The 144,179-nt window shown below is 37.3% G+C and overlaps 1 long non-coding RNA gene across 1 annotated transcript; it reads right to left on the bottom strand.

Moving 5' to 3' along the window:
* Window positions 1–50,483: 50,483 nt before the first annotated feature.
* LOC128584139 (uncharacterized) lies at window positions 50,484–115,994 on the bottom strand. The gene is made up of 3 exons (XR_008379636.1): window positions 115,800–115,994; window positions 112,171–112,202; window positions 50,484–50,658 (listed from the first exon to the last, which is right to left on the bottom strand). It is a non-coding gene; the product is annotated as an uncharacterized LOC128584139 (long non-coding RNA).
* Window positions 115,995–144,179: the final 28,185 nt, after the last annotated feature.

Genomic DNA, 144,179 nt, shown 5'->3' with positions numbered 1-144,179 from the left:
GTGTTGAAATCTCCGACGATTATGGAGCTGGAGGAAATCAAGTTGCTCATGTCTGTTAGAGTTTCTCTTATAAATTGAGGTGCATTCTGGTTGGGTACATAGATATTAATAATTGAGATCTCATCATGGTGAGTATTACCCTTAACAAATATGAAGTGACCGTTGTTGTCCTTCCTTACTTTTGTTGGTTTAAAGCCTATTGTATCTACAAATAAAATTGCAACATCTGCTTTTTTCTGATTACCATTTGCCTGAAATATGGATGACCATCCTTTCACCCTGAGTCTGTATTTGTCTTTTAGGTTAAGATGTGACTCTTGTATGCAACAGATATCTGGCCTGAGCTTTTGTATCCAGTCAGCTAACCTATGCCTCTTTAGAGGATAGTTTAAGCTGCTCACATTAATGGAGAATATTGATAAGTCTGGTGAAGTTTTGGGTATCGAGTTTTTGAAAAGTCCAGTGGCCATTTTTAATCCTTTCGCCAGTGTGGAAATTGGAGTTTGATCCGAAGTTTCTAAGTGAGTTTACTTTTGTGGTATAGGATTGGGTTGGTCATTATGGAGGATAGGTCTGAGAATATCTTGAGGAGCTGGTTTTTTATGGCAAATTTCGTCAACATATGAATGTCATTAAAGTATTTAATTTCTCCATTATAAATGAAACTCAGTTTAGCTGGATACAAGATCCGAGGTTGAAAGTTATTTTGCTTTAGGAGATTAAAAGTCGGTGACCACCCTCTTCTGGCTTGAAAAGTTTCAGCAGAGAGATCTGCAGTCATTCTAATATTCTTGTCTTTGAAGGTAATGGTTTTCTTTCTCCTGGCAGCTTTGCGGATTTTCTCCTTCATATTAACTTTAGTGAAGTTAATTATTATATGCCTTGGGGATGTCTTATTGGGGTTGAGTCGTGCTGGGGTTCTGAAGCTGTCCGCTATCTGAATTTCAGAATCTCTAGGCATGTCTGGAAAATTCTGTTTCATAATTTCATGCAGAAGGGCCTCTGTGCCCAGCGAGGCCACTTCATCTGTTTCTGGAACTCGTATGATTCAGATATTCGCCTTCTTCGAATTAGCCCAGAGCTCTCTGAGTGAGTGATCCGTTTTTGCTCTCCATTTCTCTTCGTCTTTGAGAGTTTGGGAGCGTTCAAAGGCTTTATGTTCGATGTCAGAAATCCTTCCTCTGCTTGCTCCATTCTGTTACTGAGGGATTCTACTGTATTTTTCATATCTTTGAGGGCTGCAAATTCTTGCTTCAGTGTGTCTAAGCCTTTGGTGGTTTTGTCTTTAAATTCATTAAATTCTTGAGACAACTTTTGAATTTCTCCTCGAATTCCTAATTCCACTTTGTTAATCTTGTCTGCAATCCAAATTCTGAATTCGATTTCTGACATCTCAGCCAGTTGTTTATGAATGGGATCTTCAATTGCATCTGCCATATCTTTCCTTGGGGTGGTTGATCTTTTCTGGTTATTCATGTTACCAGAGTTTTTCCGCTGATTCCGCCCCATGGTTGTTTTACTCCCTCTGATTTTTTCCCCTGGGGCTTTGTCGAGGGCCTGTACAGTGTTGTGGCCTGAGAAACTGGGTCCCTGTCTGGTGTGTTGGGGCTAAATGGTTCTGCCTTGTTTTCAGCTGGTTTCTGTTCCACCCTAGTGAAACAGATACTTTGGATTGAAGTCTCAGCTGTGGAGAAATATCAGCAATTAAGTCACCCCGCCCCCCACCGGCAAACAATTGGAAAAGAAAAACCAAACCTTCCTACCACTGTGCACCTAGGGCACCACCTGATTTGTCCTCAGGTGGTTGGTTCAGTTCAAAAATGTCCAAATCAATTGTCTCAGTCTGCACCTATCTCGGGTGAGAGAGTTTAAGAGGTCTCAGGGAACTGGATCACAGGGGTCTGGTGACTATTCTGGTGTGGCTTGCTCCAGTGCTGCGTGGAGTCAGGAGAAGCCACCCAGCCTATAAATCAGTCTGGGAAGGTTGCTGCCTCCTTCCCCACTTTGCACCACTTCACACCCAGTCACTGATAGCCCTGCAGTTGGCTGACCCAGTTGCCTGTAGTGAATTGGTACTCCAGGAGTTTGTACCTGCCTGAATCACAAGGAAGTCTGCCAGGCCCCTGCGCTTTGCCTCTCTCCAGCAGGAGGAGGTGAGGCCTGACAACCTCAGGCACTAGATGAAGGTTGAGGGGTTTTCACTCAGGTCCAGTCTCACCCCTGATTAATGTTACTGACAGAACAGAACAGAAAAATTCTGTGTTTCCCCTGCAGAAGAGAAGCTGAACTGAGTTCAAATCAGCTTGTCTTTGCTCTTGTATTTTCTATAGGCTGACGATCCCCTGAGGGCCAGGTGCATCTTAGGTTTAGTAAAGCGGACCTCTGGGTCAGCCCCACCCTGGGATTTTCCCTGGTTTGAAAGTTTATGTTGCCTCAGGCAAACTCAGAGTCTCTGGTTGCCCAGGGAGACAGGGGGTGTGGCTTCAGAATATTCTGTAGTGAGCCGTATTGCTAGCAAAAGAGGGCTGCTGCCTTATGGCTCAGGCAACCATTGCTCCGGTATAGCTCCCGTCCGGCCAATTGTCCTCTCTCCGCTCCGTATCCCAGAGTCTGCACCGACAGGCTGCACCCAGCACTGTCTACACCCCTCGAGCAATCGCTCAAGAGTCTGGACCCCTGGGGGATAGGCCTCCAGACCTTGGAGTGAGAGCAGAGGGGAGCACGGGGAGCGCTGGAAGCCTGGGGTTGTGGGCAGAGAACAAACACAGCTTTACACAGTTTTATGCCTGGCCATATTATCACCAAAAGACGGCTGTCGCACTGTGCCTCAGGGAAGTGCCACTCTGGTGCAGTCCCCTCTCCGCTGACTGACCAGGACTGGCCTTCAGACCCCAGTGTGAGCGAAGGAGAGCTCCGGGAGCTCAGAATTCCAGGTAGAGACCATATACAGTTTATACAGTTTTTTGCCTGGCAGGTGGACGCCGTGGCACCCCAGTAGGGGAGGTAGGTCCCGTTTTTAGAGGGTCTCTCCCGTGGAGTGTAGTGGGAGGACCTTTGAACTCTGCCCAGTTGCTTGTGGGGCACTCTGAGACGTTCTCATGGGGGAGGGGACTCCTGTCCGCTTGGTGATGGATTTTGTACCTTTTGTTTGTATCCTTGTGGTTGCAGCTCGCCTCAGTGGGGTTGACGTGAGTTCTACAACCTTCTCTCTTAGTGCAGCTCAAATCCACCAGGTTACTTGCTGAATTTTTGTCCTTTAAGTCTCCTGAACGGGAGCCTCTGTGGAAAGCTGGCTTCAGTCATTCATCTTGTCTCCTCCCCCCAATTCTTTTGTTCTTAACGTCACTTGGCTCTGCTCTGATCTTGGTTATTTCTTTTCTTCAGCTTCATTTGGGATTGTTTTGTTCCTCCTATACCAAGTCCTTGAGATGGTCTTTTTCACAGATCTAGAAAAAATAGTTCTATGTTTCACCTGGAACCAGAAAGACCCATATAGCCAAGGCAACCTTATATAGTAAGAACTAATCTAGAGGTATCACTTTACAAGATTTCAAGGTATACTACAAGGCTATAGTAACCAAACAGCATGATACTGACACAAAAATGGAGGTAGAGAACTTTGGATCAGAACAGAGAACCCAGATATAAAACCATCCTCATATTTCCATCTGATCTTTTACAAAGCAGACAGTAATACACACTGAGGAAAAGAATCCCTATTCAATAAATAGTGCTGGGAAAATTGGATAGCCACATATAGAAGACTGAAAGAGGACCTACACTTCTCACCACTCACAAACATTAATTCATAATGAGCAACATACTTAAACCTAAGGCAGGAAGCTATATGAATTCTACAAGAAAACGTTGGAAAAATTCTTAAAGATATCAGCCTAGACAAAGAGTTTATGAAGAAGACCTCAAAAGCGATTACAGCCACAATAAAAATAAATAAATGGGACCCGATCAAATTTAAAAGCTTCTGCACAGCCAAAGACACATTAATAGAGATAGCAGGCAATCTACAGAATGGGAGAAAAGATTTGAATGGTATGCATTTGAAAAAGGACTGATAACGGACTATACAAAGAACTCAAGCAAAGCAGGAAGAAAAAAATCAAACTGCCCCATTTAAAAGTGGGCAAAAGACATGAACAGAAACTTTTCGAATTATATTAATGGCCAAAACAAACACATGAAGAAAATGCTCCATGTCTTTAATCATTGGGGAAATGTGGATCAAAACTACAATGAAATATCACCTAACTCCAAGGAGAATGGCTCTTACCCCAAAGTCCCAAAATGACGGATAATTGGCATGGATGTGGAGAGAAAGGACACTCACATGCTATCAGTGGAACTGCAAACAAGTACAACATCCATGGAAAGTAATATGGAGACACCTGAAAGAACTGAAAGCAGGCCTACCATTTCATACAGCAATCCCACCCCTCGGTATTTACACAAAGGTAAAAAGAAATTTTTTTTTTTTTTATTGTTGGGGATTCATTGAGGGTACAATAAGCCAGGTTACACTGATTGCAATTGTTAGGTAAAGTCCCTCTTGCAATCATGTCTTGCCCCCATAAAGTGTGACACACACCAAGGCCCCACCCACCTCCCTCCTTCCCTCTTTCTGTTTCCCCCCCCATAACCATAATTGTCATTAATTGTCCTCATATCAAAATTGAGTACATAGGATTCATGCTTCTCCATTCTTGTGATGCTTTACTAAGAATAATGTCTTCCACGTCCATCCAGGTTAATACGAAGGATGTAAAGTCTCCATTTTTTTTAATGGCTGAATAGTATTCCAAGGTATACATATACCACAGCTTGTTAATCCATTCCTGGGTTGGTGGGCATTTAGGCTGTTTCCACATTTTGGCGATTGTAAATTGAGCTGCAATAAACAGTCTAGTACAAGTGTCCTTATGGTACAAGGATTTTTTTCCTTCTGGGTAGATGCCCAGTAATGGGATTGCAGGATCAAATGGGAGGTCTAGCTTGAGTGCTTTGAGGTTTCTCCATACTTCCTTCCAGAAAGGTTGTACTAGTTTGCAGTCCCACCAGCAGTGGAAAAGTGTTCCCTTCTCTCCACATCCACGCCAGCATCTGCAGTTTTGAGATTTTGTGATGTGGGCCATTCTCACTGGGGTTAGATGATATCTCAGGGTTGTTTTGATTTGCATTTCTCTAATATATAGAGATGATGAACATTTTTTCATGTGTTTGTTAGCCATTCGTCTGTCGTCTTTAGAGAAAGTTCTATTCATGTCTCTTGCCCATTGATATATGGGATTGTTGGCTTTTTTCATGTGGATTAATTTGAGTTCTCTATAGATCCTGGTTATCAAGCTTTTGTCTGATTGAAAATATGCAAATATCCTTTCCCATTGTGTAGGTTGTCTCTTTGCTTTGGTTATTGTGTCCTTAGCTGTACAGAAGCTTTTCAGTTTAATGAAGTCCCATTTGTTTCTTTTTGTTGTTGTTGCAATTGCCATGGCAGTCTTCTTCATGAAGTCTTTCCCCAGGCCAATATCTTCCAGTGTTTTTCCTATGCTTTCTTGGAGGATTTTTATTGTTTCATGCCTTAAATTTAAGTCCTTTATCCATCTTGAATCAATTTCTGTGAGTGGGGAAAGGTGTGGGTCCAGTTTCAGTCTTTTACATGTAGACATCCAGTTCTCCCAACACCATTTATTGAATAGGGAGTCTTTCCCCCAAGGTTTGGTTTATCAAAGATTAGGTGGTTGTAAAATGTTAGTTTCATTTCTTGGTTTTCAATTCGATTCCAAGTGTCTATGTCTCTGTTTTTGTGCCAGTACCATGCTGTCTTGAGCACTATGGCTTTGTAGTACAGACTAAAATCTGGTATGCTGATGCCCCCAGCTTTATTTTTGTTACAGAGAACTGCCTTAGCTATATGGGGTTTTTTCCGGTTCCATACAAAACACAGAATCATTTTCTCCAAATCTTGAAAGTACGATGTTGGTATTTTGATAGGAATGGCATTGAATAGGTATATTGCTTTGGGAAGTATAGACATTTTAACAATGTTGATTCTTCCCATCCATGAGCATGGTATGTTCTTCCATTTGTTAATATCCTCTGCTATTTCCTTTCTGAGGAGTTCATAGTTTTCTTTGTAGAGGTCCTTCACCTCCTTCGTTAAGTATATTTCTAGGTATTTCATTTTCTTTGAAACTACGGTGAAGGGAGTTGCGTCCTTAATTAGCTTCTCATCTTGACTGTTATTGGTGTACACAAAGGCTACTGACTTGTGGACATTGATTTTATATCCTGAAACATTACTGTATTTTTTGATGACTTCTAGGAGTCTTGTGGTTGAGTCTTTGGGGTTCTCTAAGTATAAGATCATGTCGTCAGCAAAGAGGGAGAGTTTGACCTCCTCTGCTCCCATTTGGATTCCCTTTATTTCCTTGTCTTGCCTAATTGTATTGGCTAGAACTTCCAGCACTATGTTGTATAGTAAAGGTGACAGAGGACAACCTTGTCTGGTTCCAGTTCTAAGAGGAAAACCTTTCAGTTTTACTCCATTCAGTAAAATATTGGCTGTGAGTTTGTCATAGATAGCTTCAATCAGTTTTAGAAATGTGCCACCTATGCCTATACTCTTCAGTGTTCTAATTAGAAAAGGATGCTGGATTTTATCAAATGGTTTTTCTGCATCTATTGAGAGGATCATGTGATCTTTATTTTTGCCTCTGTTAATATGGTGGATGACGTTTATAGACTTGCGTATATTAAACCAGCCTTGCATCCCTGGGATGAAGCCTACTTGATCATGATGAATGACTTTTTTGATGATAAGCTGTAATCTATTGGCTAGGATTTTGTTGAGAATTTTTGCATCTATATTCATGAGTGAGATTGGTCTGAAATTCTCCTTTTTGTTTGGGTCTTTTCCTGGTTTTGGTATCAGGGTGATGTTTGCTTCATAGAATGTGTTGGGGAAGATTCCTTCTTCCTCAATTTTTTGGAATAATTTCTGCAGTACAGGAATAAGCTCTTCCTTGAAGGTTTGATAGAATTCTGGAGTGAAGCCATCTGGACCAGGGCATTTTTTGGTTGGAAGATTTTTTTATTGTTTCTTTGATCTCAGTGCTTGAAATTGGTCTGTTCAGGAGCTCTATTTCTTCCTGGCTGAGTCTAGGGAGAGGGTTTGATTCCAAATATTGATCCATTTCCTTCGCATTGTCAAATTTCTGGGCATAGAGTTTCTGGTAGTATTCAGAGATGATCTCTTGTATCTCTGTGGGATCAGTTGTTATTTCCCCTTTATCGTTTCTGATTGAGGTTACTAGAGATTTTAGTTTTCTATTCCTCATTAGTCTGGCCAATGGTTTATCTATTTTATTTATTTTTTCAAAAAACCAACTCCTTGTTTCATTAATTTTCTGAATGATTCTTTTGTTTTCAATTTCATTGATCTCTGATTTGATTTTGGATATTTCCTTTCTTCTACTGAGTTTAGGCTTAGATTGTTCTTCTTTTTCCAATTCCATAACATCTCTTGTGAGATTGTTGATGCGCTCTCTTTCTGTTTTTCGAATGTAGGCATCTAAAGTGATGAATTTTCCTCTCAAATCTGCTTTTGCAGTATCCCACAGGTTTTGGTAGCTTGTGTCTTCATTGTTGTTATGCTCAAGGAAGTTCATGATTTCCTGTTTTATTTCTTCCTGCACCCATCTGTTATCCAACAGAAGATTGTTTAGTTTCCATGCCTTTGGGTGGGGTCGAGCATTTTTGTTAGAGTTGAGTTCCACCTTTAGTGCCTTATGGTCTGAGAAGATACAAGGTAAAATTTCAATTCTTTGATTCTGTTGATATTTGTTTTGTGTCCCAGGATATGATCAATTTTGGAGAATGTTCCATGGGGTGATGAGAAGAATGTATATTGTTTATCTTTGGGATGGAGTGTTCTATATGCGTCTAGCAAGCACAGTTGTTCTAGGGTCTCATTTAAGTCTCTTATATCCTTGTTTAATTTCTGTTTAGAGGATCTATCCAGCTCTGTAAGAGGAGTGTTAAGGTCCCCTGTTGTTATGGTATTATCAGATATCATATTGCTCAGACTGAGTAAGGTCTGTTTCAAGAATCTGGGAGCATTTAAATTGGGTGCATAGATATTTAGAATTGAAATGTCTTCTTGTTGTATTTTTCCCTTGACCAATATAAAGTGGCCATCTTTGTCTTTTTTGACTTTAGTTGCTTTAAATCCACATGTATCTGAAAATAAGATTGCAACTCCTCTTTTCTTCTGAATTCCATTTGCCTGAAAAATTGTCTTCCAACCCTTGACTCGGAGCTTTAATTTGTCTTTTGAAGCCAGGTGTGCTTCTTGCAGACAGCAAATGGATAGCTTGTGTTTTTTAATCCAGTCAACCAATCTATGTCTCTTCAGTGTGGAATTCAAGCCATTAACATTTATTGACATAATTGACAAGTGTGGCAGTATTCTATTCGTCTTATTTGGTGAGAGTCCATTGCTTAGTTTTATCTTTTGCATCAGTGTGGAGGTTAGGTTCTGTCCTTTGATTTCTGAGTTCTTACTTTGCTGCTGATCCATTGTGGTGGTCAGTGTGCAGAACAGGTTGAAGTATTTCCTGTAGAGCTGGTCTTGTTGTGGCAAATTTCCTCAATGTTTGTATATCCGTAAATGATTTGATTTCTCCGTCAATTTTGAAGCTTAGCTTAGCAGGGTACAGAATTCTGGGCTGGAAATTGTTCTGTTTAAGTAGATTAAAGGTAGATGACCATTGTCTTCTTGCTTGGAAAGTTTCATTAGAGAAGTCTGTGGTCACTCTGATGGATTTGCCCCTGTAGGTCAACTGGCGCTTACTCCTGGCAGCTTGCAGAATTTTTTCTTTTGTCTTGACTTTGGACAGGTTCATCACAATGTGTTTTGGAGAAGCTCGGTTAGAGTTGAGGCGACCTGGGGTCCGATAGCCCTCTGAAAGCAGTGTGTCAGAATCTTTGGTGATATTTGGGAAATTTTCTTTTATAATATTCTCTAGTATGGCTTCCATTCCTCTGGGGCATTCTTCTTTCCCTTCTGGAATTCCTATAACTCGTATGTTGGAACGCTTCATAAAGTCCCATAATTCTGACAGTGAAAGTTCTGCTTTCTCTCTCTTCTTTTCTGCCTCTTTTACTATCTGAGTTATCTCAAAAACTTTGTCTTCTACCTCTGAAGTTCTTTCTTCTGCATGGTCTAACCTGTTGCTGATACTTTCCATTGCATCTTTAAGTTCCCTTATTGACTGTTTCAGTTCTTTCAGCTCTGCTACATCCTTTTTACATTCTTCATATCGTTCATCTCTTGTTTGATTCTGTTTTTGAATTTCCTTTTGGTTATTTTCCACTTTATTAGCAGTTTCCTTCATTGTTTCCATCATTTCTTTCATTGTTTTCAACATGTGTATTCTAAATTCCCTTTCTGTCATTCCTAACATTTCTGTATAGGTGGAATCCTCTGCAGTAGCTACCTCATGGTCCCTTGTCGGGGTTGTTCTGGACTGGTTCTTCATGTTGCCTGGAGTTTTCTGCTAATTCTTCCTCATGAGTGATTTCTTTTATCTGTTTCCTTGCCCTAATTTTCCTTTCACTTCCTCTTGCTCTTTAAGTTCTCGTGCCTGTGGAAGTTGCGGGTGGGTTTAGACGGATTGAACACACGCGACCACTTGCCGGTTTTCCACTGTTTTAGTCCTCGTCTTGGGGTCCAGAAGTCTCTCACTGACCCCTATATCCTCTCAGGGTGATGATAGGCAGATCCCACCTGCCAGAGATGCCTGGAGTCCTATCTCCCCAGACTCACGGTGCCCAGATTCAAGGAAGCTGTTACTCGGCTGCCATCTTGCTCAGAAATTTTATAAAAAAAAATTCATTCAAATGTTTATAGCAGCACTATTCACAATTGCAAAAGTTTGTAAACAGCCTAAGTGCCCACCAGTTCATGAATGGATTAATAAAATGTGGTATTTTTAAATGATGGAGTACTACATAGCCCTAAAACTGATGATGTAGTATCTTTTGAAACAACCTAAATGCACCTGGAGACCATTCTTTTTTTTTTTTTTTTATTTTTGAGACAGAGCTTCAAGCTGTCACCCTAAATAGAGTGCTATAGCATCACAGCTCACAGCAACCTCCAACTCCTGGGCTTAAGTGATTCTCTTGCTTCAGCCTCCTAAGTAGCTGGGACTACAGGCACCCGCCACAACACCCAGCTATATTTTAGTTGTAGTTGTCATTGTTGTTTGGCAGGCCTGGGTTGGATTTGAACCCACCAGCTCTGGTGTATGTGCCTGGCACCCTAGCCACTTGAGCTACAGGCGCTGAGCCTAGAGACCATTCTTTTAAGTGAAGTACTGCAGGAATGGATAAACAAACACCACATGTACTCAATACTAAATTGAGACTAGTTGTTCAACATGTATCTGCATGTATAAAAATAAAATTCAACAGAAATCAAGTAGAGAGGAAGAGGATATGGGTAAATTCATACCTAATGCATACACTGCACACTACCTGGGTGAAGGGCACACATATTATTTTAACTTAACCTGTACAAAAGCAAATTATGAAACCAAATTTTGTGCATCCTTGTAATATTCTGAAATTAAAAAAATTTACTTCTTATTTATACCAAATTATTTTGCATTTATACATATTTGTCTTCTATTTTTGCTGTCTCTGGCATTAACTTTCCCCTCAGTGTACCTATCAAAATGAGACTCTGTCTCTACAAAAAAAAAAAAAAGAGGTTCTTTGATTATTGATGAACTTCCACATTCTTACAAACAACCACTCAACAACTCCCCTCTCTTATTCCTAACAAATTTAGAAACTTGATGGTTTACACAATTTTTGAGAAAAGATCTTACTCTTTGATCGAGACTAGACTGTTAGCATTATCATAGCTTACTGAAATTTCAAATTCCTGAGCTTATGCAATCCTCCTGCCTCTCAGGTAGCTAAGATTACAGGTGCACACCACCATGCCTGGCTAATTTTTCTATTTTGTGTAAAGACAGGGTCTCACTATGTTTTGCCCAGGCTGATCCGGAACTTCTGGCCTGATGAAATCATTTTGCTTTGGCCTCCAAAGTGCTACAATTACAGGAGTGAGCCATTGCACCCAGCCTTTGTTTTTTTAATTTCAAAAATTTAGGAGGTATAACTTTTTTTTTTAATTAGATAAATTATAGCATGCTGAAGTCAGAGCTTTCATGGTATTTTTCACCAGAAGAGTGAACATTGTATCAGGCAGGTAGATTTTTACCCTTCACACCCTTTCCTCCTTTCCCCTTTCTTAGTTTCCAATGTCCTGTCCACTACCGCTCTTTATGACTATACATATCCTTTGTTTAGCAGACACCACGTAGTATCTGCTTTTCTGTATCTGAGATACTTCACTTAGAATAATTGTCTCAAGTTCCACCCAAGTTGTTTGGTACTGGCAGAAAGGTAGATTCAAAGATCTGTGAAACAGAATAGTGAACTCAGAAATAAAGCTATCTTTTATATGGAAGTGTGGGTGATTACATGTTGGTTTCATACTAGTACTGAGTACGTTGGATACTTTTTATTTCATTCTTGAGATACTTTACTAAGAAGAATATGTTCCAGTTCCATCCAGGTAAACATAAGGCGGTGCCAGTGGCTCAGTGAGTAGGACGCCGGCCCCATATGCCGAGGGTGGCGGGTTCAAACCCGGCCTTGGCCAAACTGCAACAAAAAAATAGCCGGGTGTTGTGGCGGGCGCCTGTAGTCCCAGCTGCTCGGGAGGCTGAGGCAAGAGAATCGCGTAAGTCCAAGAGTTAGAGGTTGCTGTGAGCTGTGTGACGCGACGGCACTCTACCTGAGGGCAGTACAGTGAGACTCTGTCTCTAAGAAAAAAAAGAGGTAAAGGTCTCCATCTTTTTTAAGGCTGCATAATATTCCATGGTATACATATACCACAATTTATTAATCCATTCATGGGTTGATGGGCACTTGAGCTTCTTCCATTACTTGGAAATTATGTATTTGACTGCAATAAACACTCTGGTGCAAATATCTTTGTTGTAAAGTGATTTTTGGTCTGCTGGATATATACCTAGTAGAGGAATTGCAGGACCAAATGGAAGGTCTGCTTTCAGATCTCTGAGTGTTCTCCAAACTTCTTTCCAAAAAGAATGTATTACTTTGCATACCCACCAGCAGTGCAGAAGTGTTCCCTTTTCTGCACATCCATACCAACATCTGTAGTTTTGGGATTTTGTATGTGGGCTACTCTTACTAGAGTTAGATGATATCTCAAAGTGATTTTGATTTGCATTTCTCTGATGATTAAATACAGTAAGCATTTTTCATATGAAAGATAAAACACAACTATAGCCCAGGAAGAAGGAAGATGGAGAAGGGGGAGGGCAAGGGAGGGGGGAGGTTGGATGGTGGAAGGGTAATCAGTGGGACCACACCTATGGTGCATATTGCAAGGGTACATATCAAATCTATTAAGTGTAGAGTATAAATGTCTTAACATAATAAGTAAGTGAGATGAAGGCTATGTTAACCAGTTTGATGTAAACATTCCAAATTGCATATAAAATCAGCACATTGTACCTCATAAATGCATTAATGTATACAGTTATGATTTAATAAAAAAAGAAAAGTATGAGGAATTGGAAATTGTCTTTGCCTTAAGATAAACTTTTTTTTATAATTAGTTTCACTGACCCTCATTTTTTCAAATACTTGTAAATCATACATTTAATAAAGAAGTTAGGGTACAAAAAAGAAAAGAAATAAAGCTGTGACCAACTGACTTTTGACAAAGTAGACAGAAACACACACTGGGTAAAGGATGGCCTATTCAATAAATAGTGCTGGGGAAACTGGGTAGCCACATGGAGAAGAAAGAATCTGGATCTCTTTCTCTCATCATATACAAAAATTAACCAAGACAGATTAACGACTTAAATATAAGACCTGGGGCCATAATAATTCTGGAAGGAAACAGGAAAAACATTTTTGGACATAAGTCTAGGCAAAGAATTTAAGAGTAAGACCCTGAAAGCAAGCATAGCAACAATAAAACTAAGTAAATGGGACTTACTACACTGAAATGTTTCTGCACAATCAAGGAAACAGTCAACGGAGTGAATAGGCAACCTACAGAATGGGAGAAAATACCCCCAAACTACACCTCCTATAAAGGGGTGAACATCTAGAATTTTTAGCACTTTTCTTGAAAAAATGGAAGTGCTATTATAAATCACTTTGGATGACTAATTGGTGTATGTGAAGTAAATCCTACCAGAATCCAGATGATCTTCTTAGTAAAGAAGAAGAGCTTAAATTTAGCTCCTTTGTAACTAAAAATTCCAAAGAATTGAAATTTTAGGAACATTTAGATCCAGTTATATTCTATAAACTATTTATTAAAATATGAAATCAGATACTTCAAAATTACTAAGAAATTCATTTCTTAATTTTTTATTCAGTAGTATCATGAGTCTCTGCTGTGAGCCTACCTCATACTTAACAGCCATCCAACTGCTAGAGGTTGAACAAATATGACCCAGAGAACAAATATGACCCAGTCCCTGCATTTGAAAAGTGTACATTCTAATCATTCCTTTACCCAGATTTGTTTCTATTTCCCTTTGTGCCATCTCTCTTTGGTGACACCCTAGAGGAATAATTCTCTTCTGTGTTGGCAGTTGTAATATTATCACTCACCCAAGTCTCCCTCTCAGGAACCTGTAGCTAAACTCGTGGACTTCAGAATCTGACAGAACTGGGTTGAGATCTCAGTTGTGCTGTGAAACTCTGTTTCCTCTGTAAAGTAATGATGACACCATCTATTATGTACCACGGTTGGGTGGGTTAAAGGCCAGTGCCTATTACAAAGCAAGTGTTCAGTTAATAGTAACTGCCATTAATGTCACAAATAGTAGATTAATACTGTATGATGAAATTCCTCCATGATTTTGTGATATCCTTATAAGACTCATGTATTTAATGACTCAGGATGGAAAATTATTGTGATTTTTTTTTTTTGGTCACTTGTTCTATGAATACTGTGAGTGGATTAAGTATTTGGCAAGGGTTCTAACTTTAGACACCTCCTTCCCTCTCCTCTGCTCTCCTCCCCTCTCCTCTTCCTCTCCTCTCCCCACCTCTCCTCTTCTCTCCTCTCTCTGCCTCTCCTCTCCTCTCTTCATCAAGCTACACAGTGTTTCTAAGTGCCAACTAAGTTGGTTGACTGGAGAGAGATCCTTGACTAAGAGTGAGAAAATGGAAATTTTAGCCTGATATCAGGGAATTGACTTCAACACTCTGGGTCTCATTTCTAAAATGAAGACATTGGGCTAAATTATTTTTATGGACCTTTCAAGCTCCAACATTTAAGAAATGCCGGTCCTTTACCTAACAAATGCAATCAATGTAACCTTCTTCCAAAAAAAAAGAAAACTGAATAAATAAATAAAAATAATAAGAAACACTGGTCCTTTTATCAGCTGAATTGGAGTTATAGGGATCAATAAACACCTGTTTCAGCTCTGCATTCTCGGCTACAAACTCCAGACCTGGCATATCAGGAATCCCACTCAATCCACATTCATCACCTGAATGAAACCTCTATGAGTGGGGAGAGGGCCCAGGAGCAGCAGATGGTGGGTGGCTGCATAAGCTTACTTTTTGACAGTGGGGCTTGTTATTATTGAAGGGACAGGTGACCCCTTTTGCCGAGGACCAGTAGACCTTCGAAATGTCCTGTTAAATAGGCACCTTCTGCTTCATGGAAAAGGTCCTGTAGTGGCCACTCTATTGAGTTCTTCTCTTACCAATAGTGATTGAGCAGCAGGACTCTGGAATTCCTCAGATTAGCCTTTTCCAGGGAGAGTTCTATAGATTAGTTCTATGCTAATCCTATGGGATGTCCATTCGAGTTACACAGAGGAAGGACTCCTTAGTCACATGTGTTTGACACACATCAGGCTCATTAGCATTCTACCATCTTCTTGGTGCCTGGCTTCTCAGAGCCTGGATTGTGCTCACGATCAAACCACTGGGAAATTGCCCCATGTTTGGCTCAAGTGTAGTGTTTTTTGACATTTCTTATCTCATGGCACACTCGAACCTATAGTTAAACTTCCTTTGCACACTTAAATTACATTGATCACAAAAAAGAGTTTTTTAAAAAGAAGAATATACTGACTGCTTTAAATTTCTTAAGAAAATAATTTAATTAATGGTCTTTAAAAATTTTTGTGGCACACTAAGACCCTCTCACAGCACATCTGTGTGCTGTGGTACACTGGTTGAAAATCACTGCTCAAGCACATTAGGAGTGTGTCTCTGGACTGGTTTTCAATGGCACATATTTTGATGCCTGCTGCTTCCAACATTCCTGCACTTGCTTCCTCACTGTGTATTCATCTTTCTATATGGTTAGTGCTAAGCTAAGGGGTCATGATTTTTGGAACTCAGGTCAACCAGAAGCCAGGACACAAACCTGGAGTCAGCAGAGGACAGTAAACCTCATCTTCCCTCATGGGGACGACCATCACCTCATCATATGAGGGTATGTACTTTCTATTCCTATTTGGCCCTGCTGATACGTAGGAGGCATATAGGAGAAGTGTGCTGGTGGCTGAAGATTTCAGATCGTCACCACTTCTCCCCCTCTGAAGTAAGTGAAAGACAGAAATATTTTCCTGTAAAATTTCAAGGAATATGTTATATCCTGCAAATGGGATGGGATGCTCTCTTGAGGCTAACTTTTTAAAGATATGTCATGGCGCTGTCACCAGGGTCTCCCTTTGCTCTGTTGAAGGTCCTGCTATGCATATTGAGATAGTTCAAGGCAAAGGGAGTATTGCCTATGGGTACATATATAGTAACAATGCAGTCATAAATTTTCTTCTAATCCCATATTTGTGAAAACATAGAAAGGGATTGAATGGATCTCTCTTGCTGAGCAAATCACCTTTACATTCTGGCTGATCAAATTCAAATCTGAACAATAACACAGGAAAATTTTTAGAATACTTAGGGGAACATCATTCCAGAAAAGCTTAAGAACGTACATATCATGTATTCATTCAAAGAAGCCCACCCCTGCCACCCTACCTTCTCACTGCCCCTTCTGTCAGTTCACTTCTAGTTCTTACTAAGTATTCTACTGGTGTCTGTTGAGAACTTACTATGTACAAACACTGTGCAGGGTTCAAAGACACTAAACATGATCCCAAGCCTTAAGGATGTCAGAGCCCACATCCTTAAGGGGCAACACATAAATTATAATTCAATGACGTGGGAGCCTGTTCAATGTGCTAAAAGTGAAAAAAGAAGTGGTGAGTGAAATGCGTTGTGCAGGTGAAAGGAAAATTGTTTGAAGGAAATGGAACTTTCTCTGAGGACTGTTCATTAATTCAGACCAGCTCTTGGAAAATAATAATATAGACTAATTTTGAATGGCTTATAGGCTTATTCTTCCCTTATTCCTTTACTTGGTCTACTCTCCACACGACCTTCTCCCAGAGCTAACTGATCCAGGGTCCCATTTTTTTGGTCACAGTGACCCCCCCAAATTCATATAGATAAATATAATCCCTAAGACAATGATATCCAGGAGGTGGAGACTTTGGGAGATGATTAGATTATGGGGTGGAGCCTCATGAATGGGATTCGTGCCTTATTTATTTATTTATTTTTGGTTGGGGATTCATGAGGGTACAATAATCCAGGTTGCACTGATTGCATTTGCTAGGTAAAGTCCCTCTTGCAATCATGTCTTGTCCCCAGAAGGTGTGGCACGAAGAGACACCTCATTCCTTCCACTATGTGAACCAGAAAGAAAATGCCTATCTGTGAACCAGAAAGCAAGCAAGCCTCACTAGATACTGAGTCTGCCTTGATGATGGATTCAGTAGCCTCCAGCACTGTGAGAAATAAATATCTAGTGTTTATAATTCATCCAGTCCATGGTATTTTTCTATAGCAGCCAGAATAGACTAAGACCATCTCACAGTGGTCTGAGACTCTAGGACTTCTTCCCTACATGAAGTCTGCCTTCCTTGGCATGTGCCCTGGACTTGTTGCCATCATCCCTGGATGGATTGCTTAGAAAAATCACCTGTCTGGTTAATAAATTGTGGTATATGTACACCATGGAATATTATGTAGCCTTAAAGAAAGATGGAGACTTTACCTCTTTCATGTTTACATGGATGGAGCTGGAACATATTCTTCTTAGTAAAGCATCTTAAGAATGGAAGAAAAAGTATCCAATTACTCAGCCCTACTATGAAATTAATTTATGGCTTTCACATGAAAGCTATAACCTAGTTATAACCTAAGAATATGGGGAAGGGGGAGAAAGAGGGGAGGGAAGGGACTGGATGGACGGAGGGAGGGTGATTGGTGGGATTACACCTGCGGTGCATCTTACAAGGGTACATGTGAAACTTAGTAAATGTAGAATATAAATGTCTTAATACAATAACTAAGAAAATGCCAGGAAGGCTATGTGATGAAAATGTGTCAAACGGTTTATAAAACCAGTGTATGGTACCCCGTGATCACATTAATGTACACTGCTATGATTTAATAATAAATAAATAAATAAAAGAAAAAGAAAAATCACCTGTCTGGATTCCTCTTCTCCAGAGTCCAGTCAAGGTGGTCTTTGAGACTGCTCAATATCTCTTGCTTAGACGTTTGTGAACTAAGGAGAGATGGAAAAGTAAAAGGTCTTCCTTCCCCTTTCCTAGCTTTCTGGAGGAAAAATATTTGCCTCTAATGAGGGATAATAATAAAAATATTTAAAAACGATTAGGGACATTACACTAACCATTAAGAACAGAAGTGAGTCTTAGACTTGGCCATGTCTGCCCCGTGACCCACAGCTGCCGCCAAGTCCAAGAACCATACCACACTCAACCAGTTCCAAAAGTAGCGCAGAAATGGCATCAAGAAACCCGGATCACAAAGATATGAATCTCTTAAGGGGGTGGATCCTGAGGAACATGCGCTTTGCCAAGAAGCACAACAAGAAGGGCCTGAAGAAGATGCGGACCAACAATGCCTAGGCCATGAGTGCACACGCTGAAGCTCTCAAGGCCCTTGTAAAGCCCAAGGAGGTTAAGACCAAGTTTCCAATGGTTGCCAGCCATAAATTCAGTCAGTTGACTTGCCTACGTCCCTGATCCCAAGCTTGGGAAACGTGCTTGTGCACGCATTGCCAAGGGTCTCAGGCTCTCCTGGACAAAGGCCAAGGCCAAGGATCAAATGAAGGCCCAAACTGCAGCTTCATTTGCAGCTCCAGCGTCAGTTCCAGCTCTGGCTCCCAAAGGTGTCCAGGCCCCCACGAAGGCTCCAGAGTAGAGGCATCTGTCTGCCATGGGACAAAATGACTGGTGTGACCTCTAGGCTGCTGTCTGCATGGGACTGGGTTCCTCCTGTCCCATTTATACAAATAACCCTGAGATGGGGGAGGTGGGGGAAGACCAATTGTAAGTCACTAGGTTTCAGCAGAGCCCTGAAGGAAGGAAGCTGGACTGCATTCTGGGAGCTCTGGGGTGGGGCCAGAGCAGTGCTGTGGATGCCATGGTACCTTGGGAAATGGCTGCTCCAAACTTATACATGGTTCAGTATTTTACTGTTTGGCACAACTGTATTGGCACGTCCCTGTTGCATATCAGACATTCTTTATGGTGAACAAATAGACATCTTGACTCAAAAAAGGAATACAGAGCTTGCTATTGTGACTCTAATAATGGGAATTTCAGGGAAGTTAGGTAGGGAAGGTAGTGTCATAAAAGGCCGATCAAGGAAGCCTTTTGGAACTGATTCCTTATCCCTTGCTTTTCCTCTCTATCCTTTCCCCCTAAACACAGGCAACACTATGGTAACGATTGTTATTAGTCACATCCTTACCTAACAGACTTTGTTTTCAAGACTTGGATCAATGATGATGGCCAGTTATGGAAACATTACCCAAGATAAAAAGATGGCCTGAACACTTTCCTGAGTGCCTGCCTCAGGCTCCATTTACTTTGATTTGAGACCACAGTTCATTTTAATTTTTATTCTATCCACATGAAGAACTCAGAAGGTCAAATGTGATATTTCTTCTGGAAGGAGCAGATACTTCCAGGTAAGTGTGGATCCCTGATTTACACAGCCATTGCACACACCTCTTTTGAGCAGAACCCGCGATCACTGTATGAGACACAAACAAGACGAGTGTTTATTTAAGAAGCTCATTTAAAATGTCAGGCTGTGCTACAATATTTAAAAAGTAAAAAGATGTTTTCAACTAGCATATATCAAATCTCTTTTTCTGCTTGGATGTAAGCCAAGCCCATTGACTCTTCACTGCAGTTTAGTTAACACGAGTCAAGGACGCATCCATGGTGGTGTCTCCACTGACTCATCTGGAATAACTAGGGATGCAAGATCAGCTTTGGAAACTAATAAAACCTTCCTACTGTAGAAACTACGAGGGAGTTTCTGAATATATTGGTTTATTTTTGACAGAATGGATTTTGCTTTCTCTACAGTTATTCATAAATAAGCAGGAAATTGGCTCCAGAAGGCAAATGATAGCAAGTATTTCCCAATCAGTGAGAGTCTGCTAAATGCCCATGTTAGAGAGGCTTTGTTTGGTTTCATTCCTCATTTTTTCTGGATTACCACCCCAGTCTCTTAGCATAAATCAGCCAACCTTCTAGGGAAGGGATTTCTGTAAACTTATACCCCATATCTGTACCTGGGACATCATACAAGTGAAGGATATAACAAAGGGGTGAAGAGTGAAGGTAAGCTTTTGTTTCCAACAAAGTTTTAAACAGGTCCTTTGGGCTCAGTGAAGAAAAGATTAAAAATATCTTGCCCTTTTGATTCGAAGAAATTATGTTTTTTTTTTTTTTTCCTATTGTCTCGGTGTAGACCTTTAATCTGTAATGTTCTCTTGCCTCCAGCAAATCATGTCTATAGGATGTTTTCCAAACTGAACTATTCTAGAGGGATTTTGGTCTTTGAGACTGCTCAATATCCCTTGCTTAGACATTTGTAAACTAAGGAGAGATGGAAAAGTAAAAGGAGCACATGAAAACTCTGTTACTTGAGAAAATTCAGACAGACATAAAAGTAATAAAAATTCTTAGCACATTTTAAGTAAAAAGCCCTCTGGAAAAAAAAGAAAAAAAGAAAAACACCAGAAATTAAAAGAGAATAGCTCAACTAAATACTTTCTGACTAACTAAAAATATGTACACTGAGAACAAATCAGACCGTTAACAATGCCAAATTAATGGACACCACTGACAAAGCTGGTCCATATGTCCATCCTCCAAAAGTTTCACAGACCTTTCCAATTAGAACAATGAAATGATTCTTTTAATCAAATAAAAATCTGAACCACAATTTTCATTATTTTATGATAAGGAAAAATCACAGAAACTTGTAAATCCCGGTGTTCCTTTTTTCCAGATGTACCAATTGAATTTGTAATTGCAAGACACTGTCTGGTTTTAATGAATGTGCAACATATGGATTAGTTCATTTCATTGCTTTTACATGTAGGGTCCTCAAGAGTAGGCAGAGATCTTGTTAACTACAAACAACATTCCAAAGATTAAATATTTTTAGAAGTAATCATTTATAGTACTCCGTTGAGCTGCATTATATCTGCGTCTCAATTGTTTCTCGTCTGTAATTTGGACAGTTCCAATACCTGGCTACCACTGTATTAGTTCTTGCCTGTATAATTAACTATTTTTTTTTTTTTTTGTAGAGACAGAGTTTCACTTTATTGCCCTCAGTAGAGTGCCGTGGCGTCACACAGCTCACAGCAACCTCCAACTCCTGGGCTTAGGCGATTCTCCTGCCTCAGCCTCCCGAGTAGCTGGGACTACAGGCGCCCGCCACAACGTCCGGCTATTTTTTTTGTTGCAGTTTGGCCGGGGCTGGGTTTGAACCCGCCACCCTCGGTATATGGGGCCGGCGCCCTGCTCACTGAGCCACAGGTGCCGCCCATAATTAACTATTTTAAGAACTATTCATTCAATAATATGTTTAGGCCAACCAAGTAGCACAAACTTTCTCCAAGGCAATGTGATTAGAATAATTGCCACTCTAGGCCACTGTGAGTCATGCTGATTTATTTTATCAAAATTTAGAGTTTTATAAAAACTCTAAAAACTAGGCATGAGCTTAGACAAAATTAAGTGGAATCCAACTGCTACTCTTAGTGAATTTATAATCTTAATAATTAAGGTGAAAACAAATATTGGCATAGGCACTGAAGGAATTTGTTTTCACTGATTTATGAACTATGTGCATTGATAAACTAGTCTTCTTTTTCAGAACAGAGAATAGGACTCTATCCACAAGGTAAGATTCCCGTGAATTGCTACCCTATGAATTTCCTGGAGACATAGGACTTGGAAGAAAAGGCCTGGGAAGGGAATGAGAAGTGGCAGATCAGATGGTTGACCATAGAAGGCCTTGTTTAAGATAAGACAATTTTCCAGTTTCTGAGGGCAATTGTTGCTTCTTTCTACTCAAGAAACACGCACTTTATCCAGATGAGTATTTTGAACTTACAATCATGCTGATTCACCAAGAAATGAAGATTTTCATACCTGTAGTTTTATCTGAGTATATTTTCTAATTTTATTTTGTAGAAAAGTTTTTAGTTATTATACTTTTAGTTAGATTTATTCATCCATAAATAACATCTCACTGAGGCTTAGTCAGCATCAATTATCAGGGGCTCTTACTGTATCTTATTCTACTCAGCAATTCTGTAAAATTCTGCACTCTCTGCATCCTAATTTAGAGATTTTATTCAGTAAAATTTAAGCCACCCTAGCAATTAGTCACTCTACTACCAATGCTCAAATTTTAAATTATATAGAAATTCTGTAAGGTGAAGTTTTGACATGCATTCACATGTGAAGTCTGAATGTAGTGCTGTAGCTTCAGCCTGAATTGGACAAAGAAGGGTTGGAATTAGGGATTCCAAACAGGCCATTTCTACTTCCACATTTTGTTACAAGCCATTTTGTATCTCCAATGTGTGGACATTCAGTTTCTTTCCCCTCTACCTTTAATGATCTTTGGATTTTTGAACGGGTTGCCATTTCTTTTGGTAGCAGAACAATTTCTCTTCGTAGTATTTAGCTTCTTTATTCCAATTGTATGCTTATTTATGTGCTTTTCTCGTGTGTTTATAAGGTCAGTAAGGATTGGGGAACTTGTCTATTCTATTGTCAGGAGTTCTGAATACCCAGGGAAGGACATACCACAAAGTTGGTGCTTGGTAAATATGTGGTTAAATTAAAAAAACAAACAAACAAACACACAAATGAATATGTTGCTTTTTGTTTTATCAAGTATTTGCATGTTACATATCTCACTCGTAGTTTTCCTTTGCTTATGACAAAATATGTCTTTTGTTCTCCTTTTAGTCAGTTTGCTAACTTGCCTTCTTACCAATTGGTAGATATAAACATCTTTTGGTTTCTTAAGCCCATTAATGTAAATGTCAAGTTTTATAGTGTAATAAAAATATCTGTAAAAAGTCATTTGGACAAGGTAACTTCTACTACCACAAACCGTCTCCCCAGTCTTCTGGGTGTGAAAAATCAACATCTCACTTTTTTTTCTCCCTTACTAAAGGATAAGCCCTGAGTAATTTAATGTATCTTCACACTCTTGAGTCCAAAGGCCCATTAGTAAATGTTTACTGAGAGCTGCTCTCCCGTTTTCCTTAGGGAAAGCTAAGTGAAAAATTAATCTTTTTACTTCAACAACCAACTTTGTTTCAACAGCTGCTTCAAACACTGAAATTATTCTTAAAATTAAGCAAAATAATAAAAAGTTAACAGTTTATTTTGTATTGCATATAGTATTTGTACACAACTCACAGATTATTAAGTCCATCTATACTCCAGCATCTGATATTTTAATTGTGTTTCCAACACATGTTCATAAATTCGTTCTTACAACTCAAAATGTGTTTTCCCAAGGAAACAGAATTTTAAAGGTGATTTGTTTTGCAAGCTAGATCTCTGCTGCTTATTTTAGCTCTATGTTCCCCTGCTAGTGCCTGCTACTGGGCTGAGTGACGCACATTCCTAACCTCTGGTCATTGCAGCCCTTTGAGGTGGCTATTTTCATCCTGTCTTTACAGATGGACTGCTTCCTTACACCAACAGCCAATGAAGTAAAGCTGAAGAGACAAAGTAAGCAAATAGCAGAGCTTAAATTTGACCCAGCTATGCTCAAATTCAAAGTCCCAGGTCTTCCTATCACATATCACTGCTACTAATTGACCTAAGCAACTGTGAAGAAACCAAAGGGTTCAGATGAGGTGACTGAGAAATGATGAAATCCTTCAATAGGCATATGAATTGTGGAAGTGAGCAATTATTAGTTTCCTACAAAACGATTCAAGATGCTGTTGGTTTGAACTAGAAGTGTTTGAGACAAAGTAACTTTCATGAAAGTGGCCCTAATCAGAGGTTGAAAATTCTAGTCAGATCAAGTCAGTAAGTCTTGGCCACCATTTTGAATAAAAGCAGAATAAGAATGTGAATAGGGAGAGAGAACACCAAAGATAGAGAAAAAGTGATAGGAAAGGACCAAAGCTTATGTGAAAAGCAGAAAAGAAAGCCTTTTAGAAGTTGTCCCATTGATTAATTACTCCCAAGGCATTACTGAAACATCATACATTAATCATGGATAACACAAACATATATTGTCTTGGAAGCTGCCTATGTTATCAGATGCTAATCTCATCATCGGGTAGATGATCCTATAGAATATTGGAATATTTACAGGGGAAGAATATTATTAGCATGAGAAGAAATAGATTTGTGATATGTGAGGCCTTAAACCATTAGGAAGATGAATGGGCTTAGTGATAACTCCCCATATGTGATCTACCTGTACAGAAAGATTTTATAAATAAGGAATTTGAAGTAAAAGTAGGCACAGCAGTCGCTTGTAACTTTACTGCTAATATAGATGAAATAAATCATGCCTATGGTAATGTAAAAATCCAAATAAAATAACATGAAAATAAAAGAGTGATATAAGAGAGCTTGTAAGGAAAATTATTATTATTACAATTATTATTAGCTACCTTTTTGTTGCATTCTTACCACAGGCCAAACACATTACAAAAATGTTATTTAACCTTGACATTAATCTTTCATGACATTACCTTATTGTAAACATAAAGAAACAGGCTCAGAGAAGTCATACAACACTCAAGTTCGGAGACCTGCCAGTGGTAGAGATAGAAGTCAAACAATGCTTTTCATACTTCTTGCTAATAAACTTCCACTATGTTATAGCAGGGAAGAAAGATATGATTGTTTGGGTCTATGACAAGAGAAAAAGATAGATCAGAGACATACTATAACAAAATTTTCTTAAATAACAAATGAAGATGACTGATTAAAATTGAACTTCATTGTTTGACAGGAGCTTAGAAATATATTTTGGCATAAGAATGTGCATCTTCTATTGTGGTAAATGTAAACTTCTTTTTTGTCACTGTTTCAAATTATGTTTTTGGATACCTAGTAATTTAAAAAACATGTATCAGGAACAGAAAATTTACAAAGAAATAATGAACATGTCCTCTCACTTGTTGAGGTTAAATCCAGCGATACAAAAATGACAGAAAAATGTGACTTAGACCATAAGTCCTATATTATAACATCAAAGAGCAGTATGATTTAGAAGGAGGCGTAGATCATCTCTGGTAGGGATGACTGTAGAATGGATTTCAGGTAGACGTGACCCCTGAACTGGGGCTTCAAGGACATGTGGGCACAGAGAATGGGCTGGCATTTCAGTCTGAAGGACTGTGCGGGAGCTGCAAGGAGAAAGTGGCTAAGTCCACTGGGTGAGCCACCCGATTTAGAAGCATTCAGAGTGAGGTAGAAGAGTATAGGAACATAATGCTGGAAAAATAGATTGCCTTCTGAAAAATAATGGACTTAAGTTTTAGGCTGATGAACTACTATTTTGTCTGGTAGCCAAGAGGTAGCCACAGAAGTAGCTTAACCAGGGAAGATGTCTTAATCCATTTTCCATTGCTTATAACAAAATATCTGAAAATAAATTAAATTTATTTCTTCTAGTTATAAAGGCTTTGCAGCCAAAGGTTGAAAATCCACATCTAGTGAGGGCCTTCTTGCTGGCCAGGTCTCTGCAGGGGATTCTGAACATGCTAGCTCAGGTCTATCTTTCTCACCTTTTTGGCCACTAGTCCTATTCTCATGGCAATCCATTAGTTTATAAATCCATTAATTTATAAATGAGTTAATCCATTTGTGAGAGCAGAGTCCTTATGGTCCAATGGCTCCACCTCTCAATACTGCCACATTGGGGATTAAATTCCAACATGAGCTTTGGAGGATACATTCAAAACAGCATAAGCATACATATTTATTTAATGACAACACATATTTATAGCTTAATAGATATCTTTATGGTACTACTGAGCACTTTACAAATACTAATTAATTTCTACGAGCTTCTTATGAGTTAATTTCAACTATTAGCCACAGTTCACTTGTGAGGAAACTGAGGCACAAAAGGTAAGTAACTTGCCCAGGTTATAGACATAGTAAGTTGTGGAGGTGGTATTTCAACTGAGGCATTACGCTTGAAAGCCCAATCTCATAGCCTTTGTATTAGGCTGCCATGTAGGGGCAAGTTGTCATTACAGGAAATTTAATGTTTTGACTTTGTAAAATTATACCAGAGACTGAGAAAACTGGAGTCAAGGCAGTTGAAAAAAAATTTCATTAAGTCATAAAAAACTACATGAGATAGAGGACTGGCTGTAGAGGTCACATACTTTATCATCATTAAGGAGCATCCACTTTGTCATTGTGATTTTTGTTGTATTTCACTCTTTTGCTTTACATTTTTGCCTTGACTACACTGTGCCTGATTGCTTTTCATTTGTGTTTGCCTGGTAGTTTTTGCACATTTTTACTTTTAATCTTTCTAAGTAATTTTATTCTGGTATAGTTTTCCCATACACATACACACTCTTGTGTTTTCTGATACAATCTGAAAGTTTTTTTTCTTTTCGTTGATAACTCCATTCCTTCTATAGCCATTCATATGAAGGATACGTACCATCTGCTTTTATGTATGTTTTCTTAATTCTTTGTCTTAAAAAATCCTTTGCTAGGTGGCTTTTGCTGTTGTATATATGTCTGTGCACACGTGTTTGTGTTCCTTCTTGCAAACTGACAGAAGCTTTGAAGCAGAAAAGCAATGAATCCTGGTAACTTTGTAGATGTCGGTGACAGAGAGAAGGAAAACACAGAGATGAGAGCTATGTTTTGAATATGAATGACAGTGATGATGGCATAGAAATAAGTAGAGAAATCAGAGAAGGAAATATTTTAGGGAAAGAGCATTTGTCATCTTACGTCTTGCGTATGACGGCTGGCAGTGTGATTTTTGTGGGAAGGGCCAGTAGATATTTGGATGGGATGGAAATGACAGAAAATGATCTAGCTGAGAAGTCAAGTAAGATGTGGGAGTCAGTGGAATGACCACAGCCGGGCACTCAGGAGGGTAGGCTCTGAACTCAGATAGCTGTGAAGCCCATTCCCTCCACTCACAACAGTGCCATTTCAAGAAAATGTCTTCACCTCTCTAAACTCAGAAGTTTTCTTCTAAAAGAAATTTGAGAAAGACCATAAGTATTTTTATCTTTTATGGTTACGCTAAAGATAAAATAAATTGTGGAAATAATGTCTGTGTTTATTAGTACAGAATCTGGCATATAATAAGCTTTCAATAAAATTAACTATTCTAATGGTATATGCATGCACACCATTGTACTATATACATGCCATATATGATCATATATATGTAATGACTATTATAAGCATTATCCAAGCATATTTAATATTAAGCTCATCTAATTTATTATCAAGTTCACAAATCTGCATTTGTCAGTGGGAAAACTTTCCTAAAAACAAAATATTATTATAAAAATAATAACAGAATATTACATAAAATTTAACTTTTGTGTGTGTAGGAAACTCCTGTGATTTCCATCATACTTATATAATTAAAGTAATTTCTGTCTATCCCCTTCCAGTCCTTTATTCATATGCAGTCATATTTTTACATAATTACAACCACAATATACAGACAATTTGCATTCTGCTTTTTAATTTAGTACAAGGGAAGTTTGGCTGCAATTATTTAAAAAAAAAATGGGGTATAAATATTCAACTACCAACGAAGGAAGGTTTCCTTCATCAATCCTCACAGATAGGAAAAGAAAGCAATAGAAATGAGGTAAGGCGATTCCAGAGCACTTTCCAGTTCTTACTGGGTTTAAAAAAAAAATCTTTCAAACTTATGGAACTGAATAAAATATTATATAATAAAATACTGTAGCTAGAGGCACTAGTAGTTTTTGTAATATTTTGCTAAGCATTGCTTCATGCAAAATCTTGACTTTTCTGTTAAATTGCTTTTAATGCCTCCTGTAAATATCTGCTTTGTAATAGGGCATTATTATTATGAATTTATATTTTTATACAATGACACATGTAAATATTCTTTATCGATATTTGAAAAACCCTACATGATCCTTGCCTGAGGGACAAAATATAAATGAGGTGAATACAATGCGGGAAAACGATGGTGACATAATATGGTTTCAGCAGTGCTTTGGATTTCAGGCTAGAAAGGTTCTGCAAAGGAACCACTGTTGATGTGATGTCTGAAAATCATGGAAGTTTCTACTGTGAATAAATTTTGCCTATGATTCATGAATCTTGTGAAGTTTATAACTTTTTTTTTTCTCCTGAGGCATCCCTTCCCTTCACAAGTTCTATAATTTCCATAATACTCCTAAATTTTAAAAGCTCTAGATCTGCAGCTGGAGGCAGCTGCAAAAAGATGAAAAAAGGAGCCAGGCTGACTCTCGCCTCCACAGTCAGTATTTTCTATTAACATGTCTGCAAAAATAGGCCCCCTGCAAATGGATGGTTAGAGGTGGTCTAAATAAAGAGAAAGAGGGGACTCATGAGTTGATTAATATTTAATTAATTATTTAGTGGAGAAAGCAATCTTCAGAGCTGTAAAATCATTTTTTATGTAATTCCTAGTAGTTCATCAGCAGCTATTACGTCGACTTTTGGAAATAAAATCAGAATGGCAGAAAGTCATGTGGCTAGGTATAAGAAAATCAGCTTGTTTTTTTGATCAAAGTGTGCCTGGCTTTTTCTCTTAAATAAATAAGGATCTTGTTCATGGCCATATTTTGTGTCTGGTCAACTGAAGACCAAATGTATAGCTTAGTCAGCCACATGAAATAACTGGCCAGAAGTGGAGAACTTCATATAATATTAGTAATCGATCTCTGGTTAGCCACATTGCAGTCATTTCTCAAGGCAGGTGGCCCTGAGAACATTTGTATGTTTACCTGTTTTTTTTTGTTTTGTTTTGTTTCCTTTTTTAAATCTTCCCAAGGAAGATTGTAGACTTGAAGTGGTATAAGATTTGATTTAAAGAAAGCCAGTGATAGATTTTTGTGAATCCTAAATTTCACAGGTAGAGATTATTTAATTTGTAATTAAAAGCATGTTTATTATAATAGTAATAGTTAATAACTATAAATCGAGTATCTACTTCATACCAGCCATTCTCCTAACCACTTTGCCAATGGCTTATTATTTAGTGCTGTGAAATTTTCAAATATATGTTTGGTTTCGTCACTGTTTGTAGCAAAGAGCCCAAAAGCTCTTAGAACTTCTGGAATGATGAGTGTGCTTTTGTATGATAATGAATTGACTGATGGTGGGCAGCCCCTAGGTAACTTCAGGATGAGGGCCTGTCACCAGAAACACCAGAGCAGGATTAGAGTTGGGACTTTTAGGTTCCTGGAGTGTGGCACACCAGGGGAGGGCATAGAAGCTTGTCAGCCCTTCCCACATACCTTATCCCATGCATCTCTTCCATCTGGCTGTTCATTTGTTCCTGTGTAATATTCTTTAGTGGGTAAATGTAAGTAAAATGTTTCCCCGAGTTCTGTGAGCCACTCAAGTGAATCTATTGAACCCAAGGAGCTGGTCAGTCAGAAGATGGGGCACAATCTGTGCTTGCAATTAGCATCTGAAACGAGGCACAGACTTGTGCGACTGAGCCCTCAGCCCATGGGATCTGATATTACTCTCCAGTCAATGTTGTCAGAATTGAATTGAATTAAGAGGATGCACAATTGGTGTCTGCTGGAGACTCTACTGCCAGAGACTCTGCTTGGTGTGAGTCATGCTGTAGGGGGACCCCACACATCTGGCCACACAAGTACTCTGTGTTGGGAGAGAATAGTAGGAGAAACTGACTTTTTGTTTTTCTGTATCCTTAAAGTATGTAAAATACACATTATGAGATTGGTATTTTAATACCATCTTCTTTTGTAAGTGAGAAACAAAGAGATCACAGTTAGTAAAAGCGTTGATATTGAAAACAAGTACTGTCTCTGCTCATAACCACAAAGTGATATGCCTAAACAATCACAAGAATTAAAACATACACTAAAAAAAGGACAAAAGTTAATTTTAACATGGTTTTATTCTGTGCCATGTCAAGTTATTATCAAACAAGTACTTAGAACACAACTGTAAACTGGAGAACCATCAAAACCATGCAGAAATTAAAGGGGGTTCTACACTTGGAAGAATGAAACTCCACTGAATGAGATTCCCAAATTTTACTGCATTTGGCATTTGGGCAAACACCAGCCTTTAACATGTAGTTGGCATAAACTTGGATAGACACATTCAATCTTACCAGCTTGAAGATCTCAAAGGCAAAATTTATAGCAACATATTACCTGGAAAGCAAAGTACAGAGGGAATGCTGAAAAGAGAAAAAATACAGAGGGAATGCTGAAAAGAGAAAAATCATAGATTTGGAGACACAAATTTTATAAACAAACTTTCCCCAAACTTCTGGCTGGACATTGGGCTATGCACTCATGATGCAAACTTTAAGCAGTGTAGCCAAGGTTAATAGAATGTTTCAGCTTCTGTATACTACGAAGTTTAAAGTTTCAGTTTAGCCAAGTTAACTGCCTACTGAACAAAACAACTGATGCTCTATGTAAGAATATAGCAGATTTAAGAATCTCCACAACTTAACATTCAAAATTGTTTGGATATAATCTAAAAATTATTCAATCTACAGAAAAAACAGGAACACATGACCCACACTCAAGATAAGAAGTTACCAATCTGAGATCAACTTGGAGATGAGACAGATACTAAATTTATCAGAGGGTTTTTAATTTATCTATTGTAGTTATTGAAAACATACTTCTTACCAACATAATAAATAGGAAATCTCAGGATAAATTGGAAAATATGAAAAAAAAATCAAATGGGAGTTGTAGAACAGAAAACACAATATCTGAAATGTTAAATTTTTACTGAATGTGATTAATGAAAGATTCAAGATAACAGAAAGAAGGGCAGCATAGTGAATGAGACAGACTAATGGGCATTACCAATCTAAATATGAGGGAAAAAAAGTAATTAGTGCTTTTAGGACCTGGTAAATAATATCAAAATGTCTAACATAAATGTAAGGGCGAAGGGTCTCAAACTAAAAAAAAATAGAGAAAATAGAACAGAAAAATATTTGACTTTAAAGATTTCCCAAGCATTACACAGATTTGCTGAAAGACATAATTCTATTGATTGAAAATGCTCTGCAGAGTCCAAGAAAAATAAATATAAAAATAAAAAAATATATATATTGAAAGCAGCTAGAATAAAACACAATACAACATTACCTATAAGAAAATAATCACACAAGGGTATATGTGAAACTTGGTAAACGGTCTGTGAAGCTAGTGAATGATGCCCCATGATCATATCAATGTACACAGCTATGATTTAATTAAAAAAAAAAAGAAAATAATCACAGGAATAATGACTACTCTCTCATCACAAGCAATGAAAGGCAGAAGAGTGTGGGAAGATGTCTTTAAAGTATTGTTGGGGGGAAAAAAACTACATCAACTTGGGGCTGTGCCTATGGGTCAAAGGAGTAGGGCACCAGGCCCATATGCCAGAGGTGGCGGGTTCATACCCAGCCTCAGCCCAAAACTGAAAACAACAACAACAACAACAAAAAAAAAAAAACTATATCAACTTGGAATTCTATGTATATTGAAAATATTCAGCAAGAATAAATGTGAAATAACACTTAACATATATATGAAAATTAAATAAAATTTTTTGTCAGTAGACATATCTAAAAAAATACTAAAGGAAGTTCTTCAGGCTGAGGATAATAATAGATGGACTCTGAGATTTTTAGTATCGTAGTATAAATGTCTGGATAGATATAAAGACCATTTTCTTCTAAAATTTCTTTAGGCTACATATGATGTTAGCAAAAATTTTAACACTGTATTACAAAATATGTATCAAAGTTAAATATAATAGAATTGTATGACCTATGACAACACATATGACAGAACAGAACAGAACAGAAAAATATTTGAATTTAAAGATTTCCCAAGAATTACACAGATTTGCTGAAAGATATAACTCTATTGATTGAAAATGCTCCGCAGAGTCCAAGAAAGATAAATATAAAAATAAAACAATATATATATATTGAAAGCAGCTAGAATAAAACACAATACAACATTACCTATAAGAAAATAATCACAGGAATAATGAAATAGGCTAAAGAATGGTAGAGTATCAGAATATCTGTAGTTGCATATTTTCTCCATTTTTTAAGAAATAATTTTATGAAATTAGATAATTACTAACTTTAACTAGACTTTAAGCAGGTAAGGATGTATATTGAATTCCCTAGAACAACTTTTCCCCCAGATTATTCAAAGACATCTAGCTAAAATGTCAATAAATAAACTAAAAGGAAAATTTTAAAAATGTTTACTTAACTGAAATAAGGCAGTAAAGGAGAAACAAACAAACAAAAAGAAACAGAAGGGACTGAGAAAAATCTTAAATGGTAGACTCATCTGCAACTATTTGAATAATTACATTAAATATAAATGGCCTATGTTTTCCAACTAAAAGATAAAAATTACCACTATAGATTAAAGAAACAAAGCATACTTTAAATATAAGAACACAAAGAGGCTGAAAATAATTGGATGAAAATATCACAAATTTCAAATAATAAGCAACAGAAGAATACCTGCTTACTATCAGATAAGTAGACTTTTGGGTAAATACTATTATGAGATATAGTTAAAAGTTAATGGCAGTGTTTAGGTATTAGGTATATGGACATCTACTGTAGATGGATGGTTTCCATATTATTGTATACTTGAACATTTTAACAATATTTTGTTGACAAAATTTAACTTTACTTCACATTAAAAAATGTCAAAATTGAGAAACAAATAGGAGAGACAACATGATAAATGTAAAAATGAGCTAAACTGAAATACAAAAACTTGGTTCCAGTCCCAATTCTTTCTATAAGCCACTTTGAGTATGAAATTTAGCTGCTTTAAGAATTAGTATTCTTAACTTACAAAATGAGGGACATTCTAAGCCTATGTACTGTTCTGGGAACTTTCATGAATATAACAGGATATTCCAGCTTTCAAGTGTTTGAAGAATAACAAAACAAGTATCCTTATTCAATATCCCTACATATCCCTTCTTTTAGAACATAGATGAAGATAAATCAAACTTATAGAATAATCACCAAATGCTGATGACTTTAGACCCATTCTTCATAACTTGGAAAAAATTGGATTATGGCATACAATATTTTTATGATATACTGTAATATAAATATATTGTATTTATATTTATAATAACTTTTAAAAATATTTATAACAGGGCGGCGCCTATGGCTCAAAGGAGTAGGGTGCCAGCCCCATATGCCAGAGGTAGCAGGTTCAAACCCAGCCCCGGCCCAAAACTGCAAAAACAAGAAAAAAAAATATTATAACAACTTCAACTTCAGTCTTTGAAGAACTTAGTGGCATCATTCTTTGGCCTGGATAGAAAAGGGAAGTATGAATTTAATAAATGTTCCAACTTTTATTTCTGGCAATTGGGTAAAAATATAAATCTTCAAAATATCAGTGAAATTAAATACCTTTCTGTTATCAACTTTCTCACTGGAAAGAATTCTCCTTTCATGGTTGTGCTAAGGAGTAACATATGTAAAATATGAGCAAATTCTAAGTTATAAGATGCATACTTTATTTATATTCAATAAACAATATATTCATTGTTAAGTATTAAGAAAGCATAAAGAAGAAAAGTCGTTTCACTTTTCAGAAACCGAGGTAATATATTGGTATCTTTCCCATTAGATTTTTCTTTTAGTTTACTAGTATATAATCTTTTCTTATTTTAGGGAAAAGTAGCAGAATATATATGTGAATTTATGCATGATATGATGACCTTTGAATCATGAAAGGATATTGATTTAATTTTAGATTCTACATTTTTTTAAGTGTTCATACCCGAAGTCAAATTTGTCTAGTACAATAAATCTCTTCTTTTGAATTTGCAAGCATGCTTAGCTACAATCAACAGCTGCCTTTCTATCATGCTTCTTAGGCCAGTTTCAAGCAATTTATCACTTATTCTTTTTGCATAATCCCCCACAAAAATATAAAAGGAACCCTGTGAAGACAGATTGGATTTGGAATTTTAAATAAGACACACCATCTTAAACAAATATCCTATCTTCTAATGAAAACAGTATCTTCCCTGTAATCATTAAACCAATAATTTTAAATGCAGAGTTTCCAGGTAGAGTTGGATAAAAGCAGTGTCAAAGTCCTTGAAGTTCCACTGTCAGTTAAGATTTTGGCACTTACTCCTTCAAGGCTAATGGCTTATGGCATGTGGGCAGACTCCAAGAGACCTTCACGCCACTGGCTCTTTCTTCTTTAGGTATTACCACTAAGGGAAAGAAAATTTATGAATTAAATAAAAAAGCCTTTCAAATTGTTTATACCAAAAAGAAAAAGTGGACTGTATGAGCAGCCTTTAACTGGGTAAACACTTAGCCATGCTATTTATATGTTAGCCCTGGGCTCTAGAGGAGTTAATGTTCACCAGTCAGAAAAATACATTGTTAAATTTTACACCATCATATGTTATCAAAACCTTGGTATGTGCGATATTGAAACTTACACTTGCAGTGGTACCTGTGATCCCATGGCATAATGCAAGCTGACAGTTTTCCCCAGTGAGCTGGATACTACACAAACATCATGGAGGACACTGAATCCATAGAGCTTTGCATTAAAGCCATTCCTTTCTTGTTAAGAGAAAACTGGTTATTAGAGAAGGAAGTGGGGCTTTTCCTACAGCACACTTAGCAATGGCATTTTGCAGAAGCCCACATTTTGTACTGCAGTCTTGTTATTCAAAAGGAAAATTCCCCAAAAGCAAGACACATGGAAATTTACAAGCAAGTGTCTCTCATAAGTTACTTATTGAAGCAGTTCGGGAAGCAGCATTTTTCTTGTTTGGTTTTTCTCGTATTTCTTTACTGACTACCAGTTTTAGTATTAACAGATAACTCAGTCTAAGTACTGTGCCATTAACAGCTTTTAAGACATCAAAACTTCCATGATCATTGGTTTGTGAGCATCAGAAGAAAATAGAGTTTTTCAGTAAAAAAAGAATAACATAGGAAGAGACACTTTGTTTTATTTTGCTTTCTTGATGATGTCTGAGCCTATTTTCTCTGCAGAGATGGTACCAACTTTCAGTAAATGATATTTAAGTTGGACTATAATATCTTCCAACACATATCATTTTCTGTTCTCTTGTTCATTAGTAAGATTAATAAGGAATCCGTGATTTCTTAAAAATGGAAACCCCCAAATATAGAACATGCTCTTTTATGTTCTATTTTATTGCTACCATAAAATCCTGACAAAGCATAACCTCAGTAAAAATAAATCACCTGAGAGTAATGCTTTTCAATAATTTGAAATCTAAAAGTGGTCTGACACTAAATAGTATATACATTTGCGACATATATACACATAGTCATAGACTTACATACATATATTAAAAGATGTCAGTCAAATGTGATCACGTCGTCAGTGGTGATCAAGAATGCTGCGAGTGAAAATCATCTGAGGGATGATTAAACCAATTCCAAACCAATGTCCACTTCCAAAGCTTCTGATTCAGTCAATCTGGTGACATTCAGGCCTCAGAATGTTCAAAGCTCCCAGATGATTTTCACGTGCAGCCAGGTGGTGAAATGCAGCACTGTGATCATTTATCTTTGAATAACCCTATAGTTTCCTTTTTTCTTGTCCTTTCCTGTCCTGGATTTTTCCTCCTTTTTCTTTGCTTCCTTAATTTTTTAAAATTAATTTTTACCTGGTTGTTGTTTTGGGGCCTTATGGGATAGCATATGGACAGCTGGGGTGATAGAGGGGGTAACCCCTTCAAATCTGTATCATCTCTGTTTCTGCCATACTCTCTGCAGTTCCACTTATCTTATCAGTTCAAAGATTTCATGTTAATAACGTCTAAGTCCTGATCTAGAAGATGGTGAGTTGAACTTTTTTGATTAGCACAGCTGAGCAGTCATCTGTCATCAAGAGCTGTGCAGGTGCAGTGCCACCTTCTCCCTGAAACACGTGTGTCAGGACCATCTGAGTCCAGACAGGCTGTCTCCAGTGCATCCTTTTTCCAATGCTCTGGTTCAAATAGTCATCAGGGGAGCCATGTGGGATGAGCTAATAGTCAGAGGAGTTATAAATCGTCTAATTGAAGAGATGTGTGAATACCTGAGCTCTGTGCAGTGAAACACCAACCTAGGCATTCTATTCCTTTGATGTTCACCAGACAGGTTGAGAAGGGGAAAAATTTCTAGTGTCATCACAGCCATTCTAATGGTCTGCCCGCAGGAAAATATGTTCATAAAAAATTATCCAGAATATGCCTTATTTACTTCAGAACATCCAAACTCATGATTTTCTCACCCTGGAAATTTGGCAGTATATTATGTCTCAGAAACTGCTGGAAGAACTCTAGATATTTTTAATAGAACTCAAAGCATAGTAGCAAGTTATTTGTCTCTCCTTTTTTTGGTGATACCTGTAAAAATATAGATATTTTCTGATAAAGAAATTTGACTCCAATTTTTTTTGTGGGGTGTCGGGGACAGTATCACTCCCTGGGTAGACTACCTGGGTAGACTACCATGGCATTTGACTCTAATTTCTTAAAATTTTCCTTTCAGAATTCTTACTGGCTTCTTCCTCTGTGCTTGTGATGAGTAATTGGAATCCACTCTCCTAGTCAGAGTGGTTGTAATTTGTACAAAATGATTGTGTGTGTGTGACGGAGAGAAAGAAATGTTGACCAACTACAAGTGTCAAAAACTCTACTGTCAAAGAGTAGAAAAACCCTGGGCTCCTAAGATTTTGCAGAAAGCAAGCCCTGTTTACTAAGACTTCTAGGGTCAGAGTAGTTGGCAAGAAATGCTGGCTCTCTTGTGAATGGAAGGTCCTTATCCAGCCTGTTAAGAATACTTCTGAGATGTCACAACCAGAATTCATACCTGCTCCTCAGAGAGTTTTCCCTGATGTAAAGAAACCCATCTTGTAGCATATATTTTAATTTCATACAAAGGCAAGAATGAACAGACAAGCAGCTGAGCTTCCAATGCATTCAAAGAAGGAAGAGAGTGAAATACACGATAGGAATAAGGTGTATTTACATAATGCACATGCTGAAAACACCAAGGTCAGTATTTGCAATGTCAAGATTCAAATATTCTCCTAATAAGTTCTCTACTTTCTCAAAAACGTAGGTGTCATTGAAGTAAAGAAGATAATAATTTGCATTTGGAAAAGGGTGCTAAATATTTTCCATCTGCCTTTCTGAATCTGCTCACTGTCCTTCCCCGACAGGCCGTGTGCCCCAGAGACCGTTCTCTGTGGACCACAGATGGACAGGCTTCCTTTCCCTCAGTGTGGACTTGAGCTGATTCCTTTAGAGGCACGGCAGATGATCAGGGGGTGGGAGAAGGGAGAGGTCAGGGTGTTTCTTCCCTTGTCTTCCTTGCTGGACTGTGGGTTAGCTGAGTTCCTGTAGGACTGGTCTCTTGTTTAGAGCCACGGCTCTCTGCAGTTCCGGCATGGTTCCCTCCCTTGCATCTTCCAGATGCTCCTCCCAACCCTGTTTCCATTAACCATGTCAGATCCTTACATCATGCCTTCACTAAACTCTCCTCGAACATCCCTTTTGAGTGGGTTTCCAAATGGCTCAAAATAGGTGGCTGATGACAGTTTAAACATGAGTAACACATCAACAATTGTCTGTTGAGCACCTTTCCATACCTGGCATTGGGGGGTATACAAAAATGTGTATGTGTGTGTGTGTGTGTATAAAAGAAACTTACAGTTTTGTAAGGAGCATGATGTTTGCTCCCTATAGAAGAGGTTGGTCTTGCAGGGGATTACCAGCAGGTATTTGTGCTTGTGCTGGATTCTGGGAGCTGCCCAGTGTGGCCCATGATGTCAGATGTAAAGAAACCAATCTTGTAGCATATATTTTAATTTCATACAAAGGCAAGACTGAAGAGAAAAGCAGCCGAGCTTCCAATGCATTCAAAGAAGGAAGAGAGTGAAATACACGATAGGAATAAGGTTTATTTACATAATGTACATGCTGAAAACACCAAGGTCAGTATTTGCAATGTCAAGATTCAAATATTCTCCTAATAAGTTCTCTACTTTCTCAAAAACATAGGTGTGGTGGTGGCTCAGGTATGGAGAGATGTTAGAAACCTACATGCATTATCCACTCTCTTTACTATTAAAACGTCAGAACAACTATTAATTCTTAATTATTTATTTTTATATCTTAGGTTTAAAGGATCATATCTGGCTTCATAAATATTGGACCTGTGTGCTGGTCACAGAGAAGGAATGGTTTCTGTAATCCTGCACTTTATTCTGTCCTAAGTGCCTCCTTGGCAGTCCTGAATCTATTTAGGCTCAGGGAGAAGTTTTCTCTCTCTCTCTCTCTGTCTTTCCCTCTCCCCATCCTTTCTTTCTGTTTTTGTATTGTTTGCATTTGTAATTTATTTAGTTTGTTTTCCTTGCTGGTTAGTGACTGGACAAAATAGATTATATCAGCCAAACGCCATCTACTTCATTTGCCTTTCTGAATCTGCTCACCGCCATCTACAAGCATTCTCTATCATTTGAGGAAAGACCCAATTTTGTTCTTTTATGCAATCTTAGTTTACATGGGTTAGGACTGTTTGAGTTGTAAATTACAAAACTGAACTCTTATTAACTTAAAACTGGATGTTGATTGCTTTCCACAAATGCACATTATAGGGTTAGCCTTGGCCTTAAGCTGAGCAGAAATCTGTAAATCTGGAGTTCAAGTAAGGTTATCCTGATCCATTTTTCCTCTTTAGATTTTGTGCATTGTTCTTATTCTTTTCTTCCGGTGAAAAACAAAACCAGTTCCATCCAACACTTTCCTGATGACTCCTCATGAAACTAAGTTTTCTTTTCTTTTTCTTTTTAAACAGTCTCACTATTGAGAGTTGCCCTCAATAGAGTGCTATCACATCACAGCTCACAGCAACTTCAAACTCTTGGGGTTAAGCGATCTCTTGCCTCAGTCTCCCAAGTAGCTGGGACTACAGATGCATACCACAACACCCGGCTAGTTTTTTGCTACAGTGGTGATTGTTGTTTAGCTGGCCTGGGCTGGGTTCAAACCTGCCAGCCTCTGTGTAGGGGTTGGGGTTGTAACCACTGTGTTATGGGCACTGAGCCAAAAATAAGTTTTCCTATTTCTGTGTTAGAAGTGTCCTGAGGAGCACTCTTATTGACCATTATGGCCAGAAGAACATTTGTCTCTGATTGTTCAAGTTCTTGGAACAGACACACACACAGAGATAAGGAGAAGAAAAAAGAAAGCAAAAAGAGAAAAGAAGTCATGGAAGGTAGGGAAGAGGGATGATTCCCTAGAAGAGCACTAGAACCAGTGGGGAGTTTTAGAACCACTCCACTCACATAGCAATCTTCATCCGTGGTGGTGCACAGTTGGGTGGCAGAGTAGGCCCATGCTAGAGATATTCTCTGGCTGTTGCCACAATGATATCCTAATATACCTAAGACTAGATTCCTTCACAGATAAACCCAATGAATCAAAAGAGCAAATGAAATAACACTCTCCACTTTATCATCATAAAACCCAGGTAGGGCATCCGGGACAGAAGCTCGGATGGCTTAATGCATGCCCTCAAATATATGTAGACCTCTTCCATTAACACAGAAGGCTGGGCAGTTGGTTCACAGCCCCTCTTTTCTTTGTTGGCAAGGCTTGATTAAGACCATATCAGCCCAGTAAAATGGTGCTAATACCATATAGACCTCAGAAAGGAAGGGGTAGTTCTGTTGATTCTTTTATTTCCAGGGTTTTCCTTATCCCATGAATACATTGACTCAAATTCTTCCTTATCTAAAAATTAAATACTGGGAGCAACAAACTTAATTAATCCATACATTCCATTATAGCAAACTCAGAGTCAAACTGTTCACTTGTTTCATATTTATTTAACTAAAAGTTGCCTTGAGCAATGCTTGTAGAACAAAGACATGATAAAATATGCTAAAGGATCTTTTCATTGCCTAAGTGCCCCCTACCGGTTACCATGTTATCATTATAATAATCTCACTGACAAAAAAAATTAGTTACTGTATGTCAGGTTTTGTGTTAAGGATTTAGAAATAAAAGTGACCCAAAGAGAGGCAGTTCCTTTTAAGGAGGCTGCATTTTAGGAAAGGGAGTAAACAAGATAAAAACACAGCAGTACATAATTACCATAATTACAGATTATGGGAGGGACCAACTTGAATATAAAAAGGGCACTGTGATAAGGAAAACAGCCAAGTAGGGGGGAGTCCTTTAGAAGGACTATGAAAAGAGGCCTCTAGTGCTATAGTTCCCAACGCATGGGCTATAGGCTGCCATTAGTCCCTTGCCTATTAGGAATTGGGTCACACAGCAGGAGTGAGTGGTTGGAGAGGGAAGCTTCATCTGTATTTACAGCCATTCCCTATCACTGGCATCACCCCATGAGCTCTGTCTCCTGTCAGATCAGCAGAAGTGTCATATTCTGATAGGAGCATGAACCTTACTGCAAACTACACATGTGAGGGACTTAGGCTGCATACTCCTATGAGATTCTAATGTCTGCTGATCTGAGGTGGAGTTGAGGTGATGCTAGTGCTGGGAGAGATTGTTGATACAGCTCTTCAGCAGAGAGGTTTGACTACCCAAGGACCATAAGAAATCAGTTGCTTGCAGATTCATTTCAAAACCATCCCACTCCAACCCCAGTTCATGGAAAAATTGTCTTCCATGAAACTAGTTCCTGGGGCCAAAAAAGTTGGGGACCACCACTCGAGAGGAAATTATTTTTATTCAGAGTCTTGAGGCTTAGAAAATGAGAGGCCTTGGAGAGAGCAAGCAAAGACAACTCTGTGAAGGGAGATGGAAAGAGCAGTCACAGAGTGAGGGAGAGGCCCAGTCTGTTTTCAGATCTGGAAAAATGATGTGTCAATGGGACAAAATGTGTTAGGTGGACGGTGTGGTAGAAGACAGATGAGGCAACATGATAAGGGACATTGGAAGGAATTTGAATTTCTTCTCTGCCTGTTTGAGTGGATTTTTTATTTTAGGCAACCAGACTGCCTCAATTTAGAGAATTACCAAACCTGAACTCAGAGCTTCTCCTGGGGCATGAAGTCTACAAATAACTAAAGGTCACCCAGGACTGACTCTATCCCTCACCAGGCTTCAAACTCCACTTACTATTTTCTTTTTTCCCTCATATCCTATGCTGGTTAAGGCTTTTAGTTGATTGTCCTCATGTGTTTTCTGCCTGTTTTATGAGAGATTATACTTATTCCCTCTCCTGCTGATGTCTCAGCATATCTGATTATATCACTTGCTCAGCTAATCAAGTGGTTTAAGGAGCCATCTACCTTACTTCCAGGGAGAACCATTAAGAACCAGGTGGCTCTACCATAGGCTCTTCCCTCTGCTGCAGAGTGTCATATCCCACACGGGGCTGTTCCTTCATCTTCAGGGCTAGAAGGAAGAGGCCGTAGGACAAAGCCAGAGCTTTCTCCCAGGTGGCATTTGACATGGAGGAGAAATAAATCTTTGCCGTTGGGAGCCATGGAGACAAAGTGCAGGGCCTTCATTATCACAATATAAGCTGGCATAAACTGACAGATACATTTGTACCTGGAGGTGGGTTATTGCTCCAACAGCATCAGCAACAGTAAACCCAAAGATGTGTGGTGTGTATTAGAAAGATGTGTGGTGTGTATTAGACAGGGTGCTTAGTAATGAAGTAATGCAGGAAATGTTATCATTGTGCTCTGTGGTGGACAGACTTTAGCAGAGCTGCCTCCTACATTTCCAGACGTGGTACCCTGGCAGGGGGCAGCAATGCCCCATGCAATAATCTGACCATAAATGCATAATTAGAAATGATTCATGAGGAAATGTTAGAAACACTCATATGAAGGGCTGTTTCATTAAAAGAAAAAGGGGGAGAGAAGAGCCATTTTCTTCAAAAATATCAATGTCATAAAAGACAAAGAAAAGCTATGGAAATATTTCAGATGAAATGAAGCAAAAAAAAAAAAGGCATTCAATGCAGTACCTGACCCTGGCCTGGATGCTGTACTGGAGGAATTATTGAGTCAACTGACAAAAATTGGGATAATAAAAATAAATTTTTGTATATGAGGAGGTCATTGAAGAGTTCGGGACTAAGCTGGATGGTGGTGTCTGTGCCTCCGACAGCACAAATTAGAAATTCTGCTGCCGGGTTTCCTGGTTGATCAAACCTTTGAGTTTTTATTATCAGTTTGGAGGGTGAGTGTTAAAGAAGAAAAGAATGCAAATACTGTTTCTGGAGTGGTCTAAAAATGATACGATATTAGAACATAATATATATAAGTCATAGTGGTAAACATAATTTTCACCTCTGAACTGGAAAATCAACAGAGGTGCGGGCACCGTATCTCCCATATTCACCACTGCAGTCCTAATGCTGAGACCTAGTAAGCACCCATAGTGCTTAATGAGTGCATTAATTAGATAATCTCAGGAGATGTAAATGGACATTTGATAATATTCAAAATCCATTCTCAATATATCCAGAAGATTACATCCTTATATTATAAATACTACTTATATAAATCCAGTAGCCCACATCACATTTAATGACAAACCTTATAGGCATCAAACTCAAGAATAAAGTGTGGATGATGTTATCAGTATTTTTAACATTGGTTTAAAGATATAAATCAACACAAGGAGAGGGAAAATGCAATTTTTTTTTGAGATCAAATTATTACCTAGAACATCTAAAAGCATTATAAAAATATGTTGGAAGTAATTGGAAATTTTAGTAATGTGGTCTAGTAGACATAAGTATGTATATAAAATACTATTCAAGATGAACAGAAAGTCTTACATGACATTTCATAGAACAAAATTAATCATAATCCTGAGAATATATCAAAAAACGTTGGGTAGATTTACAGTGGGTGTGATTTAGAGAATATATTAAAAAGGCCACAAAACAACATTTAAGTTACTACTGAAAGTGGGATTCCACAAAACTCTAACATGGCTGGCACTGGCTTATGACTACATAGTAGGTGGGAAAGAAAGTGACAGAGCATTCTGTAAATATGGCGAATCATTGCAAAATATTGGAGAGACAGATCTTCAGATTGCCTAAGAGATTTGTGCTTCAAGGGAAAAGATTGGGGGAAAAATGTTAATGGTAGGTTTTAGCTGCTGTTAAAAGGTATCACAAGAAAGAGATGAGCCCTAAAAGGAACTGGATGCTTTGCAAGAGAAATGAAAAAGGAAGAGAAAGATACCAGAAATCTGGGAACACACAACACTGGAAAAGCAGACTGTTTATAAACTTCCAAAATGAGAGATACAGTTGTAAAACAAGCCTTTGAAATACAGAGACTTCTTATCCTTCAGGGTGTATCTAACAGGGGGCAAAGGTTTGCGTAGATTTAACACATGCTTCATATGCTCCATTAAGTTCAGAAAGAGAAATGTGGGCAAGAATGAAAAAAAAAAATTGACTACCATAAAGAGATGGGCATGCGAATGATAGATAGGGGCCCACTAACCATGTGATGTAAAGTGTCACGTGAAGGAATGGTCCTCTGTTCAATTGAGTAGCAGATTGACAATGCAAACAAAGTTTAACATATTTCCCTATGCCAAGATTTCTCAGAACTTACTTACTAAGGAGTCTTGTGAATCTCCAAGCCAGGACCATGGAGTTGCAGTGTTTCCTAAAACTTGTGTTCCCAAAGCATTCTATACCTCTGTTCCACTAAGAAAGCAATCATTAGCATTTCTAAGAATATTTTTTTCATGAAACATAGCTTGAGGCATATTAGACAAAACTCAGAAAAAAATCTTTGATTAGATTAAAAATAGACATTTCAAGAAGTACAAATATACTCTAAAAAGAAGTTATAAATAAATAAGGCACCATCCATTTTTCATATGGCTGAGAAAGTGCTTACTAAATCAGCCTTCTCACAGATAACAGCTATAAACTCTGGGAAAAATACAAAACAATCTGGAGTATGACAAAAAATAAGTAGACAAAATATTAAACAGCATTGTAGATGGTTTGTATGAGGAGTATCTTTACCTGATTCATGTTTATACATAATAAACCTTACACAACAACTTCAGAGAACTGTACACATGGCTTTCAAGTGCAGGTGGTCATTTACCCTGATAACCATAAAATAAACCTTAATGCATAGAAAAGGGTTGAAATTATACAAAGTCCATTTTTTTAAAACCAAGATGGAATTAAATTAGAAAGCAGTAACAAGATGGTATCTAGGAAAATCACAAATACATGGAAGCTAAACAAAGAAGTATAGAAAATATTTTAGACTGAATGATAATGGGATGATAACGAAAATGAAAATATATCAAACTTCTGCATATGATGGTGTAAGAACCTTCTGAATAACTCTCTGCCACAGAAAACCTGGACATAATAAAGGAAAGTAACCGCTAAAGGTATTTGAGGAGTGATTAGAAGCAGACAGACTCTGGTGGGAAAAAAATCACATTTGGAAGAGGGGAGATGGAGAGCTGTGTAAGTAAATCCCTATTTCCCCAGCTTTTATTCTGAGTCTGAGGCTAGTTGGCAGGGCTTGAATAGCAGCAGCCCAAGCACATGTGGAAAAGCCCAGGCCTTCTTTCCTGGCAAACCAGACTAGTGAAGCTGCCAAGCTATGACCTCTGAATAGAATGGCGTGGAAAACAATGAAAATGGATAAAATATTTGAACAGTCACGTCTGACAAAAAGATATACAAATGATATATAAGCAAATCAAATGGCCCTCAATATCTCTATAGTTATCAAATGAAAGCCACAGTGAAACATTATACACCCATTAGAACAGCTGAAGTTCCAGAGTCTAACAGTACCAAGAACTGGTAAGAATTTGGAGCCACTGGATCTCTCAAGAATTACTTGGCAAGGGGTGCAAAATGGTACAGCCACTTGGAAAAAAGTCAAAATATGTTTTCTTAATTCTATCCCAGGTATTTACCCAAGAAAATGAAAAGCATATATCCACAAAATATGTATATGAATATTCCCATCAACATTGTTTATAATACCTCCAAACCCAAATGACTAGCAATGGATAAAGATGTAAATAAATTGTGATATATCTATACCCTGGAATACTACTCAGAAATAAACAGAGACAAAATAAATTATACAGAAATATATAGGATTCATTTATTTGAAATTCTAGAAGTGACAGAAAGCAAATCAGTGGTTGCCTGGGCCCTTGACTCAAGGGGTGGAGATTGATTGCCACGGGCCACAGAGAAACTTGCAGAGTAGGTGAGTGAACAGTCTACAGTCTTGGTGGTGGTGGTCTAGTACAAGGAGCTACTCACTTCCCTAGAACACAAAGCTTCTGGGCTTTTCTGGATGCTTCTTTCTAAGTATAAAATGCTTGTATTCCTATGAATAAATCACTCTCTTCCACTAAGCTCAGCTCAAAAGTGATTTCTGCTGTGGACACACATAATCAATCAGAGGCAGTTTCTTAGTTCTCCTTTTCCTAACTCTTTTGACCAAATCCTTACCACATTATACTTTAAATATTTGTTTTAATTTTTCAGTCTCTTTTAATGAATTTCTACTCCTTAAGAAACTGGATTATGCTTTCTTTTTTTTTATTTTTATAAAAATATTTTTATTTTTTTATTGTTATATCATAGCTGTGAACATTAGTGCAATCAAGGGGTACAATGTGCTGGTTTCATATACAATCTGAAATATTCTCATCAAACTGTTCAATGTAGCCTTCATGGCATATTCTTAGTTATTGTATGTAGACATTTGTATTCTGCCTTTAGTAAATGTTGCCTGTACCCATTCTAAGATGAACCCTAGATGTGGCCCCACCCATTACCCTCCCTCCCCTTAACCTCCCCCCTCCTTCCCCTTCCTTGGCCCTTTCCCCATAGTCTTGTGCTATAGTTGGACCTAGAGACCTAAAAATAGACCTGCCATTTGATCCTATAACTCCTTTGATCCTATAATAGCCTTCATGTGAAAGCTATAATTTAGCTTCATAGTAGGGCTGAGTACATTGGATACTTTTTCTTCCATGCCTGAGATACTTTGCTAAGAAGAATATTTTCCAGCTCCATCCATGTAAACACGAAAGAGGTAAAGTCTCCATCTTTCTTTAAGGCTGCATAATATTCCATGGTATACATGTACCACAATTTGCTAGTCCATTTGTGGGTTGATGGGCACTTGGGCTTCTTCCATGACTTAGCTGCAATAAACATTATGAATTGGGCTGCAATAAACATTCTGGTACAGATGTCTATGTTATATTGTGATTTTTGGTCTTCTGGGTATAAACCTAGTAAAGAAATTATGGGATCAAATGGCAGGTCTATTTTTAGGTCTCTAAGTATTTTCCAAACATCCTTCCAAAAGGAATGTATTAGTGTGCATTCCCACCCGCAGTGTAGAAGTGTGCCCTTTTCTCCACATCCACGCCAACATCTCTGGTTTTGGGATTTTGTTATGTGGCCTACTCTTACTGGGGTTAGGTGATATCTCAAAGTGGTTTTGATTTGCATTTCTCTGATGATTAAGGATGATGAGCTTTTTTTCATGTGTTTGTAGAACATGCGTCTGTCTTCTTTAAAGAAGTTTCTCTTCAAGTCCCTTGCCCACCCTGAGATGGGATCACCTGTTCTTTTCTCACTAATATGTTTGAGTTTTCTGTGGATTCTGGTTATTAGACCCTTATTGGAGGTATAACCTGCAAATATTTTCTCCCATTCTGAGGGCTGTCTATTGCATCTATGAATAGGATTGCAACACCTGCTTTTTTCTGCTTTCCATTTGCCTGGGGTATAGATGACCATCCCTTCACCTTGAGTCTAAATTTGTCTTTTAACATAAGATTCAATTCTTGTATGCAGCAGATATCTGGCTTGAGTTTTTGTATCCTCTCAGCCAACCTGTGCCTCTTTAGAGGACAATTTAAACCATTCACATTAATTGAGAATATTGATAAGCCTTTTGAGACTCCGGTGGACATTTTTAATCCTTTTGTGACTGTGGAAGTTGGAATTTAATCAAAATTTTCTGGGTGGGTTTACTTTTGTGCTGGAGGATTATGCTGGAGGATAGGTATGAGAATATCCTGGAGAGCTGGTTTAGTTATGGCAAATTTCTTCAACATGTGAATGTCATTGAAGTATTTAATTTCTCCGTCATAAATGAAACTCAGTTTAGCTGGGTATAGGATCCGGGGTTGAAAGTTATTTTGTTTTAGGAGATTAAAAGTCGAAGACCATCCTCTTCTAGCTTGAAAGATTTCAGCAGAGAGATTTTCAGTTATTCTAATATTTTTGCCCTCGTAGGTAAGGGTTTTCTTTCATCTGGCTGCTTTCAGAATTTTCTCCTTCATATTAACTTTAGTGAAGTTGATTATGATGTGTCTGGGGGATGACTTATTTGGGTTGAGTCATGCTGGAGTTCTGAAACTGTCTGCTATCTGAATTTCAGAATCTCTTGGCATGTCAGGAAAGTTCTCATTCATAATCTCATGGAGAAGAGACTCTGTGCCTTGTGAAGCCACTTCATCGCTTTCGGGGATCCCTATAAGACGAATATTGGTTTTCTTTGAATTATCCCAGAGCTTTCTGAGAGAGTGATCTGGTTTTGCCCTCCATTTCTCTTCCTCTTTGAGAGTTTGGGAGCGTTGGAAAGCTTTGTCTTCAATGTCAGAAATCCTTTCTTCTGCTTGCTCCATTCTGTTACTGGGGGATTCTACTGTGTTTCTCAGATCTTTGAGGGCTGTAGCTTCTTGTCTCAATGTGTCAAAATCTTTGGATTCTGAATTTGATTTCTGACATCTCAGCTATTTGTTTGTGCATGGGATCTTGTGCTGTGTCTGCCCCATTGATCCTTGGGGGAGTTGATCTACTCTGACTATTCATATTGCCAGAGTTTTTCTGTTGATTTCGCCTCATGATGGTTTTTCACCATTGCCTCTAGCTGTCCTCAGAGTTGGGGAGGTGTCTCTCCAAGATTAGACCCCAGTGGGATCAGTCTATTGTTGCTGGATCTTTGTAGGGAGTGGTCCTGTGTAGTTCCTCTGGGGCTGCCCCCAGCCAGGGAGTTCTGGTTGTGGAAGCAGCTCCGGAGTATGACACACCCAGATCCAGCAACAGGGTGGGGGGTGGTGTGCACTGTTCTGGGAGTGCCTGGTGCCCAGTGACTTTGGCACAGAGAACCCAAGGCTCCAGCAGTCTCTGACCAGGAGAAGGGCTCTGCGCAGAGGCAGGGAGGGCTCTGGAGGGCATGTGGTTACCAGAGTCCCTGGCCAGACTAGTGGGTCAGTGTGGAGGCAGGGAGGGTACAGGAGGGTGGATGCAGGGTTGCGCAGCTCCCACAGTTCTTTGTCAGGGCATGCAGAGGCCCGGCGGGCACAGATCTCGGGTCGGGAGTCACGGCATAGCTCTTATGGAGGTCCGGGCAGCGCCAAGCCCAGGAGTTTGGGGTTGCTATGAGCTGTGATGCCATGGCACTCTACCCAGGGCAACAGCTTGAGGCTCCAGTGTGCCAAAACTGGTCTCACTCTGCCCCTGAGGGTTAAGGCTGTAAAGCAGCTCAGTCCCTGCCTTTAGGCTGCTCAGTCACTAGGTTACTAGCTCCCACCTGATTCTTGCTCTGTGACCCTGAGGGTGGAGCTTGCCAGGGCAGTTCTCTCACAATGGCTCCCTGAGGCCCACAGTGGAACACTATTAGCTCCGTCCGGCTCAGCGACTCAGTCTGGGGCCCTAGACAATGCCCAAAGTTCTCTGCACTCCTGCTCAACCTCTCCCCAAAGGCAGTTCAACTGAGTGCCAAGTCCAGAAACACTGAAACAGTTCACAGGTAAGGCCTTTCCAGTTTGCAGTCTCACTGCTGCTTGTACTTATGGCTGTGGCTGGGATTAGTTCGATTGGACACATGCAACCACTTGCCAATTTTCCACTGTTTTTGTCCTCCTCTTGGGGTCCAGAAGTCCCTTGCTGACTCACTGTATCATCAAAGGGATGATTATAGGCAGATCCCATCAGCCAGAGATGCCTGGAGTCTTATCTCCTCAGACTCACTGTGCACTGTTGCCGGGAGGCTGTTACTCAGTTTTAGAGGCTCGAAAGTCCAAGATCGATATACTGGCAGATTAGGTGTCTCTATGCTTTCTTTTTGAATCTTTGCAAGCACCCAGCTAAAAATCCTAACATATGGACCGTAGCACATACATATATATTTTATACTATAGGACAAAGTGTTAGAGGAAATAGAGATAGAAAAATGATTCATGTTTCTGTTACAATGCTGTGCAATTTTATAGAGTTAGGTCTGATTTCCTAAAGAGCAATTTTTTACTAAAGAAATCCTGAGTTCCTTGTGCTTCCGTTTTCTTTTTAAGACAATCTCATAAAATTGTTTCTTGTAGACTGAACTCTTCCCAGGTTGTTTGCTGACAGATTCCCAAAAACTTCTTTTGAAATGATTCATTCAGAGCTGAAGTATTTATATCTTTCCATTCACTCATCCTTGGAAATAAATATTTTTCTGTAACATCCTGAGAGAATCTTTTGTGAAATAACTCCATAAAATTGCACAGTGTTGTAACAGAAACATGAATCATTTTTCTATCTCTGTTTCCTCTAACCCTTTGTCCTATAGTATAAGCTATGCTGCTTAAAATTACCACATTTAATTTTTAAGAGGATCACTACATTTATGTATAAGCAATGACTTACCCCGTTGTTCTACAACTTTTTCATAATATATGCAAATTTTCTTCATTTTAATCCTTGTTAGGCCTTATTCAGTGCCATCCTATCAGTGGGCACCCATGTCTGAAGGGCCTACGATTCATGTTAGCTGGTGTCAATACGGTGAAGTAATTACACACCACAATTTTGTTAATAGATAACAATAATCTTGCCAGCTTCCTTAATAACAGCACCATTTCTACGAAATCCTCAGTAGGAGAATTTCCTGTTAATGGTAATTAAACTAGCATTGCATAGGGGTGGCATATTCCATAAAACCTTCACAGAGTTAGGAAAACTCGCAACTCCTTTGAGATTAAGGTAATTTAGATATCTTAGGAGCTCTGAGAAACTTTCTGAGTAATTCTGAGTAGCTCCCAGGAAACATTGTTAAGATTCTTTCCCTATTATTCAGGTATCAGCTTAGAAAATCTATTTCCTGTTATATAGATGAGGAAACAGAGGCCCATAACAATTGTCCAGCAGCCATAAATAACTCTCCAAGCCAAAGATTAAGGGGTAGAGCCAGATCTGAATTCAAGTCTTTCTGATTTCAAACCTAACCTTTTTTTCTAAGTTATGACCCTCTATTTGACAATCATTAAAACAAACAAACAAACAAACAAACAAACAAATAATTTTTGAAGCTGTGTTCCCAAATACACGCAATAGGGCAGAAAGCAAAATGATGAATGCCATGTACTTGTCAATCAGATTCAACATTTATCAAAATTCTGCCACACTCACTTCATCCACTTCTTTGCCTTTCTTTCTTTTTCTTAGTATTTTGAAGCTAATCTCAGATGTCATGTGTTTTTACCCCAATATATTTTTGTATGCATTTTATAAAAAGATGATTTTCCCTCATGCAACAACACTTCTTTTATCATAACTGACAAATTAACAATCATTCTTTGATAGGAGATGCAAAATTGTTTTATTCAAATCAGGATCCAAAGAGTCCATGCATCGTATTTATTTATCATGACACTTAAAGCTTTTTAAATCTGGAGTAGTCCCCATCCCCGCTCCCTTCTTTTTATTTATTTGACTTCAATGACTTGTGGCAGAAAATAGGCAGTTGTCCTTTAGGCTGAGCCAACTTCCCACAGGTCTTTCTTCTTCCTTTGCTCTCTACTTCCATATTTCCTGCATTAAAAAAAAAAAAAAAAAATTCCTAGAGGCTCTGCAGACTTGATTAAATTCAGGTCTGACATTTTTTCCCAAAACAACAACAACAAACCATGCTAAGTAATTACTATGTGTTTCACACTGTCCGATTGTCCCATTTTTAGAAATACCGAAATTTATAATTTTCAGGTGCTAAAATCCTGACCTCTTTCTTGCTAGATTTCTCATCAATCTTTTACCCAACTGAGAATTGACACAGGCTCTATGAACAAATTTTAATCACCCCTATATATGAATTTTTATATTCCTCTCCCTTTCACTTTTAGATTCTCAGACAACAGGCTTGATGACAAAAACACCTTAACACCTTAACTTCTAACCGAGTTTGTTATTTTAAATTAATGGTTGTTCTTTTCTTTTTGATTTACTTTATATTTCAAACATAATATATTTACATGTGTTCATAGTAAAAACTGTTATGATATATTTAGAGAAGTCTGGCTTTCTTCACTGGTGTCTTATAACCTCGACTCTCCCAGACAATACTTTTCATTAGGTAACAGTTTTTATTTCTCGGTTCACCTATGTATTAGGCCAATGTCACATTGCAATTTCATTTTCTGTATTTTAGGATTTTATGGTATTTCTGCTGATTTACTTTTCAAAATAAATGTTATCATCTACTTTTCTAGCTAAAAAGCAAACACACCAATTTTGTATGAGATAGCAGTAACTTTGTGTTAAATTTAATAATACTGAGATATTTTGGTTTTAAGTCTTTCTATCCAAATGTGAGTTATGTCATTACATTTGTTCAAATCTTCTTTTGTACTTTTCAGAAATGTTTTAACATTTTCTTCATGTGATTTTTTTACACATGTTTTAAAGTTTACCCTTTGGCACATTGTCCTTTTGTTGCTATTAAAATGAGTTCCCTTCAACTATGCCTTTTAATTAAGTATATTTTATAGATACTACTATTTCAGTGTTGTAATTTTTATGTGCTAATTTTCTGAACTACTTTGGTAAATTCTCTTATTTTTCATACTGGATTTTCTTTTGATTATCTTGATTTTTTTTCTGGTAGAAAATCATGTTATCTATATCACCTGCAATAGAAATAGTTATACCTCTTTCTTTATAATTCTTTTACATTTATTGTAATTGCTACTCTAAATGAATACTTCTACGGTTGTGTTGAAGGGTAGAAGTAATAGCAGACATCTTTGTCTTCCTCAAGACGTTGATAGCAATGCCTTTAGTTAACAATTTCTAATTGAGATGTTGATTTAAGATTGTTCAGAAAGTATTTGATTATTTCTATTTTACTGAGTTCTTTAAAAAATATCAGAATGAATTTGGAATTTTGTCATTTTTTAAAATCTGTGGATGTAAACAATATCTTTTCTTCAATTAATTAAAATAACAAAATCATATCTGTTGATTTTCAAGTAGTGTGTCATTCTTTTATTCTTGGTATGGATTTTACTTGGTAACAATTTGTTTTTCAAAATAGGCTACTAGATTCCATTTTTAATCATTTATTTAAACTTTGTGTCAATATTTATAATTGACGCCAGTCTATAACTCTACTTCATACACAGTTATTATCAAGTTTTGATACAAATACTAACACTTTAAATTAAAAATAATGTGAAAATTTCCTTCTTTTTTTTGTTGTCTATGCTCTAATATATTTAAAAAGTAGTGGAAATATATGAATTTTTAAAAGATTTGGTAACGCATCCTTGTGAATTCATTTAGAGAAGTTTGTGATTTGTTTTCGTTTCATTTTTTTCCTTTTTTGTTTTTTTCAGAGGACATCTTTAAAAAGTTATTTTATTCCTTCTATGGCAATAGGTCTGTTTAGCTATTTTGTCTCTATCAACACTAGGTTTATAGTATATTTTTTCCTGAAAACCCTTTTATTATATCTTTTTTTTCATTTTGCATTGGATAGTTTATAGTGTATAGTTTAGAATGTTATTTTTTTAAACAATGTCCTCCATCAATTATGGTTTTTTTGTTTCTTATTTCTTATTTTAGATACTCAAGTTTCCTTTCTGAACATTCAGGATGACTTACAGGACTTTTGTTTTAAAAGCTGTTTCTCAATTTATTATTGCATTTTTTAACTCTTAACCTTCAGTTTTAATAAATTAGTCTCACTTTGATTGTAATTTTCATCAGTTTTATTTTATGCCATGATCTTTCCTCTAAGGACAATATTAGCCATATCTCATACTGTGGAATGTTAAGTTTTTGTTATCATAATCTCTAGGATCCTATACTTTCATTTTACATTTTTCTTTTGACCAGTAGGATTTTTTAGAGGGGAATTTTGTTAATTTCCTCCAAGAAATCTTTTCATTTTACTAACTTCTTGATTTCTCGTATAAAAGTTAGAAAATGCAATTTGTATTATTCTTTTTTTTTCCCCTCCCAACACCCCTGCATTATTCTTTTTATTAATGCGTTGACGTTTCTTTTTGGCCTTAAATATATAGCAAATGTTCACAAATATTCTATGTGCATTTACAATGAAGATGTCTTATCTACTATCATATTGTAACGTACATAGTATCTATACTATAAATCGTTCTGAACCTTATTGATAATATCCACTTAGTCTGTTAATTTTCTAGATCTGAAAGAGGTAGTTTAGTTCTATTTTGCTTGTTTTAATCGTGTTGTATTTTCATTGTACATTTTAGACTTTATTAAATGTCTTTGTCTTGTTAAAATGTTTTGACATGAATTCAGACGTGCCTAATAGTAAGTATATGGGCCATTTTTTTTTTTTTTTTTGTAGAGACAGAGTCTCACTGTACCATCCTCGGGTAGAGTGCCATGACATTACACCGCTCACAGCAACCTCCAACTCTTGGGCTTACGCGATTCTCTTGCCTCAGCCTCCCAAGCAGCTGGGACTGCAGGCGCCCGCCACAACGCCCGGCTATTTTTTTGTTGCAGTTTGGCCGGGGTTGGGTCTGAACCCACCACCCTCGGTATATAGGGCCGGCGCCCTACTCACTGAGACACAGGGCCATTTTTAATGGCTTGAATATTATTTGCCTACCCTTACCTTTTACTTTTCTGAATCCCTCTGTTACAGAGGATTATTTCTTTAATACAACATAGAGTTAGCTTGGACTGGCCAAGATGAAAGTATTTTTCTTATAGGTTATTTCAGTCACAGTTTTCTAGTATATTCTTTGTGATCTTGTACATTTACATATCCTTAAAATTATTTCCAGCCTTTTTTTTTTTTTATAACTTTGTATTTTTGATGTGGCAGTTGCTTCTATGTTTAAAGAACATTAATTTTCCTGGGATTTTTCTGGTTGGGAATCCAGTTCTTCCCATTCAGTTGTTACTTGGAAGGACTGAAAATATGGCCTGTGGTTCTTTTCCTGTTTCCGAGGTAATTATGTTGAGGAAGAATCCTGGTGTCCAGAGCCTTCTTGGCCTTGCCTCCCAATGCTATGCTTTTAGTTTCAGGTTTGGGTGCGTGCACAGCCATTTCTGGAATCCTAGCGATAAGTCCATCCAGGTCTCCCAACCTCAGTGTCTCAGCCCTGAACCTGGATTTGTCTCCACAGAGCACAGAGGAGAGTTGTCTTCCTGGAAGGACATGTATTACCGTATGCTTTTTGAATGCACAGAGGCTGTGAAGTTTTTCCAAGTTTTGCTGATTATTTTTAAATCTGTCAGCCCAGGCCTCCAGCCAGGAAGAGTTCCCCCATTTTGCTGGTGGTTTTTGATATCCGAGGAGGGCGTGGCACGAGCTGCACCTGCCCTCATCTCTTGTCTGCCTGCCTCGCCTGGATTGTCTGGGACCTACGCTAGTAGAGCGGTTGATGGTGTTCTATTGCCACCCCACTACCCTGGCTGGTTTATGTGGTCTACAGGGGCCTCCTCCTGGGGAGACTTAAAAAGGTCAGGTGCCCAGACCAGTCACAGGAAGTGGTTTTCTATAGCAGTTTAGAAGAAGGTGTTCTGCATATGAAGAATTACTTAGTAGGAGTAAAGATGGCACACTAGCGGAGAAGGGAGGCCAAGGGGACCGCAAGTTTATCCTGAATTCTGTGTTTATCCTACTGTGTGTGTGGAAGGGGTCTAGCTGGAGTCCAGATGGGGAGCCCTATGAAAATGTGCACACTTCGTAATTCCTCTTTAAGATGATGTTGGGAAATGGATTATCTTTAGGTAACTTACAAAATACAATCACTCATGTTCTTTATGTTCATTCTAGATCATGTCATAGATCTCAGAAACAATCTTTCTGGGACATGGATCTTTCTTTCTTTCTTTTCATTTTTTTTTGAGACGGAGTCTCACTATGTTGCCCTCAGTAGAGAGCTGTGGTGTCACAGCTCACAGGAACCTCCAACTCTTGGGTTTAAGTGACTATCTGCCTCAGCCTCCCAAGTAGTTGGGACTATAGGCGCCTGCCACAATGCCCAGCCCGGGCTGGGTTCAAACCCACCACCCTTGGTGTATGTGGCTGGCCCCATAACCACTGTGCTATGGGCGCTGAACCAAGGATATATTTTTTAATGAATGTACTAAATAACCTTACAAGCCATTTGTGCATATCTCAATTTATGTATTATATAATGGTCTTTCTGAACTATTAGTGATTTCCTTAAAGAAATAAGTTTTGAGAGTGCCTTACAAAACTTTAGTTATTCTAAAAAATTATGTGAATATTTAAGAATTTCAGATTAAGTGGGTGGTCCTTAAACACAGGTTCCTGAGCTGGTTCCACAACGTGTCATGGATTTTATTAGCCAGCTAAATTTGCTTTTACAATATAGTACTAAGTAGTTATTTTGTAAAATAGCTAAGCAATACAGAGGGCAAGAAAAAAAGAAATTGAAATGATTAGGTAGAAGAAAAAGTTTATAAAGTGTTCAGATTGTTTAGTTTCTGAAAACTCCTGAGAAATTACTAGAATTTTCATTGTCACAAAGCTTAAATGGAGGCAGGTGATATTTTCCTTTTCTTTAAAAACATTGCTTTGGTTTCTCATAGCAGAAAATCCTGGTTTGTAAGGAAGGTTTTGAAGGAGCCTTTAGAAGAAGATGACAAAATAAAAGGCTTTTCAGTAGCCGGTGGGAAGGCAGGACTTTGTCTGGAGATGGGATTTGGAACACAATAGTCCCCCAAGCAAACCCTCACTTAGTTTTCTAGGTGGAATTTAAATAACCACACTGTTTTCTAAGAACTTCTACTTTGACCACTCTTTTGTACATAATTACGACTGCATTGATTCTCTTCTAAAGCATTTATTTTCAAGATTCTTGCATTGTGTTGTCCTGTATGAGATTTTTCTTCCTTACCAAAATAACCCACACCATAAGTAAGAATTCTGTGTCAAGAAATTTCATTTAATTTTACGGAGGCCAAACTCCAAAATTTAGATCCTGCTGTATATTAATATAGACTATAATTTCAAAAAGTAAGAAAGATTTCTTGACAGGGGAAAATAAAAGTTCTCCTAAATTATGTGAAGTATTAGCTTTAAAAAATTAGTTATTGTAACACAAAGAATAGAATGACTGTTTCCTTTTTTTCTGTTAATAATTTAGAGATATTTAATGGTTAGAAAAGAAGGGCACATCAACCTTCAATACCTAGTTAGATAATATTATGGGACCAAATATTTGAGCCCAAATAGCTGCTAATTTTGATCAAAAGAGGTATCAAAAAATGTTACAAGGTCAGAGTGAGAAGACAGGAGAAGAAAGAAAAAGAGAGCTCTTATTTTTTGGAGTGCTTATTTTGTGTCCTGCTATGCATGAGTTTTTGTGTCATTTAATATAATCTTCAAAACAACCCAGTGAAATGTGCACTCTTATTATCCCTATTTTGTAGCTGGAAAAATATGTTAATAATGGTTAAATAATTTCCCCAAGTTCACACCTTTAGTAAACAAGGAAACAGAATAGTCAATGCTTCAATGATGGCAGGGGTTACATGGTAGGCTTTTATACCCTGCATGACATACTCCTCTTCAGAAGTTTATAGCATTAAAAGCTAGATGGATTCTATAAATTTTGTATTTGGATCTATTTTATTTTATTTTATTTTAGACAGTCTCACTATGTTGCCCTTGGTAGAGTGCTGTGGCTTCACAGCTCACAGCAACCTCAAACTCTTGGGTGTAAGCAATTTTCTTGCCTCAGCCTCCCTGGCAGCAGGGACTACAGGTGCCTAGATATTTGTTGTTGTTGTTGTAGTTGTCATTGTTGTTTGGCAGGCCTGGGCTGGGTTCAAACCTGCCAGGTTCAGTGTATGTGGCTGGCTCCCTAGCCTCTGAGCTACAGGTAGGAGCCAAGGATGTTTATTTTAAACTGTTGTTTGCAATAGTAATTTTACATGCAGGTTTTTTCATGATACATAAATTGATAGCCCATACAATATATAATTCATGAAAAATGAAACATTGTTTTCAAACTATCATTTCACTTAGTCTGTCTATCTATCTATCTATCCATCCCTCCATCTGTCCATCCATCCATCCATCCATGCATCTATCTGAATGAACATATCCAGAGAAGTTAAATAACTTTCCTGATGTAACAGCAAAGGCTTGGAATTATTATTACTATTATTATTATTATTTTGACATAGAGTCTTACTTGGTCACGCATGTGACCTAGAGTGCTGTGGTGTCCTAGCTCACAGCAACTTCAAACTCTTGGATTCAAGTGATCCTCTTGCCTCAGCCTCCCAAGTAGCTGGGGCTACAGTCACCCGCCACCATGCCTGGCAATTTTTTAGAGACAGGGTGTTGCTTCAGTTCAGGCTGGTCTCAAACTAGTGAGCTCAGCAATCCACCAGCTTCAGCCTCCCAAGTGTTGGGATTATAGGCGTGAGCCACCACACCCAGCTACTTTTTTTTTCCATCGAAGACTCCCTCTTTGAGAAAAGATTAATCATATAGAGTAAAGATGGGTGCTTTTTTGTTGTTGTTGTCAAGAGACAGATAGTAAACATTTTAGTCTTTGTGGTCTATATGGGTTGGTAGGTATCTGTTACACCATTCACTTCTGCCATTATACCATCAAAGCATCCCTAGACGGTATGTAAATGATGTGTCCAGCTTCTCAGTTGTTTCTTTCATGGATCATGCCTTTGATATTGAATCTAAAAAGTCATTGTCAAACCCAAAGGAATCTAGAGTTTCTATTTTACCTGTACGTCCATGATCCACTTTGACCTGTGTCTAGATTCATTTTTTTTTTTTTTTTGCATTCCAGACGTCCAGTTTTTCCAGAACTATTTGTTGAAAAGACAATCATTTCTTTATTGTATTGCCTTTGCCCCTTTGTCAAAGATCAATTTGCTTTATTTGTATGGGTCTTTTGGGGGGCTATCTTTTTTCATTGATCTTTTTATCTATTCTTTCTCAGTACCACACTGTCTCAATCACTGTGTCTTTACAGTAAGACCTGAAGTCAGATAGAGTCACTCAAGGATGAGTTGGCTATTCTTAGTCTTATGTCATCATGTTCCTTCCCCCTCAGCAGCCCTGCCTGAGACCCCTGACTCGTCCTCTCAGGGTGGCCATGAAACTCTGCTTGAGCTTTTCTTCCCCATGTTGTCGTCTGATAAGTTCTTCCAGGCAGAGAGCTGGAGATATTGCAGCAAACCCCTCCTGTGTTTCTCTCCATTCTGCTGCCTGTTGCCTACCATCTAACAGCAGCTGTTCTGTATACTTTGTCCATTGTTAGACTTGCTTATAAAGGCAGGCTATTCAAATATTTGCAATACATTCATGGCTAGAATCCAAAATCTTAGGCTTTCTTGTAAATTCTTCTTTGGAATTTCATCTTGGTCTTTTCAGCTACATTTTCTAAGATCACATTCAAAATGTAAAAATTTTATAAAAGGAAAACACAAGGCAAAACATTGCAGAATCACTTCCTGAAATGTTTTGGAACAGCTGGCCTCTTCAACCTTCCTTCCCTTTCTGAGTATCCACATGCTAATTTAATCTGAGTTGTTTCCTCAGCATTAAAAAAAGGCAATCCAATATTAGTAAAACTATAATTATGTAAGTATTCTACCCCCCCAAAAAAAAATCAGTACAAAATCTGGTACAAAATCAGTACAAAATCTCTACTAACTGAAAAGTGAAACACACAAGAAATCTTTACAAGGATATAATGCTTGATCATTTGGCATTTTTATAGATGCGGTGTGCTTTTATATGTGTATATTCCAGTTTTATAATATGTTCATATACATATAATTTTAGGGACAGACATAGGATGACAGTTAAACCTTTTATCAGTCTTAGTAAAGTTTCTGGAAGGGAATGAAAATGGATCTAGGTGATAAGGTCAAACTTGTCTTGTATGACATCATGAGATGGCTTGTGTTCATAATCTCTGTCCCTGAGTATTGTTTCTGATATGTGACAAAAGAAGCACCTCCATTACACAGAAAATTATAGGCTAGGGTGAAAGCTGTATTTTATATCATTCTTCAAGGAGCCCTGGGTGAAGAACTTGCAGTTTTATCACTAATAAAACACAAAGGAAATTGCATGACCTACTTGGACTCTATTTCAAACATATTTCTGAAACTATACACTGCTCCCCAAATAATTATGATAAGAATTCAAATTAACATGTTAATATGTGATAAATAAAGCTATTGTATTGTTCCCATATCAATGTACTTACAATATTTTTATTCAGAGAGAGAGGCTTTCCTGTGAAAAGATAGCCAAGGGGTTTCCCCCAGAAGAAAGCCAGTTGTAAAGTGAAAACCCTGTGTTTACTGGCCCCTGTAGTTCAAGGCAATGAGGGTCAGTGAACTTCACTTCATTTCCTATCCTGCTCTCTGACTCCACTCTTTGAAGAGCACCTTAGGGACAGAGTCCGTTTTCTTGTGCAAGTGAGGGCCACGCAGAAGGATCAACCAGTTCCTCAAGCTGCAATTCCCCATTTTTCCTTATGCATAAGTATATATGTGTCCATGATTGTCAGGTACATATTACAATTTTTTTTGAACTAAAATTTCAATTTGTAAATGTAACTAAAACAAAAGGTCTGTTACTGCCACCCAAACAGGAAGTAGATGTTTTTATAAGAGGGCAGATTCTGACAATCAGCATTTCCTTCCTATCCATCTGGAATTATGACATGCTTGTGAAGAAATTGCTTTTATCACTAAGGTAACTGACAACTCAATGAGAGAACTGTCAGTGTAAATGTTCAGTATTTCCCAGGTTGTAGGAAAATACAAAATAAAATTTCCTCCTATAGAAAGTAGAAGAACACTTAGGTACATATTTCTACTCTGCATCCACTGAATCCTTTCTACTTCCTGGGTGTATCATAAAAACAGCCTCTACTTCTCAAGCCCAATTGTCTATTTTTAATTTTAGGAGTCCAACTGAACTGGCCTTTCATCTGTTGCTAGATTTTGTTATATTCCACTTTAGAGCCTGTGTGTTTGCAATTGGCTTTGCTTGAGTTGTGTTTTCCCCTCTTTCTCATCCTTGGGAACTCAGCTCAATGTCATTTCTGCAGGAAGTCTTCCTGGCCAATCCTGTGCACATTTTTTAAAAGTATGGTTTACAGTTTCTATTTATTCATATTTTTGTGGGATGAATATCTATTTCCTTCTTGTGTTATAGCTCTGGCAAGTTCTCTATAGGCATATTTAAACATTTAATATGAATACTGTTCAGTTTCTTTATTTTTCATTTTTTGTGAATTCTTAATATTTCACCTGTATTATATCATATTACATCACATCAAAATCTAAGAAAACAAGTATAGAAATACAAAACCAAAACAACAACAGCAACAAAAGAGTTTCAGTCATCATCTTCCCTGGCCAAAGCCTGAGGCGAAAAAAAGATACTGAGATAAAAAGGATAAAAAGAGCTTCTTGAGATTTTTTTCAACCTTCCTCTGCTTTTAATATTTTATAGTAACCCATGAGAGTGTGGCCAGTAGATTTCGTCTTTTTTTCTTTTGTGGTTTTAGTGTTTATGTGTGTGTATGGTAAAAGCACCTAAAATCTACTCAGTAAATTTCTATAATGTAATACATAGTACATTATTATCTATAGTCCTCATGCTGTACATTAGATTATTAGACTTTTGCATTCTGCACAACTACAAGTTTGTAACTTTGAACTGATACCTCTCCATTTCTCTCTTTCTTTGCCTGGCTTATTTCACTTAGAAGGATGTCCCCAGGTTCACTGTGTTGTCGGCAGTGGCACAATCTCCTTCTTTTAATAGCCTGAATAATAGCCTTGTGTGGGTGTGTGTGTATCACACTTTTCTTAACCATTCATCCATCAGTGGATACTTAGCTTGGTAGAATTCCATTGTGAAGTCATCCGCTCCTGGGATTTTCTTCATTGTGAGGTTTTTGATAACTACTTCAATACTTTCAATCTGTTCAGAATTTGTATTTCTTCTTCTTTTTTTTTTTTTTTTTGTAGAGGCAGTCTCACTTTATGGCCCTCGGTTGAGTGCCATGGCGTCACACGGCTCACAGCAACCTCCAACTCCTGAGCTTAAGCGATTCTCTTGCCTCAGCCTCCCGAGCAGCTGGGACTACAGGCGCCCGCCACAACGCCCAGCTATTTTTTTGATTGCAGTTCAGCCGCAGAGAACTGGCAAGTTAGGGAAATTTGTCTCTGTGATGAATCATGCTGTTCTAGGAAATGGAGTGATGCTAGCAAGATAAAACTGCTCTTCCTTACCTTTTCCCATGGTTATTTGTAGGGTGTTTTTTCTTCCAGAGTTGTTTTCCTTTGTGAATAGCTGCCAAATTTTTGCTCTTTGTAGGAGAAAGGAAGGCTGGGATCTCCTACTCAGCCATCTTGCTGATGTCACGCTCGAACAGCTAAATTTCCAATTATTTGCTTATTTCATCACACTGCAAAGAGAGATATCTTACTGGTTCAGTGTTATATCCATCTTCCCCAATCCATTTCACCTCTAGATATTGTATGTAGTGATTATGGTGAAAGGAACATGTTTGTTTAGTTGTATGTAATTTTACATTTTCCTTTACTTGTATGAGAAACTTCTTTCAAAGGATGGTTTTGCTTTTTAAAATAAGTGAGGACACACATTTTTTTTTGAGCCAGAGTATACTGATGCATCACAGATCACTGCAATTTCCATGTCCTAGGCTCAAGCAATTCTTCTGAGTAGGGGGTACTATAGGTCCCCATCACCACGCCCAGCTATTTTTTTCTATTTTTAGTAAAGACCAAGTTTTTCTCTTGCATAGCTTGGTCTTGAACTCTGCTCTCCCTCCTCAGTTTCTCAGAGTGCTAGGATTACAGGCCTGAGTCATCACACCCAGCCAACATACATATTCTTAAAGGTATTACTTATTTAGTAATTTCTTTTCCACTTTGAGGTGCAGTGTTAACTATTGGAATGGTAACCCCTAGTATCATAGAAGAATTATTCTTTTTGGCCAGTGGAGCACAAGTTATGGTGAATTTTGAGTCATTTTAAAATACTATATTGTGTTGGCTGCTCTTTCCAGAAATTTTTTAGGAGATGCCAACCCATTCTTCACAACTGACATTTTTTCAAAAATGTTGTAGCATGTGATAATGGCTTTAATAGAGTTCTTATCCACAAAGCCCTGAAAGGAGTGTGGATACATTTTTTAAAAGATGGTAGTGAGAAGTCCTTGCCATACACACGTATTACTGGTTTAGAGATGCAATCATTGCACCATGGTTTTCTTTTCTTTGATATTTATTTTATTTATACTTAAAATTAATATAGTTAATTTTTTAAGAGAGGTTCTAGGTTTACAGAAAAATTGTGCACTAAGTACAGAGGTCACATAGACTCCACACTCTCAACCTTCAATTTTCCTTATTATTAACATCTTGCAGTGGAATGGAAGATTTGTTGCAATTGATAAGCTAATATTGAAACATTATTATTGTCTAAAGTCCATAGTTTAGGATAGGGCTTACTAGTTGTACGATATCATTCTTTGTGTTTTAACAAACGTAATGGCAAACATCTATCGTAAGTATCTATCAGAGATAGAATAGAGCCTTAAAAATCCCATGTTCCACCTATTTATTCCTCTTGCCTACCTCCTTAATCCCCAGCAACAACTGAATTTTTACTGACTTCATAGTTTTGTCTTTTAAAAAATGTCACATAGTTGGAATCATACAGTATGCAGCCATTTCAGATTTGCTTCTTCCGCTTAGTAATCTACATTTAAGTTTCCACCAGTCTTTTCATGGCTCAATTCCATGACTTTTTAGCACTGAATGATATTCCATTGTATGGATATAGTATAGCTGATTTATTCATTCACTCTGGAAGGACATCTTGGGTTTTTGAAAAGTTTAGCAATTATGAATAAAGCTTCTATAAACATCCAGGTGAAGGTATTTGTATTGACTTAAGTTTTTACCTTATTTCGGTAAATACCATGGGATGTGATTGCTAGATCAAATAGTATATTTAGTTTTGTGAGACACTGGCCAAATAGTCTTTTAAAGTGGCTATATTATTTTGTATTTCACCAGTAATAAATCAGAATTCCTGTTGCTCCACATCTTTGCCAGTATTTGGTGCTAGCAAAGTGATAGCATTTAGTGATTTAGATAGTGATTTAGATTTTAATCATCTTAGTAGGTGGGTAGTGATCTCTACCTTATTGTTTTAGTTTGCAGTTCCCTAATGACATATGATGTTGAAACTCTTTTCATAACTTAATTTTCTACAGAGTATTATTTATTATCAAGAATACCCCTAGTAGGTTTTTTTTCTAAAGACTTTCATTTTTTTTAGAGGAGTTTTAGGATCACAGGAAAATTAAGAGAAAAGCAAAGAGATTCCCCATATATCCCCTAGCCACACACAAATAGAACTTCCCCTATTATCAACATCCCTTACCAGAGTGGTACATTTGCTACAATGAATGAACCTACATTTTTAGAGACAGAATCTTTCTCTATCACACGGGCTACAGTGCAGTGACACCATTATAGCTCACAGCAGCTTCAAACTCCTGAGTTCAAAAGATTATCCTGTCTCAGCCTCCCAAGTAGCTGGGACTATAGGTGCATGCCTAATGGTTTTTTATTATTGAAAATATTTATTTTATTTTATTTTATCCCAATGGTTTTTGAGAGTGACCAGTATGAGTCCTGAAAGGTTCTGTGGAATCAGTGTGACTTCTTGAATAAAACTTCTTAGTCACTTTATATGAAAAATGGTTGTATTTGGCAACTATGTTAAATTAATCTGACATAGCTTTATATCACCAGATTTAGTTTTTAGTATATGCTTTGTATGAAAAATCCAAAGGCTGTAAATAGCTGACTACGATAACATGATGACTGCCTCTCAATGTAATAAAGAGATTTTAATATGAATGACAGCTGTTATAAGTTGGTCATTCACTTGGATAGCTTATAAATGACTTTTCTATTTCCCTACACTGTTCTATTCATGAAAGTTACAAGAACTGGAAATCTGTTTCTTTGGACTCAGTGAAGAAAGAGACACATGCTCAGAGAATGGACGACCAGCATGCTTGGTCTGTAGCCTCAGATTCCAGCTAGTTACATTGGTGTCAAAATATTGTTAATGAGATTGTCACTGAAAAACATTCAATTTTAGTATTAAAGTTTAATTTGTATATTTTGCCTCCCCGAGGGAAGGTGTGACACATTTGAGTAAGTTTCTCTGGGAAACAGAATAATTTCATTTCTTAGAGATCTTAAGAGTGAGGTTAAACTAATCTGGTGGAGTTTATATGCTCTCTGACTTGGATTAAATGCACACCAAGGTCACTTTCTGCCTGGTGATTCTTTAAAAGTAGCTTTTATATTTGAATGTCACTCTTGTGCACCGTATTTAACAGCAGAGTTAATAACTTCTTGATTATCTTAAGGATTATTCAAAAATATTTAAGATAAACAAGAGTAAAAAGGGATTGGAGATCATCTTTCAATCCCATGAAACACCTGATATAGTTTATCCTTCTAGCATAGCAAAAAATCTCTTAAAATATTTCTGGCAGACTACTGTTCTTAAAGTAACAACAACAACCATCACCAAAATAAAACCCTTTGCCATCCCTTGTCAAAATAAATCAAAGCATGGTAATCTCCACATGCATTTAAAAAGGGAGCAAAATGATACAAGATCACTTCATATACCATACTACTCCAAATATTGCATTTTTTTTTCAATGAGAGGAGAAAAACGAATCACATATCAAAGGAGAGAATTGTTCCCCTTTATTACAATCATTTTCTCTTTTATAGAGATAATTAAATATAGCTTAAAAGAAGAGTGTGAGTCAAAGAAAGTGATTTCAAAGGCCAGAAGTTAATGTTTGCTTGCAAGATTCATCTGTTAAAGGCATATTATCAGTAAAATGCTAACTTCCATTTTAAATTATTATAACTGCTGAAATGACCTAAAAAAGATAGGAAATGTGAAAATAAACTATTCTTGGTTAGAACCAAGACTATACCCTGATGGATTTTAATAAATAAAACTTTATTGGAGCAATTATAACTAAGTTCTCCCTCCCACACCATCTATCTTTGTTTTTTTTTTTTTATTTAAAGGATGATCATTTTATTTCTGTTTAAGGATGTGATGAGGAAGATAGGCTCAGGTAACAAATAGCAATAGTAACACAAAGTTGATGCAGTAAAAACTGTTAACTAAATACTTTAAGATACACTTGACAATTTTTTTAAAAATCAAGAAAATACCCATAGAAGAATCATACATGTAAACCATGTACAGACACATTTTCAAATTTATCACAAATAATGTTTTTACACCCAACATCTTGCATAAAAACACACACACGCACAAACACACACATACACACACACACACACAGAAGAAGAAAATAAGCAAGGAAATTCTTCCTAATAGTTGGCTTCATGAATACAACTGCTCTCCTGTTCTAGTAGCTGTTGCTAGCCAAATAAAACATCACTGTTCCACTAGGAATGGCTAGCTAAACAGAAAGTGCCATGAATCTGCTGCTGATGAATATACAGACTTCTCCATGAAGTCCCCTGTGTCAAAAATTGTTATAGAGGCTTTTTTGTTGTTTAGGACAGTCCCAAGACTGGTTGCTCAGTGTTATGTAAATGACAAATGACTAGAAAAAATCTTGGTGTAGGTAAATAAGGAAATCAGTTTCCTAGTGAAAGGATCCCAAACAGATTCAATAGCCATCTGAATGCAGCTTCTTAATCTAAGAGGGCATGCTTATATTCTTTAGTGAAATTGAATATTATTTATTATTTTTTTAAGCAGCATGAATTTGCATAGATGGGTCCTTCCAGGGGAGTGGAGGAATCCAGGAATTTGAGCTAGAGCCCTTTTGCTTATTCGTAAGAGGACTAGACTTAATTTTATTTTCACCTACAAATAAATGGTGAATTTTGTGACCAGGTGAAACAACATAGCTAATAGTTTGTATATTTCTCTCCTTCCATTGATAGGTCTTTTTATAAATGATTTTTAAAGTATTAATCAAATAGTGCAAAGATTCCTTAGTTTCTTTCTTTCATTTTACTTTTGGAAAAGTTGTTGTCCATTCTCCCTTACTTAGGGATTACAAAAGTATGTTTGATTGCAATATATCCAATAATTTTATTTGTAATTTTCAAGCAGTAAAACCCAGAAAATTATAGTTGTCTATAACCCACTAACTGTACCAAACATGTTAACATATAATGTACATGTCTTAAATTGTTGGAATTTAAATTAAAAAAAAAAACTTCAACAAAATTTCCATTATTTTTTATACCCTCATGCCCAGTCCAGGAAAAAAGGTGAAATTAAAAACATAGACACCTTCCAATGAGAATAGCATTTGACCACAGAAGAATAAACTACCACAAACCTTAAAATAGTACAAACTGTAAGTAGAGGATGGAAAACTTTATATTTTGACTTTCTTCCAGCTTAAAAAATCTAATATGTAGGTGAGGAACAGAAGTATTTGGCTTGCAGATTTGTTGTGCAAATCGAAATATGGAAACTTAATTAAGTTTCCCCACATCATATCTTCTAATTAGAACCCAGAAACCTAATTTTCTGGTCCAGATTTTGTATTTGTTGTTTCGATTAAGTAAGTTCAAATACAAAGCTGTCTAAATAAGGGAGCTGCCCTATTTCAGAGACTGTCGAGAGGGAAGGGCCACTAATGTGGTAAGGATTTGATCACTGAGACCAAGAAATGAATCATCGTCTTCTTCGGTCCTTCCCTGAGTAATATTGCTAATGCCACAAATTTCTAAGCCACTTCTAAACCACACAAGAAGACTCACTTCATTTTGTTACTGTTGCTTTTTCATGATTCAAACATACATTTTCCATAGTAACTGCTCTTTTTAACCAATGTTAAGTTCATCTTTCAAAGCTAAAAGGCACAACTCTGTTGTTGAGAATATTTAAAAGAATGGTCACTGAGAAAAAGGTTTCAGAATGTTTTGAACAATAGTAGCATATTTATAATACATATACACACACATGCACACATTTTAGCTTTCTTTGATGACTAACTTGAAGGAAGCAATAATCATTTATTTATTCTTTTGTGTATTCAAGGGACATGCAAGGAAATGAAGCCAAAGATATTTCCCAGTAGAATTCTACCATTTGACTGGACAAATTAAGTGGCATGAGTTCATTAAGAAAATTATTCAACTCTACAGCGACTGTGGGATTTTTGCTCCTGTCACGGCCTCCACCCTATGCAGCAAGCTGCCACTTCGTCCTTCACACACAATTCTCATTCCAGCCCCTCTGCCTTTGAGTGTGTTTTGCCTCCAAGCTGAGAAGTCTTCAACGTGCTTTCTAATTATCCAAATCCTTCATAATCCCCCTACCAAAATTAGGTCACACTTTCTCCACAAAACCTTCCCCAGTTTCTCTGACTGCTATTTACTTCTTTGTTATCTAAATTCCTTTAGGACAGATAGTGCGCCTCATCCCGCTTAGCAGTAGTGGATTCAGTGTCTGGAATCTTTCCGCAAGTGCACAGTGTGACTTAGCTCTCTCCCCTCAGGGGCTATAAAGCCCAAAGACAGAGCCCCGTCCCTTCTTTTTATGTGTTCAGCTTCACATCTCCTCCCACCCCCACCCCCAGCCCTTCCTTCCTTTTGCCTACAGTGCAGATTCTATAATGGTGGTTTATATATATCTGTGCACTGATGGGCCTTGACAGAGTAAGATTCAGGAGACTGGAGGGCTGTTTGCATAGACAGTCTGCAGCAGGTTAAAAAAAAAACAAAAACACTTATTCATATCAGAACTTAGAATTTAATATAAATTTCCATTAAAAAATTCTTACCTAATCAAGTAATTTCTGTTTTTTTTTTTTTTAATGTTCTTTATATTCTCAACTCTTACACTGCTTAATATGTAGCCACTAAATAATTAGTTTGGTGACAAAACAATATATGACTTATGTAATTGTCAAAGAGTAAAAGAAACAGAGAGGAATGAAGTCAGTAGATCTTTACTGAAAATCTGCTATGTGCCAGGCACCGTGCTGGGTTCTGGAATAGATAAAACAAGGAGAAGATACAATGACCCTTATGAAATTCTTTGGGGACTCGAATTTTTCTAATTCGGTTATTACCATACAATTGTGATGATATCCAGAATCAATATACTTCCATTACCTTTTTCATACATATACATAGATTCAGCATTTATTTGAATTGAAAGAAGTGTGGCCAGTTCTTTTAATGTAGTCAAATGCTATGTATTTTTTCACACTCAGCCCAAGCTATACCTTCTCTGTAAGATCTCACTCAGTACCACCAATCCTATGGAGTTGGTCCTTCCTGTGATCTCCTTTACACTTATGATTTATACCACTCTTTATCCTTTAATATTTTTTGTTATTGTTGTTTAGCAGAGAAGGCTCTCCATATGTTGCTCAGGCTGGTCCAAACTCCTGGCCTCAAGCTATTCTTCAGCCTCAGCCTCCTAAATCACTGGGATTATAGGCATGAGCCATTGTCCTTGTCCTACTTTGCCCCTTAATATCAGTCTCTGTGACTATTTTTTTTTGTTGTTGTTGTTTCCAAAATAATATCATATTTATGCGGGGAGGAGACAAGATGGCTGACTGAAGCCAGTTTTCCATAGAGGCTCCTGTACAGAAGGAGAGTTAAAGGACAAAAATTCAGCAAGTAACCTGGTGGATTTGAGCTGCACTAAGAGAGAAGGTTGTAGAATGCACGTCAACCCCGCTGAGGCGAGCTGCAACCACAAGGATACAAACAAAAGGTACAAAATCCATCACCAAGCGGGCTGGAGTCCCCTCCCCCATGAGAACGGCTCAGAGTGCCCACAAACAACCGGGCAGAGTTCAAAGGTCCTCCCACTACACTCCATGGGAGAGACCCTCTAAAAACTGGACCTACCTCCCCTACTGAGGTGCCACGGCATCCTCCTGCCAGGCATAAAACTGTATAAACTGTATATGGTCTCTACCTGGAATTCTGAGCTCCCAGTGCTCTCCTTTGCTCACAGTGGGGTCTAGAGGCCAGTCCCGGTCGGTCGGCAGAGAAGGGACTGCATCAGAGTGGCAGTTCCCTGAGGCACAGTACGACAGCTGTCTTTTGGTGATAATACAGCCAGGCATAAAACTGTGTAAAGCTGTGTGTGTTCTCTGCCCGCAACTCCAGGCTTCCAGCACTCCCCGCGCTCCCCTCTGCTCTCGCTCCAAGGTCTGGAGGCCTGTCCCCCAGGGGTCCAGACTCTTGGGCGATTGCTCGAGGGGTGTAGACAGTGCTGGGCTGCAGCCTGTCAGTGCAGACTCTGGGGTACGGAGCAGAGAGAGGACGATTGGCCGGACGGGAGCTACACCGGAGCAACCGTTGCCTGAGCCATAAGGCAGCAGCCCTCTTTTGCTAGCAATACGGCTCACTACAGAATATTCTGAAGCCACACCCCCTGTCTCCCTGGGCAACCAGAGACTCTGAGTTTGCCTGAGGCAACATAAACTTGCAAACCAGGGAAACTCCCAGGGCGGGGCTGACCCAGAGGTCCGCTTTACTAAACCTAAGATGCACCTGGCCCTCAGGGGATCGTCAGCCTATAGACAATACAAGAGCAAAGACAAGCTGATTTGGAACTCAATTTAGCTTCTCTTCTGCAGGGGAAACGCAGAGTTGTTCTGTTCTGTTCTGTCAGTAACATTAATCAGGGGTGAGACTGGACCTGAGTGAAAACCCCTCAACCTTCATCTAGTGCCCGAGGTTGTCAGGCCTCACCTCCTCCTGCTGGAGAGAGGTAGAGCGCAGTGGCCTGGCAGACTTCCTTGTGATTCAGGCAGGTACAAACTCCTAGAGTACCGATTCACTACAGGCAACTGGGTCAGCCAACTACAGGGCTATCAGTGACTGGGTGTGAAGTGGTGCAAGGTGGGAAAGGAGGCAGCAACCTTCCCAGACTGATTTATAGGCTGGGTGGCTTCTCCTGACTCCACACAGCACTGGAGCAAGCCACACCAGAGTAGTCACCAGACCCCTGTGATCCAGTTCCCTGAGACCTCTTAAACTCTCTCACCCGAGATAGGTGCAGACTGAGACAATTGATTTGGACATTTTTGAACTGCAGAAATTATTCCAAAAAACTGAGGAAGAAGGAATCTTCCCCAACACATTCTATGAAGCAAACATCACCCTGATACCAAAACCAGGAAAAGACCCAAACAAAAAGGAGAATTTCAGACCAATCTCACTCATGAACATAGACGCAAAAATTCTCAACAAAATCCTAGCCAATAGATTACAGCTTATCATCAAAAAAGTCATTCATCATGATCAAGTAGGCTTCATCCCAGGGATGCAAGGCTGGTTTAACATACGCAAGTCTATAAACGTTATCCACCATATTAACAGAGGCAAAAATAAAGATCACATGCTCCTCTCAATAGATGCAGAAAAAGCATTTGATAAAATCCAGCATCCTTTTCTAATTAGAACACTGAAGAGTATAGGCATAGGTGGCACATTTCTAAAACTGATTGAAGCTATCTATGACAAACCCACAGCCAATATTTTACTGAATGGAGTAAAACTAAAAGCTTTTCCTCTTAGAACTGGAACCAGACAAGGTTGTCCGCTGTCACCTTTACTATTCAACGTAGTGCTGGAAGTTCTAGCCAATACAATTAGGCAAGACAAGGAAATAAAGGGAATCCAAATGGGAGCAGAGGAGGTCAAACTCTCCCTCTTTGCTGACGACATGATCTTATACTTAGAGAACCCCAAAAACTCAACCACAAGACTCCTAGAAGTCATCAAAAAATACAGTAATGTTTCAGGATATAAAATCAATGTCCACAAGTCAGTAGCCTTTGTATACACCAATAAAAGTCAAGATGAGAAGCTAATTAAGGACACAACTCCCTTCACCATAGTTTCAAAGAAAATGAAATACCTAGTAATATACCTAACGAAGGAGGTGAAGGACCTCTATAAAGAAAACTATGAAATCCTCAGAAAGGAAATAGCAGAGGATATTAACAAATGGAAGAACATACCATGCTCATGGATGGGAAGAATCAACATTGTTAAAATGTCTATACTTCCCAAAGCTATCTACCTATTCAATGCCATTCCTATCAAAGTACCTACATCGTACTTTCAAGATTTGGAAAAAATGATTCTGCATTTTGTATGCAACCGGAAAAAACCCCGTATAGCTAAGGCAGTTCTTAGTAACAAAAATAAAGCTGGGGGCATCAGCATACCAGATTTTAGTCTGTACTACAAAGCCATAGTGCTCAAGACAGCATGGTACTGGCACAAAAACAGAGACATAGACACTTGGAATCGAATTGAAAACCAAGAAATGAAACTAACATTTTACAACCACCTAATCTTTGATAAACCAAACCTTGGGGGAAAGACTCCCTATTCAATAAATGGTGTTGGGAGAACTGGATGTCTACATGTAAAAGACTGAAACTGGACCCACACCTTTCCCCACTCACAAAAATTGACTCAAGATGGATAAAGGACTTAAATTTAAGGCATGAAACAATAAAAATCCTCCAAGAAAGCATAGGAAAAACACTGGAAGATATTGGCCTGGGGGAAGACTTCATGAAGAAGACTGCCATGGCAATTGCAACAACAACAAAAATAAACAAATGGGACTTCATTAAACTGAAAAGCTTCTGTACAGCTAAGGATACAATAACCAAAGCAAAGAGACAACCTACACAATGGGAAAGGATATTTGCATATTTTCAATCAGACAAAAGCTTGATAACCAGAATCTATAGAGAACTCAAATTAATCCACATGAAAAAGGCCAACAATCCCTTATATCAATGGGCAAGAGACATGAATAGAACTTTCTCTAAAGATGACAGACGAATGGCTAACAAACACATGAAAAAATGTTCATCATCTCTATATATTAGAGAAATGCAAATCAAAACAACCCTGAGATATCATCTAACCCCACTGAGAATGGCCCACATCACAAAATCTCAAAACTGCAGATGCTGGCGTGGATGTGGAGAGAAGGGAACACTTTTACACTGCTGGTGGGACTGCAAACTAGTACAACCTTTCTGGAAGGAAGTATGGAGAAACCTCAAAGCACTCAACCTAGACCTCCCATTTGATCCTGCAATCCCATTACTGGGCATCTACCCAGAAGGAAAAAAATCCTTTTATCATAAGGACACTTGTACTAGACTGTTTATCGCAGCTCAATTTACCATTGCCAAAATGTGGAAACAGCCTAAATGCCCACCAACCCAGGAATGGATTAACAAGCTGTGGTATATGTATACCATGGAATACTATTCAGCTATTAAAAAAAATGGAGACTTTACATCCTTCGTATTGACCTGGATGGAAGTAGAAGACATTATTCTTAGTAAAGCATCACAAAAATGGAGAAGCATGAATCCTATGTACTCAATCTTGATATGAGGACAATTAATGACAATTAAGTTTATGGGGGGGGGAAGCAGAAAGAGGGATGGAGGGAGGAGGGTGGGGCCTTAGTGTGTGTCACACTTTATCGGGGCAAGACATGATTGCAAGAGGGACTTTACCTAACAATTGCAATCAGTGTAACTGGCTTATTGTACCCTCAATGAATCCCCAACAATAAAAAAAAAAAAAAAAAAAAAAGAAATGCTCGTTTTCATTACTTAAATGTGTGTATTGCTTGACCCACAATTTTTTTTTATATTAACCCTAAAGAGATAATGAGATATGTGTTACAATGATTTTAAAATTATATAAGATTCTAGTGATTGTATTATAATAAGCAGAAGGAAGAAGAAAACTAGTCTTAAATTTCAGAAAAAGAGGAAAAGTTGCATGATTGTGTATAAGCCTGTTATATTCAGTAATCATTGATAACCATGTTATGAAAGCAATACTTATTCCTTTAAAAATCTTTAAAATATAGCCACTATATAAAATGAACTAAAAGCATAAATTTTGTTTTTATATATTTGACAATTGAGTATGTGAGCTCATCCTAGAAAAAGTGCTGGATACCTCATTGCTGAATATCACTATAGTCACCTTCAAATTACGTCACTTGGGAAGCTATGCACTTATACCAGCCCTCATCATATTGCACACAAAAACACAAAACAATAATGAAAACTGCTTAGCAAGACACCGCCACAAACTGATACATGCCTATAATCCCAGTATTTTGGGAGGCTGAGGCTGAAGAACGGCTTGAGGCTAGGAGTTTGAGATCACCTTGACCAACATATAGAGACCCTTGTCTGGTAAATATCTGTGAGACATTGACATACCAAGGTTATGATGCCCTACTGAGTTGTGCTTCTAACTTAAGCACATGATGGCAAGTTTGTAAACTTCATTGTCAGACTTTGGCAATAGCTCTGATGGTAATTCCAGAAAAAAAGTTCCAAAATTGCTTCAAAGGGTGAACTAGGTGCTGGTTTGGGTGCATAGCTTTCCAAGGGGAGTACTTTGAAGGTGACTGCAGTGATATTCAACAATGAGATATGTAGTACTTTTTCTAGGATGAGTACATTAATTGTCAGACTACAAATTGAGAATAGTGCCTCAATAAACACAAAGACACAAGTATCTCTTTGATACACAGGTTTCTTTTCCTTTGGATAAATAATCCAGTAGTGTGTTTGTGGATAATGTGATTCCTATTTTTAATTTTTAATTTTTTTAATATTTATTTATTTTTTAGACAGAGTCTCACTATGTTGCCCTTGGTAGAGTGCCATGGTTCACAGCTCACAGCAATCTCAAACTCTTGGGCTTAAGTGATTCTCTTGCCTAAGCCTCCCAAGTAGCTGGGACTACAGGAGCTTGCCACAGTGCCTGGCTATTTTTTTGGTTATAGTTGTCATTGTTGTTTGGCATGCCCTGACTGGGTTCAAACCTGCCAGCTCCAGTGTATGTGGCTGGCGCCCTCATGGCTAAGCTACAGGCACCAAGCCCTATTTTTAATTTTTTAAGGAAACTCCACATTGTTTTCCAAAATAGCTGTGCTAAATCACATTTCCATCAACAGCTATGAAAGCTCCCTTTCCCCTGCATTCTTACTAACATAAATTATTTATTTTTATTTTTATTTTTTTGTGGTAATTGGCATTCTAACTGGAACGAAATAATTTACTTTGGTTTTGATTTGCATTCTCTCATGATTGAAGATGTGAAACAATTTTTCATAAGCTTATTGGTCATGGGTATGTCTTCTTTTGATAAATAGTTACTTCTTTTGCTTATTTTTAAATGAGATTATCTGTTCTTTTGCTATTGACTTGAGTATCTTATATACTCTGGATGTTAATCCTTTCTTAGATGCATAATTTGCAAATTTCTGAGGATTATTCCATTGCTTTCATAAGCTTTTTAGTTAAATATAATTCAATTTGTCTAATTCTTCTTTTTAAAACCTGTGTTTTTCAAGTCTTAACCATAAAATTGTTGCATAGACCAATATCATCAAGTATGTGCTCTATTTTTTACTATTTTCAGAGTTTTGGATCTTATATGTAAGTCTTTAATCCATTTGAGTTGATTTTTATACATGGTAAGCTATAAGGGTCTAGTTTCATCCTCTCATATGTGAATATACAGTTTTTCCAGTACCATTTATTGAAAATACTACAATGTCTGTAAGTATGTTCTTGTCACCTTTGTCAAAAGTCAATTGGATGTAAATAAATATATTTATTTCTGGGTTCTCTATTCCGTTTTTTGGTCTAAGTATCTGTTTTCACAATATTGCCATCCTGTTTTGGTTACTATATCTTTGTAGATATTTTGAGGTCAGGTAGTATGATGTCTGTATCTTTGTCCTTTTTCAGAAGAGTTGGTATTAATTTCCTGTTAAAAGAATGGGACAGATCATAACTAAATGAAATCTATAACAAAATAGTTACACAGAATATTAAGGAAACAAAAGGTTGTTTTTTTGAAAAGATAAACAAAATTGACAGACCTCTTGATAGATTAACCAAAAACAGAAAAAAAGGACCTACAAAGCTCAATCAGAAATTAAAAAGGAGACATCAAAAGTGATACCAAAGAAATACAAAACACTATCTGTGAATACAAAAAAACCTCTATGCATATATACTGAAAAATGTTGAGGAAATGGAAAAACTCTTGAAAACACACAAACTCCTTCAGCTCAATCAGGAAGAAATAGAGCTTCTAAACAGATCAATATCAAGCAATAATGAAGCAACGATTAAGAAAAAACACTTTCCAATGAAGAAAAGTCACAGACCAGATGGTTTCACACCTTAATTTTACTAGATCTACAAAGAGGAACTGGTAGCTATACAGCAAAAATTTCATAATGTCAAGAAGTAAGGAGTCTTCCATAATTTTTGTTCCTAAATACCAAAGCCATGAGGGACACAGCAACAATAACAAAAAACTACCAATATCCCATATGAATATAGACGCAAAAATTCTTAACAAAATTCTAACAAATCTAAGTCAGCAGTACATCAAAAAAAAAATAATAATAACCCCCACAACCAAATGGGCTTCATCCCAGGGATGCAAGGATAGTTCAACATAGGCAATCTATAAATGTGATTCACTGCATAAACAGAAGCAAAAACAGAGACCATATCATCACCTGAAGAGATGCAAAGAAAACATTTGACAATATTCAACACCCTTTTCTAATAAGAACACTTAATAAAATAGGCTTAGATGAAACATATCTCAAAATTATAAAAGCCATATATAACAGACCCATAGCCAACATCATACCAAACAGGGAAAAAATGAAAACAACCTTTCTTAAGTCTGAAAACAAACAAGTTCCCCCATTGATACTACTTTTATTCAACATAACAATCACAAAAGACAAGGAAGTCAAAGAGTATCCAAATAGGACCAGAAAAGCTCAAATTGTCACTCTTTGCTGATGATGTATAATCTTATATCTAGAAAACACCAAAGATTCTACCACGGGATACCAGAATTGATAAATAAATTCAGCAGAGTCCCAAATTACAAAATCAATGTATGCAAGTCAATAGCATTTCTATATAATGAACAATACTGAAGTTGAGAATCAAATAAAAGACTCAAAACTTTTAACAGAAGCAACAAAGAAAATAAAATACCCAGAAATATATTTAACCAATGAACTAAAAGACCACGAGTTGGACAGACCAATGAGGGAGAACCATAAGTTACTAAGGAAGGAAATTTTAGAGGTTGTAAACAAATGGGAAAACATGTCACATTCCTAGAACAGCAGAATCAGCATTGTTAAAGTTTTTCTACCCCAAAAAGTTATCTACAGACTCAGTGTAATCCCTGTTAAAATACCAACACCATGTTTTTGCAGATCTAGAAAAATACAATTCTATGCTTCATGTGGACTCAGAAAAGAGCCAGAACCTTAAGCAAAAAGGACGAATTGGGAGGCATCACTTTACTAGGCTTGAAGGTACACCAGAAGGCTATAGTAATGAAAACAGCATGGTACTGGGATTGGGATAAGAACAGAGACAAAGATCAAAGGCTCAAAACAGAAAACCCAGATATAAACTCATCCTCATATTGCCATCTGATCTTTGACAAACAGATAATATACATTGGGAAAAAGAATCCCTATTCAATAAATAGGAAAACTGGATAATCACATGTAGAAGATGGAAACAGGATCCATACCTCTCACTACTCACAAAAATTAATTCATGATGAATAACAGATTTAAACCTAAGGCATGCAACTATAAGAATTATAGAATGTAATGTTGGAAAACATTCAGCCTAGGCAAAGAATTTGTGAAGAAGACCCTAAAGGCAATCACAACAACAACAAAAAATTAATAAATGGGACCTGATTGAATTAAAAATCTTAGGCACATGGGCGGCGCCTGTAGCTCAAGGAGTAGGGTGCCTGTCCCATATGCTGGAGGTGGTGGGTTTAAACCCAGCCCTGGCCCAAAAAAAAAAAAAATCTTCTGCACAGCCAAGGAAACAATCAACAGATAGAACCTAGAGTATGTGAGAAAATATTTGCATGGTATACATCCAGTGAAAAGATGATAACCAGAGTCTATAAAGAACTCAAGCAAATCAGAAATAAAAAAATCAACAATCCTAAAAAAATGTGGAGAAAATACATGAACAGAAGCTTTTCAAAAGAAGTGGACCAAAGGCCAACAAACACATGAAGAAATGCTCAATGTCTCTAATCCCCAGGGAAATGCAAATAAAATCCACAATGACGTCCACCTGACTCCAACAAGAATGGCTTTTACAAAAAAAATAATAATAATAATCCCAAGACAATGGATGCTGATGTAAATGTGGGGGAAAAGGAACACTTATACACTGTTGGTGGGACTGCAAACTAGCACAGCCCCTATGGACAATTGTCAGGAGATAGCTCAAAGAACTAAAAGTAGACCTACTATTTGATCTAGCAATCCCACTATTGGGAATTTACCAAAAGGAAAAAAGACATGTGTACGTGAATGCTATTGCAGCACAATTCATATTTGCAAATATGTGGAAACAACCCAAGTGCCAATTAGTACATGAGTGGATTACTAACATGTGGCATATGTACACCATGGAATACTACCCAGCCATAAAAAATGATCTAGTATATTTTGTAACAACCTAAATGGAAGTGGAGATTATTTTTCCAAGTGAAGTTTCACAAAAATGGAAGGTACTCACAGGTACTCACTATTAAATTGGAACTAATCAGTCAACACCCATGTGCACATTTGGTAGTAAAATTCAAAGGAAAGAAACTAAGGGGAGGTGGCAGAAAGGGAGAGATAAATTTACACCCGATGGGTACAAAGCATACTTTCTGGGTGGTAAGCACACTTATAACTTTGACTCAAACTGTATAAAAGCAATTCATGTATCCAAAACATGTGCCTAAGTGTGTTAGTTATGTGAAACATTCTGAAATTAAAAAAAGCAAAAAAAAAGATTGGTAGAATTCAGCAGTGAAGTCATCTAATACTATGCTTTTCTTTGTTGGGAAAATTTTTATTACTGATTTGATGTTAACTTTGTTATTTGTTATTGATCTGTTCAGGTTACTTGTTATTGATCTATTCAGGTTTTCTCTATCTTTCTGGTTCAGTCATGGTAAGTTATACGTTCAGAAATTTATCTATTTCTTCCAGGTTTTCCAATATGTTGACATATAATTGTTCACAACAGTCTCTAATGATCTTTTGTATTTCTGGGTTATCAGTTGTATTGTTTCCTTTCTTGTCTCTGATTTTATTTATTTGTATCTTCTTTCTTTTTTTCTTAGTCTAGCTAATGGTTTGTCAATTTTGTTTATCTTTTCAAAAAACCAACTGTTCATTTTGTTGTTCTTTTGGATTTTTAAGTCTTTATTTCATTATCTTTACTGTAATTTTTATTGTTTCTTTTCTTATACTAATCTTATACTAGTTTTTTTCTTTCTTTTCTGGTTCATTTAGCTGCATCATTAGTTTGTTTAATTGAAAGCCTTCTATTTTTTGATGTAGGCCTTTGTTGCTATAAACTTCCTTCTTATTATTGCTTTTTTGTATCTCATAGGTTTTGGTATGCTGAGTTTCTACTTTCATTTGCTTTTAGGAATTTGTTGATTTCCTCCTCAATTCCTTCCTTAGCCCATTGGTCTTTCAAGGACATGTTATTTCATTTTCATTTATTTGTACAATTTCCAAAGTTCCTCTTGTTATTGACTTTTAGTTTTATTGTGCTTGTGGTCTGAAAAGTTACCTGATATAATTTTTAATTTTAAATATTTGTTGAAACTTGTTCTGTGGCCTAACATATTGTCTATCCTGAAGCAGTGTCCACCTGCTGTTGAGAAGAGTATTTATTCTGCAGCTATTGAATGTAATGTTCCGTGAGGGTCGTGGGGTTCTCTTTTGGTTGGGATTTCAGGAGTCAGTGGCTGAAATGTGGACTCCTAGGGACTCCCTTTTACCCTCTCCCCCCACCATGGGGGGGTACCTCTTGACTGATCCCAGATGAGGGCTTCATTTCCATCTCTAGGCAGCCATCCTGCGTTTCCATGCCTCAGAGAGTCTTTGCCACTTTTGCTCAATTCTAGTGTTCTTCTTTAGACAGTCTCTTCATGGTGTGGGTAGCTATTTGCTGTTTTGGTCCTTCTTTATGGAGGAGGAGAGTGCTTTGAATGCAGCTATCTTAATTACATACATCTCTGGCTATTTGTTAATTTTGAGTTTGCAAGTTTAGCACCCCAGAATATACAGCTAAAATATGACATTCCTAAGTGAACAACAAGATTTGAAGGGATGAATTGTTTTTGCCACCAGATATATGCATGGAAAAGTAAAAGAATCATGCAACATAATATTCAGTCTGATATGAATTTTAGCCAGATTATATGATGACTTTAGGCTATTGCCTTTTCCAGAAGTGAGCTTTACATTTGACAGCTACAGGAAAATGGAGAATTCTTACTGGAAGCATAGGAAACATGAAGGTTTGGTGATAGCTGAGCCTTCCTGTAGAATTGGAAAGACAGTAGGCTCACCACGTGCAATTAGAAATTCCATTTGTGAGATTTGTGGTTGCAACAACCTTCACTGGGATTACATGGTGATGAAGATGAGTCATATGTGATGAAAGAGAAGCCAGCAGAAAGTGTAATGTCACACCAGAAAGAATAGCGTTACAGAACCAAGAAAAAAGAAGACATCAAGAAGGAGTTAATCAAACGTTGCAATAAGATCAAGGAAGATCAGGCCAGTTAGATTTAAGAAAGAGAAACAAATCTGTAAATTTCACATTCTAAATTTTTAGTCACATTTCAAAAATACACACATTGATCTTACTAATTACTTAATACAATTTGGGGAAATCTCCAACATTTTTCAGTATTGTATGTTGCAGTTTTAAAATCATTCTGAGTCAGAGAGTTGATTTCTACAAATGTGAATTAAGACTTAAACTTCAAGTTGCCTTTTTCCTGGGAGTCAATAGCAATATCTTTATATCTATCTATTCAACCACATTCTGTTTCTGCAACTTTGTGTAAAGAAACATTCCCAACATTTAATAACTGCTATAGGATACATCTGGGGTGATGAGGAAGCACAAAGCTGAGCACCTTGGCAGATACAGGTATAGGGCCCTGGTCCTGTCCTTCTCATTGGCCAACTGTGACCCAGGAGATCAAGGAAGTCATCTTAACACAGATGGAATCTCAGAAAACAGAATTAAGGATGCATCCTCAGTTGTCTAATTCACTCTTAAGCATCTTGACTAACTTAATAAATGATGTAACCAATTCCAGGATAAAAGCTTTGATCTTCAACTTATTTCTGCAAAAGTTTATCTATTGTGCTGCCATTTTCTGTGCACCTGTTCAGTTCCTCTCAACCTCCTGTACCCTGCTCTTTGCCCTGGGGTGTGGCATTTATGGACTTGCACCCATGGCCTCCTTGTGCTTTCTAGCTCTGTTTGTTTTGTCTAACAGGAAAAACAGGCAAGAGATTAGAAGCAAGGATAGTGACTTCAGACCATGAGTCTTCTTTTGTTCTTTGGGGCTAATTTGGAGAGTTGCTATTTTGCTCTATGGAGGTCATGGCTCTTTTTATCAGATTCAGGTAACTACACTCTCCCTTTGTTGCTGATGCCCTTATATGGGGACTGTCTCCTTGCTGTGGGCAGCCCAAGCGTGCATCCTTACCTTAATCCACTCACGCCTGTGTGCTTTACTCATTTTGCCTTAGTTTCCTTCATTTATGTGATCCATCTATTTCCTGCAGGATCTCGACTGATAACCTATTGTTGATCATCCTCTTGGGCCATGGCAAGATCATTGAAAACTATCAACAACCTACTTTTTTTTGCTCCTTACAATGAATTTATTTCAGGTCATCTGAGTTTCATTATCATAAGAACTACATAAAATAATGTACTTCTCACAGTCCCCCTGAATTTCACTTAAGTAAGGAAAAAGAACAGATAGGAGGGTGATTTTTTTAACTGATGATTCTACAAAGCTTCTAGTAAGACTCTTCTTTAAATCTCCTGAATCTTCTTATCTTCATTGTGACTTAATTGTTTACGTAATTCCACAGGATTTAGGATTTTACCTAGGTGCACAGGTGTTTAGATTGTCATTCTTTAAAATATCTCTTAAAATGCAAATCTTAATTCTTAATATTTACATGCTATACTTTCTACCCTGCAACCTATGGTATTTCTTTGATATCTTTTCTTTTTTTTTCTTTCCCTTGAGCACTGCATTTCCTATCTTTTTGCTTTTTTCCCCATGGTAGCTTCTCACCTATGTGTACCTTTTCCAACCCCTCTCTTCTTTCCAGCTTCTGTCAGAGATATTCTGAGTCAAATTTAGCTTATCTCATTTAGTTTAGACTCTGAAAAAAGCACATAAAGAAATCTCCACAGACTGCTATGCCATAGCATGGGATCTTTCCATATACATCCTAGGCTGAGGGAGGGTTAATAAGCCACACATTCTTCAAAACTAAAATCACTTATTCTGATTTTGCTTTTACCGATGTTTTTTTAAATTGGATATCTACCATTTATTTCCATACACATAAGTACTATAATTTTAGATTTCTCTCAATTTTCAGCAGTTTGTTCTACACACAGTTATATGTGTTTACAATGTGGTGAGTATGTGACCTGCATTGCCTTTGACAACTAGGCAAGCTTCCAGAGATCAGAGCTTGAAATGCATAATCAGCCTTCTCTGCAGCCCAGATTTTTAGCCACGTGAACCTAGATAAAATGTTTTCATGATTATATAAATTATTAGAACCTGATATAAAATTTCCCTTAAAGGGTCCCATGGATTGCGTTATATGTCAAAAACCATCTCACACAATATTATCTTGGTATCTGTGGCTGCCATCATAACTGCACATGATGTATTAGCTGCTCGAGTGATAGAGATAAATCACTTTGGGGGACTCCATTCACTCTTATTTTTAGCAGACACTTTGTATTTTATTAATAGATTTTGTGTTTCAGAAAGAGTAAAGGAAATAGAGGATGAAATATTTTATCAAATGCAAATCTATTTTCCTTCCTAAGGAACCAGTGGAAATGGAGGGTTATAAAAATATATAACTAATATCAAGTTAATGCTATTTAAACACAACTGTTATATTGAGAGTATTTATATTAGCTGCCCATGAAAAGGGTAGCAAGGGTAGGCTGTTGTGTATTATTTTAAGTGAGACTCTTAAGATTTCTAAAACTCAAATTGCTCTCTTAGTAAATTAAAATGTCATTTATCATTATCATCAACATCAAATAACATTTCTCAAGCACCATACATGCCTGGATCTCTGCTGGGAATTTTATCAAGCAAGGTCAAGGGAAATGACACCTCCCTTCAAGAGCTCGCAGTAGATGCTAATGATGTGGACAAATATCCAGAAATACAATGTATGATGTCTTATAGAATCGAGTCATTTTGCCTAAATATAGTGAGGTGAGGTAACATCACCAAGGATTTGCTATCCTCACCTGAATATATCAAGATTTAGTGCTAGGCTGGGTGGCAAAATATTTATTTAGAAATATAAGAAATTTTATGTGAAATTACATTGGTATAAATTGGTATACTGTTGTGGAAAGCAATTTGTCACCATTAATTAAAATTAGAAACAAATATTTTTTGACTCAGTAATCCTACTTTTAGAAATTTTTACCCTATAGATAGACTCACATAGGAGGGTTTATTCAATGGAATATTGTTTGTAACAAAGAAAAGATTAGAATAACCTAATGTACATCACTCAGGTATTTCGAATACATTATGCTATGTCTATAAAATAAAATGCCATATAGCTTTGCAAAAGCACAAGTTGAAATAAGCAAGATACAGAACAGCACAAAGAATGTGCTGATCGCCGCATTCTAACCTGAGAAGATAAAAATGAATGTATGTGTGTGTGTGTGCATTTTTTAAAAATAGTGGTTTTAGTGAAATTTTAAAAAGAGGTTCTGTGTAGGTCAAACTATGGATCTCTTTAACTTCATTTTATGTTGTTGCTTTAAAAAAATGTTTTTTGAGTGAAATCTCCAAAAAGTCGGTTACTAAATATTATTGAGGCGACAGCATCTTTTTCCATTTCCATCCTGTGAAAACTGATCATTTCTCCTACTCCTACAAATTTCTTCCTGAAATCATTTATACAGTTTACTTCAGTGAAACCCCCTTGTCAGTATTTCTGTGGTCAATCTATATAACCTCCATGATCAAAAAGCCTCTTCAGTCGACTACCACTTGCTGAAACAGTCTGTCTTTTGTTTACTCTATAGCATTTTTTCAATTAATAATCAACCAATAAATATATATTAAACATCTGCTATTTATATACAAATATGCAACACATACACATTAAGTAAACTTCAAAGGGAGTCTTTCAATTCTATCTAGGATTTCCTAGAACAATCAGTGATGATCACCCATATCCTCTAAGTATGTATAACCTTTACAAACCCAAGCAGCTGTGTCCTGTATTTTTGCATATAACACTGTTGATCTCCCCTGTCTTATATGGCAGGCTCTATGTCTTTGGACTCTTAGCTCAATAAACATTTGAGGGGGCTGCAAAGAGGCAAATCTAAATTATTTTTTGCCAGCACAAGTACAAGAGTTACCTAATGGTTTAATTCTGTTTTTGTTTCCAATTACTTTATTAATCACATCCTGCATTTTAGAAGTAAATTTGGAAGACAAAGGTGGATTGGAATGGAGGAAACTTTTTCTAATCACTTCTGGCTGGTCAGGAGGAAAGATAACTAATAGCAAACCCCTGGGAGAAGAACTTGTCTAGTGCTCCTACGCCGACAGAGCCTTCCCTTGTCCTCACTCATACTAAAGTTCACTGAGCATTTTTGTACTCATTTCAGGGAGTTCATTAGTATCAATTTAGCATCTCACTACTTGGAGCAGCTTGTCAGTAGTAGAAACTTAGAGATGTCACCACATATTCATCATTCCAAATAGTTTCCAATCAAAAGTTTTGGTCACAAAATTCAATTTTTCATTCTTTGATTCCTTTCTCTGAGCTGGTTACTTATTTATAACCAAGGATCTCTCTGGCACCGAACTACCTCCATTTTGAATATTTATCTTGCACAGAATTGTTCCAGGGCATTTTCAATCTAACTGCATTAGGGCCACCAGCTGTCCCTTGTTTAATTGCTTGTTTATAAACACCTTCTGCCCTCATCAAAGAGCTCTGGTAAGATTAGAACGTAAGATCCCCGAGGGAAAGGATTCATTTCCAGCATCTAATACAGGGCCTGGCAGAGAGCTTACATTCAATAAATATTTGTCGAAAGGCTAAATATTTGTTGAATGAATTAGTCAGACATGATTCCTCTTTATAGAAAGCATGCTCCATATCACATTATAAATCACATTAGATTTTCCCTTATTTGGGTTGGAATTATTGAAGAAGCTTCAATTCCAAAAAGCATTTGAAAGAGTGAGTGTACTAGTTTCCTAGATTTGCCATAACAAATTGCCACAAACTGTGTGGCTTAAAACAACAGAAGTTCATTGTTTCATGGTTCTAGGGCCAGGAGACCAAAGGGGAAACATCAGTAGGGCGGCACAGCCTCTGCAGACCCAGGGGAGAATCTGGACTTGCTTCTTCCATTTTTTGGTGGCTGTTGGCAGTCCTTGGCTTTTGGGCTTATGGCTACACACTCTAGCTTCTGCCTCTGTCCTTACATTACCTCGTCCTTTGCCTATTTTCATCTCTTTTGTTTTTTACAAGGACACTTCATGGGGGTTTGCAGATTCCAGGAATTTGGGCATAGACATATCCTATTACATAGGGGTTCTTTGGAAGCAACAGTCACACTTAAATGAGCTACAATAAGAATATGAGAATTGTCAGTGGACCAGTTTTTTTTTTTTTTTTTTTTCTGTTTCCTTGTTTATTTTGATAAAACTATAAGGGGCCTTCTTGCAAAGTACGGATTTGGAAATTAACTCCATGAGTGGGAGAGGCATGAGAATACCCATAAAGTTGGTATACAAGTATAAAAGTTCTGTTTTTAAGGGTTTTGATTCAAGATTAAATCACAGCATTTAGTTCACCTTTCGTTTCCCTCCTATGCCTCTATTTTAATGAAAATGAAGATGGTATGCCTGTTATTTAATGAAGGATGTGGTCTCTATGTGGAGGTTCTGGAAACTCAGTGAGCTTTATTTATTACAGTGGAAAAGGAAAATCAGGAAAAAAGAAGTGAATCAGGGCTTAGAGGAAGGGTAGGCACTAAATTAATAGGTGAAAAACTTTTTGAGTGATGAGGCAATCAAGTCATAGGGAGTGGAGAATCCAACAAGATCACCTATATCTCTTATGCCTGGACCCTGATGTGTTTTGAAATGGAAGCTTCAGGCTCTGATGAGTGTCAAGCGTATGTAGTACATGTGATAGAGAAAATTAGCTGCAAAAGTAAGAAGAGACACAGATAGAGGAGAGTATCAGTCTGTTGGCCTGGTGACAATGGAAAATGAGTTGGCATTATTTTACATATATGGGAAGAGTATTTTTGAATACATTGACTTTTTAAAGAATCAAACTAAACACTAGATGAATGCTAGCTCTTTGTTGGACATGGGCCACACTAGCTGTCTAATGTCTGCAAAGGAGTTGGTGTGAGTCATCCTCTGTTGCCATATCTGAATCATTGGCCATGGTAATTAACTTTCTGCCTTCCATAAGATCTAATACAAGGCCTGACAATGAAGTTCATGAATTTTCCACTGAGTGCTTACCTTGGTAGCACTGTACAAATAACTCAGTAAGGTTTTGTAACCTTGGTATATCAGTGTTTCACAGTTGTGTTCATGTCAATATGTGGTGGTGTCTTGCTGAGTGGCATTCATTGTTTTTGTTGACTGTTTTTGTGTGCCATTGTGAAAATGTTGAAGCTTGAATTAGAGAAATGAATAAATATTAAATTTCTTGTGAAACTTGTCAAGAGTGGAAGTGAAATCAGGGATATGTTAGTCCAAGTTTATTAGGATAATGCCACAAAGAAAATGCCGCAAAGAAAATGGCCATGTACAAATGGATTAAATATTCTTCTGAGGGGAGAGAAAGCATCACTGATGAAGAGAGGTCAGGGCAGCTAACAAGGAGAAGAACTGATGAAAACATCGTAAAAATTCATCTAATTGTGTAAAAATTGTTAGCTGACTGTGAGAAGCATAGCAGACCAAGTAAGCATCTATAAAGAAAAAGGAAAATCTTAACTGAAAACCTTGGCATGAGGAGGGTGTGTCAAAAATAGTCTTGAAGGAGCTTACCAATGAACAAAAGCAAAGGATAGCTGAAGTTTGCCAAGGCCTTTTGGAAAGGCCTGTTTTGCACTGTGTTATCCCTGGTGATAACACATACCAATACGTCGCTGAAACAAAGCTTCAAAGTGCACAGTGGAAATCAGCCAATTCTCCACAACCAAAAAAAGTTCCATCAGTACAAATCAAGATATTGCTAAATGTTTTTTGCTATGAGAGGGATTATTCATTATGAATTTATACCAACCAGACAAATAGTTGACCAACTTTACTACTTGGAAGTGCTGGAAAGGCTGCAGGCAAAAAATTGACAAAAATGACTTGAACTTTTTGCCAACAACTAATTCATGGCTCTTGCATCATGATAATTCACCAGCTCTCACAGCTCTGTCTGTGAAGACGTTTTTAGCCAATAAACAAATAACTGTTGGAACATCCTCTCTACTCATCTGATTTAGCTACCAGTTACCATTTTCTTTATCTAAAGACAAAAGAAATATTGAAAGAAAGCATTTTGATGACATTCAAGACATCAAGGGTAATACACATACAGCAACAGTTGTGATGGTCATTGCTAAAAAACAGAATTACAAAATTGCCTGAAGGGTGGGCTAAGTGGGTATCAGTGCATAGCTTTCCAAGGGGAGAACTTTGAAGGTGACAGTAGTGACATTCAGCAATAAGGTATATAGCTCAAAGATGATTTCACAAACTTAATTGTCAGACCTCATATATAGATAATCTGATGGAATCTGATTAATTATTCATGATGTGCCTTGGAATGATATTAAACCTATTTCTCTCCAGGGAGCTATGGAGAAGGTTTTTAGCAGCGTTGTTCATCCTGAGCCACACAGAGAGCTACTAGAATTGCTAGGAATTCTCTAAAATGTTTAACTCTCCCATGATCCACTTCGGTTAGCAGATGCTTTAAATTCTCCACTATACTTTACAAGCTAGGACCACATAAAAATCTTTGCTGATTTCTACCTCCCCTCAGTCAAACTGAGACTATATATCCATTTATCCTTTCTGGACCCAGGAAGCACATCTGTGTGAGGGTGCATCAATGATGGCTCCATGTACCTAACAGGTCACGATCACCAGGTAATCTTAGGCCCTTAGGTTTCAGGTAGATCATGCAATCTTTTCATTGCTAGTTCTTTGCTAGTTTCTTCGTGAATCCTGGTTAATACTTTCTCTTGTTGATAGGTTTTCTACTGGTTAGTAGTTTCTGGACCACTTAATTCTTGGTTAATTGGGAGGGGACTGTCTATCAACTTGTTAATGATTTATACTTGATGATTTCTGACCTGTGACCCTTAGCCGTAGCCTTAATCCTATGTCTCAGCTCAGAGGCCAAACCATCCCAAGAATGTGGATTCTCTTGCACTGAGGACTGGTCCTTTCTGCTCAGCATTCAAACTCCCCGGAGAGGCAGGGCCTGGGAAGAAGCTAGCAGTGCCATTCTCCAAACTCCATATGTAGTCGGGCTAATGGATAAAGAGTTTCAGTCTCTGGGGCTATTAAATTTGGCAATTTTTCATATATGTTGAGTTTCTTAAAATAATAAACAAATATTTTTCAGCCTATTTATATTTTGCACTCAAACACGAAGCAAGAATGTGTAAATACATTTGAAGACCCTCCTCCACTGCAGCCCAGTAAATGGAAACCTTTGTTTCTTGTTTGGCTTGACCAGCTAACTCCCAGCTGTGGGAGGCTTTGACGTTTACCTTGGAGAAGCTTTCACGAGGGGGCCCACCTGAGTGGCATACAAGGCCAGAGCCAAGATCTACCTTGACTCTGAGTTGAAAATTACGTTGAATATTATGAAATTGACAACGTTTGAACAGTTTTGACTAACAATAAAAACAATTTCCTACAATTTTGAGATCTACTACCTCTCAAAACAAAATTTTCATCCTGAATTTTTAGACACATAAGATGCTTGTCTGATTTGGACTCAATGTATAATATTTGTGAATGAATGTAATTCTTTAAACATATTTTCTTAATGTAAAAATTGTATATAATCAAGGAAGCTGAGACTGACTGTGGTTCAGATTTTAGATTCTGGAGTTAGACAGATGAGGTGTTAGATGCTGGGTAATGTACTTGTCAGCCTCAGTGTTCTTATTTGTAAAATGGTGGGAAATAAGACCTAACTCTGTTGTGAGCAGTTAATGAGAGAATGGCTAGAAAGCTGTCAGGAGCGTGCCTGACTTAACAGGAAGCACACAGTAAATGTTGGTTTTTACTCCCAGTATTTCCTTCCTCCTTCTCCTCTTTAACATGCTGCTCCATCATTTTCCTCATACATGTGTAACTGCATTAATAATAAACACAGTGAAAAGGGAAATATCGCCAAACCAGATGCCTATGTGGATATAAATATTTTTATAATGTATTCTTGGTGTGCACCAGTGCACATTGTGTTTCTTAAATAATTCAATATTTCACTTCATAGTTAAGGTATATATACTATGTTTCTGGAGCAGGGGTCAGTAAATTATGGCCCAAGGATTAAATCTAATCTTTTTATTTTTATTTTTTGGTAAATGAACTTTTATTGGGTGTGGCTATTATGACCAAATTGTGCCTACCTAAAATACTTACGTTGAAGCACTACCGCCCACTCCCGCTAGTTTATATTTAAAGATAGGGTCTTTAAAGCCATCATAAGGGTTGGACCTATGATAGGTTGGACCTATCAATCCAATAGAAATGATGATCTTATAATAAGAGGTGTACACACCATGGAAAGGCTACATAAGAATACAGCAAGAAGGCAGCCTTCTGCAAGCCAATGGTGAAGTCCTCAGGAGAAACCAGACTTCCCTTACAAACGTTGGCCTTCCTTCCTCTAGAACTCTGAAAAAATAAATTTTTGTCATTTAAGCCACCCAATCAATAGTATTTATTGTGATAGTACTACCATACTAATACAATAGGAACCCCATTTGTTCATATATCATCTGTGACTCCTTTGGCCCTCCAAGCCTAAAATAATTTCTCTCTGGCCCTTTACAGAAATATGTGCCAACCACTGTTTTAGATATTCTTTGAAATTTATCATTTTAATGGGAATGTGATATCTGTTAAGGAACTTCTAGCTACATCAAATTTATGATTTTGACAGACACTGCAACAACCTGTTTTAAAGCACGTAGTTATTTTTTCTTTTGCTTAATTACTTTTTAAAAATAAATTCCAGTTGTTATGGTATGATTTACACAAAAGATATGAACTCTTTTATAATTTTGCATATTACCATTAAAAAATATATTATCCCTATTGGTCCACCAGCAGTGTATGGATGTGAGTCTCACTAGTTCTTCTAAACAATGGACATTCTCTGATTTGTGTATAAATACCCTTATTATCTGAACAAATCAGCGACCTAAATCTCCTAATGCACTCAAAAGTGAGATCATGGATGGCCTATAAACTGCTCCTGTAATTTGCTATAAAAATTGCTTCAAGCATCACTTTTGGAGTTTTGCTTTTTATTTTTTTGATCTATCACCTGAGTTAGAATGGTGTGGCATTAGCCTAGCTCATAGCAACTTTAAACTCCTAGGTTTAAGAGATCCTTCTGCCTCATCCTCCTGAGTAACTAGAATTATAGTTGCTTGCCATGACTCCTGGCTCATTTTTCTATTTTTACTAGAAACAGGGTCTTGTTCCTGTTACACATAAACTTAAACTCCTGATCTCAAATGATCCTCCCACCTGGGCCTCCCAGAATGCGAGGATCACAGGCGAAAGCCATTGTATCTGGCCAAGGGATCAATTTTTCACGTTTTGTTCACCTTTTTTCTCTTATTCTACCTTATCTGACTCAGATTTTGTTTCTTTTCCCAGTACCTGGATTTGCCAGTCTTTCCTGCCTTCCTGGATGTGGCCCAGTAAACTATATTGTTTTTAAATTTTCTATTTTTCTGCCCCAAGATCACAGGCAGGCTCCATCTGGTCTCACACCAAACTCAGGTTCCTAGAATCCCTCACAAGCCTCTTACCTCTTGCTCTGGTAGGGAAGTTGAGTCAACTACAGAGTTCTGACTTTGGGGATGTGCATCTTATTTTTGGTGGATTGGACATGCACCACATGCTATCAGTGTCCACTACTTTTGTCATTTTCATCACTCACAAGCTGCATTAATGCTTTTTGTATTTGCATTCTTCTTTTTTCTCTAGAACTGATTTGTTTCTTTCTCAAGTCAGTCGGGAGAATTAATTAATTCATTCATTCTTTCAAAAAAATAGCTAATAAGAATTTATTATATGTTATGCATTCTTCTGGGCACTAGGGATTCACAATAACCCAAACCGCATTTGGGGGAAGCAAACCATAAAAAAGATAAATCAATAAAATATATGGAATATTTGATGGCAATGGGGCTAGAGTGAAAAATAAGTGGGGAGTGGGGAGGAACTGAGAGTGCCATGGTGGAGGGTGGTGGCATTTTGCAATATAATACATGGCTGGTAAAGAAGCACTCACTGAAAATACCTCAAGAAGTGAGAGAATGAACCATAAAATTGGAGATGGTGGTTCTAGGCAAACAATAAAAGCTAAATATTGGGGGTGCATTGAACAACAGTCTGGCTGGAGCAGGAGGACTGCTGGGGAAGGTAGAGGATGGTCAGGCCAGACAGGGAATGGGGCCAGCTGGAGAAGGGCTTTGAGGTCATGGGAAGGACTTTGGCTTGAGTTAGAGAAAGATGGGTAGAAATTAGAGGTGTTAAGTAAATGAGTGATCTATCTGAATTAAGTTTTTATGGACTCATGTGGCCACTCTGATGAGGAAAGGACAGGAGCTGAAAGAACAGTTGGTGCCACTGCGGTCATCCTGGGGAGAGGTAATGATGGCTTGGATGAGCAAGCGGCAGCAGCGGTCAGATTCTGGAAAGCATCTAGATGACTGAAGCATCAATTGAAAAACCACATGTGGGTTTAAAAGAAATAAGAGTCTAGCTTTCTTTCTTTCTTTCTTTTTTATTTTTTTTAAATACACAGGTGAAAAGATGGTATTTCCATTGATGGAGGACAAGGAGATTTGGGGAAGTAAGATAGAGTTCAGTTTGCAGTATGTTAAATGTTTACTAGAAATGGGAGTTTGAAAGCCAAGTAGACAATTTATATGTGTGAATCTGGGGGTTAGGCAAGAGATCTGAGCTAGATAGGAGGTATGGGAAAGAACGCAGCTAGAACAAAGAAAAGATGAGGACCTACCCAAGAAAACTGAAAAGAAGCAAATAGTGAGATGGGAGGAAAACAAGGAGAGAGTGGTATTCTGGAAGCCAAGTAGGAACAAAAAATTCTAAGAAGAATCAGCCATATCAGATTTTGCTGGCAGGCTAAACATGATGAGAACTTAGAAATAAAAATTAAATTTTTTAAGGTTGGAGGTTTGATGACCTTCCTAGATAGAAATAGCTTTGTTGGTATAGGGCAAACACCTAATTGCAGTAAATGTAAGAGAAAATAGGGGTAAAGGAACTAGAGGCATCAATATACATGAGTCCTCTGAGAAAATTTGCTTCAAGGAGATAGCAGTCAATTACCAGAACGATCCAACCATTGTAAGCTATTAACATCAGTGGGGCAAACCCAAGGAACTCATGTCCTTAGCACACTGCTGGTTACCTTTCCAGGTTCATGGGGAGTGACTGGGTTATAGGCCATGAAATATGAGTAGAACTGTTGTGTTTCATTGCTGGGCCTGAACTTTAAAACTCTTCCCCAAGTTCGTTCTCTTTCCTTGACTTCTGACTGGTTGCAATGAATCTGGTGGAGCCATGTTACCCATACTTATTGGCACCAGGGATCAGTTTCATGGAAGACAATTTTTCCATAGATGGGAGTCGGGAGACATTAGATTCTCATAAGGAGCAGTGCAACCTAGATCCCTCACCTGTGCAGTTTGCATAGTGTTCACTCTTCTGTGAGAATCTAATTCCACCATTTATCTGACAGGAGGTGGAACTCAAGCACAGATGTGAGCATTGGGGAGCAGCTGTAAATACAGACAAAGGTTTGCTCTCTCACTTCCTGTTGTACAGGCTGTTTCCTAATAGGCAGAAGCTGTGCTGTCACATTCTTAACAGGGATTGGGGACCACAGTGGTTCAAGACTCAGAAGTCCTAAAGATTGTGAGGCCATTTGTTTGAAGGCACCTGAGTTCATGAGTGTCTTCATGTAGCCGAGCCCTGCTACCAATCCATTTTTCACTTTATTGTGTTCAGGATATGCTGTTGGAGAAATGAGATGTCTTTCATAGCTGTTAGCTTATCACGAATAACCAATTTTGAATGTAAGCATCTCATTGACAGGACTTTATGGGACTCTACCAAAGATTGAGATTTCCTAATCTGTTTCATATATCGGTAAGATTTCAGGGTTGCAGTACAGTGCCTGAAATTTACCTAAATTGACTGAGTTATAGTAGGAGATGCAATTATCTATAAAATTATGGTTTTTGAGGTGTTTTTAAATTTTGAAAACTCTTTATCTATGTGGTTGATGGGCTGAACATCAACCCATGTTTCTGATGGAACACACCCCAACGTGCCCTCATTGTCCACTGACTAGGTCTATATTTCTGGAGATGGCATACATGGCTTTTTACAGTCTATACACAGAGATTTAGTTGATTATTTTGAGTTTCAAAATGTGATTGCCTTCTCTCACCCCAGTACGCCCAAAATACTATTATAAATCCCTCGTCAAACCACAAAGTAATGAGCACATGTCTTTTCAAATCAAGCTATAAATTATGGATCCAGCAGTCAAAAGAAATAACTTTTATTCCTCTTATAACTCTCTATAAACCTTTGTTAAGATTTGCATTGATTTAAATTACTATAATAACCCAATACTTCAGGTAGTCTGGTTTTGAAAGGGAGCATTTTACATAATATACATCAATTACTTGAAAAGATGGTACTGTGTGAAGATCAGAGACAATCTGTAACTTTCAAATGCAGATTTCATAATGTCCATCTCAATCCTGGGGAAGCACTGGTGTAGGATTTCAGCAGGAAGAAGACCACTTAATAATAGGTATGTTCTTTTATTTAAGGATTGGATTTATATCTGGCATTGTGCTTGTCAATTTATAAATACTATAATTCTTTAATTTTAAGATGCTGTGAATTGAAATAGGCAACCTTTTCTTTTCTGGGGGAAAAGAAACATAATTACTTTGAATGAAAACCTCAATTGTAAGAAATTTCCCCATTATAAGTGTTGGGGGGGGAGTGTTTCCCAGACTTAAAAAATAGACCATTTTCTTACATCTATACAATACAATGTGTACAATGTGACTCAAGCATAACTTGTCCAAGGTCATACACCTTGAGAGGGGCTGAGCTGTAATTCATAGTCAGGGTTGTTGGGCACCTGAGACTGTGCTCTTCCCTCATCATTGTGTTGTCTTCCAGCCCCACCCAGTCCCCATTTACTCTTCAAATCCTAGATCGTGACTGACTAATTTGAATTCAACAATACCCCTAAATTTAGTTAAGTCTAGTGAGTGAATATGCTTTAAAAAGTGAAAAAAGTGCATTTTACTCCATTGATAATTTTCCACATCTTCTTTACTCAATTCATGCATTTAGTGATTTTGAGCCAAGCATTTAAGGCTTGGTTGAATCTGAAGATAATGTTAACACTTTGTCAAGCATTTGAATTGCTTCCAGCATATTGTAGTATAATCCTCTGTCCACAAACATCCCTTCATTATTGCCTAATTACATGCAAATTTTATAAAATGAATGAGTTTTAAGGACTTGTCAATCTGTCATCCCAGGAACCACTGAAACATTTTGACTGCTAGATAAATAATCAGCAATAATCACACTATGCAAATTTGATATTTTCTGTACAATTATCTGAAACCATAAATAACTGGACACAAAGACATTTGGCATTCTCTCCGTGAGACTTGACCTACGGGGCTTTTTTCCCTTTTTCCTCTTCTAACAAATGTGCTAGTGGGAAATTTGCTTTTAATTTTTTTTCTAATTCCAACTGTGCAAATGTACCCAGTGGAAAAATTATGAGTACATACATGCAAAGAGAATTTTGTTTATTTTTATCTGGAGTGTGTTTCCCCTTGGCAAACATTTTTTTGTTTCCACTTTAATTTTTGCTTTTTGTAATTTTCACCTCCTCTCACTTGGAGTTTTTTTTTTTTTTAATTCCTTTTTCGCACTTGTAAGAGAATATAGGTGGGAGCATTCAGTATACGTTTATTTGTTTTGTTCAAATTTGTTTTCTCCATATTCTGCATCTTATTTAGTGTTTCCCATAGAAGTCATTTGAATGTCTAATACACAGCAGGCACTTTGGAGCATCCAATATCCAAAGGCTAATTATCATTCTATAACCAAGCTCAGAAACATATAAACAGCCTATTCCAGTGAATTCACCAGTCTTAAAACTAAGAATGCTTTTTTCCTCTATGGTTGGTGCTTGTGTCTCTGTAAGAATCTCAGGACCATCCTGTCCTCCATACTCTTTCATGAAAGCAAGTTGATGAGTTCTCAGTATTAATGATAAGGCTCTTTAATAATGCATTTGCTATGAAGGACCACCAAGAAGAAATAGCACAGCACGGGGCATTCATTTGGGGAGGTATGTTAGCTTTGCTTTGTGAATATCTTTAATCACTACAGGCCAGACATTCCACAAGTATTTTTCAGAGTTTAAAATCCAATGAAAGCCATTATAATCATTTAACAAGCTTTGATTGATTGACTGATTGATTGATTGACTGTAGGAAGAAAGACTCGATGGTTATCATCTGGCAGCAAGTCCCCAGCAATGGGAACATGGAGAGGAGACCTTGTTTCTATGGTTTGTTAATGGCCGGGCCCACTAAGAGAAGTCAGTCAATCTGACATGCCACTTTTTTATTTTCTTTAACATTACTGAAGAATTGTCTGATATAAATGTGGGGCATTAATTTTTTCTTAATTTCAAGATATATAGGCAAATAAAGCATTTTGGTTGATTTCTTTGAGAAGGATAATGAAAGAGTACCATTCAGAAGCTTGGAATTTAAAAATGATTAATAAAATGCTTTGTGCCATGTCCACTCATTTTCTTCTGTAAGTGAGGCCAACAATCAATAGAAAGCCAGCCTGACTCATTGATAGTATTATTCTTTCTAAGACTCTGCTAAATGTGAGAGCATATATTGTGTTTTCCACTCCTATAATGAAGGTTAACTTAGCAGTTTTTGATGCTGAAGGCTTATAACCAAGAAAGCGGAGGTAGCAGCATTCCTGGTTACACTGTGCCCTGATCAAACGCCTACTGGCAACTTGGGCAGAAAAAACAAAGTTCCTTTGAAATGTAGCTGACTAGTTCAAACCTAGCTTGTGGAAGCCCTCTTCCTTGAGGGTTCTTACCAAAAGCATTGACTTTCACTCTACTTTTCAGTATTCCAAAAGCAGCATCCAATACAGATATGCTGCAATGTGCATTTGCAAATTGCTTCAAGACCTGAAAAGGCAACATTCTCAACTGATAAAGGAAGATGGACTATATTTCATGAAAGGCGTCTTCATAAAATATGTGAAAACCTCCAGATGCGTGAGGTAGAGAGATGAATGTTCAGAGATTATATTCACTGATGGATGTTATTTAATACTAGGAGAATGGCATCTATCTATCATACGTCAAGTTCTTAGGGAAGTATAATTGTGATTTGCACTTTGTAACATTTTACTATGTTGTTATAGGCTAAAAAAAATTAAGATGTTAGTACAATAGTTTTATTGTTTCATTGCAGAATACACATTTTGTTGCACAAAGTACCATGTCTGTTCCATATACAGTATTAAATAATACTGCTAATAACATTCAATATTATACTTTTTTACTATTTGAAATTTAGAATATGTACTTTTTAAAGCCTATTGAAGCTGTCCATGAGGGAGTTTAAATTGTCCCCAGATGTCTTTTGACATCTTCATATAGGTTTGTTATTGCTCGAGACTGATGATCTTTAACTTGAATGTGTAGATCGATCTCTGGCTGAAACCGTACAATAATAATAGGTGTGGGTGTGTCAGAGAGAGAGAGAGAGAGAGAGAAAGAGAGAGACTGCTTTGCATTCCATATACAAATTAAAACTTTAACAATTTGGAATCAGACAATTTCAAATTTATGGTGTGAATCATCTGTAAAAATTGGCACATACTTGATGCTATTTATATAAAAAATCCAGGGCTTTTCTTTGGTATTTGGGTCTCTAGGTTGGACTGTTGTTATAGGTGGCTATAATTGCAGGCAGTGTTCTAGGAAGTGTCAAAATCTTGAGAAAATGTTGTGGACATGCAGACAGAATAATTTTTAAAAAACCATCTGTAACTGATATGAAAAAGTAATGGATTATTTTTACTTATTGTATTTAAAGCATGCTCTTATTACTTAAGAGATAATAAAAGAATATTAATCACATTATTTTTCAAATTAATTTATTTCTTCTGATTCTGTTCTTAAGTATACGTTATTGGTCAACTGAAGTGACTATTGTCAGTTTAGTTACTGCAAAATAACTCTTATTCAGAATCACCTTTCTGAATTTCTGAATATTTTTGCTTAGTTTAATTGGTAGGCTGATTTAAATAAAAACAAGTTCAGAAAATGGCAGAGGCCCTGATCTTTATGTTTGCTCCTCTTTTCAGAAGTTAGGACTTTGTTAAGCATCTCATTGAAAGAACCCTCTGATAACTCAAATTGTGATTAAGGCCCAAGTGAGAACATCAGATGTTCAGAGCATAACTTTCGGGAGCTGTCATTAGCACTCTCCTTGTTGATATGATTTGGAATAAAACGTATGACCTTTTCTTGACACAAATAGGTATAAAAAGGTGAAACTTTTCCCTTTTGAGTATTTATATAAAAACTCTGTCTTGTAGTCACTTAAAAATCATGAATATGACCTTCCTTTATTTCTTTCTAAAGAAATACACCATTGATTCTAAAATGTGCTGCTAATAATAGTTATAATTTTCTTGACAAAGAATTGGCTCAAGTTCTTTTATCTTGAATTTTTGCAAAATAGAACATACAACCAGAAAAGTACAAAGAAATGTAAGAATGATTATAAAACAAATCCCCACGTAGCCAATTACCACACTGAGTATTGTCCAGCCTCTCAGAAGCTCCTATCCTGCCTCTCCCATTCTCTTTCCAAAGGTATAAGATGTCCTCGATTTTATGATAATTATCTTCTTGTTTTTCATAGTAGTATTTTGTTTTGTTTACATAGTGATGCTCAAAATGACATGATTCTGTTCACCGGCATATTCAGAAAATCAATCCGTAGTCCATTTGATTCCATGAAGTCAAGGGGTTACACCTGGTCACCCCTCAGCATGCTAGTTTCGTCCTGGTGTATTTAGTGAAGGGAATGATAACTTATACAAGAGTTTGATGAATATCAAATGGTATAATATGAGAAAGAACTTTGGGAGGGACCAAGGCATTACTGCCTTTATGAACTCCCCAGGTGATTTCAACGTGCATCAGAAGTAGCAAACCAGGACCTTAGGATTTACCATAGATCAACCCCATTGCAGGTGTTGGGCAGAAACCACAAAGCTCACTGCTCAAAGAGCCGTCAATGCCCTCAAATATCCCCTGCCTGCTATGTGCTACAGGTATTGTCCATTACCTCCCTTGCCCGGTCAGCTCTGCAGGGTGACTTTGCCATCCCAGGACCTGGGTGATTCCAGGTGAACATTTTTATAGCAGGAGGAATGTGACTCAAATACAAATTAGAATGTTTATTTTATAAATACATAAAGATTATTTTCATATATTTTGACCCAGGATAACCATCAAAGTGCCCAACTAGTGAATATCCAGCATTCATAGACCATCCTGACAGCCGAGTAAGGGGTTATCTGAGTAGCACTGGGAAAGTCCCTGTGAAATTGTGTCATGACTAAAAATTTCAGCATTGATCATTATTTATCATTTAGACATTTGTGGTCATAATAGCCATTTCTAATAAAGTGAATTTCAATCACAAAATTATGTGAAATTTCATTTGAAGAAAGTCTTAGATGAAACAAGAAATGAGAGAAAGCTTTCTCAATTGTAAAGATTTAAGAAAGGACAAGTCATTGTTGCTGTTAGTGAGGACACATTCATTTAGGCGAATTTATAGTCAGGTGGACTTCAGAAAACCCTGGGGGTTCTAAGAGTCCTGGAGAGAACCTCTGAGGAGGAGTTATAAGTATGGAGGGATGGAGCAGAGATACTCAATGGGCAGCATTGTGAGGATGCTGAAATCTGAATGTTCGTATCCTGGCTCACCTTGCCTTGCACAAATCTCCAGAAAAAAGAAGCTCTCTTTCATGTGATTGAGAACATGCTGCTTTCCTTGGACACCTTGCAGGACCTAATGCTCGCCCAGCCCTGGCAGACTCCTTTAGTCCTGTGGAAGTGCTCCCTGGATCCAGCACCTGAGAATCCCTCTCTCCCACGAGTATGCCCATGCCATTGGTTCCCAAGTGGACTGAGAATCGTGAGTGGGTTTTATTAGAAATGCAGATCCCTGGGCACCATCCCAGCTCTACTGAATAAGTATTGCTTATTAATTAAGCTTGGCAATCTCCATTTTAACAAGCTCTCCAGGCTCATCCAATGCATGGAAACTGTCTGGTACCCACGGGCATGATATTGTTTTAAAGAACAATTATAGCCCAAGAAGAAGGGGAAAGGGGAGAGGGAGAGGAGGGGAGGAGGGAGAATGGGTAAAGGGAGGGTAAGTGGTGGAACCACACCTATGGTGCATTTTACAAGGGTACATGTTAAATTTACTAAGTGTAGAATATAAATGTCTTAACACAATAACTAAGAAAATGTGGTGAAGGCTATGTTAACGAGTTTGATGAAAATATTTCAAATTGTATATAAAACCAGCACATTGTACCCCATGATTGTATTAATATACACAGCTATGATTTAATAATAAAAAAAGAACAGACCATCCTTTTTACTTTTAATAAGTAGTAAACACATGTGACACTAAAAAATTTAAAATGTCCCAAATGAATTTTAGCATCTCTTACTCATTTATCCTTCTGTCCTACTATTATCCCTCCCTGGGGACAGCCACTGTAACCAGTTTCTAGTAATACTTTACCCAATTTTAAGATTATGATTTCTTTTTTTGTTTATACTTGCCAGGCATTTCTTTGCTCATTTCATGTTTTTGAGCATTCCACGTCATTTTGAGGGGATTGGATTAAGGATATTTTTGTATATAGGTCACTATGAAAGTTTTGAGACAGATTGTGTTACAGTCCATTATCTCACTTCTAAGAAACACATTCAACAGTGTCCTTTCTGATTGGTGCAAGGTTCAACGTGATCGGCTTATCAGCGTTTCTAGAAAGTTTCATTTGATTCTGTCCACGTGGATTTTATGTTTCTTGATTTTTGTGTGTCTCAAAATTTTTGTAATGACCCATTTATATGCTATGTACTCGAGTTTTGCTTAAAAACCCAATGAGAGACGTTTTAAGTTTCACAGACTAGCAAACCCATGTGTATTTATTTATATGACAGATTTGCCTTAATTTTATAAGCATATTTTATTCAATGGTAACTGTTTTTAATGTTTAAACCATTTCTTTATATAGGTCATTGTGTTTACATGGAGTTTCTGTTTGAGCATTTGAAAGTTTTGCATTTTAATAAGTTCTAGCAGTGGTGGTGGGGTGTAAATGTTTAATAATCAGTTCTCCAGAAAAAAATCCTCGTTTATAGCATTTGCCAATTTCTGTGGTAGAAATACTACCACGGCTACCTTGTAGTTCTCTTTAAATATATATAAATATTTTAACTTCACAGTATATATTTTCTTCTCTATACCATTTGCACTGAATAATGGCAAAATTAGTTTATTTCCACGTCATCACCCACTTAAAAATATCTTCTTTTGACTTTCTATGCTATATGATATGTCATTAATAAAAATTAATTTACTTAGAAGTAAAATAAATGTGTTTTTGGATAAGGGAGATGCTCATAAGTGCTGCTAAGTTGACACCGAGAGCCTTAACGATTGGGTCTTTTCTGAACAAACCATTCAATAAAATCTCAATGGTTGAAGCAACCTGCTGCACAACACACATGATTTAATAGAAACAGAATAGACTTTGGAGTCATGCAGACTTGGGTTTGGCTGTTAACCACAGGCCTTATTTTGGAAGAATTAAATCAACTCTTTCAGCCTCAAGTTTCTTATCTATAAAATGGGCATGAAAAACTAGCCACTCCACAAAGTACTAATGAGGTAAGATGTATGAAATATTCAGCCCAGGCATGGCAAACAGTATGCACTACAGATGTACAGGTGTGGTGAACTGAAGAGGAAGCAGAGAGACATCAAATAGATTTTCTCCTTCCCAATTGTGTCCTGTCCCCAAATTAATAGGTTGAATCTCTAAGCCCCAGTATTTCAGAATATAACTGCATTTGGAGAAGGGTCTTTCAAGAGGTAATTAAGGTTAAATGAAGTCATTGGCATGGACCCTAACCTAATATGGTGTCATAAGAAGAGAAGATCAGGACACAGACAATGTGAAGACCCAGACAGAAGATACCCATCTAGGATCCTGGGAGAGAGGCCTCGGGGGAAACAATCTCTACTGATAACTTGATCTCCAGCCTAGAGCCTCCATGCTGTGAGGAAGCACATTTCTGTTGTATAAATCACCCAGGTTGTGGGCTGTGGTCATTTGTCACAGCAGCCTAAGCAAACTAATACAATAATTTTGTCACTCCTGAATTTATAATATTTTATTATGTTTACTAAAGAGTATCTATTAAATATATATTTAATTATGGCTTAATGTATTTCTCATGTGAATCTGGTCTCTACCAGACCATGAATGTTGATTTTGAGTTTAGAAAATGTGGCCAAAGGTAAGGCTTTGCTGATGTGAGTGTGGGTCTCTTATGCCTTTGTGAGTATGTGTGCACATATTCCCCTAATTAAGGCAGCAGGCGTGAAGGTCATCCTTGTGCCTGAAGAAAGCTCATGGCTGCACTAAAGGGAGTATAGAGTAGGAAAGAAGTGAACTCCTTACATTCTTTCCATTGAGTTTTTGTCATGTGTGGCTATACAGGAATTAATTTTACTTTTCCAGAAGGGAGACCCCACAGGCTTCATTACTAGTGGAAAGTGCATTATTATAGTCAAGTAAGAGACCATTGTTATGGACAAAATATTCCTTCTGTGTAAAAGGAATATTAGAAACTATTTTTTTTTTTATTGTTGGGGATTCATTGAGGGTACAATAAGCCAGGTTACACTGATTGCAATTGTTAGGTAAAGTCCCTCTTGCAATCATGTCTTGCCCCCATAAAGTGTGACACACACCGAGGCCCCACCCCCCTCCCTCCGTCCCTCTGTCTGCTTTTCCTCCCCCCTATAACCTTAATTGTCATTAATTGTCCTCATATCAAAATTGAGTACATAGGATTCATGCTTCTCCATTCTTGTGATGCTTTACTAAGAATAATCCCAACACTCAGTAGCTTAAAACATTATTGTCTTCCTCCTCCTTCCTCTTGCTTCCTCCTCTTCTTCCTCCTTCTTCTTTTTCTTTCTTCTTTTCCTTCTCCTCTTCCTCCTCCTCATTCTTCTTTCCTTCCTTCCTTCCTTCTTTTTTTTTTTTTTACCAAATGTGAAATTTGGGCTGGGCTCACAACAGCAGCTCCTCTCTAGTCCCACTGGATTCGCTGGGAAGCTCAAAGCAGCTGGCTGGAATCATCCCAGGCTGGCTCACTCTAGTGGCTGGTTGTGGCTGCTGGTGCTTAGCTGGAACCTGAGCCTGGCTGTGGCTGGAATACCCACACGTGGCTTTTCCACTTGGCTGCTGAACTCCCTTACAACATGGTGACCGGTTTCCCAGGGACACAGGTCCCAAGAGGGAGAGCTGGTTGGTTAACCTCTGAAGTCATACCACATTGTTTCTGCTGCATTGTTGATAAAAATGAATCCCTAAAGCTGGCCATATTCAAGAAGAGTGGTGTTAGATTCCACGTTTTTATGGGAGAAGTGTCAAAAAACTTAAGGAAATCCTTTAAAACCACTGTAGGGACTTGTTTTTAGTTGACTATCTGCTTTGAAATGTTTTTGTTGTAGTACATATAGGTTTGTGCCTTCAGCAAACCTTTTTACTGTGACCAAATGACCCTACCTATAAAAGACAGGCCAGGGATTTAGAATTATGTCCCATTCAAGACCAATGAGCATGGTGTCTCATTTTCTTAGAGAAGCAAACTGGCTCATAAGGGACTTACATTGTCTACTTTAATGCCATTAGCTTTACGTCCTAACCCTGTGGCCTCAGAGCCTCCAAGGCAATCATTCTACCTGTGTTCTCTAAGCTCAACAAAACATTTCCTTTTACTGTGGCTTTTCATAGAGAAGTGGATACCTTTAAGAAAGGAAAATTATCATCTTGATAACTTAGTCTGATTTTCTTTGAAATTAGTAGCGGAAATATAATGATAACCTATGTTCTACTAAAGTCTTAGGGGTTATACAGATGATGGTTATACTTTTATTTTGTCTTATAATCTCTGAAACTCAAATACACTTTGTGTGTTTTTTATGGAATTAACTGTTATTTATAGAATATTATAATGTAAAAATTATAATTGTAAAAGGATGTGTACTTATGTATATAAATACACATATATAAATATGCATTCAGATATACACACGAACATTAAAATTGTTGTGTTAAAAAGTAAGTAGCTGAAGAGCCAGATGTGGCAGCCCACGCCTTCAATCCTAGCACTCTGGGAGGCTGAGGCGGGTGGAATGCTTAAGGCTCAGAAGTTTGAGACTTGAGCAAGAGTGAGACCCTATCTCCAAAAATAGTCATGCGTTATGGTGGGTGCCTTCAATCCCAGCTAGCTGCAGGCTGAGGCAAGAGGATTGCTTGAGTGCAGGAGTTTGAGGTTGCTGTGAGCTATGATACCATAGCACTCTATTGAGGGCGACAAAGTGAGACTGTCTCAAAAAAAGAAAAAAGTAAGTGCTAAATAAGGCTAAATAAATAAATATAAGTAAATATAAGCAGGGCAATGTTTGGGAGAAGGAAAAATACTTATTGCATATGGAAGCTAAAGGAAACAAGTAGAGTGAAACTGATATATTTAACATGAACATGTGGCTGCTTGGCTTTCCCCTAAGAATAACAGTGTTAATCAGTTTTGATAGTTTTCTGTCTGACTCATTGCATTTTGAACCCCTTTCTCATCCCTCAGAGGGTAGGGGTGAGCCCCTGTATTATAAGGCTTAGATGTCAGACAGCTCTAAATTCAAATTCTGTCTGGACCACTTCCTAGTTCCCTAACCTTGGGTAAGTTAACTTGAATCTCTGGCTTCCTTTTCTTTCTTTTTTTTTTTTAATTTTTTAATTTTTTTATTATTATTATTTTTTTTTGTAGAGACAGTCTCACTGTACTACCCTCGGGTAGAGTGCTGTGGCATCACATGGCTCACAGCAACCTCTAACTCTTGGGCCTACGCGATTCTCTTGCCTCAGCCTCCTGAGCAGCTGGAACTACAGGCGCCCGCCACAACGCCCAGCTATTTTTTTGTTGCAGTTTGGCCGGGGCGGGTTTGAACCCGCCACCCTCGGCATATGGGGCTGGCGCCCTACTCATTGAGCCACAGGTGCCACCCTGGCTTTCTTTTCTATAGAACAAGGGTAACATCAAATTAATAAATAAGATATAGTGAAATAATGGCTTTGCCATCCAGCCAGGAGGAAATAGTCCATGCACCCTGGTCTCCTTTCCAAATTCCCAGTCTCAGCACCTCAGGTAGAAGCATGTCCTTAAGAACTATCTGTTGGGGGAATGGCTGATTGAGTAAAATGTATGCAAAGTATATCTTACTAGTATTTATTGAAAGTGAATAGTTCCTGTATTTTACCTGATTGGAAACAAATTTGAATTTCTTTTTATAGTGTTTCAATTTGAATCAAGGTTCAGGTTTAACTGATTATCATTGTTTAAGTCCTAGTATAAAGGATAAAGACCTTGACCACCCAATGCATGCAACACAGCAGCATCTGTTTTCACATAATTCTTCTAAATTGGATTTATAATTTAATAAGACAATAAAGATCAATAAATCAATACATGTAAAATAGCCACAATCCCAGAACTCCTCTGGTCATTTCATCTTCCTTGGTTATTAAAATAAATCATGTATGTGTTTCTGTATGTGAATGTATGTGTGTACATGTGAATGTATGTATGTGGGGGTGGGGTGGGGGTGTTTCTTCTGTAGAGACAAGGAGACATGGTTTTAGGTAGTAGCAAGCATTTCCATTTCTAAAGAGAAAACCTACTCTCTGTGCCCCATGTGCAAAGGAATGACTTTCTCCCCACCCTGATTTCAGATGCTGCCTTTGTTGCAATTCAGTTATATTTGCCTGTTGACAAACTGTGAAATCGGCAGTGCTCTGTCCCACATCACCTTCCTGAATTAGTAGTTAAGTCATGTATTTTGCAAAAGGTCGCAAATCTCAGAAACTAATTAAAGCCCCTAAGTACATCTTCTTCCAAAGTGATCTCAGCATTATTTCCTGCGGTGGAACCCAGGTATGGGAGCACTGGAATTCCAGAGACTCAAGTTATCAATAATAGAAGGTGCTCTTAATTTTATCTCAGCTGTGATAGTTGTTGACATAAAATTTGGTCAGTGTAGTCCCTTGGGTAGTGCATCTTCATTTTTTTTCAAATGCTAATTATATTTTTGACCTTAAAAACAAAGGATCAAAACATCATCTCTCTTCTAACTTTCCTGCGTTGTCACCCAGACTCACGTTAACCACTTCATTCCTGCTACTCTACCTTGCCTCATTTTTTTGCCCTAAGCCATTTACCCCAGGACATCATGCTGCCACTGTGTTTTTGTGTAAATTATTTGTGCATATGCATTAAAGATCAACCTTTTCTGTTTGCAGAGACCATTCTGAATAAAGAGATGATCTAGAGTTGTGCTGACATTAGCTCTCATGGAGATAAAGTAAATCAGCTGGATAATGATGAAGACATTTCAAGGACATCTCTAGAATGCAATAGCTTTCTCTCTGGGTCAGTCAGTGTTTTAGATTGCTTAATTACTGCACATCCATGCAGGTAGCGGCAGTGAACACATAAAAAGACATTGGGAGTTCCCTTCTATTGTTTAACCTCATCGTGGAAATGGTACACACAGCAGGTTCAATTCTGGCTTTTTTAAAGAATCCACCTATATGTCCAGAATGATGAACATTTAAAATGCACTTTGGAACATGATGATTGCTAACTTTTTTTCCTGTCAAATTTGGCTGAGTGAACAAGGTGAGATTTAGATTTTTTTTTGAAGAATAGGGTTCAATGGTTGGGTCTTTTTGAATATTTTTGTGTGGATGTGTTTGGCTCTGTTATTCTGCTATACTGTATTATGTACAGACAGCATAAGGACATATTTTATTGTTGATGATCAAAATTTATATACTCATTTCTTAATTGAAAATAAAAGTTAAGGGAGTGGGAAATTATGAAATGGGTGAAGTACATGAGTTTTTAAGACACCGGAGCTATTTGTCATATGAGAAGTAAGTTGTTTAGAAGCATCTTATCAATGTTTGATTTTTTTTCTTTTACCAGATGACTAAACTAAATATAAGGAATGTCCAGTTATCCAAAACCATTGGGTTCAGCAAAAGAAAGAGAAACGAACACATTCAGTTCAATATCTAGTTTAAATTTCTCTTCCTAGGCATTCTGGGAAGATTTATATAGAAACTTCCTATTATAGACTCTCCTTGTCTTTGAGGACAGTTATTTAACTACCTCCCTCCCCCCGCAGCCATCTGCTCTCCAGGACACATTGTCCCAACACATTTCATCTTTTCTATTTTCCATCTTTGTACTCTGTTTTTTTTTTTTTTTCTTTTTCTTTTTCTTTTTTTCTTCTTTTTGGTAAATCATGTTTCCCTCCTTAAATCTAACAGGGCATTCTACGAGAAAAACTGTGGATAAAGTAATACCTGCAGACGATCACAGGGTACCCAGAATTGTTGTGAAGTTTCTGACTATCAACATAAATAAACAACATATTGATTAAGGAATGTCTGCATTGACCTTTCTGCCCTGGACTGGTCCTCCGGTGTATTCCGCACATCTGCAATTGTAAATTGAGCTACAGGTCCCTCTGAGACACACTATCTCTAACACTGAAGTACGGTGGACAATTGCTGTTACTTACCATGTCTATTTCAGATTGAGAGTTTTGATTTAAATTGGATATGAGGCATCAGAAAGGGGGCCAATCCAACTTGTGAATGTGGGGAACATGGGGCAGACACCTTGAGAAGGGACTGAGTATACTTGGGGATGAGAGACAAAGAAGAGTTGAATTTGAGGTAGTGACACTGATGTTCCTCAGCGCTATCCCACCAGGACTATGGAGTGCATCTTGGGATAAGATCTTGAAACTCAGGGAGCAATGTAGAACTGGGATTTTAGATTTCAGAATTATCAGCCAACAGAGACTACAGAACCACCAAGGTCAATGAGATCACTGAGGAGAAGAAGGGGAAAGAGAGGGACAGGAAAACAAACAGCATTAGATGTGACAGAATCAAGGTGGTAGAAAACTTTAAGCAAGGAAGGATTGATGTTGTAACATGCAGAGGTATGTAGTATAGGAGTAGGGCTGAGGTACTGGGTTTGGCAATTGGGAGCTTCTTTGGGTCTCTAGTGATAGTAGAGTCATAAGAGCAAAGAAGGTGTCCTGTTATTTGGGTCTTAAAAGTGAGTAACTTTCAGAGATTTCAGATAATTTCTATTTTTATATTTGAAGATAAACTTTATATTGTCCTTGGAATAGCAAAGTTACAGTAAAGTTTTTTGTTGGGTTAGGGAGATTATTCAGGCCTCTGTCTTAAAGAGCAGTGGTATTTCTTGAACTCCTTGCTGTATTTAAGCAACATGAAAGTAGATAATGGAAGTTCTATAAAATTAATTGAATAAATCAGAGGCTGTGGCCATCCAAAGGATATTTTGTGTGGTGTTTTTGTCATTCACGTTTAAACTGCAGCACTATCTTCTCTGAGAGGGCATTGCTTACCTCCCAATATAAGGTAGATCATTAGACACCTATATCATATTATTTCATTTAAATTTTTAGCATAGCAACTAGTATTATCTAATCTATTCAATATATTCCTCTCCCACAAACTTATCATGAAATAAGATCCAAGAGAATATTTGACTATCTTGTTCTTTGCTGAATATCAACCAATATCTTTAATAGTTTCTTCCTTGTCCTAGAGCATTTCAATCAGGGATATCAACAAATATATGTTAAATAAATACATGAATGGATAAAGGTCTCCACTTTGAAGTCTGCATCCTTAGAGTCTGATATGAGATCAACAGTATATTAATCAAAGCTAATTAATTGTGTGATTACAGTGTGCCACAATATTGTATTACAAACATGTTGATTTCACTGAATCAGAATCTATTGAGATGACCATTAATTTGATTTTCATAACAGAAAAAGTTTCCAGAATCCATTGAGATGACCATTAATTTGATTTTCATAACAGAAAATGTTTCTGAGCCTTAGAGTGGATAAATATTTTAATCTAACAATAAAGAACTATTAAGTAATAGATTTAAACCCAAGTTTGTCAAACTATGGCACATGACCACTATGCATGTGGACACCCTTTCCCACTGAACTGTTGGATTCAGGCCTGTGTCAGAGATACAAGTACGCCCAGCCACAGATGGATGCATGAGAGCTACATACAAGATATATCGATTGCTCTGAGTGCCCTGTAATGATGAATTAATGTCTTTTCTTGACTTAATATCTATTTGGAATATGGTGTGGCCAGGCAATGAAGAAGATCATCAAAGCATTCAATAAAAATAATGATGAAAATGCAACAAGATGATACGACAGCCCCTGTTTTAACAGCTCTGTATGGAATAAACAGTTTAATCCTCACAACAATCCCAAGGGCCACATGCATAGTTGTACCCACTTTACAGAAAGGAAACTAGGACCCAGATAAGTACTTTTAAGACCTTAGTGATAAGTGCCTATGATAAGGAAACTAGGATAAGTACCCCAATTTATACAGACAGAGAAAGGTGAAGCTAAGATTGAAAACCAAGCAGCGGGCACAGAGCACCACAGTCACCCTGGCCAATGGAACCAATCCCATGTTGTGAAATTTGGTGTTCTTCTAAAGCTATTGTAGGCCAGTCTCTGTATAACATTTCTTTTTTTTTTTTTTCCGCCCCCTTCCCTCCTAAAATTTCTTAACTATCTAAAAATGTACAACTGTATTTAATTAGTACTTCAGGCTGAATGAAGGGTGTTAACTTGAAAGATCTTATTTAATTAAAAAATGTTAAAAAATTTAAGTGGTTACTTCTCTCAAAGTTTTATACTTCAAAGTCCCCAGAATTTTAGGTAGGTAAGTGAATTGAATCTTTGGCATTGGCTAGTTTTACACCAGTTATCTTATCCTGGATGAGACACTTTCTCAACTGTGAAGTGATTGTCTTAACAATATGATGTAGGATTTTAATATCTAAATCAGGACTGTCCAAAAATGCTTCTTAGAATGATGGGTATGTCCTGTAATATAGATGGCTATTGAGCACTTGTAATGCAGCAACTAAGGAACTAATTCTTAATTAAATTTAATTTTAATTAATTTGAATTTAAGTAGCTACATGTGTCTAGAGGCTACTTACTGCATTGAGCAGTGGAGATTTAGACTACTTATGGGCATTAAATATCTTGAGAAGTATCTCACACAATTATAAAATATCAAAGATACTAGGAAGGTGGACAATAAAAATGTTATTCCACAAAAGGATAGAGGAATAAATAGGTTAGCTATAAGCAAGCGTTGGAGGGTTTTGTTCATGGGGTAGCAGCAATTTTGAATGAAAGTGAAGTTTGTCAGTTCTATTGATCTGCTCATAGAGAAACAGAAGCTGTTCTGATTACAATCAATAATCACTGAGAAAATGGGTTCTCATCAACCAAATCTACAAATAAGTGACCAGTACATGTAAATAAAGAGTAGTAATACATCAGAAGATGATGAGTAAAATCATTTAATCACAGGAGAAAAAAATTAGAGGACCAAACATAGAGGAATCACCCCTTCTTGGTTGAAAATTAGCAAAAGCCAATTTCTGGGGGAACATCTGTCTTCCTCAGCAGTGCCTTTTGTAAAAGAAAGGTGATCGATAAGGAACTTTGGGACATTAAAGAGATGAGTTAGTAACTGAAATTTACCCTTCCAAAGCCAAGGGGAGCAAAATACTAGTATCAATTCCAGTGCTCCCAATGATCAATCCAGGAATATCACTGATAGAAGTCCATCGAAGCTGCTATAATATACCATGTACATCTGTAGTTTGGCATTGCTTAAATAAGCTTTTTTTTCTTTGTATAATGTATTTTAACACCCTTTTAGGAATGTAAATATTATTTTGGCACATTGCATTATATACACTCCATATCTCAGTTCAGTTTTAACAAAATCCATTCAAAAATATTACAAATTCAATGTATTTATTTTTGCTCTACAGAAAAACATTTATCAAAGCCATTCATTTTATTAATCAATCATTTATTTCTCCATTTGCTTCTTTGAATTGAATAATACAGTGGGAAACAAGGGAAGTACCTAAATCTTATATATTGCTGTTTTGGTTACGATAGCAAAACATAGTTTTCTTTGGATTCTAAACTATGTTTGCTGTAAAAGCTATGAAAATATACAATGAAAATAATGGATTTCATTATTTGATTTTGTTTATTTTGTACCTTCTTATAGAGGTGGAAAAGGAAAACAACAGAAATACCTTAAACTTTCTAGTGTTGTGGGGCATAACTATAAATAACATTCTTTTTATTCCTGAGACATACCAACCATGGAAAGTTTACACTAATTACCTGGAGTTCCGTTAATGTTATAAGCTGCCCTTCATCTCTCCTCTCCAGACACACCACTCAGTTTCCTCAGCAGATATAGTCAACAGCTTCTGTTCACACCTGACATCAATTTCCTTTGATGTTCACAGCCTAAATGAGAATGCTACGGCACGCTGTATTTGTGAAGTATGCAGGATGCCTTTAAAATGATGGCAGGTATTTTCCTCATTAAAGCAGCCATAACAGATAGTTAGATATGATGCTGTCCCTCACCTTCCTACTAATTAATGACTATGATTGCAACCCAAATAAGATCAGGCAATTAAGTGTGATAACATTTCAGAAGCAAAGAAAATATACAACAATCTTGGAATAGCTTCTTACCGATAAATAAAGTTGATCCTTGGAAAATTACCATATAAATGTAGTATTCTATCAAAAAAATCACAAAAACTAAGGAACGTAATAATTTTGCTTTTAATTGAAACATGAGTTACCTATCCCATTAAATTAAAATGTTATGAGTTGGCTTATAGGAAGATATTGTAAACAAGCTCTGTCATTTGCTGTAGTAGGATATAGAAGGTAGGGCAAGGGCTCGTTCAAGCATGCCTCGAAAAGTGCTTTGGGAAATATGTTAGACTCATCTGAGCAAAATATCTAAGTCATTTTTTTTTTTTTCAGTAATATAGTTGTGACCAGGTTTACATGAAAGAGGCTACCAGGGAGAAGCATATAAGAGAAGTTACTGGCCCCATAAGGTTCACAAACACTTCCAGAAAAACTAACACGTTCAGAAAAGTGAACATACCACTCAGTCATTTGCTTATTTTTAATTTTTCTCAACCATAATGCCTTTTTACTATTTTAATTAGTAAACTAGATACAACTCTCATTAAAATATGCAGAAGTCATGCATTAATCACAGTGATCACGTATGGGCCTCCTCCTCTGATCTCCAGAAGGGTTAAGGCTGGCGGTGCAAACGCTTACATTTCACTCTCCAGCTCACTGGTTCTCAACCTCCCTAATGCCGCGGCCCTTTAATACAGTTCCTGTGGGTCGCAACCCACTGGTTGAGCTCATTATGTGAGCTATTGCAAGAGGTGGAGATGCAAGGAGATCTTACTCGTCAATGCATTTTCTTTACCTCTCACTTGAAACTTGGCTTGGATAGATGCTAATTCTAGCATTGAGAAAAAGGTTTTATTTTGTTTGCTCTACATAAGCTTTCCTGTAGCATTCTTCAAGGTTATAATGACCTGTACATTATAATAGGAACAAGGACTATCCATCAAAATAATTTGCTTTTCTAAAGTGCTCACTATGAGAAGACACTGAAAAAAAGATCTCATAAAAAAACACTCTTGCACCAAATCCTTCCAAGAGTATGTGTGTGATTTGAAGTGTTTCTGGGATGCAGCAAATCATGGTCATTATTATGATGGTACTCTGGAGCTGCCAGCTGCTAAGAGGTAGGTGGAGCTGTTCTTAGAACATTCCAGAGGATTGTGCCAGGAACAACTGGATTCAAATATAAATAATTCAATAGATATGAATACATATTTATGCACAGATATTCCTACGTACGCATACGTAATTATATGTGTGAGTCTAATGAAGATGTGAATTCTTTAAAGACTGAGGAACTTACTAGTCGTATCTTCCCTCCACACAGTGCAGCGCCTAGAAATTAACAGAGCTTGGTCAATTTTTGTAGAATGAGCACATATACATTCCCATACACAGGCACACACTTCCTGGGTGTCAGTGGGGACATATTCTCTAGTGATGGTGTCTCCTTTTTGTTCCTGTGTAAATTTCTCAAGCTTTACAATGCCTTTGTCACTGCCTCTCCCTCTTCTTATTTAACCCCAAACCTGTATTTTCTGTACTCCCTTCTATTCCTCTCTCCCCATGAAGCACCTTTGAGTATTTTGTTACAAATGTGGACCAAGTTTGCAGTTGATCTTACCTTTAAGCAAAAACAGAATATTCTTGTACTCCTTTGGGATGAATAAATTAGGCAACTGGAATAGTATTCTCAAAGGAGAATTAGAATGCCTCATTAGAAATGAAACTATGGCTGCATTGCATATTTTCAAGGAAGGCAAATGCTGATTTTTATTGCAGAACATTTTCATTTTGTTTAGTGTTCAAAGATGGATCAGCGAGCAATGATTACATAGATCTATAAGAAAATACTTTTACAGTTAATCTGGAAGACTCCAGAAGATCTGGTTTGCCATCCCAGTCTCCCCCTTACTTGCTATGTCTCTTGGCTCTAAAAATTTAAATTCACCAAGCCCTGGTTTTTCAATGAAAGTGAGAATAACATATATCTCCATGGTTTGTGGGTACCAAATGAGATAATAAGTTTCTGAGGAGTATACATTTTCTCTAGCTTTTACTGACCACTTTTACAAAGAAGAGTTTAAGAACAGTATAAATCCACAGAAAATTGTTTGAAATTCTAAGAGATCTATCCTGCATTGCGGGGAAATTAAGTTTGGAGGGAGAAAAGTAGAATGAACTTGAAAAATGTCTTCAATTGTAGGACATCTCTATATGAGAAATAAATACATTTTTCTAACTTCATATGATAAAACCATAACCTGAGGATCAACTTTTCCAAGGAATTCTCAGCAATTATTTTTAGGATCCCAAGGGAATGGACCTCTAGGAGCAAGGGGTTGGGAATGGGATATATCTGACTTCCAGTTCTTTAGTTCATTAAAGTACATTGAGCAAGACCATTAATCTTTTTAAACTTCAATTTCTTCATCTTTACAATGAGAATGAGTATCTGTGTAGAATATTAATAACTAATAAATTAGGTAATATGGGCAAATCTCTTAACACAATGCATGGAATAATTAGCCCCTAATAAACTGGAATAGAAAGACTGCAACTCAGTGAGACGGTCACTAGTCCAGGATGATTCACAGAGTCAGGAGCCATCTCTGTTTTGTTCATGGTAACACTCCAAGTTCTAACAGAGGTTGAGTATTCATTTATTCTATTTCTTAAGTGAATAAATGGGAGGAATGTCTCCCTTGAGGGTTGGAGGGTTGGAGGTTAAAAAAATGAGTGATAGTCTGTTCCAACTTTAAGAACTTGATAGGATTTGGTGATCCTAATGCGGGGGGTGGGGGGGAGGAGTGAAAAAATAATCCTAAAGGTTGAAACGAAATCAACTAGATAACTTTCCACCTCTACCCTTAGTTAAAATAAGTTACAAGAAAACAGTTACCTTTGTTACTGGAAAAAAACTTCTTTAGGATTTCTTAATAGTCAAATAAGCAATTTGAGCTTTGGAAATTGAAAAAGTAATTCCTTTTGGTGGGAAATAACATCATAACAAATAATTTTTTAATTTCTTTGAATAATGAGAGTTAATGGTAGATTTTTTTCTAATTAAAATCATTTCCACTGATTTTGAAATAATAAAAAATAAGATGCTCAGATACTTCCCAATTTTGGTGAAAGAGAATTGCCAGAATATTCTTCTATTTTCTCTAGTGGCAATCAATCAATATCATTTCAGAAACACATATATGTTAGCACTGCGCAAAAAGGCAGTAAAAGGTTTCCAGACTTGACTTTCTTTTGTACTTTTTTTTTTTTGGTTTGTTTTAGTGTCTATGCTTTTTCATTGCTGAACCATCACACTTAACACATTTCTATGCATACACAATACTAATAGCAAATCCATACAAAGGCAAGGCTGGCAAAGAGTCATAACTGTTAAAAAGTTCTTCTATAAAATGCTGTGAGATTATTTAGGTTAGTAAAAAAGTAGCAAGGATTGTTAAAAACTCCAGAAGGATCTAATCAAAGTGTGAGACTCTGCAACATAATGACAGATGGAATTTAATGTAGATAAGAAAAAGGTAATGCATTTGGGGAGAAATCATTTAAACTTTTCATATACATTGGTAGGATCTGAATTAGCTGAACTTCTTAGGAAAAAAATAAGGGGTAATTATGGATGGAAGTATTCACTGAAGACATCTGCTCAGTCTTCAGCAGCAGTTAAAGCTAATAGACTGATGGTTATATTAATAAGGCAAGGGAAAATAGTATGGAAAATATTATGACATTATGCTATATAAACCACCGATTTAATTTTGCTTTGAATGCTGTGTTAGTTTTTGGATTCTTAGCATTTTAGAAGATGTAATGTTTACGAAGTAAAAGATAAAACAAAAAAAAAAAAGGAAGAAGAAGAAGAAGAAAAGAAAACAAAGAAAAAGGAAGCAATGAAAGCAGAGCCGAGAGAAGCATTAGACTCAGTGCCGGTAAAGCGGAGCCTGGAAGGCAGGAGGATGCATCTTCCACCTGCACCCCCACATTGTTTTGTTGAATTGCAGTTTTCTTCCAGAAATCATTCCCAGAGGATTATTGACCTATTGACCAACGAGTTTTGAGCAACCCGTTTCATGCTTTTTTATCCGAACGGAAAGATTTTATCCCTTGTTGGCCTGATAGGTGATCGGTAGCTGCTCTATCTAAAAATATTTGGGAAAGTGAAAAAAAAAAAAAAGAATCCTTCCTGAAAAGATTGTCTTCTTTTTGTATATCACTTTAGTAAATGATGAAGTGGGGCCTCATCATATACTATTTCCATTGATTCTTTGCAATTGATTTAGTCTCTTTCAAATTTCTGGGAAGTCTTTCAATGACATCCCTTCTATCAAAAGATTTTGAGGGGAAAAGTATTTAAATTCAAAGTAAGATATGTATGGTAGGTAATTAACAATTTTCTGTTTAATTAATTTTATCTTCCTTCTTAAATCAAATTTAAATGAACTAATCATAAAAGTGAAAGTCCTTCTGTTGTCAATGCTTTGCCCCACTGTGCCTTTCCCCCAGCTCATGCATCTGGCACCTCAGAGCTGGGCTTTAGTTTAGAGGGCCCGGACCCAATGCTGGCTTTGTCACTCTTGAGACTTGTGATCTTAGGGAAGATCTTTTACTCATTAGATTATAAATTTCCCTCTTTAAAATAGCAATGATAATATCTAGCTACAAAGCTATTATAAAAATTAAGTAGAATAATATATGTGGAATTCATTGCACAGAAGTACTCATTACTACATAGTACTGGCTCATTATTTTCTTAAAATAAAATAACTATGTTAGCATTTACTCTCAAAAGAATTTCTGCATGCCATGCAATCTAGGTTCTTCCCATGTTTATATTTTTGAGAAGCTATCCTAAATTATATGGTTTTTCTATGACCCAATCCCAAATTCCCATTATAGATGGCTGCTACTAACCTTTGACAGTCATTCCATTCCACAGCTAAAAGAAATATTAGAATTTATTCCTCTGTGAATGTTCTCCATGCTTCTCCCCCTCAGAGGTGGGCACAACTCTTTCCTCAATGCTCAATCTTCTCTCCAAGATCAAACACGGGAAGGATCAGTCAGCACTTTTGTCCTTCTGGAAATCTATTTCGTATTTCCAAGACAAAACTGATCAGTTCATCTTTGAAACTGCACTTTATCTGGACTTTTACTTGGTCCAAATGCCCTAATGCCTGTGTTATTGGTCTTGTTTACCTAACCGCTCCTTGTACTATTGTACATTGCTCAACTTTGTGTGTTCAACATTATCCAACAGAGGACAAAAGGACATCTTCAATGCATTAACAAATGTACACTGTTACAGACCCACCTCCTACAGTGGCTAAACAGACATTGCACATTCAAAAGACAATATGCAAACTTCAAAAAGAAAACTATAATTTCATTTAGTCAAGATAAAAATATAGCCAATGTTCACTTTTCCTGATATTAGCTTTCCAGAGAGTGATTATAAAGAAGAGAGAATTTATGACTTTTTGAAATCACAAAACCAGTTTCTACCAAGTCTGCATCCCCATATATGAGCTCAAACTGGATCATATTAAAGTATTTTAAGTTTATTTTTTTTAATGACCACCAATCTACAATATGTGCAAGATTTTATTTTCTCTAAAATTTTACTGGGAGAAATAAAAACAGGTCACTAATAATTAGTTTCATACCTTTGCCTGTTTTGTTTTGTGTGACAATATCCACTTCTCGATTTCAAGAATTGTTTTCACTTCATTTCCGATACCTCCTTTTATAATAACTAACCATGAAGTTTTAGTGTTTCATGTATGAAAGAGGGAAAAGGAATGACATTTTAAAGGATTGTTTCTTTCATTGAATTTTCCTGTTCTTTGGCTAGCATGAATTACAAATTTTCACGGATGAGGACCATTATGTTGGTCTGTGGTGAGTGTTACACGAGATAAAAGAGAAGGGATGAGATCAGCTCCTATACAGCTGCTAGACATATCCTTTTTTATTGAAAAACGTATTTAAAATGTCCCATCTTCAATGGAGGGGCAATGATTTAAAAGACGCAGCTGCCGGTTAAGTAACAGAAATGGCACCTGGGTTCCAACTGGGCTTAGGTGTGAGCAATTTTAGAATAGGCTCAGAATAGAACGCAGTGAGATGGGGGTAGAAATTCTTTTGCTGTTAAAGTCAATGTCATCATCAAAGTCTATAGAGATCCCAGTTTTCAAGGTATCACACTTGGAAATTCAAAGCAATTTGGGGAAAAGACATGCACCATTATATTGAACTATCTTTTGAGTTAAAAATATTTAACTGAATTAACATTGGATGATTGAGAAGGATTTTTAAATCATGCAAATGAAAGAAGTATTTTTCTCAGGGCAATGAAATTCACAGACAGAGGAGCATTACTGATCATTAGCATGGGAAAGGCATACTTCTGCCTAATCAAATGTCCATTAATACTGAAAATGTCTGTCCTTTTCATTGATTGCAGTTTAAAAAGGAACACATGAAAAGGTGGTCACACAAGATAGAGATGCCTTCATTAGTCAACATGAATGGCATACTGTTTTTTTTAATGTTCTTTCCTTCTCTTCTCTTTTTTCCTCAGAGCTTCATGAAAAGTGGCATGCGTAAACTCTCTCTATAAAATGCAATTGTAAGTTAGGGGTAAATCAATCACATTTCCTGTTGAAAACTGCCGCTTGTGCTATATCCTCTTTACAATATCTTAGACCAGTATTCTTGGCCATAGAGATGGATTAGACCTTCCTTTTTTCCCCTGCTATTGTATTAGATGTGGCCTAGAAAGCTAGATTCAGATGCTCATCTGCGTTCAAGGTTAGTGAGAGAAAACAGTAATTTGAAACCATGAGCAGTGACATGGCATCGTGGAGGGAAAAGTACTTTACTGTCCTGCACATCTTGGTCTGAATCATGCTTTTCCTCCCTATTAATTAGGTAAGCTCGGGTAATATAAGGTATTTAATTCCTCTGTGCTTCAGATTTTTAAATCTTTTCATCACAAATATTTTTTTGGCCCTCTATGCCCTGCTAGACACTGCTGTGTGGTCCGGCATTCCAGTGATAAACCAAACAGACAAAGCACTGGTCCTCATAGAGCTTAATTATTAGGGGGGACATTATCAGTACACAAACATATGCAGATACGTGGTAGCGTCAGGTGGCAACAAGTGGAGTAGGGAGACAGAGTGGACATGGAGGTTCCATGACATCCACTTCTTTTTTTTTTTTTTTTTACCGAATCTCAAGCTGTCACCCTGGGTAGGGTGCTGTGGCATCACAGCTCACAGCAACCTCAGACTCTTGGGCTTAAGTGAGTCTCTTGCCTAGGCCTCCCAAGTATCTGGGACTACAGACAGCCATCACAATGCCTGGCTAATTTTTGGTTGCAGTTGTCATTGTTGTTTGGTGGGCATAGGCTGGGTTCAAACCCAGCAGCTCTGATGTATGTGGCTGGCATCCTAGCTGCTTGAGCTACAGGTGCCGGGCCATCTACAGGGGCCGAGTCGACATCCACTTCTTGACTGATGACATCCCTGACTTCATTTTAGTTACTTTTTTAAATGAGAGTAACTGTAGCTATGTTGGTGGAGTATAGATAGCTTATGTAAAGCAGACATGTGGTACATGGGCTCAGTGATCAGTAACAGCCCTTATGTTACATTTCTGAAATGTGTGGTCCACCCATTACATGGGATACTCACATGGAACTTTGGGTTCATGTATCATTTCCATCTCTCCAAGCACACCTTTGAAACTATAGAAGTTAGTCTTGGTTCAATCTTTTGTTTCTAATTTGATTTTTGTTTGATTCTCGTGTCCACAGTAGAAAGGCAGAGCTAGTTCTGCTTTTGTTTCAATACTAAACATTTTCCCCATCATTGAGAGCCAATGATTGGAGTATACAGTAGGTGGGAGTAGAATAATTACTACAGCATGGGTGTTGTCATTAGCATTTAAATATTTTTTGAATATACATTCCATATTCCATAGAGTTTATTTTTTCCAGAAATTTTTTTTTTTTTTGACAGTAAAGGACACAAAATCTTGGTTCCTGGGTCTAGAATTCAATAAAATAAAATACAGGCAAATGAAACATAACACACGTTAGGGTCTGGAAAATGAACTAGAATTTACTGTTGGTTTCAAGAAAATTTAGGGGGGCAGGTTAAGAGACAGAAAAGTTAGTATATGACTGCAGAAGCTAATAGAATTGTTTGGGATTGACAGCGTGAAGGCAAAGGGGCTTAATTAGAACAGTGAATGACAAAGGAGTATGGATGGTCAGGAGGCAGAGGGTCCTGTCTGGCGACCATATAGATAATTTTTAGGTACGATGAACACTTGTGTAAGTCATGATTAGTGTTTAACAGTGCTTTATAGGGATGACTATCCCATGGCTTTATAAGGATGACTACCCCATGGCTTGAAAGAGGTATTTCAATGGTAGCCATTAGACTCAGAACAACAATGACAAAAAGAGCCAACATTCTACCATACTGATTTAAACAAGAGACAGCAGAGAAGTGGTTAGGAGAGCAGTGCAGTATCGGAGGATTTTGGCCTCCTTGCTTTATCTTTGATAACCCTTGAAGGAATGGAGACAGTATCACTTCCGCTGCCCATCTGACATTTTTAAGTGAAATGAAATAATTATCAAGTACTCAATGAACATATCTAATACATAGGTTGGTAATGTTTTCCAAGCCCTTTAAATAAGTATGAAGTCTTATAATCCTTGTAAACCTTTATCAGATAGTTGTGATGATCTGACCTCTATATAGGAAAGAAACACAGCCACAGAGAGATTAAGTAACTTTCTCAAAGTCACAAAGGAATTTGATCTTCACCTAGTGAATCCGGCTTCAGAGGCCTTGCTGTCTGTGGATACTATGACTGTCACATGCTCACTAATTTAATTGTCTTTGAATAGATATGATTGGTTGATATTATTCCTCTCCTTTTACACACCAAAACATGTGAGGTGCAGAGAGATTAAGTAACTTTTCCATGATAAAAAAGGCTATAAATGGCATAGAAAAAAATCCTTCCATTCTCTGGCTTGAACACTTAATGCTTTTTCCTATACAATGCTGGGAGAAGGTTAAAAACCCTACATATTAGTTTCTACAGTTTGAAGGCAAGGCCAATTCTCCTGGCTCACTGTATTAGACTGATATACCTGGGGGACAAATACTTTAAAAAGACAAAAGCATTTGGCCAAATAGGCTGGTTCCCCCTGTTCCTGCTTTTCTTCCACTCCCCACTGGGCAGTTACACAGCAATAGAGATGGAGGGAAGACATGACACTGTCCGTTCCCCTCAGTTTATGAAAGGGAAAATTCCTGCTTAATGGAAATATTATACGATTTGTCTCAAGTCATCCAGTTGAGGCCTCATCTTGTGTTTCTTGCCATTATATCAGATTGGTATTAGTGCTTTCATCCATTCATTCATTCATACATCACATATTTGAGACGTGTTTACTAAATTTGACGAGCCTCATTGCAATTCTATGGGATAAAAGAGTTGATAAGAATTTCACTCTCAAGGACAGGGACAGATATAAATCAAGCAACAAATGACACTGGGGTATGCAAAGAAATATGGGATCTGCCATGAGGGAGAGTCTGATAGACATGTCACAAACAAGCGTTTGCTCGCAACCAATGGAATAAAGAGGGGGAAGTTTTCATGTCAAAGTTAAATTTAGAGCTGGATTTGAAATAATTATGAGATGCACGTCCTTAGGAGAGTTCAGACCGCTAAAGGCTACAGGTGATTAAAGCTCAGAGAGGGGCGAATGTTTCAGTTTTGTGACCACGGGGGTAGTCTCGCTTGGCCAAAGAAGCGGGGGAAAGAAAGGAAAGTATCAGCATTGCAAGTGGAAAATCAAGGGGGTGTCGACTCTGTTTCAAAGATGATCTCGAACCACAAAATAGACATCATTCAGAATTAAGAGATACTCAGGTTAAGACATATTTATTGGAAATACAGTGAAAAGAGTATCTATACAAACGGAAATCAAAACCTAGCGTGTTAGAACTAACATGCTGATTCAAAAGACTCATTGAGGCCACAGCCATAACCAACAATGTGAATAATAATTGGCCAAATCAAAATCACTCACGCATTAAATTGGAACATTTGTATTACAGTGCTTGAAGCAGAATAAGCTTTTTTATGTTAGATATATAGGCACAATTCATGATAGAGCCATTACTTGGACTCAGAGTGTACTGGAGCAGACACAGCCAGTCCAGAAAGTGAAACCAAAAAACATATTTTGAGAGCATATGGTAATTTTCTTATATACGTTTAAAGGTTACAGGTGACGACCACGTTGCTTTGTCTTATCTTTGATGATTTGTCCAACAAAATGAAAACTGCTCCTACCTGTTATTTATTATGATTGCTGTGGTTTCATCTAGTCAGCCCTTCTTGACCTCTTCTGCAGCTGGGATTCTGCCATCAGAAAGTTCAAGCCAACAGCAGGGAACAAAAAGATCAGCACAGAACCCAGGATCTCAGTGCCCACCAGTAGGCAGGGAAGTGGTTGACGCCCTGGGACACAATGTGAGCAGATGAGATGTTATCAGAGAAAAGAAAACCCAAATTTGCTATTGGTAATGTGTACAGGCTGAAGAATTCCTGTCTACACTAAGATAAGTTCTCCTTTGAGCAGAAATGTCATTATCTGACCCCTTCCTTACTTGCAGTACTATAACCTCAGTGGGGGTGTATTTATACACACTTGATTCCATCAGTTGAAAGTGTACAGTGTTGGTTAAAAATTTCCTTAAGAAGGCATCAGTAGCCATGCTGGATTCAGCAAAAAGTGAAAATACTGACAAGACGCACCTAAGAAGAATCTCTTTTAAAGAAAATTACTTTACCTGGTAGAATATTAAGAAAATACACTGTTCAGCTCTAGTGCCATGCTAAACAACAAGCATATATTATTCAGGAATGAAAACAAAAACTGAAAAAAAGGCAAAATGAGAATGCCCATTCTAAGTCGCCTTGTCTCCCAGAATGACACTTAATTTTGAGGAAAACAGAATTTGATGTGGGGGAAGGAATTTGATAAGCTCCCCAAGTATGGATTACCTTTATAAATAACTTTTGAAAGATGACATTGCAGTAGATAATACAGTTACAGTTAGAAAAGACCCAACCTTGAAAAAAATTACTTTATTTGTAATTTACACTGTGAACTATATAAAACAGAATTCTGTATAAAGGTTTTAGACTTATTAGAGCATCTTTTATTAATAACCAGAAATTTAAAACATGAGCTGTAAGTAGGATACAAATTATAAATCTCTAATCAGAAAACCATAGAATAAGAGAACTCTAGAGAAAAATAATTTTGGTCTTATCCTTCAAAATTAACAACATAACATATTGCCTGGAAAAGTATTGACTGGGATATCTCTTTGTCTATGCATTAGCGGTTTATCCAATAATTACTTATCAAGTGGTTATAATGAAACAGGGCTATTCCAGGTGATGGTTCTACAAAGAGTTCAAATGTTATTTTAAAAAGGGACAGAAAATTCTTTCCCTTGATTCAGATTTATAATTTGAAAATGGAACATTTTTGTTTATGCACCAAGTAAATATTTAGTGGTCTGTACTAACAAACCAAAAAGTAATCATTAGCTGTAGATTCAACTAATAGTAAGACATAGTCCACATTCTTAGGCAATATATAATCTTATAGATAAAATGGAAATTAAGATAAATATGATACAATGTGAGAAGCTGTTTTTGAGACAATTTTAAACAGCTTTATGATAATATAACTTATATACCATGCAACCTATTGATTTAAACTATATCACTCATTGCTTTTGAGTATACTCACAGAGTTGTGCACATATTACCATATTCGAATTTTAGAACATACTGATTATCCCAAGAAGAAATCCTGTACTTATTTAATCTTTCCACAAGGTTTTTTGGTTTTCAATATACAAGTCTGGTACTTCTCTGTTAAACTCCCTAAGTAATTTATTATTTTGGATTGTATTGTAAATCAAATTGCTATCTTTTATATTCAGATTGTTCATGAATCTGAAGAATGTGAACGTGTAGAAGTATAACTGAATATTGTTTTTTGATCTTGTATTCTGTAAAATCTTGTGTTCTACTTTTTTGGAAGAGTTTTTAAATGATTGACATTAATTCTTCTTAAATGTTCAGTAGAATTCATCAGTGAAGGCAATATAGCCTCAGCTTTCTGTTGTGAGAAATTTTAAGGTTTCTGAGTCAATCTCTTTGCTTGTTATGAGTCTGTTTAGATTTTCTATTTTGGGGGGTCATTTTCTTTGTTTTTTAAAATTTTTATTTATTATTTTATTTATTCATTTATTTATTTTTTACGGTTTTTGGCCAGGGCTTGGTTTGAACCCACCACCTCCATTATATGGGACTGGTGCCCAACTCCTTTGAGCCACAAGCGCCACCCTGGGGGGTCATTTTCAGTTGTTTTTGTGTATATACAAATTTGTACCTTTCATCTAAATATCTTAAATCCTTATAGACATTAAGACAAAAATAAATCTATTGCTTTTCTATCCTCTGTTTATTTCTGCTCTGATTGTTATTATACTTAATTCAAAAGTCTATTTTGTCTAATATTAATATAGCAACCCAAGGTCCTATTTAGTTTCTGAATGTATGATTTATCTTTAATCATCTTTTTATTTTTTATTTTTTGTAGTTTTTGGCCAGGGCTGGGTTTGAACCCTCCACCTCCAGCGTATACGGTTGGTGCCCTTCTCCTTTGAGCCATAGGCACCACCCCTTTTATCATCTTTTTACTGTTAACAATCTGCTTATGTCTTTGGATTCAAAGTGTCTTTTGTATGGAGAGCAGGTAGGCATTTCATATTTGTATTACCCATTCTTCTAATATTTCCCTTTGATTACAGTGTTTTATCCATTTATATTTAATGTAATTAATAATGAAGTACAATGGACTTCTGTCATTTTGCTAATTATTTTTATATACCTGATCCCTTTGTTACTTTCTTTGTCACTGATCTTTTGGGTAATTGAGACCACAAGCCACTGCTCTGACTAGTGAACCATTTTAATTCCCTTGTTTCTCTGTTCGTATGAGTGAATAGTAAGTGTGTGTGTGTGTGTGTGTGTGTGTGTGTGTAGTTTGCTTTAGTAGTTGCACTGGGGATTATGTAAAGCATCTTAATGGAAAACAACCTTGCTTAGATTAATACTAATATCATTTAAATTGTATACTCTAGATTTGTTTCAGCATTACCCCTCCTTTGTGCTATTATTGCCATATTAATTAGATCTTCAGACATTATGAGCCTATCAATACATTTTTAAAATTATTGCTATATGACTGTTTTTAAATTTATGTAGAATAAAATATTACCACAAATATATTTACATTATTCTTTACATTTACCTAATTAGCTACTACCTTCACTGTTTCTTTTTCTTTTTCTTTTTTTTTGATTAAACCTATTATCTAACTTTCCTTTATTTGAGCCTGAGCAATTTGCTTTAGTTTTTCTTGTGGGGTGATCTGCTAGTAAGAAATTCTCTGTTTTTATTTAGAAATGTCTTAATTTGGCAGAATATAATATCTTGATTAACAATCTTTCCTTTTAAGACTTCAAGTGTGTTATCTCATTACCTTCTGGTCTTCATGATTTTTGGTAAGAAGCCAAGCCATTAATTGTATTATGGATTTCTTATATGTGATGAGTCATTTTTTTCCTCTCCCCAAGTTTCTTTTTCTGCCTTTTGCTTTCGACTATATGTGATGAAGTGCATACTTTCTTGACTTCATCTTACTTAAAGTTTGTTGAGGTTCTTAGACTTTTATATTAATTATTTTCATCAGTTTTCTTTGAAGTTTTCATTCCTTAGTTATTCTTTTTTCTTTCTATTCCTCAGACAGAATAACCTTTATTATTTATTTTTTGAGTTTCACTTTTCTTTCTTCTGCCAGCTCTAAACTGCTGTTCTGCCTTACTAGAGAATTTTTCATTCAATATAGTTTTTAACTCTAGTGTTTCTATTTGCCTTCATTTGTGTAATTTTATCTCTTTATTAATATTTGAATTTGGTAAAACCTCATCATCATACTTTCTATTAATTCTGTAGACAGATTTTCCTTTTGTTCTTTGAATATGTTTATTATGTTTTGTTTAAAGTCTTTTTCTGGTAGCCCCAACACCTGCCTCCCTTAAGAACTATTATATTGATGACTTCTATAGCAGCTCTAGGCTTTCCTCCTATATAGGGGCCATAATTTTGCTTTTTGTGTGTGGATCACTTAAATTTGTGTTGAAAACTGGACATTTTAAATAATACAATATGCACATTTTATTTTTTTTATTTTTTTTATTAAATCATAACTGTATACATTGATATGATCATGGGGCATCATACACTCACTTCACAGACCATTTGACACATTTTCATCACAGTGGTCAACATAGCCTTTCCGGCGTTATCTCAGTTACTGTGCCAAAACCTTTACATTCTACATCTACTAAGTTTCGCAAATACCCCTGTAAGATGCACCACAGGTGTGATCCCACCGATCCCCCTCTCTCTACCCACCCCCCCCTTTCCCACTTCCCCCTATTGTTAAGTTGTAACTGTGTTATAGCTTTCATGTGAGAGCCCCAAATTAGTTTCATAGTAGGGCTGAGTACGTTGGGTACTTTTTCTTCCATTCTTGAGATACTTTACTAAGAAGAATATGTTCCAGCTCCATCCATGTAAACATGAAAGAGGTAAAGTCTCCATCTTTCTTTAAGGCTGCATAGTATTCCATGGTATACATATACCACAATTTATTAATCCATTCGTGGATCGATGGGCACTTGGGCTTTTTCCATGACTTAGCTATTATGAATTGGGATGCAATAAACATTCTGGTACAAATATCTTTGTTATGTTGTGATTTTTGGTCTTCTGGGTATATGCCCAGCAGAGGAATTACAGGATTGAATGGCAGATCTATTTTTAGAACTCTGAGTGTTCTCCATATATCTTTCCAAAAGGAATGTATTAATTTGCATTCCCACCAGCAGTGCAGAAGTGTTCCCTTTTCTCCGCAACCACGCCAACATCTCTGGTCTTGAGATTTTGTGATATAGGCTAGTCTCATTGGAGTTAGATGATATCTCAAGGTAGTTTTGATTTGCATTTCTCTGATGATTAAAGATGATGAGCATTTTTTCATATGTCTGAAGGCCGTGCGCCTGTCTTCTTCAGAGAAGTTTCTCTTCAAATCCCTTGCCCAGCCTGCGATGGGATCCCTTGTTTTTTTCTTGCTGATGCGTTTGAGTTCTCTGTGGATTCTGGTTATTAAACCTTTGTCAGAAATATACCCTGCAAATATCTTTTCCCATTCTGAGGGCTGTCTGCTTGCTTTGCTTACTGTGTTCTTAGCTGTGCAGAGCTTTTTACTTTGATCAAGTCCCAGTAGTGTATTTTTGAAGCTGCTTCAATTGCCTGGGGGGTTCTCCTCATGAAATACGCACCCAGACCAATTTCTTCAAGGGTTTTCCCTGCATTCTCCTCTAGTATTTTTATAGTTTCATGTTTTAAGTTTAAATCTTTAATCCAATGAGAGTCTATCTTAGTTAATGGTGAAAGGTGAGGATCCAATTTCAGTCTTCTGCAGGTTGCCAGCCAGTTCACCCAGCACCATTTGTTAAATAGGGAATCTTTTCCCCACTGGATGTTCTTAATTGGCTTGTCAAAAATCAAATAGCGGTAAGTAGCTGGATTCATCTCTTGGTTCTCTATTCTGTTCCAGATATCTAATTCTCTGTTCTTGTGCCAATACCATGCTGTTTTGATCACTATCGATTTGTAGTAAAGTCTGAGGTCTGTAGTAAAGTCTGAGTGTGATTCCTCCTGTTTTGTTTTTATTTCTGAGTAATGTCTTGGCTATTCGAGGTTTTTTCTGATTCCATATAAAACGAAGTAATGTTTTTTCAAGATCTTTAAAATATGACAGTGGAGCTTTAATAGGGAGTGTGTTGAAATTATATATTGCTTTGGGTAGTATGGACATTTTGATAATGTTGATTCTTCCTAGCCATGAGCATGGTTTGTTTTTCCATTTGTTAACATTTTCAGCTATTTCTTTTCTTAGAGTTTCATAGTTCTCTTTATAGAGATCTTTCACGTCTTTTGTTAGGTAAATTCCCAAATATTTCATCTTCTTTGGCACTACTGTGAATGGGATAGAGTCCTTAACTGCTTTTTCAACTTGACTGTTGTTGGTGTGTATAAAGGCTACCAATTTATGGATGTTGATTTTGTAACCTGAGACGCTGCTGTATTCCTTGATTAATTCTAGGAGTTTTGTAGTAGAGTCCCTAGTGTTTTCCAGATACACAATCATATCATCTGCGAAGAGCAAAAGTTTGATCTCTTCTGACCCTATATGGATACCCTTGATCGCCTTTTCTTCCCTAATCGTGGTGGCTAAAACTTCCATTACAATGTTGAAAAGCAATGGAGACAATGGGCAGCCTTGTCTGGTTCCTGATCTGAGTGGAAATGATTCCAATTTAACTCCATTCAATATGATATTGGCTGTGGGTTTGCTGTAGATGGCCTCTATCAGTTTAAGAAAAGTCCCTTCTAGACCAATTTTCTTGAGTGTTCTGATCATGACGGGATGCTGGATATTATCAAAAGTTTTTTCTGCATCGATTGAGAGAATCATATGGTCTTTGTTTTTTAATTTGTTTATGTACTGAATTACATTTATAGATTTACGTATATTGAACCAGCCTTGACAGCCTGGGATAAAACCAACTTGGTCATGATGTATAATTTGTTTGATGTGTTGCTGGATTCTGTTTGTTAGGATCTTGTTGAATATTTTTGCATCTATATTCATTAGTGATATTGGTCTATAATTTTCTTTTCTTGTTGGGTCTTTTCCTGGTTTGGGGATCAGGGTGATGTTTGCTTCATAGAACGTGTTGGGTAGTCTTCCTTCTTTTGCTACATTTTGGAACAGGTTGAGTAATACAGGTACTAATTCCTCTTTAAAGGTTTGGTAGAATTCTGACGTGAAACCATCTGCTCCCAGGCTTTTCTTTTTAGGGAGGTTTTGTATAGTTGATGCTATTTCTGAACTTGATATGGGTCTGTTCAACATTTCCACTTGATTCTGGTTAAGTCTTGGAAGGTGGCATGCTTCCAAGTATCGGTCAATTTCCTTCAGATTTTCATATTTCTGAGAATAAAGTTTCTTGTAATATTCATTAAGGATTTTTTGGATTTCTGAGGAGTCTGTTGTTATTTCATCTTTGTCGTTTCTGATTGATGAGATTAGAGATTTTACTCTTTTTTTTCCTGATTAGGATGGCCAGAGGTTTATCTATTTTATTGACCTTTCAAAAAAACAACTTTTTGATTTATTGATCTGTTGTATTATTCTTTTGTTTTCAATTTCATTTAATTCTGCTCAAATTTTGGTTATTTCTTTTCTTCTACTGGGTTTGGGGTTGGACTGTTCTTCCTTTTCCAGTTGCTTGAGATGTCCCATTAAGTTGTTAACTTCCTCTCTTTCCGTTCTCTTGAGGAAGGCTTGCAGTGCTATGAATTTCCCTCTTAGAACTGCCTTTGCGGTGTCCCAGAGGTTCTGATAGTTTGTGTCTTCATTGTCATTTTGTTCCAAAAAATTGGCGATTTCTTTCTTAATCTCATCTCTGACCCAGCTATCATTCAGCATAAGGTTATTTAACTTCCATGTTTTTGTATGAGTATGCAGATTCCTGTTGTTACTCAATTCAAGTTTTATTCCATGATGGTCCGAGAAGATGCATAGAATAATTTCTATTCCTTTAAATTTACTGAGGTTAGACTTGTGACCTAAAATGTGGTCAATTTTGAAGTAAGTTCCGTAGGCTGGTGAAAAGTATGTGTATTCAGTTTTGTTGGGATGAAATGTTCTGTAGATGTCTGCTAAATCTAAATATTGAATGGTTAGGTTTAAATCTAAGATTTCTTTGCTCAGCTTCTTTCTGGAGGATCGATCCAACACTGCCAAAGGAGTGTTGAAATCTCCGACGATTATGGAGCTGGAGGAAATCAAGTTACTCATGTCTGTTAGAGTTTCTCTTATAAATTGAGGTGCATTCTGGTTGGGTGCATAGATATTAATAATTGAGATCTCATCATATTGAGTATTACCCTTAACATATATGAAGTGACCATTCTTGTCCTTCCTTACTTTTGATGGTTTAAAGCCTACTGTATCTGCAAATAAAATTACAACACCTGTTTTCTGATTACCATTTGCCTGAAATATGGATGACCATCCTTTCACCCTGAGTCTGTATTTGTCTTTTAAGTTGAGATGTGACTCTTGTATGCAATAAATATCTGGCTTGAGTTTTTGTATCCAGTCAGCTAACCTATGCCTCTTTAGAGGACAGTTTAAGCCATTCACATTGATGGAGATTATTGATAAGTCTGGTGGAATTTTGGGTATCGAGTTTTTCAAAGGTCCAGTGGACATTTTTAATCCTTTCGCCAGTGTGGAAGTTGGAGTTTGATCCAAAGTTTCTGAGTGAGTTTACTTTTGTGGTATAGGATTGGGTTGGTCATTGTGGAGGATAGGTCTGAGAATATCCTGAAGAGCTGGTTTACTTATGGCAAATTTTTTCAACATATGAATGTCATTGAAGTATTTAATTTCTCCATCATAGATGAAACTCAGTTTAGCTGGATACAAGATCCGGGGTTGAAAGTTATTTTGCTTTAGGAGATTAAAAGTTGATGACCACCCTCTTCTGGCTTGAAAAGTTTCAGCAGAGAGATCTGCAGTTATTCTAATATTCTTACCTTTGAACGTAATAGTTTTCTTTCGCCGGACTGCTTTGAGAATCTTCTCTTTCGTGTTAACTTTAGTGAAGCTAATTATGATATGTCTGGGGGATGACTTATTGGGGTTGAATCGTGCTGGGGTTCTGAAGCTGTCTGCTATCTGAATTTCAGATTCTCTAGGCATGTCTGGAAAATTTTCTTTCATAATTTCATGCAGAAGGGCCTCTGTGCCCTCGGAGGCCACTTCATCGTTCTCAGAAATCCCTATAATTCTTATATTGCTTTTTTTTGAATTATCTGAGAGCTCTCTGAGTGAGTGATCCGTTTTTGCTCTCCATTTCTCTTCCTCTTTGAGAGATTGGGAGCATTCAAAGACTTTATCTTCAATGTCAGAAATCCTTTCTTCTGCTTGCTCCATTCTATTGCTGAGGGATTCTACTGTATTTTTCATATCTTTGAGGGCTGTAAATTCTTGCTTCAGTGTGTCTAAGTCTTTGGTGGTTTTGTCTTTAAATTCGTTAAATTCTTGAGACAACTTTTGAATTTCTCCTCGAATTCCTAATTCCATTTTATTAATCTTGTCTGCAATCCAAATTCTGAATTCGATTTCTGACATCTCAGCCAGTTGTTTATGAATGGGATCTTCAATCACATCTGCCATATCTTTTCTTGGGGGGGGTGATCTATTCTGGTTATTCATGTTACCAGAGTTTTTCCGCTGATTCCGCCTCATGGTTATTTTACTCCCTTTGGTTTTTCCCCTTTGGCTTTATCGAGGGGCCGTACAGTGTTGTGGCCTGAGAAACTGGGGCCCTGTCTGGTGTGGTGGAGCAAAGTGGTTCTGTCTTGTTTTCAGCTGGTTTCTGTTCGATCCTATTGCAACTTCTACTCTGGCTTGAAGTCTCAGCTGTGTGGAAAAATCAGCAATTAAGTCACCCCGCCCGCCCACCTCTGGCCCCAGTTGGAAAAGGAGAATCAAACCTTCCTACAACCGCACACCCAGGGCACCGCCTGAAAAGTCCTCAGTCTATTAGCCCAGTTCAAAAGGTCCAAATCAACTGTCTCAATCGGCACCTGTCTCAGGTGGGAGAGTTCAAGAGGTCTCTGGGAACTGGATCACAGGGGCCTGGTGACTCCTCTGACACGGCTCACCCCAGTGCAGCGTGGAGTCAGGAGGAGCCACCCAGCAAACAGAGCAGTCTGGGAAGGTTGACGTCTCCTTCCCCACTTTGCCCCTCCGTCGGACCCAGTCACTGGTATCTCTGCAGATGGCTAACCCAGTTGCCTGTAGTGAACAGACACTCCAGGGGTTTGCACCTGCCTGAATCGTAAGGAAGTCTGCCAGGCCCCCGCAGACTGCCGCTATCTAGCAGGAGGAGATGGGACCTGACATCTTTGAGTGATTGATGCAGGTGATGGGAAGGAGGTGTTCACTCAGGCTTAGCCCCGTCCCTGATGGATGCTGCTAACAGAACAGAACAGACAACTTTGTGGGGTTCTGTCTCTGTTCCTGCTGAAATCGCCTACAGAAGACGGGCTGTTCTGAGTTCAAACGTCTTTGCTGCTGGAGGTTTCACCTCTCTGGGTCGGCCCGCCCTGGAAGCTTCCCAGGTTTGTGAGCGGTGTCAGGAAATCCCCTGCTCATGGTGGCCTCCTCTGGCTGCCCAGGGAGACAGGGGGTGTGGCCTCAGAATATCCAGAAGTGAGCGTTCTTCCATTAAAGAAAAAACGGCTGTTGATCTACCTCCAGGGAACTGCTGCTCTGGTGTGGGTACTCAGCCGACCCTTTTCTCCTCTGTCTCGCGCCCCAGAGTCAGCACTGAGCGGCCGCAGTTTATGCTGGGTCCACACCCCTCAAGAGATTGGTCCCCAGACCCTGATTGGGAGTGGGGGGGGAAGCTGGAGTTTCATTCAGTTTTACACCTGCCCGGGGAGGGCTGTTGCACCGCACCACAGGGAAGTGCAACCAAGGCTTGATTTCCCCTCAGCAGAGTGCCCTCTCCTTGCTCACGTGTCTCAGAGTCAGCGCTTACCTGACGCAGCTCGGGCACTGTGCACTCCCCTCAAGAAATCACCCATGGATCCGAACTCCTGGGGGATAGGCCTCCAGACCCGGAGTGAGACTAGGGGCTCTCAGCTCTCAGCTCTCAGCGGGGAAGCTAGAGTTTTATTCAGTTTTGTGCCCGGCCCCGTAATGTTGCCCGGGGAGGGCTGCTGCACCTAATCCACAGGGAAGTGCCGCCGAGGTGTGACTCCCCCTCAGTAGAGTGCTTTCTCCTCGCCTGCGTGTCTGAGTCAGCGCTGACCAGTCGCGGCTTGGGCACTGTGCGCTCCCCTTGAGAAATCACCCAAGGATCCGAACTCCTGGGGGACAGGTCCCCAGACCCCGAGTGAGAGTGGGGGGGAAGCTAGAGTTTCATTCAGTTTTATGGCTGGCTGTACTGATGCACCGGGAGAGCTGCTGCACCGCACCACAGGGAAGTGCCGCGGAGGCGTGACTCTCCCTCAGCCCGGTGCCCTCTCCTCACTCGCGTGCCTCAGAGTCAATGCTGACCAGTCGCAACTCGGGGACTGTCCACTCCCCTTGAGAAATCACTCAAGGATCCGAACTCCTCGGGGACAGGCCTCCAGACCTCAGTGGGCAGGAGGGGAGTGTTGGGGATTCAGGGTTGCCAGCAAAGGATTTTTAAAGTTTTATTCAGTTTTATGCCCGGCAGGAGAACGCCACGGCACCCCAGTAGGGGAGGTAGGTCCAGTTTTTAGAAGGTCTCTCCCGTGGAGTGTAGTGGTAGGGCCTTTAATTTCTGCCTGCTTGTTTAATTGTGGGGCTCTTGAGCCGGTCTCATGGGGGAGGGGGACTCCCGTCCGCTTGGTGGTGGATTTTGTACCTTTTGTTTGCATCCTTGTGATCACAGCTTGCCTCAGCGGTGTTGATGTGCGTTCTTCAACCTTCTCTCTTGGTGAGGCTCAAGTCCACCAGGATACTTACTAAATTCCTGTCCCTTAACTCTCCTTCTGGACAGGAGCCTCTGATGAAAGCTGGGTTCAGTCTGCCATCTTGTCCTCCCTTCTCAATATGCACATTTTATAAAACAGATCTCTACTTACCCCTATCTTCTCAGGCAGAATTTAATACTCTGTCTTAGCATTCACTTCCTGCCTGTTCAGGGATTTAGCTTTCAAAAGGAGCAGCTGCACCTTTCCTGGGTCTCTCCTGGGTATACATATGGCACTACATGTGTACATCATTTTCTAGATCGACAAGAATATGTCACCACTTAAAAAGATCCCTATTGGCATTCTATTCTCTACATCACATTCTCAAAATTTTCTTGTGTTTAAGTTTTTGGTCAAGTTCTTGTTTTCTTCCATTGATATTGCAGCCTAATAAAGCTCAAAGAATAAGCCATTGTGCTGCTTGTTTATGGCAAACTCCTTGGAAAGAGGGTTCTTCCTATAGAGCAAACAAGGAGACAAATGATGGGATATTCTGCAAATGGGGCTTTTCCATGGATCAGAGAGACAGGTCAATAATGACAATGCAGGTCAAATCTTTTTTTCTGAAGCATGGTTCTCAGATTGTTATACACTTTTGGCCAGTTTTCTAAATGAAAAGGTTGATATTGACAGTGTTTTTGCTATTTATATGGCTGAGTAGATTTACATAGGTCTTCATTTCATCATTCTGAAAGTCCTTTCTCCAAGCTCTGTTAAATGCATATTTGTGATGTGCTCATATAACAAGTGAGGGAAGCACTAATACGCCCCTACCTTTTTAACTGCAAATCAGGTAAACTCTAGTAACATTTTTACCATGGACACAGGAAGACCATACAGATTTTACTGCCTAATTTCTATGTGGATATAGTTTTTATGAAATTTTTAGTTTATAATGTGTATCCTCACCATTAGCCATTTTTAAAGCATGCCCTTGATTTTTGTATTTATCAGGTATATGTGATAATGGGATATTACTAAATACATGAGCATTATGTTTAATTATTATCTTTTAGCATGCAAGACACTCTCACATCTCTTTCATATAAAAAAGAAAATGATCTTAACTTGTTAAAACATCGTTAAAATCCTCTTTTATAATAAATGCTTCTTGTTTTTTTTTCTACAGTGAAAATTAATTTGCACTGTAGGAATTTAATAGCAGTTATTATTGAAAAATACAGGCTAAAGTTTTCTGCAATTATGTGGTAATAGATAAACAAAACTAGAGCAACTATAAACTACCCTATTCCTCTCTAACTTATCTTTCAATAGAAGAGATAGAAAGTAAGGTGTCAAAGTATTTATTGTTTTTTGCCCAAATACTTTTTCCTCCTCTTATAGGTCAAAACCCAAGAATTACATGAATACCTGGTAAATCTGAGTTTATGCTATGTGATAAAAAGATATTCTTTTACTTCTCAAAACACATAGCATAAACTCAAATTTACCAGGTATTCATGTAATAAAACCATGTGGCTTCAGGAGGGCAACCGAGCAGTATATTTAATATGTGCTGATGAACAGAGAGTGGCAATTAAGGAACTGGCTGAAGCTTCCTACCTGGAAACCATTGTATCCTGTGTTCTGTTCTATTCACTAGGGATAAATATCTGCCCTAGAGAACAATGCCAAAAGAAAAAGAAACAACTCACAAATTATGTGATTTAAGATCAGTGGCTCATTTTGGTTGCTAAAATAAAAAAAATATGTATTTTTTCAAGGACAACTTATCCAAATTTTAGAATTAAGTTAATGCAATCTTTTTTCTATTGTCCTTCAAATATGTTTAATTTTGCACTAGTTGTACTCTACTTTATAATTTTATTTCACTACTAACCTATTATTATTTATGTGAATATACTCATGGGAAACTGAGAAATAACCTTGAACTTCTGTCGGGATAACGTTTTTCCTTTTTTATACATAAACTGCTGTAAATATCAGGGTAGTGGTACAAGTACATATAAGAACTAAAGTTTATTAATTTTTTTTTTAATGTAGAGTGGAAGAGAGTTAAAGCAGAAACATGTAGGAAACCTGACTACCTATAGTTATGTCCTAGCAGCTTCCTAGAGTGGAGGTGGACTACCAGTTTAAAAGACTATAAAAGTACAGGCACAAGTCCATTGGTTTTAGGTCCATTCATTTTCATTGAATTTAATAGGTGTTTCAAGGAGCCTATAAAGTATTTTCATAGTATATTCCAATATGTTAATATCAAATGTCATTATAATTTACTTTCTATCATGGATGTGTCCATGTTTTAGTAAATCGAAGAAGTTAAAAAATAGAGAAATAATGTTATTTTAAAATGTGACAATTTGGATCAATGTAACAAGTGCATTAAATTGACTAAGTCTGTTTCTACATATGTGGTGTTTTACATTTTAATAGCTGTTCATATTTCTAAAATTTATTTCATATATACTTATAAACCATCATCCAACTAAAGTTTGGTATTATTAATTGAACAAGGGAGTTGAGGCAACTACTTAAAGAAGATTAAGCAGGTACAAGGTAAAAAATGATAGGTAAGGAAAGAGCGGGGCCTGCTCCTATAGTGTGCATTTTCCTATTACATGCCATCCAGTGAGTTGGTCTTCATTCATCCACCAAATTTTTTTTGGGAACCACTCAGTGGGCCAGGCTTTGGTACTGCCCTGTTCTTAATATGGGAATAAAAGATCTTTCTGCCCGTTTGCTACAAGGCTAGTAGTCAGAAATCTAACAAACAATCCATCATAGTTAGTGCTATGAAAATGTTAAATGGAGTCCCCTAGAAGCAGGAGGAACACTTCCCAGAAAACTATTATATTTAAGATTCTTCATGGAATTGCAGGACTCAGTAGAAGTGAAACAAAATGCAATGTTTGTGAAGAAAAGAAAGCAGTCTGATATGATTGGAGCACAGAGACTCGGTAGAACTGGGTGACAAAAAATAACCCAGAAAGTAGGTACCTGAGTATGTTAGAAGGCAAGAAATTTGGTAAAAAAAAAAAAAATGTGGAAGAAATGTCCAACAGACACCTGTATATATGCTTTGGAATAGACTAGATGTGTATAGAGATTTAGATAAACCATTCATTAATATATGAAACAGTAGGAAAAACTTTGGCCATTAATGAGTTCAACTGCCATGAATATACCATAAGAAAAGCAATGCTGCCAAATTCTATAAAACTTCAGGCTGAAGAAAAAAGAGACAATACTGTACAGAAGCTTGGAGTTTACACTGAAAGAAAGACATACTATCAAATATGGCAGAACATCCAGTAACTCTGGGGTTGAAATAAATCCTTTGGATTTGGGAATAGAGGTTACCTTTGGCAGGATTATTTTGACAGATGACATTTGCAGAGCTATTTTCATGGAACAGTGGAGGAGAAGTAGGCTCTGGAATGAAAAGACATTGAGAAACTGAAGAAAGTATTGAAGTTTGCCGAAACATTTTCCCTCTAAACTTTTTTCCTTTTTTTGTCTCCCTCTCTTTTGCTTGTTTGCTTCCTCTCTTCCATTCTTCACATTTTCTTTCCATTTTTTTGTCTTTTATGCAAAGAGAGAAAGAGATAGGTAAATTGAGCAGTAATTAATTAATGTTTTGTAATTGTGTACCTCTCTGAAAATATTTTAAAATCTATTCATCCTCAGGCAAGAGAAATACACACATACACAATATTTTATAAAAAATTCCAGGGAACTCATGGTTTCTTTGAAATCCATTCATTAACAGGGATGCTTTCAGTGAATGCCTAGTTAAAAATGTTTCCTAGGAAATCACAGGATCCATGCAGTGTGGGTTTGGGTTTGTGGGTGTTGTAGTTATGTGGAGAATCAATGAGGATAAAGAGCTGGGCCTGGGTAATGGGAGAGATCCATTTAAAAAAAAAAAAAAAACTTACGCTTCATAGTATATAATTTTCATAGTATACTAATTCCAATAAATAAAATAGATTTTCTTTTGCTATATTTCTCTACTTTCGTAGGTAATGAAATATAATATAAATTGTTTTTTGCTTACTAGATTGAAAACTTTCATCCATTTAATAAGCATTTATTGAATATTTCCTTAGATCCAGTTATTAGCCTAGATGTTTAGAGTGCAGATAAGATAAAATACAGTCATTGCTTCAAGGGGCTCATAACCTCTAGGAAAGGCTATGAGATGGATAGTATACCAATGATGATGAGGCAACATGAGGTGCTCTTATATCAAATGTATGTACATGATACATTTTCATACAAATGAGGAGTTGCCTCATTGGATCTTAAGGTCAGTTCTTTGATTCTTTTATGGTACAATAAAATATTAATACCAAAAAACTGGTAACAATATAATTGCTTAGGAATCAAAACTTTATAAATCTCTACCATCTTCATCTACCAATGAATAAGAAATAGTTTGGAGGAAGAAGTATAGGCAGAACTGGGTTGAAGTATGAACAGTGGCATTGCCATCTGCATGACGTTGAAATTGGTACTTGAACTCTGAAAGATTTTGGTCTCTCATATGTAAAATCAGATTATTAAGAGAGGCATTGGTTTTCTATGTATATTCAATACGCCAAACACATTTAAAACACCCAAGTCAGGATATGATGCAAAATAAGCAAAAAGGTCTTTATTATCATTGTTGTTTTTTCATTTGTAACTGTGTTTGTTTTAGACTTTAAATATTTAATTTGATTGGAAACTACTATTCAATATTCAGATCTGTGTATTAGTGAAGAAAATCATAATGTAAAATGAAGATGAAACCTTATTGATAAACTTGTTACGAGATAACTAATATTAAATGTTTTTTGGTAAGAGACAAGAAGTGGATTGCTGGTTAAAGTCCGGAAGTAGAAAAATCTAAAGAAGGAGAGAAATGGAGTAGGAAGGGAGAGGATGGGGGAGATTTGATAGAGGGAGGGCTAAAGGCAGGACCACACCTATGGAGCATATTGCAAGGGTACAAGTCAAATCTGTCAAGTGCAGAACATAAATGTCTTAACACAGTAATCAAGTAAATGAGGCAAAAGCTATGTTGATTGGTTTGATGTAACCACGTCAGATTGTATAAAAATAATCCACACATTGTACCCCACATATGCATAAATGTACTCATGATCTATGTGTATTTGACTTAATAATAATAATAATAATAAAGTACAAGAAAGAGGTACTTTACCTAACAAATGCAAGCAGTGTAACCTGGTTGTTTGTACCTTCAATGATTTCTCAACAATTAAAAAATATATATATAAGGAAAGAATCAGGGATTTTTTAAGAAAGACTGTTATTTGGGGCTGCTATTTCCAGTCAAAGTGGAGTAATAGAGATTTATCCACCCCTTGAGCCCACTTTAAAGGAGAGCTAAATATATGTAATGATGATTTTCAGACATCAGATATCAGGCAGCACAATTAGCAACTCCTGAGAGAGGGGAAGGGGATGAGGGAGGAGAGCTCCATTACTGACCCAGTACAGCCTACTGTCTGGAAAACACTTTTAGGTTACACCATGAGGAAAGGGTCCCTGTTCAGAACCTGGCAAACCATCTGAATTGATGAGACAAAGCTGGGAGTGCAAGAAGGCCAAGGCAGCTAGAGTTCACAAGGTAGAGTACCAGAAAGGAGAGAGAGAGGAGAGAGAGAGAGAGAGAGAGCGAGCTTGCACACACTGAGTAAGTTCCAGAAATATTCAAAAGTTCCTTGCCAAGACTTTAGTTGATTAATGATTAACAGATGAATGTGAAGAAATTATCAGAAATCTGGGAAAGAATCACCTGAAAGCAACAGAGAACAACATCTGGGCCTTACATGGTGGGAAATGTTTGTATTGCCATGAATAAAAATAGAAAATCTTGTCATTCAAGGAGTCTTGAATAAAGTATTCAAAAAGATTTTGCCTCAGTAGTGGTGTACATGGTTAGCCATAAACCGAAGTTTCATCTGTGTCTTCCAATCATAGGTTAAAATTTAACCTCAAAAGATCAAAATATTTTAAAATGATTTATTGAAACACAGGACAAAGATCAAGAACCACAGCTGGTCTTCTAAATTTTCCTATAAAGTAATTTTCCCAATGTTGGAAATCAAATAAAAAAATAATCCAGGGATACAAAGAATTTAAAGAATATGACTAAAATGAGCAGAAAAATATCAATAGAAATAGACCCAGCAATAATCTGGAATTAGTAGAAAAGAGATGAACTTATTATAGCTGATTCCTATGTTTAAGAAGTCAGAGCAAAAATTGGACATCTTAAGTAGAGAATTAGAAGATTTAACAAAGATTGATATCAAGCTTTAGAGATAAAAAAATATTAACTGATAGTAGAAATACATGAGTTGGAAGATATTTAAGATTTAGTAAGCACCCCCCTTCCTGTCTCTTCTATATATATAGAGAAGCACCCCCTTCCTGTATATATATATATATATATATAGCACCCCCTTCATATATATATATGAAATGGAATAATACTCAGCCATAGAAAAGAATGTAATAGTCTTTTGCAGCCACTTAGATGGGACTAGGCATCATCATCCCAAGTAAAGTATCCCAGGAAATGAAAATCAAATATCACATGTTCCTAATTCTAAAGTGGGAGTTACATATGGTCATAAAGGGCATTGAAAACTAATTGGAGAGGATGGGATGAGGAATAAAAATCTGCCTAGATCTATCTATTGGGACAATGTACACTATTCTGGTGATGTATACATGAAGACCCTGACTTCAGCATGATACAATTCATATAAAAAATTGTACCCCATAAGTTTTTGAAATAAGAAAAGAATTATGGCACACATAACAAGATGAATAGATCTCAAAATCTTTACACTGAGTGAAAGAAACCTTATACAAAAGATTAATATTCAAATTATATCAGGTGTTAAAGTGTGCAAAACTAATCTATAGTAGAAAAAATAAGAATAGTGGTTGCCTTTGAACGTAAAGGATGACTGGGAAAAGTATGGAAGCATTCTAGGTTGATGGGAATATTCTGTATCCATTCTAGGTTCTGGAATATTCTGTATCTTTTGAAATGTTAAAGTTATAGGAGCGTATGCATTTTTCAAAATTCATTGAATGATACATTTAAGATTTTTACACCACACTCTACTGAAACATTGAACTTTAGTTAATGATACAAAATGCCAAAATACTTATGCATGAAGGTCACTGATGTCTGCAACTCATTTTGAAATATATAAAAAATAAGTTGGATTTACAGCTGACAGGAAAGACATGTGATGAAGCACAAACTTGTCAACAGTTCTAGAATCTAGGAGGGCAGGTACATGGCTGCTCACTGGAAACTTATTTTAACTATTTTTAATTTTTGAAAATTTTCATAATAACATGTTTGGGAAAACAAAAAAATGAAATCAGATAGAATATGTGAAACAACTATTGTGGAACTTTGGTAGGTCCTGCCACAGGAACTTTCCTACCCATGATCTTCATCAGTTGGCATTACTCTTTGGGATAGCTTATAGCTCAAGAATGAGTCCAAGAATTCATGAACAACTGCATGGAGTCGCTTTGTCAAAGTCACCACTGAATTATATAGAAATAGATTTAATCCTGGACAGCACCAAAATAATGGAAGAGCTAAAGCTAAACAACCAGTTCCCAGAATGTCTACTGGGTGCCAAAAACATGGAAAAAATCTATTTAACACTGCAAAGTCTTTGAAAACCAAACTAATACTGAGACTACACCAAAAATGGTGAGTTAAAACATATAGCCTGAACTTTACCAGGTTGATTGCTTACTAAAATAAAAATGTCCATATTCACCATTGGATTTAAAAAAGAGTCAGTCTCATAACATAGTTTTCAAACAGTGCGAATAAAATCCATCATTACTTGTCATATAAAAAAGCAGGAAAATCTCAACTGTGATGAAAAAAAAGACCAATGCTGCACTTACATATGTTGGATTTATTTGATAAAACTTTAAAATAAAAAAAAAAAAAAAAAAAAAAAACTTTAAAATAGCTAATGTAAAAATGGGGAAGTAAGCAATGGTGAGCCTTCCTAAAACAAATGGGAATTGGAAAGTATCAGCATAAAAATAGAAAACTGGAAGAAAAGCAAATGGAAATGTTAGCACTAAATAAAAAATTTGAAAATTATTTAAATTTCAATTTTTTGAAAATTAAAAAAAAATTACTTAAGAAATTAAAAAATACAAAAAAAATCCACATGAGTGGGCTCAGTAGCATAATGAAGATGACATAGCAGGGTTAGCTAAATGAAGATAGAAAATAAATATTGATTCTGAACAACTGAAAAAATAGAAAAAAAATATCAACGGATTTTAGTGGTCTGTTGGGCAATAATAATAGGTCTAGGAGCTATGGTGGCTTATGCTTGTAATCCCAGTATTCTGGGAGGCCGAGGCAGGTGGATCACTTAAGCTCAGGATTTTGAGACCTGCCTGAGTAAAAGCCAGACCCTATCTCTACTAAAAATAGAAAAACTAGCCAGTTGTTGTTGTGGGGGCATACTGTCCCAGTTACTCAGGAGGCTGAGGCAAGAGGACCACTTGAGCCCAAGATTTTGAGACTGTTGTAAGCTATGATGTCATGGCACTCTACCCAGGGCTACAGAGTGACACTCTGACTAATTAAATAAATAAATAATGAGGTCTAACATTTGTGTCATCAGTAAAGAGAAAGAGTGTTATACTGAAAAAACAAAACAGGTAAATGGTTTAAAAGTGTTCTTTTGGCAAAAACCATAAAATTACAGATTCAAGAATCTTGTAAACCAAAAATGAATAGACTCAGTGATATCCTTGCTTACACATCTATATTTCATAATAATTCCTGAAATTTAATGACAAAGGAAGGAAAATTTGAAAGAAGTCAGAGAAAAATGTGCTATCTATAGGTATCACTGGAATGACTGAATTTCTCATCAGAAACCACAGAAGTTAGAATAGTGTTTTTCAAATGCTCTAAAAACAAACAAAAAAACCTCACTGTCAACTCAGAATCTCATATTCACTGAAAATATCCTTCAGAATGAAAGTAATATAAAGACATTCTCAGATGAAAGAAAATTCTCAGATGAAAAGAATTTATTGACATCAGACCTGCCCTAAAACAACTGCTAATAATGAAAAAATTTAAAGTTATTTAAATATAGCATGATATTTTCCTTTTAGTGCTTTAAAACTCTTATTATTGAAAACATAACATTTCTTGATGAAGATTATTTCATTTTTTATTGATGGGTATTCATTGAGGATACAAGAAACCAGGTTACACTGATTGCATTTGTTAGGTAAAGTCCCTCTTATACTTATGTCTTGCCCCCAAAAGGTGTGTCACACACGGAGACCCCCGTTCCTCCCCCTTTCCTCTCCTTGCTCTTCCTTCTCCCACCCCTTCCCCTTCCCACTCTCTGCTCTTCCTTTCCCCCACCCTCCCTCCTTCTCTCTCTCTTCTCTGCCCTTCCTCCCCCCCACCATACAATAGGTCATTAATTGTCCTTATATCAAAATTGAGTACATAGGATTCATACTTCTCCATTCTTATAATGCTTTACTAAGAATAATGTGTTCCACTTCCATCGAAGTTAGTACAAAGGACGTAAAGTCTCCATCTTTTTTAGTGTCTGAATAGTATTCCATGGTATACATATACCACAGCTTGTTAACCCATTCCTGAGTTGGTGAGCATTTAGGCTGTTTCCACAATTTGGCGACTGTAAATTAAGCTGCAATAAACAGTCTAGTGCATGTGTTCTTATGGAAAAAGGATTTTTTTTCCTTCTGGGTAGATGCCTAGTAATGGGATTGCGGGATCAAATGGGAGTTCTAGCTTGAGTTCTTTGAGGGTTGTCCATACTTCCTTCCAAAAAGGTTGTGTTAGTTTGCAGTCCCACCAGCAGTGTAAAAGTGTTCCTTTCTCTCCACATCCACACCAAAATCTGCAGTTTTGAGATTTTGTAATGTGGGCCATTCTTGCTGGGGTTAGATGGTATCTCAGGGTGGTTTTGATTTGCATTTCTCTAATAATTAGGGACGATGAGCATTTTTTTGTGTTTGCTAGCCATTTATCTGTCCTCTTTAGAGAAGGTTCTATTCATCTCTTTCCCCATTGATATGTGGGATTGTTGGCTTTTTTCCATGTAGATTAATTGAGTTCTCTATAGATCCTAGTTATCAATGTTTTGTCTGATTCAAAATATTCAAATATCCTTTCCCATTGTGCAGGTTGTATATTTGCTATGGTTATTATCTCCTTAGCTATACAAAAACTTTTTAGTTGAATTAAGTCCCACTTGTTTATTTTTGTTGTTGTTGCAATTGCCACAGTCTTCATAAAGACTTTCCTCAGGCTGATAACTGCAAGTCTTTTTTCTATACTTTCTTTGAGGATTTTTATCATTTCATGCCTTACCTTTAGGTCTTTTATCCATCTTGAATTAATTTTTGTGAGTGGAGAAAAGTGCGGGTCCAGTTTCAGTCTTCTACATGTGGATATCCAGTTCTCCTAGCACCATTTATTAAATAGGGAGTCTTTCTCCCAGTGTATGTTCTTGATTGCTTTATTGAAGACTAGTGGCTGTAAGGTGTTAGTTTTCCTGGTTTTCTATTCTATTCCAAATTCTATTCTATTTCTATTGTATGTCTTTATTTTTGTGCCAGTACCAGGCTGTTTTGACCACTATGGGCCTTTTAGTATAGCCTAAAGGCTGGTATGATGATAACTCTGCCTTTGTTTTTATTACTAAGAACTACCTTAGCTATATGTTTTTTTTTCTGTTTCCATACCAAATGAGGAATTATTTTTTCCAAGTATTTTAATAGGGTTTGCATGGAATTGGTAGATTGCTTTGGGAAGTATAGACATTTTAACAATGTTGATTCTTCCCAGCCATGAGCATGGTATGTTCTTCCATTAGTTAATATCCTCTGCTATTTCTTTCTTAGGTTTTCATCATTTTCTTTATAGAGGTCCTTCACCTCTTTTGTTCTGTATATTCCTAGTTATTTCATTTTCTGTGAAGCTATGGCAAAGGGAGTTGTATCCCTAATTAGCCTCTCATCTTGGCATACACAAAGGCTACTGAGTTGTGGACATTGATTTTATATCCTGAGTCATTTCCATATTTTTTAATGACTTCCAGGAGTCTTGTGGTTGAGTCTTTGGGGTTCTATAAGTATAAGATCATAGCATCAGCAAAAAGGGAGTGTTTGACCTCCTCTGCTCCCATTTGGATGCCCTTTATTTCCTTCTTTTGCCTAATTGTATTGTCTAGAACTTACAGCACTATGTTGAATAGTAGTGGTGGATACATATCCTAGGGCACAAATCTTGCCTGGTTTCAGTTCTAAGTGGAAAAGTTTTCAGTTTTACTCCATTCAGTAAAATATTAGCTGTGGGTTTATAATAGATAGCTTCAATCAGTTTAAGAAATGTGCCACCTATGCCTATACTCT

This window comes from Nycticebus coucang, chromosome 4 (genome assembly GCF_027406575.1).
Source record: "Nycticebus coucang isolate mNycCou1 chromosome 4, mNycCou1.pri, whole genome shotgun sequence".
NCBI classification, from domain to species: Eukaryota; Metazoa; Chordata; class Mammalia; order Primates; family Lorisidae; genus Nycticebus; species Nycticebus coucang.
The sequence above is the reverse complement of the archived record's forward strand: the minus strand, read 5'-3'. Positions and strand labels throughout refer to the sequence as shown.